General features: G+C 35.8%; 1 non-coding gene across 1 annotated transcript; it reads right to left on the reverse strand.

Annotated features, from left to right (window-relative positions):
- Window positions 1-52502: 52502 nt before the first annotated feature.
- On the reverse strand, window positions 52503-52608 carry LOC141569776 (U6 spliceosomal RNA). Its single transcript, XR_012493572.1, has one exon. It is a non-coding gene; the product is annotated as a U6 spliceosomal RNA (small nuclear RNA).
- Window positions 52609-144179: the final 91571 nt, after the last annotated feature.

A 144179-nucleotide genomic window follows, 5' to 3' on the forward strand; every position in this document is an offset into this window, starting at 1 on the left:
CACATTATTCAAAGGTCAATTGTACTTGTAATCAAAGCATTCTTTCAAAAATAATGCAATGATAACTAGATAATTTTTGTTCCTCAAAAAGGAAACCAAACATTGAGTAGGAAGTAGAAAAGCTTCCAGTGGGGTTTTGGATGCTGATTACACTTGAAGCATCCTCTAAAACAGTACTCTCAAATTTTAATGTATATATAGGTATGATTTGGGATCTTGTTAAAATGCAGATTGTTGATTCAGCATATTGGGTGAATGGCCTGAGATTCTGCATTTCTATGAAGCTCCAAGGTAATGCTGTTGTTTGCTAAACTTGGAGTAGCGAGACTCTAGTACACTATAAGCTTCCTAAGAGCCAGGCTTGTACCGTAACTCATGTTTACTCTTAAATCTACATCTGTTTTTGTATTTTATTTTGTATTTTATCGTTCTGTATCTATCTATCATGAGTTGATTGATCGATGGTTTCGTGTCCCAAGAATAATTCAATGATATTTACAGAGACATATTCAATAATTAAGAATAGATGAAGTGATACACACACACACACACACACACACACACAGCAGGTGCCAAAAAAATGTACACACATTTTAAGAAAGGAAAAAACTGTATTAATTGTAATAGTCAACATATACCAATAACAAAAGATGAATACAAGTCATGTTTGACTTCCGCAATTACAAGAGATGTTTCCCTGAAACAAAGACCCTGAAATGTTTCCCTGAAACAAAGACCCTGAAAATAAGCCCTGGTTAAGATACTCAGCCAGACGGACACATTTAGTACGTTACGACAATGTTCCAGAAGATGACATGACTGTATTTGAATAAATGTAGATTGTTGTACATGAAAAAATAAGACATCCCCTGAAAATACGCCCTAATGTGTCTTTTGGAGCAAAAATTAATATGAGACCTGGTCTTAGTTTTGGGGAAACACAGTAGTCACCATCAGTGTCCAGACACTTCTGATTACGGCGAACTACTGCTTGAGCAACGTTGACCAACGTATCCACTTGTATACATTTTTTTTGGCACCCCTGGTATATATGTATTAGGAAAAAAAAGTAAGATGAAGGAAGTAGTTGCCTTTAGTTTCCTACTGGATATAAGGTTAAATTGGAGCTCTCAACTTGGGTGACCATTGGTCTGGTTTCCTGAGGACAGTCCTGGTTTATGTCTATTTGCATCAATGTTATAATTCATAGCACTCCCCATTCCAGATTATATAAAAAAGTATATAGACACTCTACTGTTAACCCTATTAAAACAGCTCTTTGACTGAAATACCATAGGCCTTACATTGATCATTGAACTGCTTAATGCATGAGTGAAGAGTCTGTAAGCAAGTGCCCAGGTATTGGAAAGATAAATATTCCATAATATTATTAATACATTTATTCATTTTACCATTATGAATAATGGTGATACATTCGATATTAAACCTATAGCTTTTTATGTATATGATTACAATAAAAGTTCTTAAAATGTACCTTTATTATATCAAAACAAACATCTTGATTTTTTAAATGTAATATAAGTTATTATTTGGTGATACATGTGAAATCTCATCACTAGGAATCCTGACAATTAGTATTACAGAAAGAAGACATCTGAAATTTACTTTCATTTTCTCAGATTGCACATCTAAATATATAGAATGACTATTACTCTTATAGACCTCCATAGGGGCCGACAAAAATAATGAGGGACTTTCTATTACATGAATGACTTTTCATTTTGCAATTAAAAAAGGGTAAGGAGGCCCTTCATCAAACTTTTATTTAGGGGTAAAGGGGTGTCATGAAAGAACTTCAGGTCATTACTAATTAATAATATAAAGTTACAAAGCAGGAAAAAAAATCAAACTTTCATTGACTTCCTGCAGCTTTTAAGGAGTTTCATTGATTAGGTGTTAATAGTGATAAAATTTCCTGGAAATACATAAGAGAACTTATAATGGGTTCAGATTGTTATACTTCTTGTTATTTATATGTATGGTTGTTTTTGAAACTGTATAAATTAAATATGTCTTATTTTAGCAAGCAGACTCTTTACAGTAAAAAAATTCTTTTTACAGTCATTAAACCTCTATTGATTGTACAGGCCATTAAAATATATCTCTTGTTTGATATCCTAAGAGAAACTTTACCTTATAAAATAATTTAATTCCAGAGTTTCTCTTCTAGAATAAACAACTTTAATCCAAGAAGGCTTTCCCAAATGTGCTGGACTGGATTTGATGCTTCTATAGTTGATTTCCTTCACACGCTGTCCTTCTTTCAAAACACTTCTCACATTTTATTTCAGTTACTTGTTTAAACGTATATATTCCTCACCAAACTATTCATTCTATGACAATAGGTAATGCATCTGTTTTCTTATCTTTTTGACACTCAGCACATAGCATGTTACTTTGATTATAATAGGGGCTCATTAAATAAGTACATATGAGGCAAAAGTTGATAAAGTTTTAGATATTATACATGTTACAAAAACAACTGAAGATATAGTTTAGTTTTCTCAATACAGCATGTGGAAGATGAGAGCAAATTCCTTAGCCATCTAATCTAGACTTACAAGAAGTATTAAAATAATGATAAAGTCTAAAAAATTACATTGCAAATATGAAATCCTTTACTTACCTATATTATTCTCTGTTCCTTGAAATTTCCTAATATTTTCTATTGTTTCCTTTCATTGTTCATTTTCCTTTTTCAAGTCTCAACTCAAGTGCTATGTCCTCAGAGAAGACATCCCTAACTACTCTATTTCTCCATATTTCAACTTCCCATGTATTATCTTTATGGATACTATCACAAAATCCAGTCATCTAGAATATTGGTTTATTATCAATTCATTCTTATTAATTTAAATTTCACATGTATAGAGTCTTTGCCAATTTTCACCACTCTAGTCTCAACATTTAGCAGAATGCCCCACAGTTAATAAAAGAATGAATAAATGGATAGGTGGATGTATATGCAAATACATATATATGTCAAAGTTCCATAAAACAATCTTTGTCAAAACATGGAAAAAGTAAATAAAATGAAATGGTGCTTTTGTGTTTCCCACAAAATAATTTCTGATATGTTTTTATTTTGGGGCCCATGATCCACTGCTTGAGTCCAAAATTTGTCAAATCCATCTTTTGGTAATCTACAATCATATGCTATTATAAAGCTAAATATATTTTTTTAAGTCTACCTCTAATTTAACTGTAGTTTAGCCTTGGTGCTTTAAAGTCTATTTCTTGCTATAAAAAGGAATTTATCATTTAATCTCTTACTTCTTTAGAAATAACTTAAAGTAAGCACAGTTCCTTAGTCAATTTCAAGATTTAAGATGTATTATTTGTATATATGTGAAAATACTTTATTTGACATTACAATTTGAGATTTATCATAAAAAAAATATTAAACCTGACAGATAGTTACTATAAATTGTATAATTTCTATTCTTTGAAATATATATTTTTTAGTTTTATGTAGTCACAAGATTTTGTTTAGTAGGTAATAACAGCATTCATTTTAAATATTAAAGTTTGTCCATGTGTGTAATATTTTATATAAGCACATTTATTGTTGGCATTCTGGCGAGAAATAAATGCATAGTCAAAAAGAGTTTAATAAAAGGAGATTCATTTCAAAGTCTTGGACAGGGTTTAGGGAAGCAAAAAAGAGTTAATAAGAGACATGTGCTGACATCAAAAGGTAGTTATGGCCTCTGCAGAGGTCAGCCTACTGGGACACAATGATACAGAGAAGTGTAGAAAGTGTAGCAGACGGGATATATGGAAAAATTGGGGTATAATACAACATAATGCACATGTAACTGAGTCCTGGAAATGTTTGATTTTGATACCAAAGCTTTATAAATTTTGAGAAAAAAATTAGTAGTTTCTCTCTCCCTCCAATTTCTCTCTCTCTCTCTCTCTCTCTCTCTCTCTCTCTCTCTCTCCCCCCCCCCCATCTCCCCTCTCTTTTTCTCTCCAAGGAAAATGCTTTGGATCTAAAAGGAGAGTGGAGTTACAGGGGTGGAGAAGACGTACTCCTGGGCACATCTGCTCCAGCGAACATCTTCAATTTTTGAGCACATTCATTATAATAATATAAATTAAACTGAAAAATGACTTTGCAATCCTGTAGCCAAATTAAAGAGATGACTTTCAGTTCAGCTCACAGTGAAAGAAATAAAAACAAAAATGCTAGCAAGAGTTTGAGCTTTTACTACCCAAAATTAAATATGATTTGCGAAGACCTCTTTCCTACAGAAAAAATTTCCTGGTTCTTATTTATTTATTTTTTCAGTATGTAACATATGCAATTTGAGTGTTAGGTATGCATTTGGGGAGTTTTAATGTAGAGGTTCAGTAAAAGTATATCAGAGGAATTCTATAGAGTATCTTAAGATCACAATTGTTTCAAGGTAATTCCTAGTCCAGCATATCCAGAAGGTTACTACCTTCTGCTCCTCTTCGCGTAGGGCCTCCTGGCTTTGAAGTTGCTTTCTTGGCAATGAATCTTACCACGTTCACCTTTGTGGATTCTCCATCTATTAAATAATTTTTTATATAATGAAGTGAAATAAGAGTAATAATAATAATGCACATTTGACCATCTTGAGTAAAATGTTGGGAAAAGAGAGGCTCAAATCCCCATATCAAGGAAACTGAGTGGCAAGGAAGTTACTCGAGAGTTTCTCTTTGTCTTTCTCTGTCTCTCTGTGTCTCTCTGTCTCTCTCCCCTCTTAAACAGAATATTCTTTCTTTTTACTAGGTAATGCCCTGAATTCCTCTAAGAAAATACAATATACTCATGTTTGAAATTTATATCCTTTGGAATATTTGACACCAAGGTAGAAATCAGGCCCGCAGATAATTGACAATGCAATTGAGTTCAGATTAATTGAGGTTGCATTATATAAATCTTCTAATTAGCACAAATTTACAGAAAAAGGAAAATACTTAAAAGTTTTGAAATGGGTTCTAATATTTTTAACATTTCAACTGACATATTTTCACTTTCCCTTAAATTCTTTCCCTTACTGTCCACCTCCAAGTTTGAACCACAAAACTTATAATACATGTGAACAAGAGAAGGAACAAGAGAGTATGAACCACGTCAAGAATAAAGAGGTCAAATAATAGCTTTGACTCTAAAATGTGCCTCTCCTCATAAAATTGGAAAATAATAGCCTTTGTGAAGAAAGAACAGCTTCCTCGATCTCACAAAGACACTTTTAACAAGTTAGTGCCAGGCCAGGTGAACTAACTAGATCTACTAGAACTTAGAGATTTCTTTCATCATGGAGTTACACTATGCCTTCCATCACTAATGATGCACCATGAGACCTGGTGGCTCCAACAGAAATAAACCCATACCTGTATGGTCACCTAATCTGTGACAAAGGAGGCAATGATATACAATGGTGTAAAGACACTCTATTCAATAAATGGTGTTGGGAAAAACTGGACAGATACACGCAAAAAAAAAAAAAAAAGAAAGAAACTAGACTACTTTCTTATACCACATTAAAAAAATAAATTAAAATGGATTAAAGACTTAAATGTAAGACCTAAAACCATAAAACTTCTAGAAGAAATCATAAGCAGTAAACTCTCTGACAACAATCATATATATATGGATGTCTTCTCAGACAAGGGAAACAAAAGAAAAAATAAACAAATGGGACTACATCAAACTAAAAAGTTTTGCACAGCAAAGGAAACTATCAACAAAATCAAAAGACAACCTACTGAATGGGAGGAGAAATTCACCAATGATATATCCAATAAGTAATTAATATACAAAGTATATAAGGAACTCATACAACTTAACAAGCAAACAACAAACAGTCCAATTTAAAACTACATAGAGGGCCTGAATAGAAATTTCTCCAAAGAGGACATAGAGATGGCCAGTAGACATATGAAAAAAGGCTCACCATCACTAATCATCACTAATCAGGGAAATGCAAATTAAAATCACCATGAGAGCTCACCTCACACCTGTCAGAATGGCTATCATCAATAAATCAACAAAAAGCAAGTGTTGAAGAGGATGTGGAGAAAAGAGAGCCCTCATGCACTGTTGGTGGGACTGTAATCTGGTTCAGCTACTATGCAAAACAGTATTGAAGTTCCTCAAAAAATTAAAGATAGATCTAGCATGTGACCCAGCAATCACTCTTCTCTGTATTTATCTAAAGAAAATAAAAACAATAATTCAAAAAGATATATGTGTCCATATGTTCACTGCAGCACTATTTACAATAAGCAAGATATGGAAGCAACCTAAGTGTCCATCAACAGATGATTAAATAAAGAAGATGAGATAAATATATACAACGAAATATTACTTGGCCATAAAAAAGAATGAAATCTTGCCATTTGCGACAGTATGTATGGACCTAGAGCGTATTACGCTGCGTGAAATAAGTCAGACAGAGAAAAATAAATACCATAAGATTTCGCTTATATGTGTAATCTAAAAAACAAAATAAATGAACAAATAAAACGCAAACTCATACATACAGAGAACAAACTGCTGATTGCCAGATTGGGGGGTGGGGGTAGATGGGTGAAATAGGTGAAAGGGATTAAGAAGTAGAAGTTACCAGTTATAAAAATAGTCATGGGAATATAAAGTACAGCATAGGGAATATAGTCAATAATATTATAATAACTATGTATGATATCAGATGGGTACTAGACTTATCAGGGTGATGACTTCATAAGTTATATAAACATCTAATCACTATGTTGTACACCTGAAACTAATATAATAGTGTTTGTCAACTGTAACTGAAAAATAAATTTTTAAAAAAATTTAAAAAGAAACTTAGTGGCTCCAGAAAAAAATGAGAATATGGTGTAAGTTGAGCCGTTACAAAGAGAGAGGGGGAGGATGGGAGGGAGAAAGGGAGGGAGGGAGGGAGGGAGGAAGGGAGGGAGAGAGAGAGAGAGAGAAAGGAAGGAAAGAAGGAAAGCATGGACTTTCAGTTGGAAAGAAAAGGAAGAAAAACATAGGAGAGAAAGAGAGGAAGGTAACAGTGATATATATATATATATATATATATATATATATATATATATGTATGTATGTATGTATATGTATGTATATCTTCTCTCTGCTCAATGCCATGAAAGGACATGGTTTAGGTTAGGGAGAATACAAAGTAAAGATTGATTTTTGTCACACATTGCCTTATAGATGACCTAATCCTACTCTACCCTTAACCCAACTTGGGCATGGGTGGGGGTCTGTAGCAGAGTAAAAATTGTTTCCTAGAATATTTAGACAACAAAAGAGTCTTATTAGGTACTCACAGGACATCTTCTATTTTGGGAGGGATGGCAAGGGTAGGAGATAGGGATGAAGACATTTCCATAGGCCCCCGAGGTAAGTCAGACAAGTCAGCTGTTTGCCTGGCTATTTCAGTTGGGAAGAAATTAACCCTATATCCAAAGCTAAAAGGTAAGCCATCCAGACATATAACCAGAAATTAGGGGGTCAGGAACTCCAGAAGCTCTAAGATTGATCCTTGTATGTACTGTAAGATGAATAGGACCAGAATCGCCTGTGCAATGAAGTAACTTTATGTGGGATGAAATCATGAGGAAGATTAAATAAGAAAGCCATGTTTTCTTTGCACTTCTGAGTGTAGTGATATTGCATTTGTGACCCCACAACATGTCAGGGCTAGCCTGAAATATCTAAGAATCTGGGTGTAGTACCAGGATTTAGATGAAACTCCCAAACTAAAATTAGTGAGAGAAACCATGTTGAGGCCTTGGCTGTGGTTGTGAAACAGATGGTTTCATTTGCAGAGCTACATATGGAAAGAAACAGCAGAAGGGTCATCTTTAAGAGTCTTTCTTAACTCTGTATTTTTGAAGGGACTGAACTCATTTTCCGAAAGTTAAGCAGAAGTCCTCCCATTAGTATAAGGTTTGGGGTAGATTAGTGCTGGGGTTGGAGGAGAGAGAGAGCGAACAAGGCTTACTTGAAAGGTTACAGGAAGCTTAGAAAACTTGTCTGAGCAGAGCTGATCTCAGGAACCATTTTCCTCTCTACCCAGAAAGCAGAAAACAATGACTTGCGGAAAGCAGGGATTGGCAGGAAATTATGTCGGTGAAGAAGTCCCCACTTATTGCTGTTTTCAAGCAAAGGCAGCTGCACATGCCCTGATGATTCAGACCCAGCTGAGGCTCATTTCCATACAAGAGGAACTAGCTGATATTTAAGATTACATTAGGCATTAAAGGAGCCATGATTTATTTGTCCATCTGAGAGCAGTGAATTAATTGGGATCCAACAATATTTGTCATTAGTGCCTTCCTTCTTCCCATATGACAGTTTTCATCAGGGTCTTTCCCACTACTCACTCTGAACTTTGATCTCAGTTTGAAGGCCTGAGTTTGAAATAAATAAGATGCAGTATTATCACTGGGAGATAAAACTTGAATTTAATTAAGGATAACAACTGAAGAGACAGGATTTTTCCTAAGCATATGGCATGGCTTATAAAATAAGTCAAGAATATGTTGCAGACAAAGCGGGGAGAAAAAGAAAAATGGGTAAGGATAACTTTCCGAAGCCTGGAGCTGTAGGAATCTCCAAGAAGGACCAAGTAGCCGAAGCCAACATCAGTAAAGAACTGTCAGAAACATAAGACGACATCTGAAGTTAAGATAGGCATTCTCTCTTTTCAAAGTGCAAGGACCCAGAGGGTGATGGTACCAAATTACAGAACAGCTGAGTGTTAGTGTGGACAACATGAGAATTGCAGTTGAATTAAGTAGATTCTAATGGGCTAAAATTTTTCTAAGAGGCATAGAAGTACAGCTCAGACTGAATAGCTACATGGAGCTTAGACTAGGTTGAGTCAAGGAGAGGAACTATGCTGCCATGTTCAGTAAACTGTAAGCCAAGTCAAACTCTGGCCAAGTTTTCGTTTCTTTAGGAAAAGGCACTTCTCTCCACTTACCAGTTTCATTGTTTTTGTCTTCTCCTCTATTTTGATCATTTCACTAATAGCCTCATTTTTTGGGATAGGTTCTTCTGCAAAAATGTCTCTGCTTTTTTTTAGCTAATTTGAAAAGGAGGCTTGTCTGGACGGCCGGATGGCTCAGTTGGTTAGAGCACAGGACTCTCAACAATAAGGTTGCCGATTCAATTACCTCATGGGCGCAACTAAGATTGAAAATGGCGACTGGACTTGGAGCTGAGCTGCGCCCTCCACAACTAGATTGAAGGACAATGACTTGGAGCTGTTGGGCCCTGGAGAAACACACTGTTCCCCAATATTCTCCTATAAAAAAATCAAAAAAAAAAAAAAAGAAAGAAAGAAAAGGAGGCTTGTCCTCACATAAGGTAAAATGTTTAGATAAAGTGCAATGGCAAATAAAGATGATATATTACAGGAGGTCAGAGTAAATGACAGCTGTTTTCCTGCATTCAGATGCTACAATTTGCATTCAGACATGAAGCAGGAACTTAGGTTGATTTCAGAGGCAGTTAGAGTTTGTTTGCCTGATACAATGCTTCAAAAATGCAATTGATTTGAGTATGTTGAGCTGGGACACATACTGTCCACTTTAGCCATAGGCCCACCACTGAGGACTATACCTTACATTGAATTCTATTTTATTTGTCTGTGTTCTGCATGTTTCCTGTACCAATTTATATGTACAACTCTTAGAATGGAAACAGTGTGTTACTACTGTTTCTTTCTCCCCACTAAAATGCAAACTCCACAGCAGCAAAGATTTCTCTTACGTTTGTTCGATGCTGTACTCAAGCAACCAGGATATTGTCAGATGCTCAGTACACATTTATTAAATGAATGAATTAATAACAGGGGACAACATCCTAGCTTTAAAAATGAATTTCCAGTGGTTTTACTTCTAGCATTATAGACAAGGTCTTTACAATATGCCTCAGGGGCTGTTGTACTCTGACAAATTTGATCCTAATGAATACATCATCCTGCCTACACCACTCATAAATATACCTCCTTACCTGCTTATATGTCAAGTAAAATAAGGCCATACATTTCATAAAAGTACCCTACAATTTTAATATTTTAATAATAAATATTAAATTATTCACACGAGGAAAGTATTATTATCTGAAAGTTAGGATACTTAGGCCAAGAGATGTAAAATAAGAATCTTTTAAAGCTGAAAATTAGAATATAATGAGACAATTCCTTTGCTTGAAATACCAAATAGATATCACATAGAGCTGGATTAAAGAAATTGAATACCTGTGAACATGACCAGTACTTTTGCCTGGAGCTATTTAACTGTAATATTATATCACAGATTCCAAATTTATAAAGAACATTAGTAACTGTTTAGTTTATTGAATATCCTTTTTAGTTTTGTCTTCTTCTTTTTATTTTTTTTAAGCTTTTATTGGGGAAGGGGAACCGAACCGGACTTTATTGGGGAACAGTGTGTACTTCCAGGCCTTTTTTCCAAGTCGAGTTGTTATCCTTTCAATCTTAGTTGTGGAGGGCGCAGCTCAGCTCCAGGTCCAGTTGCCGTTGCTAGTTGCAGGGGGCACAGCCCACCATCCCTTGCAGGAGTAGAACCGGCAACCTTGTGGTTGAGAGGATGCGCTCCAACCAACTGAGCCATCCGGGAGCTCAGTGGCAGCTCAGCTCAAGGTGCCGTGTTCAATCTTAGTTGCAGGGGGCGCTGCCCACCATTCCTTGAGGGACTTGAGGAATCGAACTGGCAACCTTGTGGTTGAGAGCCCACTGGCCCATGTAGGAATCGAACCAGCAGCCTTCGGAGTTAGGAGCGTGGAGCTCTAACCACCTGAGCAACCGGGCTGGCCCTTCTTATTATTTTTTTACTCTCATTTTTCACCATGACATGGTACTCACTGAGCTATGGATTACAATAAACTGCCCTTTGATCACTGGGCTAGCCACATAACCCAAACTTGGCCAACCACACTCACCAAAATGAATGCTGAGGAAAAGAAAGATTCCCAGTAATACAGTTTCAATTCGTTGAATCCTTCAAGCTGGCTTTGCACAGTTGCATGAACTAATAAATTACCTTCTTTGCATAAGGTAACCATAGCTGATTTTCTATAGTGTGTAACTGAAAGAACCCTGATTAATGGGCAATATTAATATCATAATTATACAGAAGACAATTGTGCTGAAGAAAATTACCCCTTACCACTCCTCTAGTTAGTGAACGATCCAAGACTAGCCAGATTGCCTAACATGCAGTCTTCCTTCTTTAAACTTCCCTGACTCTTTTCTTGCCTCTGCTATTTCTTGTATTTGTGAAAACATCTACTTTTGTACTATTTATGTGTTGGGATATATACTACTGGGTCCTTTTGCTTAAGCACAACTTCTGCCAGTTCTACAACTTCATGACTACTTAGTGGATTCAGTAGCAGCAAATGTCTTCAACCATCTGTTGGCAGCTTATTACAGAAATGGGATTAATTTGCCTTAGGGGGTTCATAAATGAGATCCAGGAAACCCTAGCTGTCCTCTCCATTTGCAGATTTAAACTAATTCTCTCTTCTCATATATTTTCTAACTTTCTTATTCAGTTAGAACAGAAAGGCAGAGAAAGCCCACAGCCATCACTAATCATGACTTTGTCACTATTCTAATTCCCTATTCCTAATTTTCCACTTTATTTTAATATTAGCAATTTTTAAGGAAAACAATATAAATGACTTGATACGCTTAATAAATTACTTTTATCAAGTGTCCTAGAGACTTCCACTGCCCAATAAAATCAATCTCCCCCTTTCATAGTATACAGTCCTGAGAAGCAGCTGGCCAGAATAAGTCAATATTTGCTTGTAATCTAGGTGTGATCATGTGACTAGTTTTCATGAATGGAATTCAAGAGGAAAAATGAGGGCCACTTCTGGATCAAGGCTTTGAAAAATGAAATACATCTCTTTTTCTTCCTTTTTTTTCCTGTTTCCATTGGCTGGATATTTAAAATAATACCTAAGACATGTACTGTCTGGTATTAGGCTGGTGCAAAAGTGATTGCGGTTTTTGCAATTATTTTTAACCTTTTAAACCGCAATTACATTTGCACCAACCGAATGCAATAGCCATTTGCCATATTTGGCTATTTAAATCTAAAAGAATTAAAATTAAATACAATTAAAAATTAAGTTTCTCAGTCATATTAGCCACATTTCAAAAATTTAGTAGCTACATTCTCTTCACTACAGAACAGCACTGGCTCAGACAATGGTAGAGTTGCAAGATGGAAAGAACCTTGTTCATCGGATCTTAGCGAAGAGAGATACCTAGCCATTGGACACTTATAGGACTGTGAAATAAAGCACGGTCAGGTATATATTTACATAAATAAAGTTTGGTCTATTTTGGTCAGGTATACATTTATATATTTCAGGGTTCATATTTCATAGTATTTTGGTTATCCCAACTAAAAGAAGCCTCATGGTTATTTAAAAACCACTTTTTAACATCTTTTCAGACATTTGGAAGATTCCCTATCTCCTTTTGTATTTTGTTTGATAGATTCTTTTTTTACATTCAAAATCAAGACAAAACAAAACACGTACTTTAAAACAGAAGGGTTTAAGAGTAGCATACTTAAGTAAATAGTAAAAGAAGTTTCTCATGGAAATGCCTTTGCAGCGTAGATGCAATGACAGAATGTCAGGTTTCTGCTAACTCCTACTTACCTTAGAAGATAATATCCTTGTAAGCATGAGGCCTTTGGGTTCAGAATCTTTGGGTTTGAGTATTGGTTCTGCTACTTGATATCTGTAATGTTTGTAGTTTTATGAGAATCCATAAATAACAAATGAGAGAGTCAGGGGAGACAGGCAGATGGAAATCGATCTATCAGCTTAATTACTGATAAAAGCTAGGCTGGAGAATATAGATTAAATGGGTGGCACTAATGAGTTTCATGATACTCCTGACCACACCAGTGTAGGTCTTCAGGGAGGACTCACTTAGGATTGTTGTCTCTCCCTGAGGGAGGAAGTTGAGAAAGGACAGAAAAGAGTGTAAATTCCCAAAGTTTAGGAATTTTGATACATTAGCATCACCCGATTTATAAATTCAAACTAAGGTCTATCTTTCCCTACCTGGTAACTCATTTCCCCACTGTAGAGAAGCAAAAGAGATGGAAAGAAGTCCAGAAGGATGCATAAAGGAAAACTTTCTCCTCAAGAAAAATCAAAGAAAAGAAAGAGAAGTTTTGGGCATTTTGAACCTGTGTCTTTCTATGGAAAACAGAGATGGTAACAGTACTTGGGATTGCTATGAGTATTAAATGAGATAATTTGTATAAAGCACTTAACATAATGCCTTATAAAAAGTAAATTCTTACTAATTATATTGTTAGTAATAATAGCAGTCATGCTGTCACTTTTCTTTCTGCTGCCTGAACTTCCACAATTGGTGGTTAATTATTTAGTAAACTTATCGGAAAAGTTATGCATTTTCTTTAGTGTTAAACATTTTATTTTGCATAAAACAGAGTGCTTTTGCTTTTGTTTTTAATGAAGCCAGTTGGAAAGGGAAGTATCCTAGATTTCTAAGAGAGGGCAATAACTGAAAAAAAAAAAAGTTTTATCAACACTCTAGGCAATTTGAGTATGTTTCTTTACAAATTTATCTGGATCTGGTCCAGCACTTAACTGCTTACAAATATCTGAGGGAGATTATATATTTCAGTCAAAAAAGAAAGGTTAAGTATTGATTCTATGAAATAAAAAAGATAATAAGCATGTATTCTTATAATTAGCATTTACAATTGAAAAAGTATTAGGGAACACTGAGATTTCACGGATGAAATCATTCATCCATCTGTTCAGTTTTACTGAGCCTCTAAATAATTATTTAGTGTCTGTACATGACAGTATACTTATTATGGGGCCCTTGGGAATACAGGTGAGTTTAGCATTGATTCTGTCTTCAAAAACTTATAGACTAATCTATGGAATGTGTGTTTAAATCATAATTCTGTGTAGAAAGTAATGTCTCAATAAAAAGTAGAAATTAGGGCTTTGAGAGTTCATCAGAAAGCTATTTTCAGCTGTAGAGTACAGAGGAAGTATTATTTTCAGCTGTGGTGTGGTTATTGGGGGAACAAAGTATCAAGAAAAGCTAGGTGGAAGGAGATAACATATGGAATAGGAAACTTTTGTACTAAAGTCATGGCGGCTGGGTGTTGATGCTAATGAAACAAGTGGTGTAATCATGCGAACCAGACTTTCCATTTGGATAAGTTGAGTATACACAAAGAAATCAGAAGCAGTACGCAAACCTGTAATAAAATATATGATTTGCCAAATAATTTATAGTTTTACTTAGTAAAAATATCAGGAAAATAACTGAAAATCGTGTCAATAGATACATACTTTTAAAAACTAAATTGTTTAGGATTGACTTGAATTTAAACATTTTTTAATTGGTTTAGAAACAAAGAAAGACACAAATAACTCAGATATAGTTCCTGACGTGTTTCATGTTAATGGTGAGCTAGCCAAAATGTTGTTACCTCTTCATAGACATATAGAACTAAAAGTCAGTTGCAAATATACGTATCAAGAGAAGGAAATGCTACAGTAAAGAGACAAATGAGAGAGATATATCAGTCTACTTCATATGAGCACATAGTATATCAAAATGGACTGTGTAGATGCCTGACCACTGCACTGTACACCTGAAGCTGAATAATATTGAATGTCAACTATAATTTAATATATAGTCACGGGATGTGGAGCACAGCATAGAGAACAGAGTTAGTGGAATTATAACAGCTATATACCATGTTTCCCTGAAAATAAGACCTAGCCAGACCATCAGCTCTAATGCGTTTTTTGGAGCAAAAATTAATATAAGACCCGGTCTTATGTTATGTTATGTTATGTTATGTTATGTTATGTTATGTTATGTTATGTTATATTATATAGACCCAGTCTTGTATTAAAATAAGACCGGGTCTTATATTAATTTTTGCTCCAAAAGACGCATTAGAGCTGATGGTCTGGCTAGGTCTTATTTTCGGGGAAACACGGTCCGATGTCAGAGGGGTAGTCAATTGAGGGAGGGGGTTATCACTTTGTAAGGGGTGTAAATGTCTAAGTATTACATTGTTTTGTACACCTGAAACTAATAAAAAAAACAATAAAATCTGTTCTTCCCTGGGCCTCCAGGACACTGCAAAAATAATAATAATATATAATAATAATATATATATATATATATATATATATATATATATATATATATATATAGTAAATTCAATTGCTAAATTTAAAATAAAGATTTTGGAGTATTGCCTTCCTTTAGTTTCAAGTATAAATCTTAAAAAGCATATGAAAAACACAAGAAAATGTATAAATAGTTAAACAGATCCCCAGTTTTTGTTCTTTTATATCACACAGATAAAACAGACAACATTATAGGCAGTCAAGTGTACACACAACACACACACGTACACACACATAAGCACACATCGATTAACAGAGATGCATATAAGCAGCATAGCACATGCAAGTCATTTATGCATGGACATTTTTAAAAGTAAACTATTATAGTGCCATTTGTTCTCTTCCTCTAAATGAAAGATACCTACATTAAAAAAATATTCCAGTAAGTATCAGTATGTCTACTGTATTTCAGCTTTTCATAATTTGTATACTGTTAAGTTTTATCTGCAATATTGACCCAGGTATAAAAGCTGACAATAAGGAAACATTTATGTTTCTCCACTGGGATGAACATGTACTGAAACTGAACAGCGAATAACAAATTGTATTATGCAAAATAGAAGACACACAAGCAGAATAGGTTGAATAAGTATTTCAGTGGCTTTTCAAACACTTTCAATAATGGGAACAGAGATGGAAAGACACTTTTTTTCGTTGATGGCCTAGCCCCTCTGCTTCAGTGGTGTTCAAGACTTCTGTTCATGTTCCCTCTAAAGGGATTTAGAAAAACTTTTTAGTCATTGCACATTTATAATGTGATATTTTTTAAATAGAAGTTTAAGCAATAGCGAAAGATAATTTTTGGCATATTAAATATACTGACATTTTAAAATACAACAGTTACAACTGTCTTTTTTTATTTTTTAAATGTTTTTTTCAGTTACAGTTGACATTGAATATTATTTTATATTAATTTCAGGTGTACAGCATAGTGGATAGACATTTATATAATTTATGCAGTGATCTCCCTGATTAGTCTATTACCCATCTGGCACTACACATAGCTGTTGCAACATTATTGACTATATTCTCTATGCTGTATTTTACATTCCCATAACTATTTTGTAACTACCAATTTGTATTTCTTAATCCCTTTGCCTTTTTCACCCAGTTCCGCAACCCATTTCCTCTCTGGCAACCACCAATTTGTTTGCTGTATCTGTGAGTCTGTTTCTGTTTTGTTTGCTTGTTTATTTTGTTCTTTAGATTCCACATACAAGTGAGATCATATGGCATTTGTCTTTCTCAGTCTGACGTATTTCACTTAGCACAACACTCTCTAGGTCTATCCATGTTGTCGCAAGTAGTAAGATTTCACTGTTTTTTATGGCTGAGTAATATTCCATTGTATATATGTACCATGTACCTTATCCAACTGTCTATTAATGGGCACGTGGGTCGCTTCCATATCTTGGCTATTATAAAAAATATTGCAGTGAACATAGGGGTGCATATAACCTTTCAAACTAGTGTTTTAGATTTCTTTTGATACATTCCCAGAAGAGGAATTGCTGGGTCATATGGTAATTCTATTTTTAATTTTTTTTAAATACCGCCCATCCTTTATTGGAGTAATTTCAGATATAATAACACTGGTGTTGTCTTTTTCATATCTAACAATATGGGTATCATTGTGAAGACTAATACTAAGACTAACTTTTCTTTCTTTTTTTAACTTTTTATTTATTTTAAGTGTGTTTTTCCAGGAAAAACAGCTCCAAGTCAAGTAGTTGTTTCAATCTAGTTGTGGAGGGCACAGTTCACACATGCCCTTGTGGGAATCAAACTGACAATCCTGGTGTCATGAGCATCGCACTCCAACCAACTGAGCTAACTGGCTGCCCCTAAGACTAACTTTTTACCTGACAACATTCACATTGTGCAGTGGAAGTGGAAGTTATAAAATAATAAAACATATTATTTTAAAATAATATATAAAGATTTTTATTAAAATATAGCTAACATACAATATTATATTAGTTTCAGGTGTATACCATAGTTATTCAACATTTATATACCTAAAGAAGTGATCACCGTGGTAAGTCCAGCAACCATCTGACACCATACCACGCTATCACAACATTATTGACTATATTCCCCATGCTGTACATTACATCCCCATGATTTGTTTTTATGCCTGGAAAACTGAACCACTTATTCCTTTACCTTTTCCTCCCTTATTAATTTTTCAATTACAGTTGACATTCAATATTATTTTATATTAATTTCAGGTGTACAGGATAGTGGTTAGACATTTATATAATTAAATAAATGATCCCCCTGAGTAGTCTATTACCCACCTGGCACTATACATGACTATTACCGTATCATTGACTATATTCCCTATGCTTTACTTTACACCCCCATGACTATTTGTAAATACCAATTTATCCATTCCCCCTTTTCACCCACCCTCAAACCCCCTCCCATCTGGCAAACATGAAAATGTTCTCTGTATCTATGAGTTTGTTTCTGTTTCCTTTGTTTGTTTGTATTGTTCTTCAGATTCCACATATAAATGAAATCACATTGCATCTGCTTTCACTGTCTGACATACTCCACTCAGCACAATACCCTCCAGGCCACCACAGATGACGAGAACCCTTCCCTTCCATAGCTGAATAATATTCCATTGTATATGTGTATATATACCACCTACTTTCTAGCCATTCATTCGTCAACAGACACCCAGGCTGCCTCCACATCTGGGCCATTATAAACAATGCTGCAATGAACATATGGGTGCATTAATCCCCTTGAAGTAATGTTTTGGGTTTCTTCAGATAAATACCAAGAAGTGGGATTACTGGGTCCTTCTTTGTCTCTTTGTATAGCCTTTGTTTAAAAGTCTATTTTGTCTGGCATAAGGATTGCTACCCCAGCTTTTTATTTTCATTTTCACAAAATATCTATTTCCCATCCCTTTACTTTCAATCTGTGTGTCTTTCTTATCTGAAGTGCATCTCTTGTAGGCAGCATATGTAAGGGTTTTGTTTTCTTATCCATTCAGCCCTCCTATGTCTTTTGGTTGGAGTATTTAATCCACTTACATTGAAAGTAATTGTCGATTGATATGCAGCTATTTTGACTTTATTAGTCATACTTTTGATTTTTTTTTCCATCTTAAAGAAGTCCCTCTTTCTGGTCACTTGAGCTGGTACTCCAGGTGTGTCCCTTGTGTGGTGTGTGTGTGCCATCCAATTGTAGCTGAGCCTTGGTTGCTGTTTGCACATTAGTGTGAGGGATTGACCCTCAGGCTGATTGGTTTTGAGGACTGGCTGTGACTACCATGGAGGAGCTGTGGTGCTAGGACTGACCCTGCAGAGCAGGGTTCACTTTAGTGGTGCTCTGGTTCCTGCTCAGTCTGCACTTTGGGTGTGTTCTTGGAGGCAGCTGGGTGATGCCCTTGCTTGATACAAAACTGGCCACTGGGAGTGACAGCGCTGAGGCTTCCTGGGATGGGACCTGCTGCAGCCTGTGTTCTGCCCATGGTCACCTGGCATGAACCACAAAGCATTCTGCAGATGGCCACCACCTGTGCTGGGCTGGAGGTTCCTTGAGAGGCCATGCCACAAACCAAGGCCAGCTGCTGCTAGTGCTGGGCTTAGGAATACTCAGCCAGAGGTACAGAACATGCTGAAGCCAGATATGGTATGGTGGGGTTTTCTGAACTTTTGAGAGATTTTAGGAAAGTTCACAGCATGAGCCAAGAAAAGCCACTCTTACAGACAAGACACTGGAAGAAGGTTGGGTGGGCCCATAAGTTAGGAGGGGCAGGGACTCAGGGAATCCCCAGAGTGGGGTGAATGAACAGTTTTAGCCAGGTTGATAGAAACTCAGATATGGTGGCAGCCTGCATCTGCACATGGGGTGGGGGAAGGGGTGGTGGTGGTGGTGGTAGTGGTGAACAAAAAACAGTGGCTTCCACCAATTCCTCCATCCAGGAGAACGCTGCCCCTCCAGCCCTGGCCTCGAACCAGACAACTCAGTTTCTCCCCATATGTCCTTGGTGCCTTCTGAGCTGCTGCCCCAGCGCTGGACCTCTGAGTGAATGAATCCATCAGTGAGTAAGTCTGTGCATGCGTCCTTTAAGAGGAACACCTGGAAATGCTGCCACCTTATCTCATTCAGTCACAATCTCTGCTGGTTTTCACAGCCAGGAGTTATAGGACTTCTCTCCCTGGCACTGGAACCCTGGGTTGGGAGCCTGGTGTGGGGCTGGGACCCATCTCTCCTCCAGGAGGAACTTTGCAGCCCAGATATCCCTCCCAATTTTTTAATCATCAGTCATGGGTTTGGGACCAGCCTGTTCTGTGTCTCTACCCTCCTACTAGTCTCGAGGTGGCTTCTTCTGTATGCCTTTAGTTGTAGGGCTTTGGTTCAGCTAGACTTCAGGCTATTCTCAATGATGGTTGTTCTGTAGTTTAGTTATAATTTTGATGTAGTCATGAGAGGAGGTAAGCACAGTGTTTACCTACTCTGCCATCTTGACCAGAAAATTTTATTTTTAAATTTTTGAGGAAGTGCCAAACCTTTTTCCATAGAGGCTGCACCAATTTGCAATCCCACCAACAGTACACAGGGGTTCCCTTTTCTCTGCATTTTCACCAACACTTGTTTGTGGATTTATTGATGATGGCCACCGAGACAGGTGAGAGGTGACAGCTCATTGTTGCTTTAACTTGCATTTCTCTGATGAGTAGTGATGTTGAGCATATTTTCATATGTCTATTGGCCATCTGTATATCCTCTTTGAAGAAATTGCTATTTAGTTCCTATGCCTATTGTTAAATTGGATTGCTGGTGTGTTTTTTTGAGTTGTATGAGTTTGTTTTTTTTTTTATTAATAAAGTTTTGGATATTAACTGCTTATCAGATGTATCATTGGTGAATATCTTCTTCTATTAGTAGGCTGTATCTTTGTTTTGCCATGCAAAAACTTTTTCATTTGTTCTAGTCCCATTTGTTTATGTTGTCTTTTGTTTCCCTTGCCCAAGGAGATATATCAGAGAAAAAATATTGCTAAGAGCAATATTACAGAGTTTACTGCCTATGCTTTCTCTAGGAGTTTTATGGTTTCATGTCTTACATTTAAGTCTTTAATCCATTTTGAGTTTATTCGTGTATATGGTGTAAGAAGGTGGTCCAGCTTCATTTTTTTTTTTTTTTTTTGCATGTATCTATCCAGTTTTCCCAACGCCATTTATTGAATATATTGTCTTTACCCCACTGTATATTCTTGCCTCCTTTGTTGTAGGTTAAGTAACCATATAGATTTGGGTTTATTTCTGGTCTCTCTCTTCTGTTCCATTGATCTATGTGTCTGTTTTTATGCCAATACCATGCTACTTTCGTTACTACAGTAGTACCTTGATTTTCGAATGACTCCATTGACGAACATTTTGGTTTACGAACACTGTAAATTTTATGGATCTATGGTATAATTAGATAGTAAAATTCATGCTAAATTTGCAGTTTACAGGCTTGATTTTAAAGGTCTGGAATGGATTAATCCATTTTGCATTACTTTCTATGGGGAAACCGTGCCTCGGTTTTCGAACGTTTCAGAACTTGAAAGGACTTCCAGAATGGATTACGTTTGAAAACCGAGGTACCACTGTATAGCCTTGTAGTATAGTTTCATATCAAGTAGTGTGATACCTCCAATTTTGTTCTTCTGTCTCAAGATTGCCGTGGCTATTCAGGATGTTTTGTGGTTCCATGAAAATTTTAGTATTATTTGTTTTAGGTGTATGAAAAATGCCATTGGTATTTTGATAGGGATTGCACTAAATCTATATTTTTTTGGTAGTATTGACATTTTCATGATGCTAATTATTCTTTTCAATGAGCACAGTATATGATTCCATTTATTTGTATCTTCTTCAGTTTTTTCCTTCAGTGTCTTATAGTTTTCTAAGTTATAGATCTTTTATCTCCTTGGTTGAATCCACTTCTTGGTGTGTTGTTTTTTTTTAACATTGTCTTTTAAAATATATCATCCAAATGCCATAATGATCTGACACAACCACATTGTGAAACATAATGGATAAAACTCTTATTTCATAAGCAGACATTTTGTATATTTTTCTCCTTGTAGTCATATTAGCATTGCCCTCCTCCATAGTCTTAGCATAATATGAGATATTTTATATTTGAAACTCTTTTGTTATTCACAGTAATGTATGCTTCAGCAACAAAATAGTATTTATATGAATTGACATTATTTTTATAAATTTCCTGTTGTCATAAAGCTCTAAATGTTCTATTTTCTTGTTTTGTTACCAATTATAAATATTAGTAATAATTAGTCAATCAAAGCAAAATGCATATTTTATAAATGTTGAGCTAAGAATCAATCAACTTAAAGTGTAAAAAATAATCAGAAGTGTATTCCTACATGAAATGAATGACTTATGTTTTGCTTTTTGCTTCTTCATTTGGTTTATGTATCTGTAGATGGATATTACTTATTGCAAGCATGAGTCAAAACATGATCTCAGTTCTATTTCTTTTTCTCATTTTATAGATGTAAGTGCCGAGTAAACTTCTTCATGAACATAAATAGCTATAATTGAGTCATGTTACAGCAAATCTCTCAAGTCTTTGTATACCTTTTGAATTATTTCGTAACTATATTAGGGCACCTTCAATTTTGTTGAAAGCAAAGAGATGAAAATCACCTGAATACATAGTTATTAATGGTATTAATTTTCTTAACATTGACTGCAACATTGTAAATTGTTCCATTGTTGAATCTATAGGTATTTACACCACTGGAGAACCCTAATATAATGAGGGAAAGGGAAATCTTTCTTTTGCAGCGTAAGAGAAGAGTGCAAGTGCAGAGGAAGTGGGGAACCACGATGATGCCTTAACCCTGATTCTCATTCTCACTCACACAAATAAGTTTTAGGACATGACATACATCATAGTTGAGGATGTGGAAATTGCTTTCCTTAAAATTATCTATACCTGTATATCCTTTTGAAAATCCTTAAGTACCTGCTGGATACCACTTTTCTAATTATCTTTTTCGATTACCATTTTATATTTACTGTGTTTTCCTCCTCACCTTTTTTTTGGACAGCAATGGACATAATAGGAATAGGAGTAATAAAGTTAGATGTCAGCACTTAACTGCCAGAAGCAAGATGGGTGTGACTGTCACATGATAGGAGGGTGGGAGTGGCAACCAAGGAGGTCTGACTGAACTTTGGAGATGGTTAAGAGAGCATGAGCAACTGGGGACAAAAATATATGGGCAGCCAACTAGACTATTACTCAATTTGTACCATCAAAATAAACAAAATATCAAGATCCATTACGTAGCTCCAAGACATGAGCTAGTTTTCAGACTTGGGTCACACATTGACAGAAAAGGAGTCATCATCTCCAGGAGAAAAGGAAAAAAAAAATCTCTTCAATACTTGGGGAAGCTATATACAGTAATGGTTGCATTTGTTTTTCCCTAAAATGACTTAAAACTACGCACTCAATTACACTGGGAAAAGAACAATACCCAAACGTTTCAAGACTGTTGAACAGAGTCTAAGTTGGCAATGAAACTAAGAGGCTCTAAGCATCATTATGCATCCACCTCCCATTAGAGTGGAGGCGTACAGATAATAAATACAGTTGACCATTGAACAAGGCTTGGGTTAGGGGCACCCACCCCTCCACAGTCAAAAATCTGAGTATAACTTTTGACTCCCCAAACACTTAACTACTAATAGCCTACTGTTGACTGGAAGCCTTACTGATAACATGAGCAGTCTATTAACACATATTTTGTATGTTATGTGTATTATATACTGTATCCTTACAATAAAGTAAGGTAGAAAAAAGAAAATATTAAGAAAATCATAAGGAAGAGAAAATATATTTAAAGTATTGTACTCTATTCATCGGTAGTGTAATTTACATTGTCTGTTTATAAGATGAACCATCTGTCTGTACCCATATCAATATTGTCTTATATGATACAAAACACTGTAGATGTTATATATATTTCTAATACCACACATGAAAAATGAAAATATGTGAAAAATAAGTTCATATCTATTTAAATGTTTAATGATTCATATATTGACAGCAATATGATTGTTTTATAGTAGCCTAGTATAATTAATACAATTGCTTCACTGTAGTAAGGAAATCTCCAAATTTTTTTCCAATATATTTGTCAAAAATAATCAGTGTATAAGTGGACCCACACAGTTCACACCCGTGATATTCATGGGTCACCTGTAGAGTTTTGCCTGAGATTTAGCTTACAGAGAGTGCACTGGGTCCATGAACCACTTGGTGGTCATTTCCCTTGAACTTGAATGTATAAGTAGGATTGACATATTTGGGAGTTAGTTAGCACAATCCCCACATTGGGTGCTTGATTTGTGGGGGTAAGCTCTAACATAGTGGGGAAAGCTAAGGGGCAGGCTCTGAAACAGCTCTGCCTCACCCAACATACTGAATAAAAAACAATCTTGCATCCTGGGTGGTGTGTGGTCAAAATTAATGTCACCTTTAAAGATATAAAGGGTTTAGAGTGATTGTCTCCATCATATAGCCAATAAATTTACCTGTCTGGACCCTATAGAAACTGCATGGATCCTGGATAATGACAGTAGAGTACTGCAAACTCAGCCAGTGGTAACTTCAGTTATAGCCACTGTGTGACAGCAGATCATCACAGTCTCAGGTACATGCTTTGTGTCCAGTGATATGGCAAATACAGTCTTTTCTACTGGTTTGCATTTTTAGGGAATGAACAAAAATATCCATAGTTTTGTTCCAGGCTTATATCAACCCATTTGCCATCTGTCACAATATAGAACAAAGAGAGCTGACCTAACTAGACATCCTGCAGAACATCACATAGATCTACTATGATATTTGACTAACGAGTCTAGATGAGCAAAAAATGGCTAGCATGCAGAAAGCCTTGACGATATACATGCACTCGAGAGGGTGAGAGAGAAACTCAATGAAGTTTCAGGAGTTAATTTTACACTCCTCAAACTTTTAGGGACATGCTTGGGTATCCCCTCCAAAGTAACAGAAAACTCCTTAATTTTATACCTCCTATTACACAGAATGAAGTGCCACCATGGAGAGCATCTTTAGGCTCTGAGGCACCTGTAGACCTCCCCTGTAGACCTTCTATTAAGTGTCACAAGTTTTGAGAACAGCCTTGCCTATGAGGAAACACTGCAGTAGGTCCAAGTTGTGACGTAAACAGCCCTGCCTCTTGTACAACACGATACACCCTATGGTATTAGAGTTATTGGAGGAAACAATGCTGTCTGGGAATTATGACAAACACCGGTGGCGGATTTACCACACAGGCTTCTCCACTGCTCAATCCTGCTTCTGCCCTCTCCCTTCCACAAGTGAAGATCATTCATGAATATCATTCACTCCAAACACTGTCTCAAGGTCTGTTTCCAGAGAATCCAACTTGCAGCAGAAGGCAGAGAAATACAGGTTCCTCTGTGCCAATAGAAAGAAGAAAATGGGTCTATGAACATACACATAGGTTGTACTACACCAAGTATTGCTTTCATACTCCTGACTTTTCAGGGCCACCTCCCTCCCGTGTATTTGGGGAAAACAGTTTGTCTCATCAGTTCTAGTCTTGAGTCATTTATCTCTTTGCTCTTGTTTTGCTGTCTTCTGTTTCCCTTCATTGTTCTTAACTCTAGCAATCATGGTAATAGCTATCACTTAGTAGTTGCTTTCTATATGACAGGTGCTTTGTATGAATTAACACAGTCACGGTAGTCCTATTATTACCCCCATTTTACAGATGAGGATACTGAGCACTTTGTGGTTGAGTCATTTGCTTGAAGTCACACAATTAACAAGCAAAAAGCTGGGAACCGATTTTAAGTAGTCCATCAAAAGCGGTAATGTTCCCAACATTATGTTTTCATTAACTAAAAGCATGGATTATCCACCATCGTGCCATTTTGATCCATGTGAGATATTGCCCCTGTTCTTTCCTACAAAACAGTACTGACCAACCAAAGTTATCAGAGTTTTCATGAATGTTTTGGGTATTACAGGGTGATTGCTTACATGGTAATAGAAGTTTAACATACAACATCAGTCTTCACAGACAATCAGCAACCTTTACTTGCCATGGAAGTTCCTCCTTGGCTGTGACTATTGCTAAGTACCTAACTTTCTACCATGATCTAAGATCTTCTCTTACTGCAAATTAACCATCCTGGTATCATTACTCTCCATTTATGGGCACCTTTCTTATCAGTTACTCAAGAAACAGTCTCATATTCTTGCTATTTTTTAAATTATATCATATTAATCCTTTCTTAGCTTTATTCTCTTTTTTACACTATATGCCATTGTTGGTTGAGAAGGAGAAGAGCTGTTCTCTTTTTAACAGAAAAGATCCGGTAAGGTATTAGCCCAGACTAAAAGAAAAACAAAGCAAACTTCCCCCTGAGATATACTTCCCATTTTCCAAAGAATTTGAGATACCTGAATCCAGTCTCTTTGTAAAAGCAGTTTTTTCACACTATGTAGTAAATATGTATATAAATATTCAAATGTACATGCATATAAAGTATCACCAATAAAACATTTTCTTGTTTTTAATTTTTTTTTACATTGCTATTAATTCCTTTGACTGTAACACATATTGTAATTATTTTTGCTTTGTAATGTGTTTTATTTCTTTAAAGGAAACACTTTTTTATTGGTGTTCTTTTTCTAAATAACAGTAGCTCTGTGTACCCATACAAGGTCAGACAATTAATTTCATGAACTCATCCTAGAAAAAGTGCTACACACCTCATTGCTGAATATCACTACGGTCACCTTTGAAGTACTCCCCTTGGGAAGCTATGCACTGATGCCAGTGCCTAGACCACTCTTTAAAGCAATTTTGGAACTCTTTTTCTGGAATGGCCATCAGAACTGTCATTGTATTAAACTTGATGTCCTCAATGTCATCAAAATGTCTTCCTTTCAATATTTACTTTATCTTCAGGTAAAAAAAGAAGTCATTGGGGGGCAGATCAGGTGAGTAGGAAGGGTGTTCCAATACAGCTATTTGTTTACTGGCTAAAAACTCCCTCACAGACAGTGCCATGTGACCTGGTGCATTGTCGTGATGCAAGAGCCATGAATAGTTGGGGAAAAGTTCAGGTCCTCTAACTTTTTCACGCAGCCTTTTCAGCACTTTCAAGTAGTAAATTTGGTTAACTGTTTGTCCATTGGTACAAATTCATAATGAATAATCCCTCTGATATCAGAAAGGTTAGCAACAGCGTTGCAACAAGTTCGCAGACTTAATTGTCAGACATCGTATATTATGCCATGTGAATCTAGAATAATTTATTAGGAAAAAAAACCTTGTTGAGACTTTTATATGACTAGCTTTACACTAATAATTAAATTCAAAGACAATGTGCATAATAAAGAGACAGAATCTAGTGAAGTCTTTTTGCAATTTGTATTGTGAAATATTTCATATGCAACAGAAGTGCATAAAGAATATTTGACTAATAAATAGAGCTGTTAAGAGTGTGGTTTGTGGATTCAAATAGCCAAGACTCAAACTGCACCCAACCACTCCCTGGTTATATGACTTTATGCAAGTTTCTTAATATGAATGAATCTTTCTTTCTTCACCTGTAAAACAGACTAATATTAGTAACTGTCTTATTAGGTTATTCTAAGAATTAATTAAGGCAATCTATGTAACTCAACATAATGCTAGGCATGAAGTGAGTTATCAGTAAACATTATTTATTATTATTATTATTATTATTATTAATTTCCATCATTCTTAGTATACACACAAAAATTGTCAAATTGTCTTATAAACCTTTCACTAATCTCATCTATATCTTTTAATAAAACAAATGGCAGTTTTTGGTTAGTAGAAAAAGATCTAGATTTATATTATAGGGATGAGAAAATTTAAACGATGTAGTAACTTGAAAAGATTTTTTATTCTAAATTGTAGAATATAGGTTCAAAGGACAGAAAATGTATTATAAGAACTTTTGAACAGATTTTGACTTAGTTTTCTGACTATACCATTAGACCAAGCCAAAAATTTTGGGAGAAATGTATTGTAAAGTTACACCTTAGAGGTCAAATTTCCTGGACTTAGATTCATTTCACTTCGAAGGCCTCTTGGTTCTTTACCTTGACTAATATTATCTTGAATGTCATGCCTGTCTAAAATTGGTGTTTGTGGTATTTAAGTTTATTCACTTCTAGGTAAATCCTTGGATGAAGTATATCCCTGTGACTTCTTGGGGACTAATACCAAGTCATCTAAATTTATTAACGCATCTATGATCTGAAGTAAATGACCCATTAGTTTAATGCTACAGTTAGTTATTTGATAAGTGTTCAAAATCATTAATCTAAAAAGAAACATGTTGGAGAAACACATTTCTCCCAGAATTAGTATGGTAGTTCTATAAAATGCTTCATTTCCTGGGATCTGGTTCAGAAATGCATGCTTTTATATCTCCATGATCAAATTAGACCATAAGTTACATGCTGGGCTGCTTTTCTGTTGCTATGGGATGCTGGTAGGCTATTATCTCACTGCTAATGGTAGCCTTAGTGGCCTCCCATGGTGTTCCTCCCAAAGTTTCCAGGCCATTGTTTTAAAAATATGTTCAGGTCTTTTATAGCAAATGGTTGTTAACACATTGTTTGTAGAAGAAAGGAGAAGTGGAATACCATAATCTGTGCTGGTGGAGAGCCACTTTCAGTTGTTACTTTGCTATTAACACAAAAGGATCCTAACAGTTTGTCAAATGATTCAGTCTATTTTACTCAACTTACAATTTCTGTGGGGTTTATAGAATATTCTATAGAGGATAAAGTTTGAAAAAATGGAAAGAAGTTATCTATGGGATTATAAATGGTACTTTAATGTGTTATATGTGTTTTTACACACACACCCACACACGCACACAGACTTTTAAAAATGATGCATTCAGTTAGTTGTATCCCATTCAAATATTAATTGCTTTAAAATTAATTGCAGTTACAGAGATGAGTTTACAGCTTCGAAAATTAAAAATGCAAGATGAATGTCCTACTAATTCTAAACATACATCTAAAGTACTAGATTATGTAGAAATATATTTAGAGTGCTTTCTTGACTTAGTTAACAATTAAATATAAATAAAATCATGCTATCAAATGTATGCATCTTTTACATATCACCACAGAATCATTTGAACTCTTTTGCATCTTATTCATAAGAAGAATTCCAAGGAGGATTCTGGTAACTAGGCATAAATGAATCATGCTTTATATGCAGAAAAAAAATAGGAGAGAACACATAAGTGATTACATCATTGATAACTTAGCCAAATGGTATAATCTATTTATTTAATTTTTTTACAGCATGCCTGCTATGTGCCAGTTACTGACATACCTAAGAACAAGAAAAAAAAAAATCCAGAAGATTTTGATGTCAGGAAAATCCAAGAGTATTTCAGGAAGGAGAGACTGGTAAATGGTTTCAAATAAGAGAAAGCCTAAAATATGTCTATCTTATACATAAATAAGAAATCATTATAAAATTGATAAAAAGCAGTAAATTGAAGTGTAAATGATGAAAAAAATGTACTCAGGGAATACTCATAATTTACTTAAGAAATGTGACTATGAAGGAGAAAGATAAATGAGACACTGGCTAAAAGATCCGGGAGAAAGACCATCTCAAGGCACTGAGAGGTCTGTAGAGTGATGATGCCACAGAGCTAGAGGAACTTTTATCTGGTAGAAGGACACCTTATCCTATTCTAGCAAGAGGGAATACAAAGAGATGCTTCAGTAAATCCCAAGATTTCAGATATAATATTCTTTGCCCCTATTGTGTATTAGCAAACCTTGGTCCTAATGGTTATCAAAGTCAATTACCTCAGCTAGTACAGTAAATCTTTCTTGTGTCTGTTGGTTTATTGGTATGAAAACCCCAACAGATCAAATGTGAGTCACAGATTTCAGTATAAAATAACCCTCACTGAATCCCCTGAATGAAATATTCCCTGCGCTGGAAACCAGAATTTCTATCTCAGCATAGCTTGAGTATGTGAATCTGAGAAGTACCAATTCTTCAAATAGCTACTGGAAGCATTCTTGATGGGTAACACTCACTTTTACTCCTTTGTTCCAAAACATATGTGTTATAGTTATTGAGGCCACATGATCATACATCAGCCATTAGTTCAATGCATACACCACAACCTGGAGGAAATCACTCCAAAATCCAAATTGCTGTCCCTGGGCTGGTGACTTTAATTGAGCCAGGAGTAAGCCATTATTCTATGCAATATTCTATCAGACCAGCTGCTTCTGGGTGATAAAAGTACATGGTAAAGACCAGTAAATCTCATGGTCAGGAGCCCATCGTTGCATCTCCTTTGTGTCCTTTTGTCCAAGACAATGTTGACTAGTATACCATGTCAATAAATTAGGAATTATATAAACTTGCACAGTGTGATGCTGGTACAAGCAATCAGGCAGGAAAGGCAAATTCATTTCTGGATTATGTATGCAAATGGATAAAGATTAATCAATGAGCCCTCTGAGAAGGAAGGGATTTGATATAATCTACTTACCACCAAGAATCCAACTGATGGCCCTGAGAAATAGTGTACCTTATCACAGACCCAGTAAAAATCTCTGGTGCCCACAGGCTGGGCTCTCAGCCGCAGTAGCAGCCATATCAGCTATGCTGAGCGGAAGGAAGTTCAAGCTTTGGGCTAATGCAAAGCATCCATCCTTGTTTTCATGGCCAAATTCCCATTGTGCTAACCAAAAATCAAGGAGAGTGGTATGAATCATACTGTTCACCTAGTATTTGAGTAACTTTTCTGTGGTGGATGCTCTCTGGTTAGAATTTATGTGAGACACAAAAATCAACTTGCTATGTACCCACGCGCACAGATACATACACATTTTGTGAACCAGGCTAAAGTATTTCATTTCCAACAGATGGTTAAATAACCCATCTAACCCCTCCCTTGAAACAATAGATGTGGACTGAAGGAGAAACATTGGTGGAGCAAAACTGGAGGCCATGGAGTCTAGACTACTTATTCATGGGTCTAATCTTTCTCAATTCAAGTCCGTAATGTAAAATTTCCACCTTATAATGGATTGTGATTGTAGTGCCTGATCTTATGCCTTAGTACTGGAATCAGAAATTTTTTTTTTCTTCTATAAAGGGCCAGAGACTAAATATTTTAGACTTTGTGGATCATAAGGTCTTTGTTGCAACTACACAACTGGTATTATAGAGTGAAAGTAGTCATAGACAATATGTAAATGAATGTGTACTGCTGAGTTGTAATAAAACTGTATTTGCATAAATGAGCGGAAGGCTAGATTTGGCCCATAGGGCTATAGTTTGACATCTTCTTTGTGAGGCAGTTAACACGTACCTTTGTATGGCTAAGTGAGATTGCTTAGTTATTTGATGTTCCATGTTCAGGTGCTTTATCTTTCTAATTTTTCAAATAGAGATTAGTTCTCTGCCAAAGAAGGTATAGCCTTATTTTAGAAATGTACTACACATCTCTGATAGAGGCCATCAAGAGACTCCATACAGGAAATGTACATATCCCATATACATCAGGTACTATTGGGTCTATTGGGTCATATGACCCAAGTAGAAAGAAGGCTTGCAACCCCATACTCTATCTGTAGGAGAGTCCTCTCTTTCCCTGGATCCTATTGAAAATTGACAGGTAATACAAAAAATAATCAGAGTAGTATTCCCAAATGTGATATATGCTGCCTTCAAAATCCAAATAAGCCCAGGAAGCAATGAGTCTCTTTGTTAGTGGTGAAATGTGAACAATTCAGTTTGTCCTTTTCCTTAGCGTGGAGGATCTGGTATGTCATAGACTACCGAATCTCCCAAGTCTACCAAATGACTGGATCCTGATTTTTTGTTGGAGGTACCTCTTACTCTATGGAATCCATTTAACTTACCGTGGGATACAGGGTAATTGTAGTTCATGTTCACCAGATTTGATAAACATGATATCATCCATATAGTAGACTTGCTTGGTGTTTTGTGGAAAATCTTGTCTCTTTTAAGACTTATCATGAAGTCATAGCTCTATTTAAAGATTCAAGTGGTTTCAATTGGCTATATCTGGTTTAACTTATCTATTTATTTAGATGCTCAGCTGTTCATCATTTAACCAGTGGAAATACCTTTCAGCTGGCTTCTTTGATCTCTTCAGTAGGCAAACATAATAAAAAAAAAAGTTTGTTGGTCCTTTTTGACTCATAAGATGCTCAGCTTATAGCAGACTTTGTAAAAGACAACAACAGGAAAGGAAAAAGATTCCTTATTCCTAGTTCAAACTAACGCCCCCTAAATGTCAACTGCTTAGACTATAAACTTCCCAGCAAGTACTTCAACATGTTATTTTAACCTTCTAAAATAAAGTTTAATACAAAGATCCAATTTACTGCACTATTCTGTAATAAAGTAGTGTCTAAACATCCCTAAAAATTCCAATGACATGGAAGAAAATTCAGATTGTTTCACAATATAATTTCAGAGCCTTATCCAACTTGACCATGGAAAGAGTATCTTTTTTGGTACTATAGAATAGAGCCCTTCATTAAGGATTAATTTCCAAAATTACCTGATCAATGCCTCTAAACTGGTCAATTCTGTCTTATTCATGTCTAAAACTATTCATGCTCTCTGAAAATAACTAGATATTCTGGTTGATATTGATCTACAGTTACCCCTAGAAATAGCATCAGCTAGGTCCCAAGGTGTTATGGGTTGAACTGTGTCCCTCCTCCCCAAAGAAAGATATTTTGGAGTTCTATTGCACAATACATCAGAATGGGACATTATTTGGACGTAGGACCTTTACAGAGGTAATCCAGTTAAAAGGAGATCCTTAGAGTGAGCCCTAACCCAAGGTGACTGCTGTCCTTATTATAGGGAATATTTGGATACATATGCACACAGGGAGAACCCATGTGAAGATGAAGACAGAGATTGGAGTGACGACCCCATCAGTCAAGAAATGTCAAAGATAGTGAGAAAACCACCATAAGCTAGAGAAGAAGCACAGAACAAATTCTTCTTCACAGACCCTCAAATGAGAATAGCCCTGCTGACACCTTGATCTGGGACTTCCAGCCTCCAGAACTGTGAGAGAATAAATCTCTCTGTTTAAGCCACCCAGTTTGTGATCCTTTGTTACAGTAGCCCCAGAAAACTAATTCACAAAGAGTCTTTCATTTTAGTAAATCTAGTGAAGGAAAAATATTATGTGCTAATGGTGCTCAATAAGTTATTTCATATGAATACTTGTCTGGCCAGAAAAAAACATAGGTCACTCTAATGGTTGTGAGGTAGGCCTTTAAAATCACCAGCTCAGTATGATATTTTCATTCAATACCAACTATACTAAATATTTTATTTTATTTTATTCTGATATAAAAGCTTTAAAAGCCATTTATTTTCTTTCTTAGCTACTAGATTCTTTCTTCTTTGTCTGATGCAGCAGTAAACTAGCTCCACAACATTTTTTGAAAAAAAAATGTCTGCTGGGATTTAGGTTTCATTCATCTCTACTTTTCTTTTTTCACCAATACAAATACTGAATATTTTCAAGACTTGGGGATTTTTTTCTCTCTTTGTACTAGCCCATACGTTGATACTTTTTAATCACAAAGAGGTAGAAGTCTCAGGATGCCTTTACAGAGTCTTTATCCTGAATCTAATCCATTGAAAGAAACATGAGGTATTGTCTATAGTCCATAAATGTCTCCAACTGAAAGTGGGAATCTTTAATAGTCAAAACAATTTTGATCCTCAGATCTGCTTGCCTCACTGAATGGCCAGGTGTCAGTGAATGTTCTGGCCCATAGACAACTGTCTGCAGAGAAAATACAGGAAATGTTTCACTGAAGGGTGGGAGTATTCTAATTGCTTTTTCCTACTTTTTTTCCTGAGGCGGGAATCGTGGCTCTACAATTAAATAGTGACAGTTCCTTTTACCTTATTTGAGCTACAAAGAGACACATATTTCCTTGAACTCTATATGGAGATTTTTCTACCACAAATAAAAGGTTCTGGGTTCCTAAACTAAGCAAATAATATGCAAATGTCAATTAGTTTCACTCAATGTAGAATATACACTTTATTTTTGAAGAAAGGGCCCAATAAACTTTATCAGGAGCAATGGTTCTCATTTATTAATCCAATCTCTTCTCACCAAAAATATTATTATGTGTCAATTCCAGGAATCTCAGGCCCCATTTAAGGAATGCACATTAGAAAAACCACATGTAGATTTCTGGTATGCACTTAGAAAGAATTTTACATTTTCTAAGTACTTTTCACTAAATTTTGACAAATTAATCTAAAACCAATGTACATATTTCAGATTTGATTTTTTTAAATTAACTTACCTTTAAAGTTCATTGATTTTGAGAAACTATTAGATTTATGTGTGACCTCAGGAAGGCCTTTTCATTTTGTGTCAACTTGATGTCAAAAGTCCTTGGAGACTCTTTTAAACTAATCGTGATCTCAGCAAGTAACGTGGATAAGTCACTGTTTACTGAGAGCTCATTGTGTGCCTGTCACCTATATATTACCCTATTTTTAAAAAAGTAAGTTTTGTTGGGGAATATTGGGGAACAGTGTGTTTTTTCAGGGCCCATCAGCTCCAAGTCATTGTCCTTCAGTCTAGTTGTGGAGGGCGCAGCTCACTGGCCCATGTGGGAATCGAGCTGGCAACCCTGTTGTTCAGAACTCACATTCTAACCAACTGAGCCATTCGGCTGCCCCTATATATTACCCTATTGATTCCTTACAAAAGCATTACCGATAGGTTGTATTTTTATTCCCATTTGACAGATGAGAAAAACAAGGTACACAGCAGTCAAGATATTTATCCGAATTTATTTCATGATTATCTAGGAAAAGAAAACATACAAAGCCAGGTCTGTATGACACAAATTACCATGCACCTCAGGGTTCAAATCCTGCTCCAGTGTTACCTGGATAAATAACCAAAGGGAAGATATTTTACCTCATTAATCCTCAATTCTTCCTCTGTGAATGGGATAGGTGTACTGTTTACATAAGACAACGGAGAGTTTAGCACTGTGCCATACAAGTAAATGCTCATGAAATGTTAGCTATTATCATCTTTATGAAACCACCTAATTGTGTATCATCCACATTCCCTGATCTGGGAAGCCTTCACTCTTTATTCTATGACTAAGCTGAGAACCTCTTTACAGAATAGTTGCTAAATGTGACTATGGATTCTGCCATCACATTTAACTCCAATTAAGTATTTCTCTTTGAGCTACTTCCAAAGTAACTCCAGGATTTTCACCCCATTAGCAGTTTCTTATGTTAAGATGAAAAATTAGCATTAAATAATTGCATCTGCTCAATTGGAATAGTATGTAGACTAAAGCAGCCAGCATCTAATGCTTCAACACCCACCCAGTTGAACTTTGTATTCTGCATTAATATTCTTGGGGGAATTCTCATTTTAATTATTTTCTTTTCATCTTCAGCTTAGTTCAGATAAAAGTATTTCCTTAATATTGCCTTTTACAATACTTGATTCGACAATACTTTTTTATCGTGTTGTATTAGGACACATTTATTTCCTTCAGAATTTCAGTTCAATGGCTAAGCTCTATGTATTCATTCAGTTATTTGGAATAAAGAAAAGGGTTTCTAGCTAGTTTTCTGTAACTGCCTTAGCTTTGTTTTATCCATATAAGAAAATTTCTTGCACATTGCTTTTTGAAATGTTTGTTTCAATTTTTGATCTAAAGAAAATCTTTCACTAAGTAAATCAACAAGTCCAGAAGTGTGTGAAGGAAAACGTGAAACTATAAATCACTGCGACTACCCTTGTCACAGCTCACCCCACAGCTATATCCTGCAGAAATAATGTGTGTGCATAACACTTATACATTATTTTATTGTACTTTATTATTTATTTTGTCAAGGAAACGCATAACATAAAATTTACCTTTCCAACAATTTCCAAGAAAACAGTACAATAATGTCAATTGTTGTTGCAGTGGATTCCAAATCCCCCTCAATTCCACATGACTGAAACTCTACACCCACCAAACAACAAATTCCCACCTTCCTCACCCCTAAGCCCCTGGCAATCATCATTCTGTTTCTATGAGTTTGAAAATTTTAGATGTCTCATATAATTGTTATCACGCAGTACTTATATTTCTGTGACTGGCTTATTTCATATAGTGTAAAATTCTCGACATTCATTCATGTTTAGCATATGACAGAATGTCCTTCCTTTTCAAAGCTGAATAATATTTAATTGTATGTGTATACTATATTTTGTTCTCTATTCATCTTTGGATGTGCATTTGGATTGTTTCTACCTCTTGGCCATTGTGAATAATGCTGCAATGAACATGGGTGTGCAAATATCTCTTTGAGATCCTGCTTTTGAAATATTTTTTTATTTCCTTTATAAACTTTTAACAGTTCTCATCCCTTTATATTTTTCTTCTTTAAATTATTAACCAACAATTTCTAACATGCAAATCAATCTGCTAAAGCATTTTTATTCTTGTATTTTTTGGGAAACTGCCTATTATTTCACATTAATATCAACTATGTATACTAAGTTGTTAGTATTCTTATCAGCTACGTTTTTTAGCACGTTGGCTTTTCTAGTAGATTCAATAATAAAGGTTTATAAATATATTTAATTACACTTAGATTTATAGGAATCCACTAGGCTTCAGTATAACTATTTATACTAATTATTTGAAAGGTAAATCAAAGCAAGAAGAAATAATGTTTTCTGATTGTAGAAAATCCTGTCTAAAACATTTTCCCTGGTGTAATAAATCTTTACTTATGCAGTTTTAAGGGAAACATAAATAATTTCAATGCTTACTTCTGACTACTCCCAAATTCACATAAGTGAATTTGGAAGGAAATAGTAAAATCAAAAGAACAGCTAAAATTAAGATTATTCTTTTTCTTAGGATCACTTAAACTCTAGGATTTCTTTTCCTTCTTCAAAAAAGATTACTAAAACGGCATGCTATCAATGTAAGCATGTAATATTTCCCAACACACTATGTTTACCTGGCATCTTTCTAAGTCCTTTGTGTTAGTTCATCACCGGACAGTGCCATAAGCACGTTTCTACATTTGCAAGGGAATTATTCTTAGATTGTTCTCCCAAGGAGATAACCTTTCAGTTCTCTAGCGATTAAGGCAATTGACAATCAGACTCTGTTGTCCCAAGCATCTTCACATTAAAGACATTTAAATAAGCTTGAAAGTGGTTTGCCCAAGAGAAAAGTTTGCTTGCAGTTAGGAAGAACACTTGCCATACTACCATCTGTGCCTTCTGTCGGGTTTTTATACATACTGCTTTTGGATGTGCATCTTCCATTTCAAATTATATTTGTTTACGGTTTTATTGAATACAGATTTTATCATAATCAGTTAATATCCGTATTTTAGATAAAGATAACATTTTAACATCTTGACTATTAACAATATAGCCTAAATATTTATCATTTAAATAATCTGTCAGATGCACAAAATAATGTCAGAGGCACAAACATCCCATATTTCTTGCACAAGGGACAAATAAAAACTAATTGAATTAAATCACTTTAAATTCCAAAATAGGTAAATCTAAGGTGGGAAACTCAGCATCTTTTATGCCATCTAAAGTTCATTTTGTGCTTTATAATTTGAACAAGAATTATTTCAGTGCAAATAGAAGTATAACAGATCCAATTGTTTATTTTTTTCTAGGACATGGAAGGGATTAATGTTTATTTAATAGTCATTTACACTATTTTAATGCTTTATAATTTTTAAAAGGCAAACTGCTTGGTTCAAAATTTTTTGTAAATTCTTTTCGTCTTTCTAATGCACATTTTTTCCAAATATGACCCTCAGACCACAGACGCTGACATATACTCTTTCTAAAACATGGACTTATGGATTCACTTTTTATGTAAAATTGCTACTCATTGAAAACAAGAGATTACATATATAAAACAGCACTTACTCATTATCTTAAGCCTGGGAGCATAAACCTTTCCACAGTTTCTTCCGGGAGGCGGGGGAGGGAACCTAATTTGAACCTTAATCTTCTGAATAGCTCACAGTGGCCCATGCGGGGATTGAACCAGCAACCTTGGTGTTATTAACACCACACTCTAACCAATTGAGCTAACTGGCCACCCCGACTATAGTCTTTATGAATTGAATATTAATCAATTCAATTTTTAAATTTCCATTATAAAATAATAGAGAGAATAGAAATAAATTCACAGATACATGGAAACTTGATATTTGACAGAATGGCTACTGTAGATCATTAAAGAAATTATAGGTTTTTCAATAAATGATGCTGGAACATTTGGTTATTTATATGAAAGAACTGCAATTGATTTCCTACCTCACACCATAAATGAAACAAATATTACATGATCTCACTTATATGTGGAATCTGAAAAAAAACACAACAAACCCAAATCATAGAAAGAGAGTACATTGGTGGTTGCCAGATGTGGACGGGTGAGAGAAATGGGTGAAGGTGCTCAAAGGGTACAAACTTCCTGCTACAAGATGAATAACTCCTGGGGTTCTAACATACAGCATGGTGATTATAAGTAACAATTCTACATTGTATACTTGAAAGTAGCTAAGAGAGTAAGTTGTGAAGGTCTCCCCCCCCTGCCCCATACACACACACACAGATGGGTAACTAATTATATGAGGTGATGGATCTGTTCACGAACCTTTTTGTGGTAATCATTTCACTACCATGTTTCCCTGAAAATAAGACCTAGCCGGATAATCAGCTCTAATATATCTTTTGGAGCAAACATTAATATAGGACCCGGTATTACGTTATGTTATATTATATTATATTTATTATACACAGTCTTATATAAAACCCGGTCGTATATAAGACCAGGTAGTATAGTATAGCATAGTATAGTAGAGCATAGTAGAGTAGAGTAGAGTAGAGTAGAGTAGAGTAGAGTATATAAGAGCAGCTCTTATATTATAGTAAAACAAGACCGGGTCTTATGTTAATTTTTGCTCCAAAAGACGCATTAGAGCTGATTGTCTGTCTAGGTCTTATTTTCAGGGAAACACGGTATATATACATGTATTGAATCATCATGTTGTGTGGTCACACAGCAGCCTAGCCGTCTGTCCCCCACGACCTTTCCCTAAGGAAAGAAGAATTTGTGGGACTGTGCCTCTCTGGGATTGAGTTTATAATACCCTGAGTCTCTCCGTCTGGTCTTCAAGAGAAGGGTCTGCGGTGTTGACAAGTAAGATTCCTCGCGGAAGGGACAACTCAAGCGAGACGGGACCAGTTGAGACCCCAATGGGCTGTTATAAGTAATAATAGGAAGGAGCCTTGCACCTCCTTCTTCCTGTTCTTGTGAGAAGCTGCTGCTTGCTTCTGCCACTCCCTCTCACCTTATTGTGAGAGAGGCCCATTAGAGCAATAAGATCAAGCCCTTTCTTCTCAGCTCATGGAACAGTTTCACCATGAGAGACTCTCACCCCCGGGGAGGTGCATAACGCACCTTAGTCATCTGGGGACAATATGCTTTGGCTGCTTTGGGACAAATAATTGGGTATTGAAATCATTTTTTTGAAATGGTGTAAGAGTTTCACAGACCCTGCCTCTAATCATGTGATGTTCATTGTTTGTAATCAATAAATACTGTCAGTGACCCGATTTGGGCTCCAGTCTCTTGAGGCTGCGAGTCCCTTGGTCCTCTGTGATTTAACTGTATTTAAGCCTCTGTCTCTTTATTATAGTTTAACCCTGCGCCACCTCCCTCGCCTTCCCACGGCTTGTGCTGTGCAGGTTGCAACAATGTTGTACACCTTAAACTTACACAATGTTATATGTCAATTATATCTCAAAAAACCTGGAAAAGATTTCACATAATATGTATTCCATTATGAAAAATATGTTACGGGGCAGGGAGGTGGGGCAAAAGGGGAGATGTTGGTCAAAGGGTACAAAATTGCAGTTATATAGGATGAGTCTAGAAATCTAATGTACAGTATGATGATTATAGTTAATAATACTGTATTCAACGCTGGAGATTTGTTAAGAGAGTAGATTTCAGGTGCTCTCATCAATCACAAAATAAATGGTAATTATGTGAGGAGATATGTTAATCAGCTTGATTGTAGAAATGATTTCACTGTTTATATGTATATCAAATCATGTTGTGAGCCTTAAATATATATAATTTTTAGTTTTAAAATTTAAAAATAAAAATATTGCTGCACAGTGGGAGCAATAAAAACTATAGACCTACATCTCTCATTTTCATACTGAGTTTTAAACTATTTCGTATGGGTACTAATTGTGTGTGTGTGTGTATGTAACATTTTTTTTCAGTATTAGAAGTTTCTCCAAACTTATAATTGGTGGAAAATTCTGGCATTTTGAATCACACTCTTCAAGACATATTGAATATGCTCATAGTGAATATGTTGCAGATACAAATTTCACAGCACACAACTCAGGTGGACAATTTTTTTGTTCCTGTAATTTATAGTTATCTCTATAGAATCCCTTTTCAACTCAGCAGGACGCAACTGAACCTAGTCATTTCTGTAAAATTGTTAATTCAGGTTTTTTTTCCTTAAATTCAGGATTTTCTACATTAGGAAAGAATTTACTTTCCCTTTCCTTTTTCCCTGAGGTGGTATTTAATTAAGGGTGTGTATGGAATGCTCATGTAGAATTATGAATGTGTTTGGGGAGGGCTGATTTGGTTCTAAATTCTCATGTGTTTATCTCATGCATCCTTTGGTATATATGTTGTTCTGTCTTGCTCTTAGCTGTAAGCATTTTCTGTCCTGACCTTCACTAAGGTAGAGTCACGCTTTCTCTAAAATCCTAGTTATAAGATTTGTGTTGTTTTCTGCTGCACCACCTCCTTATTTCAACAAGGAAACCCTCAGGCTCTGCCAGTTAGCTGTCTTGCTTGTGTGCAGTCTCTAGTTTTTAGATTACTTTCACGCCTTTCCAGGGAGCAGAGGAAAATCTCGCTTCTCTCCTGTATCACTCTGTAGCCACAAAAAGCTCCATGAACTATCTCAGACATGACTGATCTGCCTAGCCCAACCTCATCCCTTTGCCTACCCTTACCTGCTCTTGCACCATGCTGAAGTGTAAAAAGTGCTGGGTCTTGAAGATATCTGTGTCATATGAAAACAGCACAGATGCCATCTACTTTAAAAGTTTTAAACTGTTTTGGAATTCTATTCCCCTTTCACCCACGCAAAAACTTGGATGTGCCCCAAGTGAGACATACTGGAAGGTTCCTTCTTAGAAACTCACTCCAGCATTTATTGTGTACACTCTTTTCCAACTCAGCCCTTCTTCCCCAGACAAGGAGCTTCTAGTTAAGTTACTGTCATGGCCTCCATTCCATTCAGCAGTAACAGTTAAAGTCTAGTTTGAGCAGTGACCACCAATAGGGTAGACAAAGCTATTGTATGGAGATGAACACAGACACAGACAGACAGACAGACAGACACACACACACGCACACACTCACACGACACAAATATTTCAAGATATTACTTTGCCACAGCTAACCCTATTCCAGTATTGCTCATAGAACCTATGATGTAATAAGCACATGGTATAAGCTCAGTAAATTTGTGAACTGAAAAATGTATCAGTCCTGTCAATTGCAAGATATACTATATATGAATTTATATGTTTACTTTTACATTAAATTACTGTGGATTAAAAGTAAAACAAACGAACAATTTATGCCAGAGAAGTGCTCAATACCTGAAGGGATATTAAGATAAATTTAGGCATAAAATCTGCCCTTGAAGAGTATATATGCTAATAGAAACAGACATGTTTGTTCACAGATAACTCTAACACAAGCAGATTGTGTGTCACAATAATAAAACATATTAATAACTTCAATGTATTGAGTTTTAATATCTGCCAAACCATGATTGGTACTTTATACACTTCAAGTTACTTATTGCATATAACAACCAGTGATGTTGTGGTTATTATTTCAATACATAAAGAAACCTCAGGGAGGTGAAGCCATTTGCCCATAGATACTGCATTGTATGAGGACGCAGAGAAAGGTGAAATTAATGCCAGCGGGGTGGAATTCAAGACCTGCCTCATTAATGAAGAGGCATTTGAACTGGGTCTTCTTGAAAATGGGTCGGTATTTTATAGACATTTGGAGAACAGCTCAATGACATAAAAATAACAACGATTTTTGAGTGGGGAGGTAGCATAATTAGGACTGTATTTTGAAGACAGCCACTGATAGAAGTATGAAGAAAAGATTGGAGAGTATAAAAAAAGCCATCAGGAGAAAAAAACTCCAAAAAACTAGACGTTAAATGCATCTTGAATGAAAATTGACACTATAATTGAGAATCGTATATTTTAATAGCCCTCTAAATCCCTGGAATTTTAGCTAGTCTATAAAACCAAAGTCCAAATGTACACCACACTCAAAGATACAGTGAACTCAGAAGCCAATGACATCTATATACTCAGAAAACCCAGATGCTTAAAATGTCTATTGCTATCACACACATAAAAAAATTAAAAAATGCCATTTGAGAATTACATTGTATCAATTAGTGAGTATTTAAAGACTATTTTTCAATCTTTGAAGAAAAATTAAACAGTTATAGTCATTCAACAAACATATATTAACCCAATCAAATGGGGCCTGTCTGTTGAAGCAACAATAAAATTATTTATAGACTTTGATGGAGTGTACATGGGCATTAATTTTGTTATTGTAACATTATGTTACCAATGTGATAATATATAAGAAACTGGAGCAAAATATCAAAGAGAGGGTCTAGGTTTTTATCTGACTTAAAAATCAAATTTAAAATGTACTATTTTAAACAATGCTACTTTCCAATATAACCAATAGATTTAATAATTAATTACGAATGTCTCAGCAGTTTTGTGTTATTGGTAAGATTATGGACCTAATGAAATCAAGCTGTCATAATTGTATAGGTCAGTTAGCTTTCCACAGATAAACATACCATATTTTTTATTGCTATTGATAAAAAACACTAGTTTCACTGGATATCAATAGGAATTATGTTATAAAGAGTTTCCCTAGTCAAATTAGTTTGAGAAATATTAACTTCAAATAAACACAGATTTTTGTTTTATTTTTATGGTAGACTTTCTGTTTTTAATATGCTCACATGAACTACAAATCTCTAAGAAAACAATATAGTATATAGTATTTTTCAAAATAATATCATCACAAAATCCTTTATTACCTAAACATTTCACTAGACTATAATGCTATAAAATACACCTTGTGTATTCTACTGTATGCCATGTAGCAAAGCTTCTTGTAATATGTGTTGTTTTTATGTTCAGATTCAAATAAACATCATACATAAGGGAAAATACATGATTACTTTGTTGTATCTGGTTCACTACTTTAATGAAATAATACTTAGATGGAAACTAATTGGACACATTTCGTAACACAATGGCTATTTGATGCATGGTGATGGCTTAGTTTCAGTTTCTATGAAGTCAAAGACTTAAGCACAAGTAGTTGTTTTGGGAGAAAGATAGGGAACACCAGCAGGAGCGTAGGGATGTGAGACAGGGAAGGGAAGGCAGGATAATGGGTGTGTTCTTATGCCAGCTACCACAACGGATAACCAGAGATGATTCCTACAGGGAAACCCTCAAAAAGATTAAAACATACATGCCTCCACATTATCCCAGCTATGGGATGCTGAAGCTGTGGCATTTATATCCCGATACCACCAGTTAGTCATTTGTGAAGAGGTGCCCTGGTGGGCTGTGAGAGGGGAGCATTGAGAGGCATTATTTTTTAGGTATTTCTGGATAAAGTGGGCTGTGGCAGTATTATCCAACACATTATTTATTATCAGAACATATTTACCAATTATGGGAAGAACTTGCCAAATGACTAGTGCATGTGGAGCAGTAAATAGATTGCAAAGAATCATCTCTCAATAGACTAATGGGAGTTTAGAATAAGTATGCAAACTGGGCATACATTTCTAACTTTCCACTCAGATAACTTTTAAAGAAATAGGGAAAAGACCCTTGTAGGGGAAAATCATCAAAGCAGTAGGATTTTAAGAAAAAGCACCAAAAGTGGTCCAGAAATGTTGAGTCCTAAAATGTAGCAAGTACGTAGATATAATGGTATTGACTGAAGAAATCAGATCTCAGTCATGCAAAATGGCTGTTTCTAGGTGAGACTGGTTCTGTGGTAGCTGCAAGCTCAGAGTCAGTTCATGCAGGAATGGAAAAGGATCCTGAAGTGTATGTACATCAGGACAATTCATTAGGGAACTTTGATTGGAGAACCTATGTTTATTGTTCTCTCCCTCCTCTTTTATTTATGCTAAGCACCTCTCAGAAAGCTATAGGATAACACAGTGGGTCTGAACACTGAATCTGGAGAGGAAAAGCAGAGCTCAGATTGCCATTAGACGGCCAGGAGAGGCCTGAGATCTCTCATAGCCAGAAGACGCCCCTATCGGGAGCATCTTCCTCTTCCCTTCATTTAGCCAGAACCGAGATTATGGCAAACAGATTTGGCAGAAGGACAGAGGTACTCAAAAACAACATTGAGCACACAAAAATATGAATTATCAAATATTTGAGGTAAACAGACATCACAGAGAGTAAAATACTAGATTTAACACTCCCATCTACTCCAAAGTGGGGAAAGACACTTAATAGTTGGTGGCTGAATAGCTTAATACATTCAGCGAAGGAATGAATATCAAGTAATACTGAACCAAAGAATCCTTTATCGAGGTAGGTTAAATGAGTAAATGCTGTAAAGTAAGAGAGAAAAAGTGGAACTTGGCAAAATGTGTTGGTCCACACGTACCAATATTTTTCTAGTTGGATTTCCAGAGGGAAAGGCTGGAGCAAATGTGAGGAAGAAGATCACTAAATCATGGAAGACAATTCTCCAGACCTGAAAAAAGGCCTGCACTTTAATATTTAACTGCCCAACAGAGAGCTGGATGGCAAACAGGATGAACGAAAACTATGCACACTGAGACACATAGTGATGAAATGTTAGAACAATAAGTAAAGATAAAATCTTTAAATGGTTCTATACAGAAGGAAAAAAAAAATACAGGGCCACTACAAAATAAAATTAATCATACTGCTGTCAGACTTCTTATCTAAAACATCAGATGCCAAAAAATATAGAGCAGGAATACTTGATACTAAATAACCAGAAAAGCTCATGAACATCAAATTTAATCAATTTAATAGGAAAGAGGAGAAGTGAAATTCATCAAATGCCTGACAGATTTTAAACTTTGTAACATCATTTAATCTCACAGGGAATCATGGTGGAGATAAGACATGGAGATATAAATTAATTTACCCAAAGTAATGTAGAAGTTATGTATAGATTTATAATACAAACTCATGTTTATTAGATGCCATAAACAACCATTATATTCATTGCTATTTTCAACATAGCTCACTATTTCTAGACTCATTGATTCTTTGATCAGTGACTTCAGAACACAATTTAAGAAGCAAAGAAGTCAGGAAAAATTACTAGGCCCCAGCTGTCTTCAAGAGGGTCCTTAAAAATACTAATGATTTTCAGCCCATTCACCTCCTTGGGGCTTATAACAACCTGGCATTAGAAATCAAAATGATTTCAGAAATTGATAATAGAGTTCATACTTTCCAAGTTTAAAGGATGGGGAAATTAATAATTACTTAATGTCTCATAATTTGATAGTGTCAAAACTATTACTAGCCTCCAGGTTTTTCATTTCTCAGAATATGCTATTCTAAGAAAAAGTGAATACAAACTAGAGAATTAAGGAGGAATTTTCATTTTTAGAGAGAAGCAGCCACAAGGAAATTAGAAGAAAAAAATGACATGAGTGCTATTATGAATAACTTTGTAAAAATTATACATGTCATGGAACTTGTCATAACATTCTAGACTGAAATCTGTGATTAAAACAGCATAGTTATATCAAAGATGACATGGTTCAGATTTTTAATTTACAGACTTTGAATTTTCCCTGCTTGCATTAATATCATACATACAGTATAATATATATCATACATACACTTATACATATAGTTGTACTCGAAACAAGAAAGAAAAATGGAAGGGCATTTCTATAAACACTCACAGTAAAAACAATAAATCAACAAAAGCAACAAAAAAACACCCAACCAGTTATACTAGTGGGAATTAATGTCCGCCTGAGAAACAGAACCAATGTGATGCCCTACCCTGGATCTGATGCTAATAATATGGTTTGGAGGCCGTCACAATCCAGGATTCATACAAGGGGGCCTGAGAAAAAATTCTCACTGGAAAGTGAGTGCTTAAGCCTGAAACACCAATTATATAAGTAAGACCAATGCCATGGGGAGAAACACCCCAACAGAAGATATATACTTCAGCACTAGGAATATTAAAGTTATCTGTATAGGCCTAAAAATAAATGTATTTCATGTCCTCAGTAAACGAAGGTATTGAGTCATGAAACAATAGACACTTATGAAGTAAAACCAATTTGTCATTTTGAAAAGAAATAGCGTTGAAGTCAAGTAAAAATCCTAGCACAGGCTTTTACCTAAATGAACACAGGATGAAGAATGACCACAGCTAAAAAAATAAATGAGTGGGCTAAAAGGTCAGTCTATGGCCGTTATCTGAAAAAGATTTTAAAAATAAAAAAAGGAAAACCATGAGAGAAAATGTTGGAGGCATTCATACATAGATGCAGAAGTCCCAACATTTCTCTATTAAGATTTCCGAATGAGAGGATGGAAGAATGCTGGGTCAAAAATATTTGAAATCATGAATGAAAATTTCCCAGAATCAAAAGTGTATATGGATCTTGATATTGGAAGAACCCATTGTGTATAGAGCAGGACAAATGTAAAAATGAAACTCGCCTAGAAACCTGTAGTTTAAATTCAGATCAAGGAGAGATTCCTAGAGCTAAATAATGGTAGAGATTCTCAAATTCCTCAAATTCCTACAGAATTCCCTTAAAAATTCTCAACAAATGTGTCGATATTTTAACAACACCCAAGTAAGAAATGTTGGGTTTTCAATACACATGAGAGCTGACGCTGGTGCTCTTTTTTATTTTTACTTTTCAGAGTAGAACATAATGTTTATATACATTCATCACATTTAGATTTCTTTTTAATTATTACCTTAAAATTGTTATAGCAATTAAAGGATGATTTACTATTTGGGGTCTTGCGTCATAGTTTTGAAGATTATTGCTGCAAGAGATCAGCAGTAATTTATTTTAATGAATGAGGAGCACTGTCTAAATATATTCTGAATTCTTATAGTCTTGCTGCTCAGTTGTATTAAATTGTATGAGTTACTGATGGAAGAAAATTTCATAAGTAAACAGGAAAACCAGGTTAATGTTCCCATCAGTATTCTGATATTGTTTTTGTCCTTGCTATAAAATACATTCCTCCATTTGGTAAAATGCTCCACATTTATCTTTTATAAAATATCTATCTACTTATGTATTATCTTTAAATATACATACCTATATCTTATTTATATATTTGAATATATAAACCATCTCCATAGTTACTGTTTTATATAATTATTTCATATATTTTAAATTATCTATGATTTTAAACAATTGATATTGACACTGAATTTCAAAATGCTGGAAATTTCAGAGTCAGCTTAATGGAATATCCAATCAGAGGTCAATAAGAGGACCTATTTATAAATATGTATTTAAATCAAGTATTATATACACTTGTTTTACAAAGAATTATGTCCTTTGGAATTTACATAACTCAGTTTTCAAGGGTAACTAATGTGAATTTTCTTAACTTCAAATTATATTTTCTTTGTAAGATTTCTCTTCTCTTTATCATACATTGAACCGCTTATAATGGAGTTAAGAAAAGATGTGCATCAATGTCTAAGCCAAGTATATAAAATAAAACACCTCCTATCTCTGGATAGCTTAAAGTCTGACATTATCTCTTGAAGAAATGCGTATAGTGATTAAACAGTTTTTCTCTTCTTCCATTTCAGAATATCCAGCCAATTTATTTATTAGGTTGATGCAAAAGAAACTGTGGTTTTGGCAATTATTTTTAACCTTTTAAACTGCAGTAACTTTTGCACCAACCTACTACTATGAGAATTTTTGCTGCTTTTAGGCATGAAAGATTGATATTAGGTTAAGGTGAAAAAACAAATTATCTAACATATAAAAAAAAAAATCCCACAAACAAAAACAGAATTGCACATCTCCTCCCCAAAATGTGGGATGGGAAGAGCAATAATATCTACCACGATTAGAAATATACGTATATGGACTCATGAGCTGGTCCAAGGTAAATTTGCAACCCAATCTGCCAGCGGGGGCAACTGCCCACCTTTCCTAAATCAGAGGAGCTCAAGGAGAAGTGAGCTGGAGGTGTGCCCACTTTCAGGGAACTGTTCAGCTGTGCCACACAGATGGAGGAGAGTGAGCATGGCTCGTCCCCAGGTATCTAGATCTAGGTGAAGAAACAAGAGGCCCAGACCACCACCACCAACGTCACTTCCAAATATGGAACAAGGATTCCTGGCACCCCAATTTAGAAATCAGAATGTATTTTTCTTTTTAAGGAGGGCACAGCTCACAGTGGTCCATGCCAGATCGAACTGGCAACCTTGGTGCTATTAGCACCACGCTCTAACCAACTGAACAAACCAGCAACATTCGGAATGTGTTTTTTAATAGAAAAATAAATTCAGTAGAGATTGTCTTGGGGATCTATGACCTTTTCCACCAAAGGAAATCAGAATAACTGAACTTTGTTTAAAAAAAACAAAAAACTGTCAATGAATTGAAGACTGCCTACACCAATAAGAGTAGAGTAAATGTGGTATACTAGTTATTTCTTAAGGACTCAATTAAAGTGTGCAAAAGTTAATATATAAATACATATGTATGTATGTATTTGTGTATATAGCCATGTGATGCTCAAGGTCAGTAACATGTTTCATTGAAATTATTACTATTGATAACTACAGCAGAAAACCTGCCACGTAGTAGGCACATCATTAAATTTTGCTGCACTTGAGTAAGCTTCCTATATAAACCAAGCCTTAAAGTAAAGTTAACAGATATTAAACTAATACAATTGGTAATAAAAGTCCAAATAAAATTTTATATGCCTGGTTATCTTATAATGTGCTAGAGTATTGGTATAAAAGATATGAGGGACATTCTGCGTAATTACTGACCTGCCAGCTTCAAAAAATGTCAAGTCATGAAAGAGAAAGAGGAACTCTTTTCAATTAAAAGAGACGTAAGAGACATAACACCTAAAGGCATGCGCTTTGGATCCCAAACCAGGAGAAAAAATAATTTTTTTCTTACTCTTTTGTTGTCATGAACATCAGGTCAATAGGTGAAATTTGAAATAGTCTGTAGATTAGGTAACAGTAGTACATCAATGTTAATTTTCTGATTTAAATAACGCTTTATGGTTGAATGGGAGAATTTTTTTTTTTTAAGAAAATACTGAAACATTTATTATAGAAATACAGAGGCATCATTTCTACAACTTGAAAGTGAGCAGAAGAGGATGTGGCAATATATTAACATTTGGGGGATCAGTGAAGGGTATAAAGGAATTCTTTGTACTATTCTTCAGCATTTCTGTAAGTCTGAAATTATTTTTTTTTTCAAATTTACTAAAAGAATTATCTTTTTTTCTCATCTTATATCTTGATGGACTTTACAAAAAGCATATACTTGGAAAAAAAACCTATTACTAAGATAGTCAGTAGTTTTAAAGGATTGATTTTTGAATTTCAGTGGGTAGAGGAGAGATACCCAAAAGTAAAAAAAAAAAAAAGATAATGTTCACATATATAATTCAAAAATAATAATGGCAGAAAGCAAGTATAGTTCTGAGGTACATATTCCTCACTTTCCTACTTCCAATAACAGGAAAAGATTTTACTAGTTTTAGGGCAAGAAAGGTCCTACTGTTTTCAAAGAATAAGTGTCCTGAATTAAGGTGCAAACTAAAAATATAGTTCAGAAATGACAATAATTTATAGGTGAGTTCAGTAAGTTGGGGAGGAAGGAAACAACAGAAAGAATGCTTGGAAGATTTTTGGTAGTAACTGTCTTTGCTGTGGAACAAATGTGCAGTTGCTGCGTATCCCTCAGTACTGTGGTATTGTTTTCAGTGGGGCTTCAAGCGGAAGTGACTGCTTGACAGCTTCTGTGTTCTCATCCAGCTCTTGAGACAGTTAGAGGACTTGAGTTGTAAAGGCCGAGATTTGGACAGTCATGCCGTCTACTTCTGAGACACAAGTGAGCATCTTACTAGACTATTTACAAATTTATTTAAAATACAATCATTTAGTAATGAAAGAGTGAAGAAAGACAATGTTCTTGCTTAACTAAAATAATGATCAATAAATCAAATACCAAAGAAGTGTTCCTTGGTATATTTTTCCCCCCGCTCCCATTGCTTTCTTGTTGCTACAACTCCCTGAATGCTCAAACACAGAATATGACAAAGGAGAAAAACATTAGATAAATGTACGGAAAATTTAAAAAACCAAACACAAACAGCTCTGCAGACTACATGTATAAAGTTTTTACATAGTCCCTATAGATTGACTTTCTACCATTTAAAAATCAACAAGCAATAGGAATAAATTAGATTTTTTCTTGTTTTTCACCTTTATTGAGACATACTTAATATACAAAAAATACACTTATTTAATGTGTACATTTTGTTAAGCTTGGACCTATGCATATATTTTTGATACCATCACCACAATCAAGGTAATAAACATATGCATTACCTTCAAAAGATTTCTTGTGTCCCCTGTTTTTTCCCTTTATGGTAAGAACACTTAACATGAGATCTACCCCCTTAACAAGATTACAGTGTATAATACTGTACTGTTACCTGTAGGCACTATGTGTTACAGTGTTTCATTTATTATTATTATTTCTTTTATGTTTAAAAGACTTAAATGGCAATACTACTTCTGGGCCTAACGATATTTAAATCTGCCCCATTGCTAAAAGAGTTGATGAACAGCACAGCAAATGGACCCCCTAGTGTAACATGTTTCCCCAGGACCCCGTCATAGAAGTAGCCCAAATTTCATCGGTCTGTTCCCCAGAACTTCAGGCAAAAAGCCTCAGCAATTATAGCTGGATGATCCCAGACGATCTCGTACATGTGTTTATGAAAGTGTTAACCATAGGAATCATCTGACCACTTCAGCTACGTTATTGTTTCCATTACATAAGAAACCACATGAAGTTGACTCTTGGGTGCCTCTGGTGAAAATGCTCTCATTCAGAATTCTGATATATCTATGCTAAGGGCTGTATCTCTAGATGCACCTTAAAGTAGGAACATTGAGTTGTCACAGAAGCACCGCTCCAGGAATAAGTAGGAAGAAATTCACTTCTTTCCTATTATATGTCACATTATAACATGGGTACCCAAAATGAGGCTTATACCCTAAAATCTCACAGGCCGTCATGAATTTCACTCCTTCATTTTCTCTGTATTCTGTATTGCCACAAGTTATAGCGATAGGAATAATAGCAACGGTAAGACTAAATAGTAACTTTGTTTTATGGCAATGTGGGAGAAAATTATAAAAAAATTCAAACAATCTTTTTAATTATAAAAATACAAGGAAAAAATAAAGAATTCTAAGTTCTTCCAAAAGTGTCAGGTAACTAGTTGGTGAATATCCTTTAATTATTTCTTTAGGCTTATGTACACATAGAAGGATTGAGAGACAAACATATTTGTAGATAGAAAAATAGACAATTTTGTAAGAAAGATATACTCTATTTGCTACATAAAAGTAACATTAGACTTCCTTTAATTTAATAGAATAGCAGAAAGAGACAAGAATGTGAACCTGAAAAAAAGTAATAAACTTCAGATAAACACTTCATTATAATTTGGGATACTACTTCAATTAAAGTTAAGAAAAAATGATTATCAGTAGGATTAACTCCTGGTTTTTAAAGAGGGAGGAGCTCTTTAACGTACAGATTTTTCATAATGACAGTACTTTTACTTTTACTTTGTGTTTATGATAAATTTACACTTTTAGCTGCAATTTTAGTTTCTTAAGAGTTCTGTGTTAAAATGGAATCCATTCACACCACCAGGCTTTTCTCCCAGCCTCTCAGAAGTTCTTTATTTTTGATCATTTCTAGATCAACTAGATTTCATTATACTCTAGTTCCTACATTCAGTAATATGGAAAAATATTGCATTTTGTATATATTTGTTAAGACAACTTGAATGAATAAATTATTTTATGAACATAATTTATTTCTTTCAGAACACTGAGTATATTTATACAGTTGTATTCTGGTTTCAGTGTAGGTATGGAGATCTCTATGGTTCACTTCATTATTCTCTTAGCAGTGCTTTGCTTTTCATACCTGGATTGCAGTGCAATGCTTTCCATATCCTTCAAATCCAATAACTCAGCAGGATGTGCCCTGATGTCAATTGTTCTGAATGAGTCTGCTCTTTTGATCTGCAGATTCAATTTTTCCTTCATTTCAGTTAAATTTTCCTGTATTAGATACTTCTGAGTGCCTTTTTGATTATTTATAAAGATCTTTTATTTAGGGATGCCAATTATCCTTCTACTGGTTCATCTTTGACCAAACAGTCTCTCTAATTTGTTGAATCATTCTCTCTCTCTCTCTCTCTCTCTCTCTCCTTCCCCTTCTCTCTCTCTCTCTCTCTCTCTCTCTCTCTCTCTCTCTCTCTCTCTCTCTCTCTCCCCCCTTCCCCTTCTCTCTCTCTCTCTCTCTCTCTCTCTCTCTCTCTCTCCCCCCTTCCCAACCTCCCTCTCCTTCTTTCTCTCTCTCAATTATCTGAGGATATATAAAGGTTTTTTTTCCTATTAATTGAAATGACTTTCTTCCAGGTTTATTATCTCTGATGTTTCTTATTTATTTATTAGATGTATAGTCAATGTATTTTAATTTTTGATTTGTCTCATTTGGCTTTCCAGTTTCTTTATTTTATCTTATTCTCAGGATTTATCATTTTATCTTGAGCTTTTATTCACTTAATTCATTTAAAGTATGAAAGCTTTCATAAGTTTACATGTCATCCTTTTACATGTGCTATGCTAATTATTTACTCTAGCATTCCAATTTCAGCATATATATTATGTCTAAATAAACAAGTAATAATAACAAAAATAAGTTATTTCAAGTTTGTGCCAGGCATTGAGCAAGGTGATTTACATGCATTAATTTATTTAATTTTCACATTAACCCTACATGAAAGGGATTCTTCTTCTCCATTTTACAGATGAGGAAACTAGAACTAAGAAAGTTTAAATAACTTGTGCAATGATATATAAATAACAAAAGACAGGCCTACATACAGGTTCCAGCTATTTATTATAATGGTATACATGTTTACTGACTCCTATTCTTTCTCTTCATTAATTGCCCAACATGCCCAGATATATAAGAACTTCACTATTAAGCAAAACAGATTCTCTCTGTGATATCAATATACTTATTGAAGATACGGGGACAAAGAAACTTAACTCCAGCATTATAAGAGGAGAAAACTCAGAAAATAAAAATGAGATTTAGATTAATGGAGTGAAGATGATATGCTAGAGATAGCATTTGGGAAATTTTCATTTACATTATCATGATACCAGGGGAATATTATTTTACACATCTGAGCTTTGACAATTACTAACTTTATTTTTCTAATAGCTACTCCTCTGTTTTCTTGTCCCTAGGAGTAAGTATCACCAGAATATTTCAAAAGAGCTGTGTCTGTGCTGAATATAAAGGAGAACAGTGAGTGTGTAAGAATGTGTGTGTGTGTGTGTGTGTCTGTGTGTTTATGTGTGTTCAGGAGACAACTATGAAACTGTTCACTGCGGCCTACTGTCTAGATGAAAGAGAACACTTGACTAGTAACCACTGGTAGAGACAATGAAAACTGAAGTAAATTATACCAGTGCTGGGACCATAAATTAATTAATGGATTAGGATAGACTAGACTAGCCTACAATAGAAGGCGGGAAAAGTGTGAGCAGGCATGAAAATCCAGCCTTTAATGTATTCTGTTTATCTTTTCTTCTATTTGTGCTCAACCCTTACAGACTTCTAGCAACTTAGAACAAATGGTGCAAAAAACCAGGATAATGGGCCAGTGAGATGTTCAACAATGAAATATGAGGTCTGGGACACCCTGACTTGAATTTTGATTTTTTTTCTTCTTATTCAGGTAGTACTTTAACTGGAATTAAGTTTCTATAGTTTATAAAATAGCATTGTGAGGACTGCTTTAAAAATAAATTGACTTTGGGTGGTGAACACACAATGCAATACATAGATTATGTATTATAGAATTGTACACTTGAAATCTATATAATTTTATTAACCAATGTCACCCCAATAAATTTAATTTAAAAAAAATTTAAAGCCCATTGTATTACCTTGTTTTCTGAGAAAAAAAATGCAGGTCAAGTTATAGAAAACTGATTCATTTGTGAATCCTTAACAAAAATTTAGTTCATGCATTGGTATCTAGCTGTCTCTCCTTAGATCCTTCCCTTTATTCTGCAATTTTTATGATGTAAACTTACAGTCTTTCACAAAAAAAGCAAAGATTATTTTTTTGCAGACCTTAAGTTCCATAGTGATTTAGAGCAAGAGAATGTCACATTACTATAACTGAAGATTCTTTGAAAATCTGAATTCTTCCTTGCAAAATGTAAATGAGAGATTCTTTATTTTTCAAGGTTTCAAGTTTAATCCTTATGAGTTTTGTTGTACGTATTTCAGTACAAAAGTTTTTAAAATCAATTGCAGCAATAACAAAAGAATGATCATGGGCAATTGACAAATCTTGGAAAATCAGAAACATCTTGTAAACACTCATTTAAAATGCTATTACAGCAGACCAAAATGGCAAATGAGAGACCCCTGATTCTCCTCCCTCCACAAAACTCAATAATTCGATGTATCCACAAACAAAAACAGCTCTGGGAGATATCTAGATTCCTATTTTAAAAATCCAGCAACACAGTGGAACAAAAAAATGGAGAATAACCACACAAGAAGAAAAGAAGACACCTTCGTTTTGCCTGCATCATCCCATCTCCCAAGCTGGCACTCTTAAGCATCAAGAGAGAACTTCCCAGCTAGAAAGAGTTCTCCTTGGGTCATCCTGGTGGTTGGAGTGCCATGCTCCTAATGCTGAGGTCGCCAGTTTGATTCCCGTATGGGCCAGTGAGCTGTGCCCTCTACAGCTAAGATTGTGAACGAGGGCTCTCCCTGGAACTGGGCTGCCATGAGCAGTCAGAGCTTGAGGTGAGCTGCCGTGAGTTGCCATGGGCTGCCACAGGCAGTGGCGGGCTACTGTGTGCTGCCATGGGCTACTGTGTGCCGCCATGGGCTACTGTGTGCCACCATGAGCGGCTGACCGATGACCAGCAACCGACTGCCTCAGCCTGGGGGAGCACAAGGCTCATAATACCAGCATGGGCCAGGGAGCTGGCCCTACACAACTAGACTGAGAAACAATGGCTTGAACCGGAGTGGAGGGAGGAAGGCGGAAGGAGAGGGAAAAAAAGAGAGAGAAAGAGAGTTCCCCTCACCAGGAAAGAAAAAGTGGGGTAAGGAACCAGCTTATCCAACCTTTCAGGGTACCACACGAAGGTCCACTTCATTTTTATCCTACCCAGATTGGCCAAGCTAAGACACATAAAGATAGCTAGGAACAAGGAAGAAAAGTAAGGCCTATTAATACTGGTAACAGCCGTGCAGAAGAGTGATTGTCATTCACAGAGACCATCTCTGCAGACAAACTCAACAGGTTTCAACACTGAAGAAACCAACAGCCAACACAGCTGCCACAAACCCCCTACAAATTTCACCAGCTTTTGCCTCACAGGTATTTGCATTCATGGATGACAGCCATCCCTGCTCCCTCCCCTCCCCACCCACACAGGAGTCCAGGATCGACAGCCAGCTCAGGCCCCTGCAGATAAATGAGTGCAAGATGTCAGCTGCCTGAGTCTCTTCCCACTTCTTCTGTCTCCCATGACCCCACCAAATTCTAGGAAATGAACCAACAGCCAGTTTAGACTTCTGTGGTTGCATGAGTACAAAACACCAGCCTACAAGCCCCCAGCTGAACCTCACCACTGTGTACATGTTCAGGGCTAGCCACTCCAGCTGTGCACCTGTATGACACCAGCCTGATGACTGTCATCAGCCTCAACTGCAGTGTGCACACCTGGAAAAAGAGTAAACAGCCACAGGAGAGCTTACTGACAGCCAGGGCCCCCATAGCTGCAAGTGAGCTCATAGTTGGCCACAGCCCATGCTGCTTGCCCAGGCTCCTAAGAGCCTTTGAAGCCACTGCTTACCTCCCCATGACTTCTCCCCCACAGTACTTGCCAAGGACCATGAAGTTGTTGATGCAGTGGAGCCCAGTGGCATGAACTGAAGAAATATCAGGCCCCACACAGATCATGTGCCACTATGTGCCCCCACACTTTGCACCCTGCACCACTACAGCAGGGGTCGCAGTGCACTCCAGCATGACCCCATGCACTGGGTAAAGTCTTCCCTTTTTAATGTTGGTATATAAAGTCTAGAAGAAGTGACTGCTTCTTTAAATGGGCTGACACCTAAACAAGGCTACAGAGATTATAAAGACTCAGGGAAATATGAGTCCATTAAAGGAATAGTAAATTTTCTGTACCTGGCTCCAAAGAAATGGAGGTCCAGAAATTGCTCAACAAAGTATTCATAATAACTGTTCTAAAGATGTTCAGAAAGCTACAAGAGAATGCAGGTAAACAATTTTATAATATAAAGAAAACAATACATGAACAAAATGAGAAGTTCAACAAAGAGGAAAAAAACATAATAAAGAACCAAACAGAAAATTTGGAACTGAAAAACATAACGGCTGATCTGAAGAATTCAACAGAGGGCTTCCACAGCATTAGAACAAGCAGAAGAGAGGTCCAATGAGCTACAAGAGAGATCAATAAAAATTATCCAATCAGAGGAGAAAAAAGAAAAAAGAATGAAAACGAATGAAAAAATCTATACCATTTATGGAATACCATAAAAAGAAATGATGTATATACCTTTGGAGTGCCAGAAAGAGAAGAGAGGAGAAAGCACAAGAAAGCTCATTTAAAGAAATAACGGCTGAGAAATTCCCAAACCTGGGGTGAGATTTGGACATCTATTTCATGAAGCTAAAGAGTCACCCCAAAATTTCAATACAAAACCAGCTTTTCCAAAGTGAATAATAAAACTGTATAAAAGCAAAGACAAATGGAGAATTCTAAAAACAGCAAGAGGAAAAAAATTCTCTTATACAAGGGAACCTCATAAGACAATCAGTGGATTTTTCACCAAAGACTTTTGTGGGTAGGAGAAATTTGGATGATATATTAAAAGTGCCGAAAGAAACAAACTGTCAATCAAGAATACTTTACCCAGAAAAATTGTCCTTCAGAAATGAAGGTGAGATAAAGATTTTCCCTAACAAAAGCTGAAGGAATTGATCAACACTAAACCTGCCTTACAAGAAGTGCTGAAAAAGAGTTCTTAAAGCTGAAATGAAAGGATCCTAATTAGTAACATGAAATATACAACACCTGGTAAAGGTAAGCCTATGGTCAGATTCAGAATACCCTAATACTGTAACATGGTGATGTGTAACTAACTAAATCTAGTATAAAGATTAAAGGACTGAAGTATTTAAAATAGCTATAGCTATACCAATTTGTTAATGGATATATATTATTAAAATGTAAATGGTGACATAAAAAATATAAAAGAGGGATCCAAAAGTGAAGTGTTTTTGTATGTGGTTGAAATTAAATTTGTGTCAATGTAAAATAGAATGTTATATATAAGATGTTTTATGTAATCCTCACAGTAACCACCAAGGAAAAACCTTTTGTAGATTCACAAAAGATAAAGAGAAGGCAATCAAAGCATACCACTATAGAAAATCATCAATTCACACAGGAAGGCGGCAAGAGAGGAAAAAAGGAACAAGGGAACTACAAAACGGTCAGAAAGTAATTAATAAGATGGTATTACTAAGTTCTTACCTATCAATAATTAGTCTAAAAGTAAATGTGGTTGAATACTTCAATTAATACGTACAGAGTGGCTGGATGTGTAAAATAACAAGATCCAAGCATGTGCTGCCTACAAGAGACTGACTGTAGCCTTAAGGACACATATACGCTCAAAGTGAAAGGATGGAAAAGCTATTCTATGCAAGGGGAAACCAAAAGAGAACAGGGGGTAGCTGTACTTATGAGATAAAAGTAGACTTTAAGCCAAAACCAGAACAAGAGACACAGATAGACATTATATAATGATAAAGGGGTAAATTCATCAAGAAGATTTAGCGATGATAAATATATATGTACCCAACATCAGAGTACCTAAAAATATTAAGCAAATACTAACAGATCTGAAAATAAAAAAAGACAACAGTATAATAATAGTAGGGGACTTCAGTACTCTACTTTCCAAATTGGATAGATCATCCAAAGAGAAAATAAACAAGGAAATGTTGGACTCAAACCATACTTTAAACCCAATGGACCTAAAAGACATGTGCCGAACATTCCATCCAACAGCAACAAAATATACACATTCTTCTCAAATGCACATAAACATTCTGTAGGATAGATCATATGATAGGTCATAAAACAAGGCTTAGTGAATTTAAGAAGACTAAAATCATACCATGTATCTTCTCTTACCACAATAGTACAAAACTAGAAATCAATAACAGGAAGAATGCTGGAAAATTGACAAATACATGCAAATTAAACAGCATACTTTTGAACAACTAATGGGTCAAAGAAGAAATCAAAAGGGAAATTTAAAAAATATTTTGAAACTAATGAAAATAGAAGCACAACATAATAAACCTATGGGCTGCTGCAAAAGCAATTCTAAGAGGGAATAAATGCCCAGGGTAAGAAAAAAAGAAGCATCTTAAATAAGCAATCTAGCTTAATATCTAAAAGAACTAGAAAAAAGAACAAGCTAAGTCCAAAGTTACCAGAAGAAAGGAAATAACAAAGATCAGAGCAGAGATAAACAAAATAGACTAGAAAAACAATAGAAAAGATCAATAAAACTAAGAGCTGGTTTTTGAGAAGATAAACAAAGTTGACAAACTTTAGCAAGACTAAGAAAAAAAGAAAGAGGACTCAAATAAATAGAATAAAAAATGAAGGAGGAACTATTACAAACAATGCAACAAAAATACACAGGATCACTGGGGGAGGGGAGTGGTATATGAAGGTAAAAGGGATCAAATACATGGTGATGGAAAGAGAACTGACTCTGGGTGGTGAACACATAATGTGATATATAGATGATGTATTACAGAATTGTACACCGGAAACCTATGCAACTTTACTAACAATTATCACACCAATACATTTTAATAATAAAAAAAGAAAAATTAAAAAAAAAAATAAATACACAGGATCACAAGAGAATACTATGAACAATTATATGCTAACAAATTGAAGAACCTAGAAGAAACGGAAAAATTCTTAGAAACATACACCCTACCGAGACTGAAAGCATGAAGAAATACAAAATCTGAACATATCAATAACAAGTAAGGAGATTGAATCAGTAATCAAAAACCTCCCAAAACAGAAAAACCCAGGACCAGATGATTTCACTGGTGAATTCTACCAAACATTTAAGAATTAATGCCAATCCTTCTCAAAATCTTTCAAAAACTGAAGAGGAAGAAACACTCCTAATTTGATTTTATGATGCCAGCATTATCTTGATACCAAAGCCAGATAAAAACAGTACAAGAGACTATAGACAAGTATTCCTGATGAAAAAATTGCAAAAACACTCAGCAAAGTATTACCAATCCAAATTCAACAACATATTAAAACGATTATACCCCACAATTAAGGGGATTTATCCCTAGGATGAACAGATGGCTCAACATACACAAATCAATAAAAGTGATATACCACATTAATAAAATAAAGATAAAAAGCATATGACTATCTCAATAGATGCAGAGAGTGTACTTAATAAAACAATATCCTTTCACAATAAAAATACTCAATAAATTGGGTATAGAAGGAACATACCTCAACACAAGAAAGGCCTTATAAGACAAATGCACAGCCAACATCACCCTCAATGCTCAGAGGGTCAAAGATTTTCCTCTAAGATCAGTACAAAAACAAACAATCCGATTAAAAAATGGGCAGAGCAACTGAATAGACATTTTTCCAAAGAAGACATTGATATGGCTAACTGGTACACTGAAAGGTGCTCACATCACTAATCATCAAGGTAATGCAAATAATTACCAAAATGAGATACCACCTCACATCTGTTAGAATGGCTATTATCAACAAGACAAGTACCGTGTTTCCCTGAAAATAAAACCTAGCCAGACAATCAGCTCTAATGCGTCTTTTGGAGCAAAAATTAATATAAGACCCGGTCTTATTTTACTATAAGACCGGGTCTTATATAATACAATATGTGTAATAAATATAATATAATAATATAATATAATATAATATAATATAATATAATATAATATAATATAATGATCTTATATTATATCATAGAAGACCCGGTCTTATATTAATTTTTGCTCCTAAAGACTCATTAGAGCTGATGGTCTGGCTAGGTCTATTTTCGGGGCAACACGGTACTACCAAGTGTTGGAGAGGATGTGGGGAAAAGGAACCCACATATACTACTGGTGGAAATGTAAATTGGTACAGCCACAGTGAAGAACAGTATGGCGGCATCTCAAAAACTTAAAAATAGAACTACCTTATGACCCAGCAATCCCACTATAGGTATATATGCAAAGTGTCTCCATTCCCATTTTCATTGTAATATTATTGCAATAGCCAAGACATGGAAACAACCTAAGTGTCCATCAATAGATGAGTAGGTAAAGATGTCTCTCTCTGTGTCTCACACACACACACACACACACACACACACACACACACACACACACGAGATCAGACAATTAAGTTCGAGAACTCATCCTAGGAAAAGTGCTACATACCTCACTGTTAAATATCACTATGGTCACCTTTGAAATGCTCCCCTTGGGAAGCTATGCACTGATGTCAGTGCCTAGTCCACCCTTCAAAGCAATTTTGGAACTCTTTTCCTGGAATGGCCATCAAAGCTGTCGTCGTATTACCCTTAATGTCCTGAATGTCATCAAAATGTCTTCCTTTCAATATTTCCTTTATCTTCGGGTAAAGAAAGAAGTAATTGGGGGCCAGATCAGGTAAGTAGGGAGGATGTTCCAATACAGTTATTTGTTTAATGGCTAAAAACTCCGTCACAGACAGTGCCCTGTGAGCTGGTGTGTTGTCGTTATGCAAGAGCCATGAATTGTTGGCAAAAAGTTCAGGACGCCTAACTTTTTCACACAGCCTTTTCAGCACTTATAAACAGTAAACTTGGTTAACTGTTTGTCCAGTTGGTACAAATTCGTAATAATCCCTCTGATAGCAAAAAAGGTTAGCAACATCATTGCAACCAGTTCACGAACTTAATTGTCACACCTCGTACTACACTTACAGCACTTCCCAAAAGGACAAGCCACATTACACATGTTCTATAGCCATGTCTGGCTAATGTCTGCTGTACTGGACAGTACAGATTTAGAGTAAAGGCTCTTGAAGCTTAGCAGTCATCAGAATCAATTGGAGGGCTTGTTACAACAAAATTTCTAGGCCCCACTCAAAAGTTTCTGATTTACTAGATTTGGGATGGGGCCTGGGAATTTGTATATGTAACCAATTTGCTGGAAACTGCATTTTGAGGGCGACTAGTTTGGAAAATTTACTGAGATATTCACCTTACTCTGTCTATGGTAATTTGATTGCAATAAACTCTTTAACTGTTTTGGGGCACATGCATCAAGCTGAAGAAAGAGGACAAGATTAGTCTTCATACCATTCTTTTTTTTTTTTTTGACATTGTGGTTCAGGAAGTTTCTAGGAAGTTCATTAAGGTTTTCTATCACATTAAATAGAGGTCATCTTTGGGGGTTGCCGGTAGCTCAATTGGTTAGAGCACGGGCCTCTTAACAACAAGGTTGCCAGTTTGATCCCCACATGGGCCACTGTGAGCTGCACCCTCCACAACAAGACTGAAACAACTACTTGACTTGCAGCTGATGGGTTCTGGAAAAACACACTTAAAATAAATAAAAGTTTTTTAAAAAACAGAGGCTGTCTTTGTCATGTGATTTTAGAGGTGAGAGACCCCTCAACACATACATAGAATATATAACCAGGGTGCCAAAAAAATGTATACACGTGACTTGTATTAATCTTTTGTTACTGGTATATATTGAATATTACAGTTTTAATACAGCTTTTTCCTTTCTTAAAATCTGTATACATTTTTTGGCACCCTCTGTATTTACCAAAACTACTTCTCAACAATTTATGTTATCTATATGCTGATGTATAAGCTTATATTAACAAGTGATAAATATTCATTTACAAATGTATACTTAGAATGAAGTCTTAAAATAAAAATACGCTTGTGAGAGAATTAAAAAATAAAATACTTGTTCCTCAGTTTTTCTGAGGATTGTTGCTGGTCATAAAGATTGATAGGTTAAATAGCACATGGTAGGAAAAGTAGCCTGGAGTCCAGTTAGCTTAATTACAACCCAAGTCTATTTAAAAGAATACGGAAAGGCTGAAAGGACTGAGCTACTCAAGTATGATATAAAGACCATGATGGTAAGTTACAAGACTTGGGTTTCATTCGGTAGTCCAATCTCATTAACTGCAAGTTGGAACAAATGAGCTGAATATGTAAAATCTTAGCTATTTATTTCACAGAATTGAAAGGATAACATAACTGGTAATATTTAGTAAGGACACAATATATCTTAGTCATTATGATATATAAATCAAAGCCTCAGTTCTTGAGTATACAGATTGATAAGTAATTAAAACGATAAGTAATTTTTAGCATTTATTGATCATGTATAATGTTCATTATGTTTTAAAAATATATCATTTTATATATCATATCTTACAACTAACTCACTGTGTTGTTTTAAGGAACAAAATATAAGAAAATGTACTTTACAAGATTAGTTACATTTTTTAACTGCAGAAGACAGCATTATAGAATTAAGGAAATTTACAGATAGAATGTAATAAAACACCCTCTAAACCTAATTGAGTTATAAGTGATCTCACTGCTTTAACAGAAAAGAAGCCTATGCCTCATTGTTGTCACGGTTGTAGGTGGGTTATACAGGCCAAGGCTATGTTCACTTTGTAGTTGGCTGTAGTGTAGCCTCTGAGTTGTCCTGTGACATCTTGCCAGGCAGAAAAGAAGGAAAAGTGGAGAAGGCAAGCCAGATAATTAACCATCTTGGTCCCAAAATCTTTTCCTACACATTACATTGGCTAAATTAGTCACCAATTTAACTGCAAGAGAGGTTAGGAAGTGCCAATGTACATAGATATAAGGCGTTACCAACAGTAGTTGGCTGTACCAGCCCACATCATTATTAGGCGAAGATTTCAATTTTTGAAATTACAGATTCAAGATAATGATGAGCCACGTTGGCTTAAATTTAAGAGTCGTGCTGCCTGACTCAACATCTTAGCACAGGGAGTTTTTTACATAGTATATTTTGAAGTTGTTATAATTATGATTATAATACAGTCTTCTGAGAGCAATTTTTGACTAGACAAATTTGATATTAATCACTCACAAGTGAGTTGCATAAAAATGAAACTGTATCAATGTGAGTCTCAGAAAAAATATGAGAAGCCTGGAACAGAACAAAATGTGAGCATAAAAAAGGACTATATATTCTAAAATATCTAGAGATCAGGTCAGACATACCAATACACAGTTGGACATGGAAAATAATGCACACACTGCTTAAAAATTCAAAGATATTTAAAACAGGTGCTGCTTGAAGAATTCCTTAGAAGTATAACTTTCAAATACATCAGAGTGATATGCAATAATAAACACTGCAATTTACATCAGCCTGCCACCAAGGCCACAAAAAGTTTTTACTAAGATTGCAAATATGCTGAATCATAAAACAAATCTCAATACATTTTAAAAGTTGAAAGTCTTAGGGCATATGTTCTCTGACCAAATAGAAATAGAATACAAGTCAATAAAAATAAGATCTCTAGAAAACATAAAACTGTTTATTTAAAAACTAATGCCTAAACTGTTCAAGGAAGAAAACAAGAAAAAATAGAAATATATCTGTAAATAAATTATAATGAAAGAACAGCATATCAGACTTTGTGAGATAAAGGCCAAAAAAGGTATCAAGAGAAAAATTTATAGCTTTGAATATCATATTTAGAAAAGTTTTATCCAAATAATAGAGATTACATTGAACTCAAATGTAATAGAAGGAAGGAAATAATAAAGGTAAGAGGAAAGACCATTTGAACAGAAATTGGCTAGTAATGGAAATGTTTAGAGCCCCTTATTTCAGTTCTTTAAATATTCAAATAAAATTCATAAAACCATAAGAATATTATCAAGAAAAATGAGAAAAAACAAATTTAGAATAACAAGGCAAAAAGATACCACTACAGATTCTACCAAATTAAAATGATAAGTAAATATTACAAACAAATTTGTGGCAATAAATTTGTCAACTTAGAAATAAATTGGAGAAATTATTTAAAATGTACAATTTAACAAAATTGATGTGATATGAAATATAAAACTTTAATAGTCTTATATCTATTAAATAAATTATAAATGAATAAAAATGTATATTCTCACAAAGAAAACTGCAATCCCAAATGGATTCATTGGTTATATCAATTATTTAAGACAGAAATAATACAAATCTTCAAAATTCTGTCAGAAAACAGCAAATGTGAAATCCCTCCTGAGCTCATTATAAAAGGCCCGATAGGCCTGGTACCAAATTCTGACAAAGAAAAAGTTAAAAACTTTTATCCCTTATGAGCATACAAGAAAATGCCATAAAGATACCAACAGAACAAATCCAGTGATTTTAAAAAAAGATAATATATCATAGGAAACAGAGATTTATTCCAGGAAAGATGGATTGGTTTAACACTTAAAAATCAATGAATGTAACTGCTTCATTTACAGAATAACAAATAAAACCAAATCAACATTTTTGATTAAATTTATTGGAGTGACATTGGTTAATAAGATTATGGAAGTTTCAAATGTACAATATTATAATATATCATCTGTACATTGCATTGTGTGCCCATCACCCAAACTTTATTTTCCTTCTGTCATCATATTTGACTCCCTTTACCCTCTTCAACCTCCCTTCACCATACTGTTGTCTGTATCAATGAAGTTTCTTTTGTTGTTTGTTTTATTTATTCATTTGTTACTTTCTGCTTTATGTCACACATGAGTGAAAACATATTATTCTTGTCCTTTTCCGTCTTATTTTGCTCAGCATGATACTCCCAAGATCCATCCATGTAGTCACAAATGGCAGTAGACTTTAGTATACATGAAAAATCATATGACACATTCAATTATTTATAGTTAAAAATCTCAAAATTAGAAATAGAGGGAAACTTCCTCAATCTGACTGATTAATACTATCTATGAAAAACACACAACTAATATACTCAAAAACAAATTTTTTCAATATTTTCTTCCTAGGAACAGAAACAAAGAATGGATTTCATTGTGAGTACTTTTATGTTTTACCAGAGGTTGTAGTCATTCAATAAAGAAAAAAAAAAGAGGGCATATAGATCGGGAAGAAATAAAATGGTCTCTGTTCATAAAACTTTTATATAGAAAACCCCAAGGAATCCACAGCACAAAATATATACTAGAACTAATAAGTGAATTGCCAAAATCACAGAATAGAAGATCAATAAAATCAGTCACAACAGCAGAAAAACTTTGAAAATTGTAAATAAAATTATATTTACAAATAATGCCAACTACTGAAATGTTTAGTAACCAATTTAACAAAAAGTTACAAGAATCTACACTGAAAACTGGAAAATATCGCTGAGAAGAATTAAAGAAAATCTAGATAAATGGAGATCAATTCCATATTGTGGATTAGAAGGCAGTATTGTTACAAATTCATTCTCAATAAAGTTATCCATCAATTCAATATAATGCCAGTCAAAAGCCCACAACCAATTTTTAATATTTAGCAAACTGAGTCTTAAAATTGAAAATTCAAGAACACAGAATGTTGCCACGCAGCAGCCTACCTGTCTGTCTCCTTGTACCTGACCCCAAAGAAAGGAGAGTCTGTGAGACGGATCCTTTCAGGGACTTTTCTTTACCTTTGTGTTTGCACTTTATGCCTCCCTGTTTGGCCCCAGAATGATGGCTGGTCAGCCAATGACGAGTAAGATTCCCCACGGGGGGGGGGGGGACAACTCAAGCAGGCACAGTCGAGAGGGGACCCACTGGAGAACTCATGGGGTTGATAGAGGTGGGCACAGCCCCCCACCTTCCCCTGGCTAAGGAGAGCCATTGCCTCTGTGGCTGCATTCCTTCCCACTACCTGCAAGGGAAGAGATTCAATGATGTGCTCTCCATCTATTCATATGCATAAAGGTTTTGTCCCTTGGGGAAGTACATACATCCTGAGACTTACAGTTAGCTGCCTGCAGGCAAGGGTGATTGGCTTAAATCAGTTTCCTATTATAATGTATGGGATTCACAGATCTTGACATTGACAAGCTTTATCTCCTTTACTTCCCCACCTAATAAAAACTATGCGTAGGCCAGATTTGATTGGGGTGTGGGGGGGCCCAGTCCTTGAGGCTGGAGTCCCTTGGCCCCACTTGCACTCTATTCATGGCTACTGTCTTTTCTTAACCTTGCACCGCAGTCCTCACTCCCCGCAACCCTCGTGGTGTGGGACGCGACAATAGAACTGTCAAAGAAATTTTGTAAAAGAAGAATCAAGCTAAAAGACTCACCTTTTCTGATTTCAAGGCTTATTTTCAACATACAACAATTAAGAGTGTCATTTTGGGCATAAAGCTAGACGGAACAATGGAACAGAATACATAGCACAAAAGTAAATCTACATATATATCATTCTGGTACAGATGCCAAAAAAGTTCAGAAGAAAGAAAGTCTTCAACATGTTACATGTTGCTGGAAAAACTCTATATAGGTATGGGAAATAATGAACCTTGACCCTACATTAGACTACAAACAACAATTAATACAAGATGAATCATAAGTACGAGGTCTGACAATTAAGATCACGAACTTGTCCCCGTGCACTTACACTGGCAGCACTGTACAAACAACTCGGTAAGCAGTGTCTCTCTCACAGCTGTGTTCATGTCGACGTGTGGCGGTGTCTTGCTGAGTGGCATTCATTATTGTTGTTGCGTGTTTTTGTGTGCCATCGCAAGAATGTCTAAGCTTGAATTAGAGCAATGAACAAACATTAAATTTCTTGTTAAACTTGGCAAGAGTGGAAGTGAAATCAGAGATATATTAGTCAAGTTAATGGGGATAATGCCATAAAGAAAATGGAAGTGTACAAACGGATTAAAGGTTTTTCTGAGGGGAGAGAACACCTCACTAATGAAGAGAGAGAACACCTCACTAATGAAGAGAGGTCAGGGCAGCCAGTAACAAGCAGAACTGATTAAAACATTGCAAAAGTTCATCGAATTGTGTGTCAAAATTGTCTGCTGAGGGGCAGACGGGTGGCTCAGTTGGTTAGAGAGTGAGCTCTGGGCAACAAGGTTGCCGGTTCGATTCCCACATGGGCCAACGAGCTGCGCCCTCCACAACTACAATGAAGTCAGTGAGCTGCCGCTCAGCTCCCAGGTGGTCAGATGGCTCAGTTGGTTGGAGCGTGGGCTCTCAACCATAAGGTAGCTGGTTCGACTCCCGCAAGGGATGGTGGGCTGCGCCCCCTGCAACTAACAATGACAACTGAAACTGGAGCTGAGCTGCATGCTCCACAACTAAGATTGAAAGGACAAAAACTTGATTTGGATGACAACTAAGATTGAAAGGACAACACTGATGAGTCCTAGAAAAAAACACTACTGTTCCCCAATAAAATAAATAAAAATAAATTAAAAATTGTCTGCTGACCGTGAGAAGCATAGCAGACCAAGTTAACATCAATAGAGAAACAGTTAGCAAAACCTTAACTGAAACTTTTGGCATGAGAAAGGTGTGTACAAAAATGGTCCCGAAGGGGCTCACCAATGAACAAAAGCAAAGGAGACTCAAAGTTTGCCAAGACCTTTTGGAGAGGCAAGATGATGTTTTGGGCCATGTTATCACTGGTGATGAAACATGGGTGTACCGATACAACCCTGAAACAACGCGTCAAATTGCGCAACAGAAGTCAGCCAATTCTCCACAACCAGAAAAGTTCTGTCAGTCCAAATAAAGAGTCAAAACAATGTTGCTAACCTTTGCTGATATCAGAGGGATTATTCATCATGAATTTGTACCAACTGGACAAACAGTTAACCAAGTTTACTATTTGGAAGTGCTGAAAAGGCTGTATGGAAAAGTTTGACAACCTGAACTTTTCGCCAACAATTCATGGTCCTTGCATCAGGACAATGCACCAGCTCCCATGGCAAACTATATATGAGGTCTGACAATTACATGCGTGAACTTGTTGCAACGATGTTGCTAACCTTTTTTGGTATCAGAGGGATTATTCATTATGAATTTGCACCAACTGGACAAAGAGTTAAACAAGTTTACTATTTGGAAGTGCTGAAAAGGCTGCATGAAAAAGTTAGACGACCTGAACTTTTTGCCAACAATTCATGGCTCTTGCATCGTGACAATGTACCAGCTCACACGGCACTGTCTGTAAGGGAGTTTTCAGCCAGTAAACAAATCACTGTACTGGAACACCCTCCCTACTCACCTGATCTGGCCTCCGATGACTTCTTTCTTTACCCGAACATAAAGGAAATATTGAAAGGAAGACATTTTGATGACATTCAGGACATCAAGGGTAATAAGATGATAGCTCTGATGACCATTCCAGAAAAAGAGCTCCAAAATTGCTTTGAAGGGTGGACTAGGCGCTGGCGTCAGTGCATAGCTTCCCAAGGGGAGGACTTTGAAGGTGACCATAGTGATACTCAGCAATGAGGTATGTAGCACTTTTTCTAGGATGAGTTTGCAAACTTAACTGTCAGTCCTCATATATAAGTACACATGAGCATATATATGTATATATGTTTATATAAATACATATATACATATACATATATATGTGCATATACACATACATACATGTGTATATACACATATATACATATATACATATATATAAAGCTATCTATATATATACACACACATACATATGGATATAGATATATACGATATATACCTAATCATACATAATTGAATACATGCTGTGTTATTATTTTGAACTGTTGTTTGTTGTGAAATCAATTAAGAATAATAAAATTAAGTTTTTATTTTACCTTCACTTATTCCTTCTTTGATGCTTTTCCTTATGTATATCCAAGTTTTTAACTTGTATTATTTTCCTTCGCCTTAAAGAACTTCTTTTAAAACGCTTCCACTCCCACTGTTTCTGGAAGTCACTTGGCAAACATTTTCTGACCATCTCTAAATGAAGGCACTTTCAAGTCAGTAGCCCATTTTACCGCCTCCAGCAATCTCGTGATTATCCCTGCTTTACAGGGTACAGAGGGGAAGGTGGATTAAATGTGACACAACTGCTAGAGGGGCATTGTGGAGGCTCTAGCTCTTTTTATATAAATCAAGGGGTCTTTCAATTACCAATCCTCAACTGTTGCTGAGCAGCAGTGAGGGCTCAAGATGGAAGTCTCTCAGCTTTAGTGGTTGTCTCCCTTCTCTGCAGGATTTCTCAGGGGTGTGCTGATAAGACCATCTTTGCTCTGCACTCCCACTCCTCTCACTCTCCAAAGTTCATCTTTACCAAAAAAGGCCTTGACTTCTAGCAGAATCTGGGCCAGGCTGGTGGAATCTGAAGTGCACTCAGACAGCCTGTCCAGACCTCCCCCAAGGCACCCCATTCTGGTCCTAGCCTTTCTGGCTTCATGGTTACCATCTACCTCCAGTAGCCCTGGCATGAAGTTTTCCATTCTGCAAAATGTAAACACCTCCATCAAAGAAGGCTAATATGGTCTCTAATGTTTTACTGTGACCTAGTTTAGAGCCCCTTTCTTTCCAGAAAAAAATTAGGAGTGGGAAGCAGAAGGAGGGGCAGGGACCGAGATAAAGAAAGAATGAGGTGCTACCTTTCAGGGCAGACACTTGTCCTAAGCAAATGATTTCTGAGGTCAACCTCAGTGAAATGAAGTGTGTTCAGAGACATGATGTTGATGCTGTTTTCAAAACATTCCCCCCACACACACTCTCCACACCTACCCACATAAGCCGGTTTCCACAGATTGAGGTGTAGACCTGAGCTGAATGGTAGCTATGCACTCCAGCAGCATTTTGATGGCATCAGTGTGGTCTAACAGTATATTTTCTGCCGCACAGTGTGGGTGACCATTAAATGCTCCTCTGTAAGGCTGAAAGAATCAGACTCAGCTCCAGGAAACACCTCAATCTGGTCTCAGAAGGGTCAATCATGGAAATGAAGATTCCTTAAAAAGGTCTTTAAAGAAAAAAAAAAAAATCTAACCCTTTAATTTATAAAAAACAGGTTGAATCCATTTGCTTTTTTGAAATAAACAGATATAATTAAAATAATAACAAATAACTTCTTTTAACATTTTTTGCAAGGCAAGTCTATTGGCAACAAATCCTCCCAATTTTGGATTGTCTGAGAAAGTCTTTCTCTTTCACTCTTGGAGGATAATTTTGCAGGACACAGAATTGTAAGTTGGTGTTTTTTTTCTCTCTCAATACTTTAAACAGTGCATTCCACTCTGTTCTTGCTTGTGTGGTTTCTGAGGAGAACTTGGATGTAATTCATATTTGCTCCTCTGTAAGAAAGGTGTTTTTTGTTTCTGGCCTCTTTCAGAATTTTTTCTTTATCTTTGATTTTCTGTAGTTTGAAAATGATTTGCCTAGGTATCGTTTTCTGAGCATTTATCTTTTTTGGTGTTCTCTGAGCTTCCTGTATCTGTGATTTGGTGTCTGACATTAATTTGAGGAAATTCTCAGTCATTATTATTTCAAGAATTTTCTCTGTTCCTTTCTCAATTTCTTCTCCTTACAGTATTCCCATATGTGTATAGCATACCTTTTGTAGTTGCCTCATAGTCTCTGAATATTCTGTTGTGGTTTGTTGTTGTTGCTTCTAGCTTTGTTCTTTGCTGTTCAGTTTTCCAAGTTTCTATCACTATATACTCAATCTTAGACATTCTTTTCTCTGTTTTTTTCTAGTCTACTAATAAGGCCATAAAAGGCAGTTTTCATGTGTTAGTTGTTTGTTTGTTTGTTTTTTTAATCTTTAGCATTCTTTTTTGGTTCTTTCTTAGGATTTCCATTTGACTGCTTACATTGACTATCATGCTGTCTACTTTATCCATTAGGCTCATTAGCATATCAATCACAATTGATTTGAATTCCCATCTGATAATTCCATCATCCCTGCAATGTCTGAGTCTGATGCTTGTTATTTTTCTTCAAATTGTATCTTTTGCATTTTAGTATTTCTTTTTTCTTTTTTTCCTTGCTAGCCAAACATGATGTACCAGGTAAAAGAAACTGGTGCAAATGGGCCTTTAGTAAATTAATAGTGAGGTATACGGGGAGGCTGGAAGCATTCTATATTTCTATGATTAGTTCTTAGTTGTTTAGTGATCCTATGCCTCCGTACTATGAACTTCACAAGTGTTTCTCAGTATTTTCTCCCCCCTTAGGTGGGATAGCATGGGTAGAGTAGGCTGGAGCTAGGTGTTTATCCTCCCCCAAAGCCAGTTAGTCTCTGATAATACCACAGCAAGTTATGATCCAGTTAACTAGTTCCCTTGAAAGCAGGACTTATTAAGAAAAACAGAGTGCTTTGACATATTTCAAAATGGTTCCTTTTCCCCTCCCCCTGCCAGAAGCAAGAGGGGACATTTTTGTGATATTTACTGAGGAAACCTGCTCAAGTGCCTGGACATAAATCTCACAATATTGTGGGGCCCCGTTATGACTGGGTTTCCCTGCAGCTTTTAACTCTCAGTTGTCCACACTGAGCCTACAGCAATTTGTCATTTACAGTTCAGGTTTTCCTACCCCGACACTGATTCCCATGGTTGTTTCTGCTTGAGAGTCTCTGTTCCAGTAAGCCGTGAGTCCCTCTATTTGCTTGTCTGTCTCTCCAATCTTGGGGGCAGTAATTTGCCCTGCGACCTCCCCTCTCTTATGGACCCAAGAAGAGTTGTTGATTTTTCAGTCTGTTCAGCTTTAATTGTTGTTAGGATGGAGTGGTGACTTCTTCCAAACTTCTTCCATGTGAAACAGGAAAACCTCCCCTTGTTTTTAGTCTAACTCTTTATGGTTAAAATATTATGATACTGGAGAGTGTTTCTTATATATGATCAAGGTGAGGTTGATATTTTTGCAACCCCTACATTGAGATGGGGGGATGTTTAAGTATAAAACATTTATTTAAGAAAGGTACCTAGAGTCTTGTTTTAAATCTTCTTGTTCCTCAACAATATCAGCATTGTACATTACATTAGCAAATAATATCAATTTAAATATCAGCCACCTCTAGTTATAATGGCTTCGACATATACCAATATTAAATATCAAAGGAAAATTAAGCTAAAGAAATACTTTTGTCTGAAAGAAAAAAGAACATAAAATTCATCTATGTTTTGTCAAATCAAACTAAAACTAGGACATAGGGGTTCTGTGTACTATGATAAGTACAGTAACCTAATATTTCGTTATCCATCCTGTGGTTTGTACTAAGTTTAAATGTCCTTTGATTCAGTTATTTTAAAAAGTGGAAAAACTCAAAGATTTCAAAACGTTGGTGCAGACTCAGCTGAGGAGTACAGAATGTTTCCTCAGATAATACATTTCTAAGCATCAGCTAGCAATAGCCTTTCTATTTGTATCACAACTACAAGGAACTTCTTGAACGGGAATTTTCAGAGAAGCTATGCAAATGTACTATCTGAGAGAAGCTATAGAAGGGAATTATTCTGAAGAAATTTTTCATATTGTAATTTCTAATATGCATTGCACATTAGACATAGCTTCTTTTCTTCTATTTTCCTTTCTTTGACAAAGAGAAAATAAATGGTCCATATTTTTTGAGATTTTTCTGTTCTCTTTTTTGATCACTACTAAGGATCCTAAAGTTAGGTTATCATTCGATGGATCAACTGTCTTTGAAGTTCAGTTATTTAACCAGATTAACTTTTTCTGTCACTAAGAGAACAACACGAAATGAGCTATTTGACTAACTACCATTAATATAATGATTCTGGAAGTCTAATGGGAACATTTTTTTCTAGGAAAAAAAATGCATTTGGAGCGCTCCTGTGACTTTTTATGTTTTTTTTTTTTCTTTTTGGTTAGATGATTTATAGAAAAGCATCTATGAAATTTAGATTTTAGGGAGCACTCATACATGCATTACAATCTTCTTTTACTCACCAGTACTTGAACAGTAACATTCATTTTTAGTGAAACTATTATGTATACTGACTAAGATTCATTTCTGATGTCATTTTGCAAAATACCGCTCAAGTTTAAGTATTGATTTTTTTTTCTAAGACTAGTGTAATTCCTTACTATAACTATTTCACAACTACAGGTTTTCTTGACATGACTAGGCATGATCTTCTAAAAATTTTTAATCCTTAATAAGCATTGTATAAATAAGATAAAATTACTTTTGTTATAGAGGAAACATAAAATTCCTCAAGTGAATGTCTATTAACATACACATATAAAAATTACTTTCCTTGACAGACTTAACAACTCATAATGTATTACTATTTAGTATCTAATTTCAGTAGACAAATTAGGAAAACAAACAAGCCCTTGTCTTGTTCTACATCAATATAAATATTCATTTCTAATTTAAATATGGATAAAGTGTTATTCAATCCACAGTACTAATCAAGCTGTATCTTGGAGACAAATATAGTCAGATATGTAATTTGCTTCTTAACTAGTGCCTTATGTTAAAAAATGGAGTTATTTTTAAATTTTTAAAACAAAACTGGTTTCTTAAGCCAAATAATATTATATCTGAACCTAAGTTGTCAAATTCTATTGCTCTCCAGTCCTACTCTGTGCACTCACATAAACAAATATACTCACAAACTAGTTATTTGTACCCCAAGCATTTTTTTCCAATTTGTTGTAGATATAGAGAATTTTTCAGAAAGGAAAATATAATCTCGAATTGGTAGTTTAAAGAACAGCCATGCCATCTACCTCCTCTTCCCATCCACATTAGTCCAACTATAGCTTTGAGAATGTAAACACAAGGTGAAACTGATTTCATATCAAAAGCCAACAACATATCAACCACCCTGAAAAACTCAAGTAAATGATTTCCAAGTATTCACTTACCTCATCAAATCATATGACCAATAAAACTTCTTAAATGCCCACTTAGCAATTTAGGAAAAACAGAGGGGAGAAAAACCACGCATCTTTTTAACTACCTATGATAGGAAGACAGAATAACTCTCCCCTCCCACAGAAAAGAAAAATTGTCCATGCTCTAATCCCCAGAAGCTGTAAACATGTTAGTTTATTTTTCAAGAGGAATTTTAAAGACTTTGAGGACCTTGAGATGGGGAGATCATTATGGATTATTCCAGTGGGCCCAAGGCAATCACACTAGTCCTTAAAAGTAGAAGAGGAAGTTAGAGGAATGGGTCAGAGAGATGGGACAATGGAATCAGGGGCAGGAGAGATTTTAAATGTGAGAGACTTCACCCTCTATTACTGTACTGAAGATGAAGGGAGGGGGCCATGAGTCAAGGAATACGTGCAACCCCTAAATGCTGGGAATAACATTCATCTGACAACCAACAAGGAAAAGAGTACCTCAGTCCTATAATCACATGGCACTGAATTCTGCCAACAACCTGAAAGAACAAGGAAATTGATTTTTCCTTTAGAGCCACTATGAAGGAGTGCAGCTCTGTTTGGACCTAGATTTCAGATTTCAGCCTGCTGATACCTATGTCAGGATTCCAAGATATAGAACTGTAAGATAATAAATTGTGTTGTTTTAAGTCTCTAAATTCATGTCAGCAATAGAAAACTAATACACGCTCCTTACAAATAATTTCTACAAAAGACTCTGGAGTGAGTTTATTTTAAAACAAGAAAGGACTTGTGAGTTTCTACTAAAGATTCTTAAACAAGTTGTATGATTTTGGAACATTCTGCAATGATATTTCTTTTTAGAAAATGGTTTCTTTCTTGTTTAAAAAAATGAAATTTATTTTATCTTGTAGTCATCTTAGATTTGAAACATGGTTTCATGTCTCAATTTTATTTATTGGACTACCCTGCAATTCCAAAATGTATAGAAAATGAATTGCTCTTGTTTCTGTGCCACTTTAACTAGCTGCTCTATGTGTACGATAAACAGTAATCCTTTATATTTATTTTTATCCTCAGACTTTCCCTTCACAGTCTTTGCCAGACTGTGATTTGCCATTACAATGGCAGTGGCAGTTACTTTTTCATAAGCAACAGGGCTTCTGCAACATTGATTATAAAGTGGGTCTGAAATTCCCATTGCTCACACTTTGTGATCACAAGATTGTGAGTGTCATAAACTAACTACAATATTCGTTAAGAATCAAGGGAAGGATTTACTTTTTCCCCTTAAAAAATCACCAACTACTATTTCCTTGTCTGTTTCTGCAACGATGATTCAAAGTGCAAAGTAATATGATTTAAAGTCAGTCTAAACAATCATTTTCGTTTTGGGAAAATAAATTTATAAAGCAATCAAAGTCGATAAAAAAAAAGTAAAAGTATTTCAGTTAGATGTTTTATGCTTTATCCTTGAATGAGAACTGTTCCAAATAGGAGTGGGCCTTTTACTGTCTTCGCTTATGCCAAGTGAAAACAGTAAGCATGAGTATAATTTTTTCTCTTTTGACTTTTCATATTACTTTTGAATTCACTATGCTATTTATATTGATCTTTTAAATTGTAAACTTTTGGTTATCTAACCTCCTAATTTTGTTAGTAGTTGAATTAATTTGTCTTTTTGTCTCCTAAAGCACTAAGCTTATTAAGTGACAAATAAATGACATCAATAGATATGCTTATTAACTTGAATCCTTGCCCTCAAAGAGTTGTAATCCGAGGAATTAAGACCTTGGATTAAAAGACAGCATTTCATGACTATAAAAACCATAGAGATTTCCAGACAAGATGACAGAATAGGTAAATGCTGTGCTCACCTGCTCTTAAAACCACATCAATTACAACTAAAGTACAGAACAACTATCATTGAGAATTGCCTGAAGTCTAGCTGAACCAAAGCCTTACTACAGCCATACAGAAGAAGCCAACTCGAGACTGGTAAGAGGGGCAGAGACACAGAACAAGCTGATCCCACACTCACGTGTGACCATAACAAATTGGGAGCCCCCCCCCCCCCCCGCACAGGAACGAGGGGTCCAAGCTTCACACCAGGCTTTTCAACTCAGGATTCCAGTGCCAGGGAGGGAAATCCCCATAACTTCTGGTTGTGAAAACCAGTGGACATTGTGGCTGAGTGAGACAGAGGGCAGCTGCAGTCCTAGGTGTTCCTCTTAAAGGGCCAGCACATGGATCTACTCACTGACGGACTCACTCGCTCTGACCTCCAGCATTGGTGAAGCAGCTCAAAAGGCACCAGGGATATATGGGGAGGAATTGAGTTGTGCAGCTTCAGGATGAGGATTAGAGGGGCAGCTTTCTCCCAGAGGAAGAGCTGGCAGAAGCAGTTGCTTATTCCTTAACCCTCCCCTTCCCTGTGAGCAGACACAGGCAGAAGCAATTTTTGAGTCTCCATAAAACTGGTTGTCATCTTTCATCTGCTCTGTCCTAGTGACTCACTGAAACCCAGCCCCATCCAAGTTTTGGGCACACCCAAGCTGCTTCCAGTGGCTTTTCTCTACAAACAAACTGTCCTTAGTTCATGTTTCGGACATTCATAAAATCTTTCAAAGGGTCACAAAACCCAAACAAGCAGCATGTGGCTTCATCATGTCTTGTATTTGTAACTGAGTAGCCTGACACTAGTGATAGCCAGCCTCGGTTTACAGATTGGACTCTCAAAGCACTTCCAAGGACAGTGCAGGTTGTAGATATCTGTAGATGGCTTTGTGGTTCACATCAGGTGGCTTTGGGCAGGGCACAGGCTGTGGCTGAACTTGGTCTGCAGTGGGTCCCTTCCCAGGAGGCCCAGAACTGGCACACCTGGTGACCAGCATCATCTAGCCACCTTCAAAGATGACACACCCAAAGGGCAGACTGGGCAGGCACCAGAGCCCCACTAAAGTGAACCCTGCTCTCTGGGATAACCCGTGCATCACAGCTCTTCCACTGTAGTCATGGCCAGTTCTTACAACCAATCAGCCTGAGGGTCAATCCCTCCAACTGATGTGCAAACAGCAACCAAGGCTCAACTACAACAGGAGGGTATACACATCCCACATAGAGACACACCTGGAGAGAATCTTAAAAGCAGCAAGAGAAAAGCAGTTAGTTATTTACATGGGAGCTCCCATAAGAATGTCAGCTGATTTCTTAACAAAAACTTCGCAGGTCAGAAGGGATTGGCACAAATTATTCAAAGTGATGAAAAATAAAGACCTACAACCAAGATTACTTTACCCTGCGAAGCTATCATTTGGAATCAAAAGACAGTAAAAGAGCTTCCCAGATAAGAAAAAGCTAAAGGAGTTCCTTATCACCAAAACACTATTACAAGGAGTCTTAGAGGGACTTCTTTAAGACAAAAAGGAAAAAAAAATGATAAAAAAAATATGAATAATGAAATGGCAATAACTACATCCCTATCAACAATTACTTTCAATATAAATGGAATAAATGCTCTAATTCAAAGATAGGGTGGCTGAATGCATAAGAAAACAAGACCCTTACGTACATGCTGCCTACAAGAGATTCACTTCAGATCAAACACACACACAGACTGAAAGGAAAGGGATGGAAAAAACATTTCATGAAAATGGAAACAAACAAAAAAAAAGCTGAAGTAACAATACTTATATCAGACAAAATAGACTTTAAAACAAAGGCTTTAAAACAAGAGACAAAGAAGGATCCAGTAATTCCACTTCTGGGTATTTATCCAAAGAAACCCAAAATGGTACTTCGAGGGGATATGTGCAGCCATGTGTTCATTGCAGCATTGTTTACAATGGCCAAGATGTGGAGGAAGCCTGGGTGTCTGTCGATGGATGAATGGATAAAAAGGATGTGGTATGTTATATACACTGGAATATTACTTAGTCACAGACGGGAATTGATTCTTGTCATATGTCGCAACATGGATGGACCTGGAGGATATAGTGCTGAGTGGTGTATGTCAGACAGAGAAAGACAGATGCAATATGATTTTGCTTATATACAAAATCTAAAGAACAACATTACAAACAAAACAGAAACAAAATCATAGATACAGAGAACATTTTGATGGTTGACAGATGGGATAGGGGTTGGGAGTGAGTGAAAAAAGGAAGGGATTAAGAAGTTCAAATTTGTTGTTACACAGTAGTCATGGGGATATAGGGTATAGTATAATAAATATAGTCAATATTTTAATAACTAACTATGTATGGTGTCAGATGTATACTTTATTGGTTTGATAGATGGAAGGGGGTGGGTGACGGTGAAAAAGGTGAAGGGATTAAGAAGTACAAATTGGTAGTTACAAAACAGTCATGGGGATGTAAAGTAAAGCATAGAGAATATAGTCAATAATATGGTAATCACTATGTATAGTGCCAGGTGGGTACTAGTCAGGGGTATCACTTCTGAAATTATATAAATATATTAAATATAAATGTTTAACCACTATGCTGTCCAGCTGAAATTAAATAATATTGAATGTCAAAATAAAGTATAAAAAAACTAATATAATGTTGTATGTCAGCTATATTTTATTAATTTTTTTAAAAAAAGTAAATAAAAACAACCTTTTATATACTAAAAAAAATCCACAGAGAGAGGTATTGAACAAACTTAAAATACAGATGCTATTAATCCAGAGTACAGGTAATTAGAGAGGGCTGTTTGAGAAATCCAGATGGACAGGCCATCACTCTAAGCATGAAAAATAAGAAAAAAATTAATAAATAAAAAGGTAAGAGGCTTTGTAGGAAGATCCAGGAGATAACCCAGTCCTTTGGTGAGGACTGTCAGAGAGTGCAATTGTATATGTTTGGAGGGCAAAGCGAGCAACAAGCTAGAAAATCCTAGAATACTAAATTGTTCACAAAACTGGTGTTTGTGAACAGAAGAAGAGTGGTAGAAAAGAAATCTAACATTGATTCAGCAGTTACTGTAAGTCAGGTATCATGATATTTACATATGCTATCCCTTTAAATTCTAACAGGAGACTGAAAAATAATATTGCTATCTTATTTAAAAAACAAAACACAAGATTCACAGAAACTAAAGTCATATGAGCAGTAAACAGCAGGATTTAAACCTAGAATTGCCTGATTCAAATGTGTCTGCCCTTTTTTTACCCTATTGTAAGAATGGACCCTACCTCATCACTTACATATTCTTGAGTGAGCTATGACTTTGTAGAACAGATGAAAGATGGTTGAACTTGTTCTCCAAATGAAAAACCATGAAATTGAAGGGGAGAAAAGTTTTGCCATCCCAAAATGTGTCTTTGGTGATACTGATTTTAAGCTCCATTTTAAGAAACAAAAGTCTTGGAAAGAACCTTTGCCTTCCCCCTTTCCTGCCTAAGGGAACTGGAGGAAAGGCCTGCTTCAGGGGGGGAAATACCTTAGCACTTTGAACTAAGTATGGTAGAAAGGAAAGACCCATGTGAAAAATGTGTTCTGCTTGATTTCCCCCTCTGTCCCATTGTTTCTGGGTCGCCTGGCAGAAATTTGTTTGCCAAGTGTTCCACTCTTTTTCATCTTCCTGTGAATTGCCTACTTCCTCTTTGAAATCCCAGACCCTTGCCCATCTCCCCGCTTTGTGCAAAATGGCACATAAACCTCAACAGCCCAATGCTTCTTTGGGTCACATTCTTATGAACTCCCGAATGTACATTCATGTAATAAACTTTGGACATTTTCTCCTGTTAATCTGATTATTAGCCCAGGTAGGAGGATTTAGAAGGTGGGAGGAAGTGTCGACCCCTGTGGACTAGCTGTGGGCAGCAGACTGAGAAGTTCGTGTGTAAATAAGAAACGGAGGCTCCTGGTTCTGTGGTGCCTGGCTGTTCTCGCTTTTGGATAATCTCAGAAATAGCCACCTGGAAATCCATCCTAAATTCCAGATCTACAGGAAACGTGAGCAATCTTTTATCAGAGCCGGTCCACAGCTATTAACAGGCTAACTGTTCCCTTTCTCTCACACTCCAGCCACTGTAATTTTAATTTAGAACATCCCAGAATGTTTTTCTTGTCACATCTAAGCAGTATTCTCATAACTAGCCTCCAGCTCTCACAAAATCTAGCTGAGTGGTCAAGTACGGAGGGCTGTAAGACAAAACAGAAACTGAGAAACCAAAGTTAGAAACCAGAAGTCACTGTGAAAACAGAACCCTCTTTGGAATTTCAGCAATCTGCAGGAAAATTTGGGCTTACACGGAGTATTGAATGGGAACTGAGGCAATTTTACTGAGATAGCAGGAGGGAGATTTGAAAAATGGGCCCTTTAGCAGCCTGACAATTTGTGAAAAGACCTGGAGCAGAGGTTATATAAGTATTTTGCTGATACTTTAAAAAATAAAACCAGGGAGATTGAAAGTATAACATACAATAAAATTGAAGTAAAAAAAAAAATTGGTTAGAAACTTAAAAAGAAATATAGTTTGCATAGAAAAATCTCTAGAAAGAATTAGATTCAGCACAACAGGACAGTCACAGGGTTTCCCGAGTACGCAAGATATATCATAAGAAAAAAGGGTGCGGGGATGGATTCAGGCCAATAAAACAATTATTTCTGAAGCTATAGCATTAAAAAAATTATTTAGAAAGATTTTTATTATAACAATATATTTAATGTAATATTGAGACAGGTTAGCTAGCATGTTGCTAGGTAAACAGGGAGGTCCCTGGTGGAATAAACAAAGACAGTCATATCCTAAAACTCCAGATTTTGAATCACTCCTTCGCTCCAGGACATAATGTAACAAGGCCTTGAGGTTAATCATAAAATTCCTTTTGGCCTGACAAATGGAGATCTGATAGATAAAAGTGGGTTCTTTGCTAATTCCTTCAGGATGGGCGAGCAGAACAAACCTGGTAGACGTATTTTATTAAAAGGCGCCAGGTCTCTTCTTCAAACAGCTCCCCTTCCCCAAGCAGGCAAGGGAAGGTATAAAAGAACTTTTGCCTCAGTCACTGGGCACCCCCTTTCGGGACCCCATCCCGCTCAGGAGCTCTGACCCTTTACTTTCAATAAACTATCCTCTTTTTAAAACTCTTTGCCTCTCCTGGGTCCGTGTTTCCATTCTTCGGTCTCAGGAGACACGATCCCGGCCCTCACTCACTCAAAAGTCCCCTACATCATTTGGGGACCCACAGAAACATATTCCTCCTTCAATATCTTTGAGGTCCCCCTAAACTCCTATTTTCTGAAACTTTCAACCTCTCCAAGCATTGCATTGTAATCTATGCTACTTTTCAGAAACAAACCTAAATTTCCACTTGTATAAACTGGGAATAATAATAGTGTTTGCCACATTGGAATTTTATGAGGATTAAGGGCTCTAATGCATGTAAAACCCTTAATACAGTGCCTGAGAGATTAAGTGCTAAAGAAAGGAATGTGATCCTCTGCTGTGGCTATTCTTTTATCATTAGCAGTGATCTCATTTGCCAATAAAAGGCACCTTACAAATTTATATTAGGTTGCTCATTATTTGTGGGTGGCAAAGGGTTAAATTAACAGACCAGGTAAAGCATTGCCAAGGGCAATAAAATGAAAATCACCTCTTTCTCTCCCTCCCTCCTCTTCTACATACTTTTACCTAGGCCAGAGCCCTGGATTTTATCATACCAGTAGGGTCCTAGAATGATAAATCTGAAATCAGGTTTAAAAAGAATCCAAGGCCAGGCCAATAGCCTAAAAACCAGGAAACCTGCCCGAGTGTTTGAGTGGCTGGTCTAATGTCGATTAAGAGCAGATTCAGGACAAAGGGGAAAAAAACAAAACAAAACAACTGCAATGCTATTGTAAGGGTAACACTGCATCTTCTATTTTGAGATTTAAACTTCTAGTGTAATTAGATTCAATAGTGTAGTTTAGCTTGGGACTTTTTGAAAGTTTTAGTTATTTTCTTTGCTCTCCTACTCTCTTGCCAAACCATAATGACTCTGTTTACTATATATGTACTCTGCATACCAGTTTCAATTGTTCTTTTACTCCAGACCAGTTTCAATGACTACTCCAGGCCATGATCACCTCCTCCCTGCCCTTTCCTTTGTTCTCCTTCTTCTTACCTGCTTATACAATCTTTTGGCTGAGCTGGGGGTGGGGGGCTGTGTGTTATGGAAATGGCCTCTGGACTGGAGGCTGCCATCCCACCAGGATGCGGGCATTTCGAATAAATCTGCTTTTCTTCCCATCCAACTTCTTATCTCCAGTTTTGGCTTTCATGCAGTGAGCAGCTGGACCTTTAGCATAATAACACTACCAGTGAACTTAGATAACTATTCAACCAGATGACAAGATAAAATTACTGGGAATTCAAAGACACATATAGCTTTGGGGAAATATTGGTGCCTACAAATAAGGCTGTAGCCTCCAGGTGCCTTACTTTCTGGACACAAAAGGTTTTCCTCCTCACACCTGAAGCTACAAAGAACAGGAAATCTTATATATAAAATCTACCTTTCCAATACCATATAAATCATTGCCCTCTTCTCTCTACTTTGTTTTCTCTCAGTTTTCAGGCACACACTGATGTCCGTACTTAAGTGACACTCCATTACGTATACTTAAGTAATATTTTCATCTCAATTTTCAGGATGCTGATTACAACATCACTTTTTGTTAAAAGGAAATATTGGAACTGTGGACCTTGAGAAGAAAGATTTATTTGATGTGAACCCCAAGAAGGAATCTATCTGTTGAGATGGACTCCTCATGGTCAACCAAGTGCCTAAATTTTATAAATCATAAGAGCCTAGCAGCCATTTGCTGACAGGGACTTCTCTTGTGTACTCTGTATACTGGCAAGAACCTCAGACTGAATTCTCGGCTGCCATCTGAGTCAACCATTGCAGGGAAACCCTGGTTTCATCTGTCTACCAAGGGACTGAGACGTGCCCTGTCCGATCAGAATGGCACAATTTGGATACTTTACATAAAACAGACCTAATAGAGATTTCAGGCAGGAACTTTAGCTATAAAATATGGCCTCTCCTTTGTTTCAGCGGAATACAATTTAGGTTGTTACCTGGATCTGTCTCCTGGACTGCAGCTCCTTTTGCTCAAGTAAATGCCTTTTATTTATTTTTTATTACAGTCTAAGATTAATTGTGGTTTACAGAACATATTTCTATCTTTGGTCTTATTCCAGTAATAATCAACTAAATTATTTGAATCAGTTGAGTTTTTAAAAGTATTTTTAAATAACAATTTAACATTTTAAAAATCTAATGTCCTATTGGTTAATAATTTTACTAACCAGTCACCCCAATGAATTTTAATTAAAAAAATTATAAAAGTATAAACTACTTGATGTTTTAACATAATTCATTTTCCTCTTGCACTCATGTTCCTAATGTTAATTTTTATAAAGGGGAGGGAACTCACATGCCATTTTGTCTTGATACACTTAGCAGGGAGAAGTGACAAAGAGGCTGTCTAAAAGCTTTGTTTCTTTGAAAACAATTTCTCCCACTTCACACCCAAGATGAATGGGGAGGATTAGTGGTATTAATATTAATATTCATAAATGCCATGTTAGAGGTCTATCCCTCTTCTCACTCTTCTTCCAGTGATATTTAGGTGGTGTGGGCTGTGAAAATGGTTTGCTCATACCTGACACTGAAGGCTGAGAGGGAAATAATACACGGAATGGAGAAAAGGGCCTAATGAAAATATGGCATATGAATAAGCATATTTAAAAATATATTAGTCAGAAAGAGAAAGACAAATACCATATGATCTCACTTATATGTGGAATCTAAAGAAAAGAATAAGTGAATGAACTAATCAGAAACAGTTTTGGAAAAATGGAGGAAAAACTGAGGGTTGCTAGATGGGCAGGGGGGTGGGGATAAGGGGAAGGTGAGAGGTTTTGGGAACGTACAGAGGGATAGTGGATGGGGGGAGGGGGGTTCACACAGTGTGAGGGATATAAATGATAAATGTCTAAGTTTTGCTTTGTCTTGTGCACCTGAAACTAATTAATAAAAAAATATATATATATATATTTATTTAAACTTTACATTGTACTGATATATAGTATTTTTTCATACTGACAATTGACTAGTAAAAATGAGACACTAGAATGTTTATGTGATTCTGGCTTACCAAATTCTCAGAAAGAGACTTTGGACTAGTATTCCAGAAAATACCCTTCCCAAATAATGCTGCAGACAGCAAGGCAACTTTAGATGAGTAGTTATATTTAGTAAGTGGTTATAAGGGTTCTGGAAATTAATGTTAATTGCTTGGTAGCAGTGAATCAGAGCCCAAATGATTACAATTTTCCATATATATTAAACTGAAAATATTGAGTGGGACAAAGTGAAAATACAAATCAATGAGGTAGATATATGAACCAATGTTCATGCGTGAACCAATGCTCACACATGAGCCAAGGTCCACACATGCACACATGTGTTCATACACACATACAATCACACATCCAAAACCTTTTTCAGATTTTTCCACATCTTAGTATCAGGAACCAAGATCAATACATACGGAGATATCAACAAATGAATAATACAGAATCTTAATATAATACTTCTAGTTAAAATTTTTCAAGACAGAAATAATTTCTCTTTAAGCAGAGAGTGTAGGGGTAGACAACTTTTCCCTTTTCCCCATCTTGGTTCTTTGGTGGTCTAATAATTAAATTGACATAAAGCAGATTAACAGGAGAAAAACAAAGGTACACACTGTACAGGAGACCCAAAGACAGGAGATTCCCAGGTAGTCAGGCAATTGAGGCTTATAAGCCATCCTGAGCTAGGGAACCAGGATATGGGCCTGGGGCTTCAAAGGTGAGGAGAGCAATTCACAGTAAGATAAGGAGAGCAGATGCTTGGTAATCAGATATTTGCCATACTATGCAGGTAAGTCTTTCAGATAAAAAAGTTATCACTGTTAGTAGTAGCTCTCTTTCTGGGACAGGCCCCCTACCTAAATTCTTTTAAGCAGTTAAGGAGAGGCAAAAACCTTTCTAGAGTCTGCTGGGTCTTTCAGCTAAAAGCAATCCATACACCTCTGTGGCAAATTTGGGAGTTGTATATGCTGCTCCCTCTCAAGAGTGTAGTATTTACATTTTACCTTCAACCAGCTCCGATAAGTGAGACTGAGAAAGACAAATACCATATGATCTCAGTTATACGTGGAATCTAAAAAAATCAAAATAAATGAACAAGAGAGAAAATAAGGGCCGGCCCGGTGGCTCAGGCGGTTAGAGCTCCGTGCTCCTAACTCCGAAGGCTTCCGGTTCGATCCCCACATGGGCCAGTGGGCTCTCAACCTCGAGTCCTGCAAGGGATGGTGGGCAGCGCCCTCTGCAACTAAGATTGAACATGGCACCTTGAGCTGAGCTGCCTCCTGGATGGCTCAGTTGGTTAGAGTGTGTTCTCTCAACCACAAGGTTGCCGGTTCGACTCCCACAAGGGATGGTGGGCTGTGCCCCCTGCAACTAGCAATGGCAACTGGACCTGGAGCTGAGCTGTGCCCTCCACAACTAAGACTGAAAGGACAACAACTTGAAGCTGAACGGCATCCTCCACAACTAAGATTGAAAGGACAACAACTTGGGAAAAAAGTCCTGGAAGTACACACTGTTCCCCAATAAAGTCCTGTTCCCCTTCCCCCAATAAAATCTTAAAAAAAAAAAAAAAAAAAAAAAAAAAAAGAGAGAAAATAAACTCATAGATACAGAGAACAAATTGATGTTTGCCAGATAGGAGGGGGTTGGGGAGCTGGGTGAAGGAATTAAGAAGTACAAATTGGCAGTTACAAAATAGTCATGGGGATGCAATGTGCAGCATAGGGAATATAGTCAATAACATAATAATGTATGACGTTGGGCAGTACTAGACTAGTCAGGGGGATCACTTCTTAAATTACATAAATGTCTAACACTATGCTGTACACCTGACACTAATATAATATTGAATGTCAGCTGTAATTGAAAACAATATTTAATAAAAAGTAAACATAAGAACTGAAGAAAAATAAAGTACTACAGAAAATAAAAAATGGGGAAGGAGTTGAAACAAAAATATAAAATGTTGATAACTATTGAAGCTTGGTGAAGGGTGTAAAAGGATACATTATACTATTCTCTTTACTAGAGTGATGGTTAATTTTATGTGTCAACTTAGGTTGGCCACAGGGGTGCCCAGATAAATACTGTTTCTGAGTGTGTCTCAGAGGGTGTTTCTGGGTGAGATTAGCATTTTAATTAGTAAACTCAGTATAGTAGATAGCCCTCCCCAATATGGTTGAGGTCCCCAATCCACTGAGGACCTCATAGATCCCTGATAGAACAAAAGGCAGAGGAAAGAGAAATTTGTCCTCTTTTTCCTGCCTCATTGTTTGAATTGGGGCATCTCATTTTAACTTTTCCTGCGTTAGGAGTGGGATTTATTTACATCATTAGCTCCTCTGGTTCTCAGGCCTTCAGACTCAGACTGTATTACACCAGTGGCTTTCCTGGGTCTCTACCTTGCAAACAGCAGATCACAGAATTTCTCATCCTCCTAAATCCTGTGATCGAATTCCTCATAATAAATCTCCTTTTGTATGCTATTGGTTCTGTTTCTCTGGAGAACCCTGATTCATACAGCAAATAAATGTTTGAAAGTTTCCATAACAAAAAGCCAAGTTGAAAAAGAATGTTTAAAGGCTAATAGACAGAATATAGGAAAAAAAACTCTCAAATTGTTACAATAAGAAAACAACCCAATTAAAAAGGGAGTAGACGATATGAACAGAAGTTTCTTGAAAGAAGAAACATAGATGGCAAATAAGCACATGAAAAGATCCTTTAACATCATTGGCAATTAGGGAAATGCAAATTAAAATCACAATGATATACCACTTCAATCTCACTAGAATGGCTATAATTTTGAAAATAAAAGATAATACCCAGCAATGAATGGCAAAGATGCAAAGCAACTAGAACCCCCCATACACTACTGGTGAAGGTGCAAAATGGTACAGCCACTCTGAAAACAGTTTGTTAGTTTCTTGCATATAGGTAAATATACACTTACCATATGGCCTGGTAATTCCACTCCTAGGTATGTGCTCCAAAGACATGAAAATTATGATCACACAAACGCCTGTACATAAATGTTTATAGCATCTCTACTTATAATCACCAAAAATTGGAAACAATCCAAATGTTCTTCAATGGGTGAATGGATAAGTAAACAGTGGTATGTCCCTAAAATAAGGACTACTGCTCAGCAACAGAAAATGTCAAACTATTGATACACACCGCAACATGGAAGAATACCTCAAATGCAGCATGTTAAGTGAAAAAAAGCCACACTCAAAAGGCTACGTACTGTATATAATTCTATTTATGTGACATTCCAGAAAAGGCAAAACTATAGGGATGGAAACAAGATCACTGGCTGCCAGGGTTTGAGGGACAGTAGAGGGAGGGGTGGAAAACAAAAGGGTGGCAGCATGAGACAATTTTCAGGGTTGATTTAAACTATTCTGTACTGTGATTGTGGTTGCAGACACATGACTACATATTTGTCAAAATTCACAGAACTGCACACTATAAAAAGTAAAATATTATTCTATGTAAATTTAAAATAAAAATAGAAAAAGGAAAAAAGGTTGTTAGTGTTTCCTTTAAGTTTGAGTTCATTTTACAATAGATATTAACACCTGAATGGTAAATTAAGCTCATGAAAAATGTTGACATTTTGAGGTTCTGAGGGTTGGGGCTTCGACATATGATTTTTGGAAAGACGTAATTCATCCCATCACATCTAAGAATCATGCTTTTAATTTTTCTCAAATTTTACATTGTTAGTTTCAGTGGTTCCCAAAATAAATATTTGTCATGTTCATTCTCCATTCTCTATTTTAAAAATTATGCTTTGCTAAACCAACTATTTCAAACCTCACATTGCCATTTCTTTCAGATATATACAAAATACAATTTGATGTTAGTTGCAGGTTTGCACTCTCTGGGAAGTAGATGCTGAAATGGAGTTAAGATTAAAAATGTTTATTGTAAAGTAACAGATGGGAAAAGAAAAAGGACGAAGTAGAATTAGACATGAGGAGCCGTCAGAACATGATTCAGACCTGCAAAAACTTCTAACAGCTCAACTCAGAGCTCCAGAGCAAACGTTATTCAATAAGGAGACCCCCACTGGGTGGTTGGCTAGACCCTTGGAACATCACCTTGCTCCATCATTGTTCAACTGCCCTAGAAGACTATTACCTTGGCTCACAAGTTAACATCAACTCTGATGATGCTTCAGCTGGAGGCTGTCGACTAACCACAATCCTTGGAGCCCGGCAACAAGTTCTTTCTTATAGAGGGATCTGAATGGTGTATCTCTGAGTCTGCCACAAATTTAAACCACAAATATTTGATATACAGAGGGTGCCAAAAAATGTATACACATTGTAAGGAAGGAAAACAATATTAAAATTGTACTACTCAATATATACTGATAACAAAAGATAAATACAAGTCACGTTTGACTTCTGCAATTACAAGAGGTGCTCAAACTGGTTACCATCAGTGTCCAGACACTTCTGATTATGGCGAAGTACTGCTTGAGCAACGTTGACGAAAGTGTCCACTTGTATACACTTTTTTTTTTTTGGCACTCCTGGTATATGAAAAAGGAAAGAAATATAAAGCAATTCAAATATCTAAGCAAAAGTAACAATAACTAATATTTTTGACAACTTACTATGCGGCAGACACTATTAGTACCTCATAGCATTATCTGCTTTTCCCTATCTTTCTCAACACAAAGAGGAGAGAAAACATAAAGATGCAAAATGAATCTTTCTACTGTCAATGATTTTAGTTCTCATATTAAGGCAACAAGAAACATTAACTACAAACTGCATTGGTCCGAAAGGAATATCACAATTTTATTGGAACATATGCTGATTTTAAAATATTCAATTACTATGAGAGTCATTTATGTAGAATAATATTCGAGCATAAAAATAGTATAAAATTTAAAATAGAAATTAATGCATGCCATTTAATAATTTCCCAAGCCAAATTTATTGACAGATATGCATGCTTAGATGCATGTAAAATTCTTAGTATTGGGCTACAAACATTTCCCTTTTGCATCTAGTGATCATTAGTATTTTACTGATTTTCAAATGAACTAAAAAAAACTTCCTCTACAAGTTTTTTCTTCTTCTTTTTTTTTTTTTTAAGCTTTTATTGGGGAAGGGGAACAGGACTTTATTGGGGAACAGTGTGTACTTCCAGAACTTTTTTTTCCAAGTCAAATTGCCCTTTCAATCTTAGTTGTGGAGGGTTCTGTTCAGCTTCAAGTTGTTGTCCTTTCAGTCTTAGTTGTGGAGGGCGCAGCTCAGCTGCCAGGTCCAGTTGTCATAGCTAGGTGCAGGGGGCGCAGCCCACCATCCCTTGCGGGACTTGAGGAATTGAACTGGCAACCTTGTGGTTGAGAGCCCACTGGCCCATGTGGGAATTGAACCGGCAGCCTTTGGAGTTAGGAGCACGGAGCTCCAACCGCCTGAGCCACCGGGCTCGCCCTCAGGTTTTAAATAGAGTGGTCTTTGCGACTCATTCTGAGCTTCAATTTCCATTTTTAACTTTTACATTTTCAATCCAAATCGTTTTATTTCTTAAGGTAAATATTCAAAACAGAAATAGAGCACTTAGGTGAAAAGAAAATGTATTCATGGGCTAAGGAATTAGAGCCATGTCCATGAACCTGTGTGGAATTAACAGTCCAAAGCAGACACACTGAACAGGATACCATCTATAATGCTATCACCTTAAGCAGTTCAATTTTGAAACTTCATAGGTCTGCTTGGTGTCCTTGAAAGTAACTGAAACTGGGGGCCAGCCTGGTGGCTCAGGTGGTTGGAGCGCCATGTTTCTAACGCCGAGGTTGCCTGTGGGTTTGATTCCCACATGGGCCAGTGAGCTACACCCTCTACAGCTAAGATTGTGAACAACAGCTCTCCCTGAAGCTGGGCTGCCATGAACAGCCAGAGGTTGGCGTAAGCTGCTGTGAACTGCTGTGAGCTGCTGTGAGCAGCAAACCCACGACTGGCTACTGACTGGGGGGAGGGGGGGAGGGGTGGCGGCGGGGAGGGGGGGCGGCACAAGTCTCATAATACCAGCATGGGCCAGGGAGCGGTGTCCTACACAACTAGACTGAGAAACAATGGCTTGTACTGGAGGAGGAGGTGGGGCGGAAGAAGGGGAAAAAAAAAGTAACTGAAATTAGATAATTTATATCTAGATTGCATTTCAACAAACAAAATTAATAATGTTAAATTTCTTAAGTATGATTAGGTCATGGAAAAAACAAAAATAAAAAAGTAGCAGATTTCTATAAAAATTTAAATTAATATTCTACATTCATATTTCTAACATGCTTTATCTTAGTTTAGAAACTTAACCCCGTCCCCTTTTGTCAAGTGATTACCTTGGAGAAACCCACATTAGCAATGAGTAATTATTAAAGGAAATTGTTCATCTTTAGAAAAATTTATTTTATATGGTACAGAATCTCCCTTTTGTTTCCCACTCTTTAAACTGTAGCTGTGATAAGTCTCGTCAATTAGAGAGCAGTACGTTCACTGGCAACTTCAGCTATCTCTTTAATTAGTCTCCAGAGTAAAAATTTCCAGAATGTTCATATGCCTTTCCAAACACAAATTTTAAGCACAACTTTGCTCCATATATAATATTTTTAGCACATTGGTTCTGTGCTAAGAAGTGTCTTCAAAACACAAATTTAGTATATTTTGTAGTCCCAATCTTTGAAAACAATATTTTGTCTTAACTCTGCTAGATCCCTAAGCAAATTTAAACAGGAAATATTTTTAAGCCTTCTTTATCTTCTCTCCATATTATAATCAAGGTAATACATCTCAAATTAAAACTTTTCAATTATCTAATCTTCCTACCTCCTCAAGAGCCTCCTCCCCAACACAAACAGTTATATCTTGCACTGGCTAGTAAGTCAGCTACAAAATAGTAAAATTTCTGGTTTTCTTTGCAAGACATCAAGCATGGCCTCCAAAGCCTGGTCCCTGCCTGTCTCTCCAGATGTCTCTTTCAACATTTCCATCTTATAATTTAAGCACTAGCAAAAGCAATTGTAACACTTCTCTTCTAGTTTGCCCATCTCCAATCACCCTTCCTTACTATTTCCTAGGGATACATGTTCTCTGGCTTTCTGTGGCATTCTATGCATGCCTCTACAATGTCACTCTTCTCCTTTTACTGCAATTACTGATCCCTGCACAATAGTTTGCTTCAATAGGGCCTATGTTATAGACATCTTTGCATGACAAATTTCAAGCTCTGACAACTCACTTATGTGATGTTTTTCATCCAAATTCACAATAAAAGCAATGATATTTTCAAGAGTTCATGTACATTTTTCTTCACATACATAACTTAATATACTGACATCAGAGTGTTCAAAATTTACAATGAGTTAGATCAGAGTGAATATGTCAAACTGAGTCACTCTTTCTCTTTTTTTATTTCCTCTCCATAAGGCAACTTTCTCCTAATATTGAGAGGGAGGGAGAGAGAGAACTGGCATTAATGAAAAAGAAAAGAAAAATTTAGTACCTTTTTTCCCCATTAGCTTCCTGCTGGTGGTTGGCATTGCATGTACAATATATTTACTCCCTCTGTTTTCCTAATGCTGGTCTTTGCCTATCAGAACTTTTTAGAATTCCTATTAAAGAGAAATTCTATTTACTTCCTGTACTAGCAACCTAATATATCTTATCTTGTCAGGTGCTGAGAATGGAATAGGTTGTATTGGTAAACACATTACTATTGAGTTCTGGATTCTTTGATATTTTCCTCGAATGCTCTAAATCTTCCCTGTTGTATTGTCCTTATATTTTGCTTATACCTTTGTACTATAGCTGGATTCTCATTTAGTTTTCTTCCATTAGGCTTGTTTTTCTGTACTAAAGCTTCTCTTGATTTTGCTAAATTAGAGAAAATACCACAGAATTAGATTTATGTTTTTTATTTATAAATTCATACTATCTGCATAGAACTGTTTGATTCTATTACTTTTTGACCGATAATAAATTGATAAAAACCACTGAATCAAATCGTTTTGCTACATGAATAACCAACTCCTAGTGAATGGTTTAAAAAAAGCATTTATTATTAGAATTCCCTGGGGGGGTCACCTGGTTTAGGTTAGACCCAGCTAGGTGGCTCTGCTTTTGGACTCCTTTCTGTATCTTTGGGTTAGCAGGTACATTCTACTTTACGTTGGGAGCCAAGAAGCTTACTTGTGAGCTAAGTTCTGTGTGTCTTTAATCAATGAGCTTTGACAACTGTAGATAATTCAACCTCACCAGATCTAATTGAAGACTATATCAATGTGAGTTCTCTAAGAAGCAGACAATAGGGGCAGCTGGGTGGCTCAGTTGGTTAGAGCATGAGGTCTGAACAACGGGGCTGCCAGGTCGATTCCAACATGGGCCAGTGAGCTGCGCCCTCCACAACTAGTAGATTGAAGACAACGAGCTGCCTCTGAGCTTCCGGAGGGGTGGCCAGATGGTTCAGTTGGTTAGCGCACAAGCTCTCAACAACAAGTTTGCTGGTTCAATTCCCCCATGGGATAGTGGGCTGCTCCCCCTGCAACTAAAGATTGAAAACGGCAACTGGACTTGGAGCTGAGCTGTGCCCTCCACAACTAGATTGAAGGATAATGACCTGGAGCTGATGCGCCCTGGAGAAACACACTGTCCCCCAATATTCCACCCCTACCCCCAAAAAAGCAGACAATAAGATAACATTGAACAGGCAAGAGATTTATTGAGAGACATGCTTCTGAAGGACAAAGGAGAATGGGAACTGGACTAGATGGGGAGAGACTTCAAACTACAATGCACGTCTGACCCCTATGAAAAGGGAGAAAGAAGAAAGGAGAAGAGCTTCAGATTGCAGTGTTGCTTTGAGAAAGTCTTGGCCAGATGGCTGGGGAATCCGAGAACATAGATGCCCATTTGAGGAGTCCCATGTTGGGCAGGAATATTTTGGCTCTCATATACCCATTTTGTTCAGTTACTGGCTGGGACCAGCCTAAGGATAGCATAGCCTTCACAAGAACGCAGAGGTAGAGCCAAAGGGTGTGTTAGCTGGAGGCTTTCAGCTAATTACACCCTTCAAGTTCTCTTTTGAAGGGAAATTATAATGGCATGACTTAATTGTTGCTACTAAAACTTTTCAGAAAACAAACATTAGAATTTATTTTAATAAACATCAGTTAATGGATTTATTCTGTATTATCTACAGTGTAAACTTACACTTCTTGATTAATAAAACGATAAGAGAAAAAGAATAACAAAGTTTTTCTTGGAGAATCACTCAATAAATTTCTTTACTACTGTGTTTTATTACATTATATTATATAAGACCTGGTATTATAGTAAAATAAGACTGGGTCTTATATTAATTTTTGCTCCAAAAGACGCATTAGAGCTGATTGTCCGGCTAGGTCTTATTTTCGGTATATGTGTTCTTGATTGGTAAGTTAAAAACAAACAATTCGCAATAGCCAACACAATATTGAAGAAGAACAATGTTAGAAGACTAGCACTTTAAGACCTGCTATAAAGCTGCAGTAATCAAGACAGTGTAGTATTGGTAAAAGAATAGACAAATATATCAATGGAAGAGAATAGAGATCCCCAAAGTAGACCCACAAATACGTATAGTCAATTGATCTTTGACAGAATAGCAAAAGCAATTCTGTACAGAAAGGATAGTGTTTTCAATAAGTGGTTCGTTCTGAAATAACTATACATCCACATGGAAACAATTATATCTAGATACAGACCTTATACCTTTGACAAAAATCAACTCAAAATCTATAATAGATATCAATGTAAAATCCAGAAATACACAGGCATATGCATACATTATTTTATTGTGCTTTGCTTTACTGTGCTTCACAGATATTGCATTTTTTACAAATTGAGAGTTTGTGGCCACCCTGTGCCAAGCATGTCTTTTGGCACCATTTTCCCAACAGTATTTGCTCACTTCTTGTCTCTGTGTCAGATTTTGGTAATTCTCACAATATTGCAGACTTTTTCATTATTATTATATTTTTATGGTGATCTATGATCAGTGATCTTTGATGTTATTATTGTCATTTTTTTGTAGTGCCACAAACCACTCCCATATAAGATGCCAAACTTAACTGATAAATGTTTATATTCTGACTGCTCCACTGACCAGCCATTCCCGTCTCTCTCCCTCTTTTTGGACCTCCCTATTCCTTGAGACACAACAATATTGAAATTAGGCCAATTAACAATTCTACACTGGCCTCTAAGTGTTCAAGTGAAAGGAAAAGTCACACGTCTCTCACTTTAAATCAAAAACTAGAATCGATTAAGCTTAGAGAGGAAGGCATGTCAAAAGCCGAGATAGGCTGAAAGCCATGCATCTTGTACCAAACAATTAGCCAAGTTGTGAATACAAAGGAAAAGTACTTGAAGAAAATTAAAACTGCTATTCCAGTGACTACACAAATGATAAGAAAGTGAATCTGCCTTATTACTAATATGGAGGTTTTAGGGATATGGATAGAAGATCAAACCAGCCACAACAGTCCCGTAAACCAAAGCCTAACACACAGCAAGGCCCTAACTCTTTTCAATTCTATGAAGGCTGAGAGAGGTGAGGAAGATGAAGAAGAAAAGTTTGAAGCTAGCAGAGGTTGGTTCATGAGGTTTAGGGAAAGAAGCCATCTTCATAATACAAAAGTGCAAGGTGAAGCAGCCAGTGCTGATGGAGAAGCTGCAGCAAGTTATGCAGAAGATCTAGCTAAGATAATTCATGAAGTGACTACACTAAACAACAGATTTTTAATGTAGACAAAACAGCTTTATATTGGAAGAAAATGCCATCTAGGACTTTCATAGCTAGAGAAGAAAAGTCAGTGCCTGGCTTCAAAGCTTCAAAGGATAGGCTGACTCTCTTGTTAGGGGCTAATACGGGTAATGACTTTAAATTGGAGCCAATGCTCCTTTACCACAAGGACAATCCTACATCCCTTAAGAATTATGCTAAGTCTACTCTGCCTGTGCTCTATAAATGGAACAACAAAGCCTGGATGACAGCACATCTGTTTACAACATGGTTTATTGAGTAGTTTAAGCCCACTGTTGAGACCTACTGTACAGAAAAAGATTCCTTTCAAAATATTACTGCTCACTGACAATGCATCTGGTCACCCAAGAGTTCTTATGGAGATGGACAAAGTGATTAATGTTGTTTTCATGCCTGTTAACACAATATTCATTCTGCAGGCCATGGATCAAGGAGCAACTTCAACTTCCAAGTCCTATTTAAGAAATATACAGAGGGTGCCAAAAAAATGTATACACATTTTAAGAAAGGGAAAAACTATATTAAAACTATAATACTCAATATATACCTAGAACAAAACATAAATACAAGTCATGTGTATACATTTTTTTTTTGCACCCCCAGTATTTTGTAAGACTATCGATGCTACAGATAGTGATTCCTCTGATAGATCTTGGCAAAATAAATTGAAAACCTTCTGGAAAGGATTCACCATTCACCATTTGTAGATGCCATTGGGAACATTCATAATTCAAAAGAAGAGGTTAAACTAACAACATAACAGGAGTTTGGAAGGAATTGATTCCAACCCTCAGGATGACTTCGAGGGGCTCAAGACTTTAGTGGATGAAGTAACTGCAGATGTGGTAAAAGCAGCAAGAGAACTAGAAGTAAAGCCTGAAGATGTGACTGAACTGTTCCAATCTCACGATAAAACTTTAACAGATAAGGAGTTGCTTCTTACAGCAACTCCTCTTTCTTTGAGCAAAGAAAGTGGTTTCTTGTGATAGAATCTACTCCTGGTGAAGATGCCGTGAAGATTGTTGAAATAACAACAAAGGATTTAGAATATTACATAAACTCAGTGGACGAAGCAGTGGCAGGGTTTAACATGATCGTGTCCAATTTTGAAAAAAGTTCTATTGTGAGTAAAGTGCTATCAAACAACATCACACACTACAGAGAAATCATTTGTGGAAAGAAGAGTCAGTTGATGTGGCATACACTCCAATGTTGCCTTATTTTTAAAAATTGCCACAGCCACTCAAAACTTCAGTGTCCACCACCTTGACCAGTCAGCAGACAACAACATCAAGGCAAGAACCTCCACCAGCAAAAAGATTATGACTCACTGACGGCTCAGATGATGGTTAGCATTTTTTAGCAATAAAATATTTTTAAATTAAGGTATGTACATTGTTCTTTTAGACATAATGCTATTGCATTCATAATAGACTACAGTATAGTGTAAACATAACTTTTATATGCACTGGGAAACCAAAAAATTCATGTGACTCGCCTTATTGCAATATTCACTTTATTGCAGTGGTCTGAAACCAAACCCACAACATCTCTGAGGTATGACTGCAGAACTTTTAGAATATAGCTTAGGAGAAAACCTAGGTGACCTTGTGTTTGGTGATGAATTTTTAGATACAACATCCAAAACATGGTCCATAGAGGATAAAAAATGGTAAGTTGGACTTCATTGAAATTAATTAATTAATGTTCTGCTCTGCGAAAGACACTGTTAAGTGAATTAAAAGACAAGCTACTGACTTGAACAAAATCTTTACAAAACATATATCCGATAAGGATTTGTATCCAAAATACATAATGAACTCTTAAAACTCAGCAAGAAGCAAACAACCCAACTAAAAATGGCAAACGATCTGAACAGACACCTCACCAAAGAAGATAAACAGATAGAAAATATGCACGTCAAAGTGTATTCAACATTACATATGATAAGGAAATTGCAAATTGAAAAATGAGATAACTACACACCTACTAGAGTGACTAAACTTTAAAAGAAAAGACCCTGGTAATACCAAATGCTGGTGAGGATGGGGAGCAACAGCAACTCTTACTCGTTGCTGGTGGGAATGCAAAATGGTGCTGCTACTTTGGAAGAGAGTTTGGCAGTTTCTTACAAAGCTAGATATTGGTTTATTAATTTTAACAAATTCATCATCCTAATTCAAGATGTTAATCATAGTGGAAAATGAGGGGGCAGGGAATTTTTTGAATTCTCTGTTCAAACTGCTCAGTTTTTCTGTGAACCAAAACTGCTGTAAAAAACTTAAAATCTATTCATCTGAAAAAAATACCAACGATCTCTGCATTCACTTATTTATGTTGTAGTGATCTTTGTTTTTCCTTTGACAGGTTTTCTGAGACTGACGGTGCTGCGTACTGTGCTAAGAGGGTAACTTTCTTTTGACAGATTTTAGAAAGACATAAATTGCCTTCCTGATTCTGCCTCTTGCTAGTTATATGCCTCTTGCTAGTTGTATGATCTTGGCCAATTCTCTGAACCTCAGTTTTATCATATGTTAAATAGGGCTAACAATAGCAAATGTGCATTACAATGGGGATACCTGGCTGGAGAAGCACGTGCATGGGATCCTCAATACATGTTACCTTCCTCCATGTTTTTCGAATACTCTTTCTCTTATTTTTAAATGGTAACAACCTGATGCAAACATTCCTTGCAAGCTGTCTCTCTGCACTTTGTTTATCCAATCATCTACTCCCTTTTCCCCACCATCACCCAAATTTCTCTATTTTATTCTTTCCTTTTCTGTTTCTTCAGATCCCAGGGCACAACTTAGAAAATAGCTACAGGGTTCACAAGAAGGTAGGGGGTATTGTTTAGTATTATGATAAGGAATTCTTTTTGTTGAATTGTTGAGGTAGTGACTTTCCCCCAGCCTTAGCGCCAGAAGAGGTCCTAAAAACAATCATGAATAAAACATGATACCTGCCTTTAGGTAACTCACAGTTATAAAAAGATGCATGTGAAGAAACCATACCAATACAGTTATCAACACCTCAGTATGAATTCCTTTTAGATACTTTTTCTCAGACTATATGGAAGAGGGAGAGGTGGCCCCAGCATAAGAATGCTGGGAAACAGGTTGGGAGAAGTTGTCCTTTAAAGGGAGGTGGGGGACTGGAGAAATTGAGGTTTAGTTGCACTAAATAATACTCCATTTACTTTGAAGTTATGTTACATGAAAGCAAATACCCTCCCTCCAAAAAATCCTGTCTTCTGATTGTACTGCAAAATGCAGTTATCAAACATTACTATCAGTGGACATCATGAAAAAGAAATTATTCAAGTACATTAAGCACTGAAGAGAATTTGGGTTTTTAATAATTTCATGTTGCTGCTAAGAAACTCATTTTGATCATATTGCTCTACAAAATTAACATTCCTAGAGTTTGTTTGTGCTTTATGTTTCTCTTGCATGAATAAATTTTGAATATGGATTCCAAAAAAAGTTAATTACTTTGTTTTGTTTTACCTTTTCTTAATTAAGATGTTACTTATAATCAAACTATGACATCACAACATGTGAGGCTAAAATTCACTTTAATCTAGCTCTCCTTTTCACTAATTTTATTAATAGATTGTATGTTTTCAGCATTGTTTTAATTCATTTTATCCATGACAATGGAGACTCATAGAAAATTTCCTAGTTTAATAATACCTGTAAAATTGGAAAGTATAAAGACCTTCAGGGGTAATTAATTTATTTACCTGCATTTTCAATATCCATTCAAGGTATATTTTAAGCATAATTTTCATAATATTTACATTCACTCATTTCATAATTTAATTAATTCAATAAACAGATTATGTATTGAGATAAAACCCACAGTTCTAGGAGTGCATGGCCCCAAGTTCTTCTGGGTAGTGTTATATAAAACTAGATTACCCAAACGTAATTCTGACCTTACCCTCCCAATTATGCCAGCTCTCCTTTTTTTAATATAGCAAACATTTTTCATTTTTGTTTTGTATTATTCCAAAATCAAAGATGCCAGAAAAAAAGAACACAAATTCCATGAAATTAAGTTTCCCTTCCAGAAATGTTTAGTATCAACTTAGCATTCATGACTTTCAAACTCCTGAAAGATACCACAGAATTAAAATCACCATGAAAATATTACCAGCAGCATATTTTTTCCAAAGCAATACTTTATCACCTTTATGTCCACCGAATTTTTATTGCTTCTCACTATGTCTTAAACCCTTACTGTTTTAAATAGTAGCTCTGTCTTTGAATGTAAAAATAACTTATTATAGTATAGGACTTTCATAAAGCACAACAGAGTGAATATTATTATTAGGTATTAGGCCAGCATCTAGACAAATATTATTCTTACATGGAATACAGATATGCTTTTAAATCTGTTACACTTCATAGATTAAAATTTCTGTAATAACAATGATCACTCAATAGTGGGTACAAATAGGGGGATACGTTGTAAAGAATAAAACGCACAATTTTACAGCACAATGTAAATTTCTTGCAATGAGTACATCAGCAATAAAATACAGACATGACTTTATCAACAGTAGTAAATTTTGGATGGAGAGGAAAGCAACTGTGTCCTAACTGCTTTGGTACAGTATTAGTAGCATTATTACAAATGCCAGGTACTTACCCTGACATCAGTTGCACATATTTGAAATTCACTGGCTTGTGTTTCCAAATATTTAAGCTGTATCTGGTAATTACCATAATAATAGTTGCCTTGGCCCTAGGGATTTTCCCTATTTTAGACTGAAAGCATAATCATTAATAACGGTAATTGACTAAAATGCAAATAGTCAATAGGAGAAGATGCTATTGGCCTAAATGATTCTGAAGATCAGCAATTGATCTTGGCAACGTGATATAATTTTAAAAATGTAATAACCAGCTAGTAAGCCCTTCTGTTATCAGGTAACAAACTCCATTTCAGGGCAAAGAGCACTGGTGATTTGATACTAAAATGACCAACATACGAGGTCTGACAATTAAGTTTGCGAACTTGCCACCATGCACTTACATTGGCAGCGCTGTACAAACAGTTCAGTAAGGTTTCACAGCCTTGGCATATCAGGGTCTCACAGCTGTGTTCATATCAAGGTGTGGTGGTGTCTTGCTCAGTGGCGTTCATTATTGTTGTTGTGTGTTTTTGTGTGCCGTTGCGATAATATCTGAGCTTGAATTAGACCAAAGAACAAACATTAAATTTCTTGCTAAACTTGGCAAGAGTGGAAGTAAAATCAGAGACATGTTAGTCCAAGTTTATGGGGATAATATCTTGAAGTGTACAAATGAACTAAATGTTTTTCTGAGGTGAGAGAACGCATCATCAAAGAAAAGAGGTCAGGGCGGGCAGTAAAGAGCAGAACTGATGAAAACATTCCAAAAATTCATCGAATTGTGCGTCAAAATCATCAGCTAACTGTGAGAAGCATAGTAGACCAAGTAAACCTCGATAGAGAAACAGAAAAATCTTAACGGAAAATGAGAAAGGTGGCATGAGAAAGGTGGCATGAGAAAGGTGTGTACAAAAATTGTCCCGAAGGAGCTCTTACATCACGACAATGCACCAGCTCACATAGCACTGTCTGTGAGGGAGTTTTTAGCCAGTAAACAAATAACTGTATTGGAACACCCTCCCTACTCACCTGATCTGGCCCCCAATGACTTCTTTCTTTACCCGAAGATAAAGGAAATTTTGAAAGGAAGACATTTGGATGACATTAAGGACATCAAGGGTAATACGACGACAGCTCTGATGGCCATTACAGAAAAAGAGTTCCAAAATTGATTTGAAGGGTGGACTAGGCACTGGCATTGGTGCAAAGCTTCCCAAGGGGAGTACTTCAAAGGTAACTGTAGTGCCTTAGTTGTCAGACCTTGTATATAATGCATCTAAACTTTTTCTGTTTTTGTTTTTTTTTAACTTTTAAATTTATTTTAAGTGTGTTTTTCCAGGACCCATCAGCTTCAAATCAAGCAGTTGTTTCAATCTAGTTGTGGAGGGCGCTGCTCACAGTGGCCCACGTGGGGATCCAACCGGCGACCTTGTTGTTAAGAGCACTGCATTCTAACCAACTGAGCTAACCGGCTGCCCCTAAACTTTTTTTTAATGTTTCCTTTTGGTGAAAATGATGCTTGCTACTAAGTAGAAAGCATTTAAATGTGAAAGTCATATGATGTAACAGTGGTGTTTTAAAACTATTCCATCTGGTTTATTTTGTTTTCACTCACAGTTTTCTTCTCTTTACCTCTATTTTCTAATTACTGACTGCTATTTTCAAGATTCTGTCATTCTACTTTTCTTTGTTCTCAAGATCAGTCTCCTTTACTTTCAAAAATTCTCTGTGGTATTATATTAAAACACATTCTATTTCAGGCAACTAATTGAAGATCAAGTCAAATAATAAATAAAAGAAAACCCACAAAAACAACTTATCAAGTAACTCCTGGGCTGGTCAGGCCTTACCTCAGAATGCTATTCATGCTTTATCCGTTTAAGAGAAACTGGCCAATGGAGAGATATTAGGCCTTACCATTTAGGTAGCCACACTTTACTTCACGCCCCTATCCCATTCAAGGACAGCTATACCATAAAAGTTAAGCAATGCCTGGTAGTAAATATTTATTTCTTTTAGCATTTTGAACTATGTAATTTAATGAAATGTGAAGATTAAGAGGTACATGATGTAGAGTAAAAGACAGGAACCACTATGATACGTCATGTGCTATTTGAAATAACAAGAGCAAAATTTAAGAGGAAACAAAAGAAGCCATTTGGTTTAAAAAAAAAAAAAAGCATAGAAAAACACTCAAAATGAAGCAGAGGTGCCAAAGGGGGAGAAAAGGAGCCAAGGGCTGCCATGTTTCCCGATGAAACCCGCACAGTTCTAGTTTTTGTTCATGGCATCCCCAGAGTAATTTTTTTGCTGAGCCAAACAGAGTGAATATCCTATGTGAATATCCTATTGTTTGCATCAGAGTTATCACTAGTCCGTATCCTTCAAAATACATATAGAATCTGGAATGATCGCACAACATCCAAATAACCACTGTGGTCCAAGCGCCATCATCTCTCTGGATTAGAACACAGTTTCCTGCTGTGCTCTAATTTAAGAACAGTTGCCCTACTTTTGCCTTTGCCCCATTAAAGTCCATTCTTCAACTGCAGAGTAATCTTTATAAACGCATGACAGATGATGTCAGTTCTCTGTTCAATAGCCTACAATGATTTCCCATCTCACTCCAAATAAAAGTAAAAATGTGTACAAAGGCTCACAAAGGCTTATATGACCTTTCTCCCTCCGACTTCTGTCTCCTGTGACCTTATCCCCCATCTCTTTATACCTATCCAACTCTATTCCAGTACACTGGCCTCCTTACTCTTCTAGGAATCTCGCCACTTTTCTACCTCAGGTAGTGCATCTGTTTCTTCTGCCCAGAAATCTCTTCCCCTAGATATCTATTTGACTCCCTTCTTCACTTGGTATTACTTTGAGACGTTTCATTCTGGCCCTTCACCAGCACATCCTGTTCCTTTCATCCTGTCATTATTTTTATAGCAATTATTACAATGTGATGTGTCATATGCTAACTTATTATGTTTGTGGTCTGTCACCTCCCACTGGAATAACAGCTCCATGATGGACAGTGATTTTTTTCTACTGGATCCCTACTGCCAGGGGCGGCCGGTTAGCTCAGTTGGTTAGAGCGCGGTGCTCTTAACAACCAGGTTGCCTGTTTGATCCCCACATGGGCCACTGTGAGCTGCGCCCTCCACAACTAGATTGCAACAACTACTTGACTTGGAGCTGATGGGTCCTGGAAAAACATACTTAAAAAAAAAAAAAGAACTTATTTGGATCCCTAGTGCCTAAACAGTAATGAGTACTCAATAAATATTTGTTAGATTAATTAATACATATAAATTATATATAACTGCATGATCTGATTCATAGAATTTCACATGAAAGGAATGTATGATCATTAGAGATAAAGAAATGTGAATAAACAGATGGAGAAATTTAATTAAAAATAGAATGTACATTTATATCTTTACAATGACAACTAAACTTTGCCATCATATGTCTAGAGATTTAATGCAATTATCAGGAATAAAGTTTAGTTCCTTAGTTCATCTAGAATTTATTTCTTTGTATGATGTGAAATAGGTCTAAATTAACTGATTTTTTTTAATGGACAGCCAATTTCACTAGCATCCATTTATTGATATAGAGGATAGTCTGTTCTTCACCACTGATTAGAAATGTGCCACTCTACTCTAGATCACAGGAACTACTATGATTAGAGTTTGCTACTCTTTGGCCCAGGAAATTTATGTTTGTGGAGCTCTGCAGTGTGTTTTTCCTTATTATTTAAACCTGTTTTTCTAGATTTACTTCACAATTTGCAAGATGGTCACTTTACTTTATTTAAATTTAATCTGGAAAAATCTAGTTACTACAGACATACACGCTTTTTTCCCTTTAGGATATGTCTGGTTTAAAAATCACAACTGCTTATTTTAGGTACTATTAATTTCAGTTACATCTTCATAGTGAAATATTGGTTTGATGATTCTTTTTATAGAGTACTAAATATTTTCAGGGTCAAAAACTCAGCTCTGCACTTAGTTCTGAAACATTACTCTGCAAATATTGGAAAGATCTTTGCACAAAGAATATAAAATCGACCTTGAAAATGACTGTTTTTCAAATTAACCCTGCGTTTGTTGCTTTAGAATTAACTAAAAGTAACATTTTTTTCTACAAGATTAAATTTATACCTACCAAGGCAATTATGACTGAACATCTGACTGGTAAATACAGAATCATTTCCCTTGAAATGTAAATTGGTAGGTATTTTTAAGTGTTTTGTTTTCTATATATTGATAAATACTTTAGATACTTTTTCTGAATGATTTTGAACTATTTCTTTAATCCTACTAGTAAAATACGAAAACATGGAATACCAAAAGTACATAAATATCCTTATGTGTATGAGGAAAAGGTTATGTAGTTGATATGGTTAGGAAATTATAAATGTACTATTAGAGCCTCCAGTTTTATTATAACTGTATTTTTCCTTGGTATAAAACATGAAATATTCTCTTGGTATCTACAGAAAATTAGTAGGGATTTATTTTACGAGGAGGCAACCACAGCAGTGCAAGTAAAGACACACAAAAGAAGACTTCCAGAACTGCTTCAGAAAATGGGAAGAATGATGGGATAAGTGTGTTCGAAGCGAGGGGGAATATTTTGAGGGGGAGTAATGGCAATGTATCTTTTACTGTAATATTTTTTTTTATTCAAACATTCTTGCAATTGCAGAAGTCAAATGTGACGTGTATTCATCTTTTGTTATTGGTATATATTATTACAATTAATACAGTTTTTTTCCTTTCTTAAAATGTATATACATTTTTTTTGTTACCCTCTGTATATATATAACACTTTACCTTTAGCAATAGGGTCAGTCAGACATCAGCTAGTTTGGAAATAATTACTTCACAATGGTTTTTAAAAGAGGGAGAAATTGATCTGTAAATTGGCAGCAGAAGGCTGGGCAATTTGTGTTTTATCTGAAACGGTGGTGAGGAATGGTTAGGGGCTAAAAACATGTGAGGGATACAGTGGACCATTTTCAGTCCTTTGTGGTTTTTTACCTACATTTCTCTTTTCAATTAATGACATGCTACTTCTGCGTTTATTTTCTAAATATTTAAAAAGTATCCCCACAAACAGCAAACTTTTTGTAGTAATTTTAAATATTTGTGATAGTTTCCTAAAATGGAAATATTTGTGATAGTTTCCAGCTTTCTGAAAGGATTTTTTTCTAAAGGAAAAAAAAAACTAAGTTCTTTATTGAGTTTTAATAATGATCTACAACAATAACGTCCTCTAGTGATATGGGCTATTTATTTATAGATTAAAATGGAGGGAGGGAGGGAGGGAGGGAGGGAGGGAGGGAGGGAGGGAGGGAGGAAGGAAGGAAGGAAGGAAGGAAGGAAGGAAGGAAGGAAGGAAGGAAGGAAGGAAGAAAGAAACCGATGCTTTAGAAATTTGTGTAGAAGAGTTTCATTTTTCATTTTTTTTTTTTTCCCTCTTCTTCCGCCTCCCCCACCCCAAACTCCAATTCAACCCGTTGTTTCTCAGTCTAGTTGTGTAGGACACAGCTCCCTGGCCCACACTGGTATTATAAGCCTTGCACTCCCCCCGGCTGAAGCAGTCAGTTGCTGGTCATTGGTCGGCTGCTCACAGCAGGCCACGGCAGTTCTCATCAGCTGTCGGCCACTCACGCTGGCCACTGGCCGCTGGCCCCTCCTGGCAGCACACAGCAGCCCACGGCAGCTCATGCCAACCTCTGGCTGCTCACAGCAGCTCATCTCACTGGCCCATGTGGGAATTGAACCGGCAACCTCGGCATTAGGAGCATGGTGCTCCAACCATCTGAGCCACCAGATGGGCCCAAATTTTCAATTTTTTAAAATTAAAATTTATTTTTTATATTTTCAATTAATTTCTTTTGTATTTTCAAAAATTTTAAATTACTTTTTGTATTTTGTATTTGTACCTGTACTGACTACCATCATCTGTTTCTGATTTTTCTAGCTCCCTTTTTAAAAAAATTATATATATTGCAACAAATAAATAAACTCTCACACTTGGAGGGCACAGATTATTTTTGAGCAAAATCCTTCTACCACTTTCTCCCCAGTCTCACACTTTGAAGGTAATTACTTCTAAGAGTTTGCTTTGCAATCTTCCAAATACATTCCATAAATATTCAAATACATGTAAGTTAAAGCAAATGCAAGCATTATATATGTGTGTGTTTTAAATACAAAATTTACCATATCATTCACATAATTCTGCATTAAAAATAACATTAACTGCTATTAGGCATTTTTCTATATGGGTGCATAAGATTACATTCCTTAGCAGTCTTATTTGTATTGTAAGCATACCTATATCTAGCAGCTTCTTTCCACTTTCTAATTTAGTCTGGCTTTGTAAATCAAAAAATCTCAACAATTACAACTATACTGTATTTACTTATTGGATGTGGTAATTGTCTAAAACCTTCTCCTATGAATAAAATTACTGAGCCTTTAGGATTTAGCTCAAACATCGCCTCCTTGGAGCAGCCATCACAGACCAGTGTCTATGAAGTTGCACTTCCCAACACACACTCCCACTTCTATCACACTGTGTATTTCCTTTACAGTAACTGGCGCAATATGAAATTATTGTATATTTGCTTCTTTATTTTCACTAAATCTTCATTAGTCAAAATGCTTGTCTGCCATTTTCTTGTTCTATTTCCCAGTATTTAGACAACTCCCTGACATACAGTAGATATTCATAAATATTGACTGAATGATTAAATGAATGGAAAGATGCATGGATGGATGGATAGATGGATGAGTCTGTATTGTATGATACTTGACTCACAGACTGTCCTTCCTTATTTACCTATTCATTGTGGAAAGCTGGGAATGCCAGGTTAATGAAATCTAAGAAAATGACGAACAATGAATACCAACTAGAGGACCTGGCCCCCTAGGAGTAATTTCATGAACGATAAACTAAGAATAGGATGAAGCTTGCAAAAAAAATGCAAAGACTAACATTTCGGGTTTTAGAATCATTTTCAGAGCAAGACTCACAACAATAAAAATCACAGTTTAATTTATTGGTAGTGCATGGAGCAATATTATGAGGTGACAGAAAATGTGGAATGTCTCAGTTTCTATTTTGTTTCTTTTTTTTTTTTCCTGTCAGATTGAAAGAGCATTAGACTGGAGGGGACAGAACAAATATTGTCATGAAAAAGTTGAATCTTGAAAAACAGAAGAGAGAGAGAATACCGTATTCAGAATGAGATGTGTCTTGGCACGGGATCCCTTAAAAGTCAACTTTGGCACTAGGACATAGTATAAGTAATTGATTGGAAAGATTATTTTAAGGAAGCACAAGCAGGGAAGTATAAGGCGAGGAAGGCAATCAAAGGCATATTAATGAGTGGCCTGTACCATACTTATATTCATGTCAAATATATCAGACTGCCTGGGGTAGGGAATCAAAGCATCAGCAGTTTTTAATGTTCCCTAGGTAATTTTTTTAAGTGAGTTACATTTTATTGTTTTAATTGGGTAATATTGGGGAACAGTGTGTTTTTCAGGACCCATAAGCTCCAAATCAAATCGTTGTCCTTCAATCTAGTTGTGGAGGGCACAACTCAGCTCCAAGTTCAGTTGCGTTTTCAATCTTAGTTGCAGGGGTAGCAGCCCACCATCCCATGAGGGAATTGAACCGGCAACCTTGTTGAGAGCTCCTGCTCTAACCAACTGAGCCATCCCACTACCCCTCCAGCAGCTCAGTAGCAGGCATTGTCTTCAATCTAGTTGTGGAGAGCGCAGTTCACTGGCCCCTGTGGGAATCGAACCAGTGACCTTGGCGTTAGGAGCACGGCGCTCTAACCACCTGAGTCACCAGGCTGGCCCAATATATTTTAAAGATGTTTATAGATTTCTCCTATAGTATCTCAGTGCCTAGCTCCTATTAAAATTATTATGCCAATGTCACAGATTATACTTTTATTCTTTACTTTCTTCATCATCCCTGAATGCTGTTCCTTTCTGTTTTATTTATTCTCCTGTACTTTTTCAACCTTATTATTTTTTTTACTTGACTGCTGCTTCCTCATTTGATGCTTCTACCTGAGACTATATTTACAACTAATTCAGAGTTTTCCATCTTAGCTGCTGTCTGTTTAGAATTATGTGGGAAGATTTTTAAAAATACTGATGCTCAGGTGCTACCCCAGAGAGTCTGATGTAATGATTTGTGGCAGGCTCAAGCTCTGCTGAACATTTCAATGTGCACCTAGGGTTGACACCCTCTGAACTTATTTATCTTGTCTGGAACTTTGAAAGACAAGCCAAAAAGAATAAATGATCATGGAACAGCTGTTAAATGCCTTCCTGTATTAGACCCCCTTAATAGCTCGGTCTGTGCATTGACATTTTATTGTTTAGCACTGTAACCTTGCATTGTTGTAGTATTTAATATACAATTGGTGAAAAACTGTAGAATAAAAAGTTATCAGAAAACCTATTACTTAAAGTCGCACAACACTGAAGTTAGATATTTTTCCGTGTTGCAGATGAGGTTATGTGACTGAGTGAGGATCACCAGGAATTTATGATTAGAACAAGATGGATCAAATTATCATTAATTCTGTTTTTCCTAGTTAAGAAACAGAGATGGTAACACTTGCTCCATAGTTCTCCCAGGGTACCATCATGTGTGTCCCACTAAAACATATACAACCCAAAGGTATCAAATGCCAGAACAGTTCTAAATTTGATTGTTATTGAATTTCCTGTATTTTCATAAGGTTGCTCCCCATCTATAGACAGAAGGTGGATTTTTTTCCTTGTGAAAAGTTCCACTTATTTTTTAAACATTCCAAATAAAAAACGATTTCTATTTTCTAGTATGCCAAGAAATTTCACCACCATCTATTAAATGGGCATAATACCTACTTTACTGACTGTGATGGGACAAAATATTTACAGGCCATAGTTACTTGACATATAGGAAATGCTCAGTATGATAATTCCTATTATCAATACTTATCAATATCTGATAAATAGTATCTAATAAGGGGCATCACTATGCTTACTATTAATGACATTAATCAACACGGTATCCACCTTCGTTATAAAATGTTACTATAGTTAACATATACTTTATCATACAATGTTGTGTAGATAAATTTCTATTGAGAATTTTTAGGACTTTAGTTCCAGGAATACTTATAATTCACTTAAGTGATATCCTTTTCCATTCTGATTATGAGAACTACATCACTATGTCATGTTTGGCCTTCTTTGCCCCAAACTCAAAAGTGAAATTTTATGTATTCATAGCAAATCTAAAACTCAGTTTTTGAATATTTTAATTACTCCTTTCCTTGGCCCAAATATTCAGTCTATTCTGTGGTCTTACTGTATATGAGTTTTCTTGAAGCCTCCTCAAACCACTTCAGAGAGCTGTGTCTTAGAAGTAAACTTTACAAATAGAATTCACTGTTTCTTATCCATTTTTCATGCTTCTTCTAGGCTATCTGTAATTACACCCAGGCTTCAGTCACTCTGTGGTTTTCATTCTGAGTCTCAGCAGGTACCATTTTTTTTCTCCTCAGGAAACCTTGCCATTTGAGTAAGAAAATGCCTCCTTTCCAGGCAAAGCTATCAGAAAAAAAACATCTCTTTCTTTCTCTCTCATCCATCTTTGCATGAAAGAAATTTCCAGTGGCAGAAAATACTCTACATCAAAATCATTAGAAATCAAATTGGATTACAAGCTTCTACCTTTAGTACTTTACTGAACATCTATAGAGGTTATATGATCTTTTTTCAGGTTAACTGTAGATTCCATCTATGATCTCCTGAGATTTCCTGTTGAATGCTTGCCCCAGCCATGTTTTTAAGAATTGGATCAGTCATCTCCTCTTTGCCCTCAGGATCATTCCTGTCCTTCCCCTGCCCTACATTACTACATTATCAGGTATTGACCACTGAAGAATACATCGCTCAGGTTCTCTTGCCAAAATGATACCTGTTAGATTCAACCAAGAGGTACTGGCAAGAGATTGGAAGAAGGGAGGAAGACAGAAGTCAGAGTATTTCCACCCCTTCTCTCTGATTAAGAATCAGTGTCTCCATAAAGTTGCTTCTTCTGCAATATGTTTTCTCTGTGATTCCAGCTTTCAAACAAAGGCTCTTAATTCATGGTTTTTGCTCATACCTGTCAGCCCAGCTGTGTTACTTTAACATCACTTCTTACCCTTACCCCTTTTATTTTTCATTAAAAAAAAATTTCCAGCTTTGTTGAGATACAATTAACGTATAACATTGTATAAGTTTAAGGTAGAAAACGATGATTTAATATACGAATATATTGCAAAATGAGTACCATGATAAGCTTAACATACCTATCACCTCACATAGTTATCTCTTTATCTTTCTGATGAGAACTTTTAAGATCTGTACTCTTAGCAACTTTCAAGCATACAATACAGTATTGTTAACTATACTCACCATACTATATATTAGATTCCCCAAACTTATTCATCTTATAACAGAAAGTTTGCACCCTTTGACCACTTTCACACATTTCCTCAATCCCCCACCTCTACCTCTGGTAACTACCATTCTACTGTTTCTATTAGTTAGATACTTGTTTTTAGATTCCACATATGAGTGAAATCATACAGTACTTGTCTTTCTTTGTCTGACTTATTTCTTTTTTCTTTTTAAGGAGGGCGCAGCTCATAGTGGCCCATGTGGGGATTGAACTAGTAACCTTGGTGTTATTAGCACCACGCTCTAACAAACTGAGTTAACCAGCTACTTCCTGTCTAACTTATTTCACTTAATATAATGTCCTCAAGTTTCATCCAAGTTGTCTCAAATGACAGGACTTCCTTTTTTATGGCAGAATAATAACACATATGTATATTTCACATTTTCTTCATCTTTTTATTTTTTTAATTCATTCATCTTTTGACAGGCATTCACATCAGTTCCATGTCTTGGCTATTGTAAATAATGCTGCAATAGACGTGGGGGTATGCAGATGCAGATATCTCTTCAAGATAGTAATTTCACTTTCTTAGGACATATACTCTTAAGAGAATTTCCAGAACTGCTTCAGAAAGTAGCAAGAACGATGGAATAAGTGTGTTCGAAGTGCAGGGGAGTAATGCCAATGTGTCTTTTACTGTAATAAATATTTTAAATTTAAACATTCACCATATTTTTTTTTATCACACCTTGTATCTATTGCCCATTCATATATCTTCTTTGAAAAAAAAAGTGCCCATTCAGGTCCTTTGCCCATTTTTAAATTTGATTATTTGGCTTTTTGTTTGCTTGTTTGCTATTGAATTGCATGAGTTTCTTAAACATTTTGAATATTAATCCCTTATCAGATAGGCCATTTGCAAATAGTTTTTCTCATTCTGTACATTTCCTTTTCATTTTGTTGATTGTTTCTTTTGCTGTGCAGAAGCCATTTAATTTGATATAGTCCCACTTGTTGATTTTTGCTTTTGTTGCGTGTGCTTTTGGTTTCATATAAAAAAAATCATTTCCAAGACGAATGTCAAGGAACAGTTCCCTTATGTTTTCTTTTAGGAGTTTCATGGTTTGGGGTTTTACAATTAAGTCTTAAATTCATTTTGAGTTAGTTTTTGTGAATGTTGACCCATTTTATTCCTCCATCTCTAGAAGGGGTAAGAGCTTCCTGATATTGAAAACGTCTGGGCTACTTCACTTTTTTAATTTCTATTTTCATCTCTTCCAACATGTTTACGAATAGATATTTGCTATTGAGTTACCTGAATAGGTCTTTTTTTTCCTTCCTGAAATATGACTAATATGAGGGTTTAAATATTATTTTAACTCTTCCTCGTTTTATTAAATCCTTGAAAAACTTAATATATTTAGACTTTTAGATAAAGTTTAAGAATTATATATTTTTTAATGTTCTCCTAAATTAAAAACATATCTACATTCATCTATCCTGCTTTCTACTATCGAGCCATCTATAAACATTAATACATGTATAAAGTTACACTTTGACTGCACTAGTATTTGTACACACAAGACATATATTTACTGACAAATCATGACAACTCCTTTTTCATATATATGGTAGTTTTGGTATGATTTCATATTCATACTAAAAGTATGGAAGGAATGCATTTTTAATACAAATTCCATATCAAAATGTTAGGTGTGTCTCTTGCATTGCACTGGCTTCCAGAATTAACAGGAGGAGAAAATTACAAACATTGCATACAGTAATAGCTAAGCATGGCTGGTAATAGATTGGCATTATGGCTAAAATCATCAATGAAATATGCAATATGTAATGTCTGCTGTAGATGTATAAGTAATTTTGTTCCATTGCTGCTGGGAATTGGCTTTATTTCCCATGCTACATGCATATTTTCCATTTCATTTGGATAAACGCTTAAGTATGCAACGATCTCACCAGCTATAATTTTCATTTATCTTATACAAGAATGAGCATCATTGCATGGTTCCGATAGCTGCTTTGTCTTGCAAAGTTTTATTTCTCTTTTCTTCTAAACTAACATGTTCATGATAGAATAGGACAGATCAGGGAGAGTATAGGTTTAAAATTTAGTTTCACTGAAGGAATAAAAATGGGCACTCCAAGTAGTTAGAAAGTATCATTGATTTTTCTCAGCACGATGATTGGTACAGAATCTATTCTGGAGCTTCTTTTTCATCAAAAAGGGCTTAAGGTGGACTTAGAAAAAATATGTAGTATTAAGAGCAACTTCTACAGAGAGGAAAGCATTAGAACATAGGTTTTCACAATGTTATTAAATGTACTTAGGTCATATAAGCAATGGGACCCATGTTAGTAGGAGAATTTTTTCTATTTCTTTTTAATTTTGAGTTTCAATCAATGTTTTGCTTTTATTTCTTTTTCAATACATTAGTTCGAGTTAGTAAAGAAGGTTATAAGTAATGATGCTAATACTTTGAAAAGCAGACAAGAGTGAGAAGTGAGGCAGACGGCCTTCAAAGTCTACTCAAAGCAAATTGATTAGGTTTTCTTATTTATTTGTGAGGAAATGAGTCACCCTCTCTCATCTGTCCCTGTAACTCTACAGTCTAGCTTGGGGAAGAAATTCTTAAAATAAGTTTTTTAGAGTGGAAATAAACAAAACATACCACAACACTGACATATTTCTACTTTTATAAAATTTTATTTCTGGAAAACAAATTTATTTTTATCAATTCAGGTGAAGTTTGCCTTGGTTTCTGTGCATAATATCACTGAGGGATGGAGATTGTTTCAAGCCCCCTGCAACACTGAAGTCTATTGAACTAGAATATGTCTAGCCTTCCGAACTTGCATCCTCACAACTTCTGACTAAAACACTACAAGAATATAGAAAAAAAGAAGGAATTAGGGGGTTAATCACAAGAATCCAGAAGAAATACTAACATCTAGGACTGTGAAGCAAATAAACGGGTGTTTAAAGAAGACAGTAGGGAGCTACATTGGCCTCTCTTTCCCCATTTTATTTGGCTTCAGTAAAAACGAGAAAACTATGAAGTTATTCAACAAAGGCTATTTATTGCTCAAGGCATTATGGGGTGGATCACTGCTCCCTGTATTCACCACATGCATAGGAGTTCAGGAAGGCACATTAAAGTAGTCATGGACTGGTGATGACTACCACTTTCTGGGAAATATAGTTTTTCACAAATAAAGTGCTAATGCAGGGGTAGGTTTGGAACAGTTTTGGTATCAGGAGTATTCTCCACGAATTCAGAGTATCAGGAAGTGGAAAGAATCAAACTGCAAATCTTTGTTCCCCATTCTCAACAAGTGGCTGCTGGGTATTTTTAACTGAAAGAACTTGTTGGGTATGTTTAATTGAAATGTTAATTTGTCTTTAAATGTATATATGAAATAGAGATGCTTTCAGCTACTGGATTGACAATAAGAGATGACAAAATGAGACAAGCATTCTATAGAATGAACTCTTTCTCTGCAGCCTTAGAGAAAAAGATATATCTCTGTGCACATTTTTGTTCTTTGTATTTTTCCTGAAAGACCTTGGAAAAGATGTGAAGAGATCTGCTAGGTGTTCTTAAAAAACTGTAAGGGCACATGACTTCTAAAACATTAAGACAAGAAAGCATTAAGCAGTAACAGAATGAGTTGAAGCCACATGATTTAATGTATTTTCCCCAAAACAAGACTGGGTCTTATACCGTATTCCCCCCAAAATAAGACCAGGTTTTAATTTTTGCTCCAAAAGATGCTTTAGGGCATATTTTCAGGGGATGTCTTATTTTTTCACATACAACAATCTACATTTATTCAAATACAGTCATGTCACCTTCTTCTGGAACATTGTCATAAAGTACTAAATGTGTCTGTCTGTCTGACGATCTTAACTGGGGCTTATTATCGGGGTAGGTCTTTTTTTCGGGGAAATCACGGCACATATAAGAAAAAAACTACATCACAATATACTCAGGTTTCATTCTCTTTCTTAAAGTTTCTCTACCTCGAAGAATAACTTTGTTATTTCTCCATGTAGTTAATATGATTTTTTCCATTTCCATTGTATTCAATGTCACCTTTTTGAAATTGTATATAGCCTTTGATGATATAAATTTTGCTCTTGGATCCAGACGTCCTGCAAACACCTTTTCTATGGATTAATTGGTAAAATAAATTCCTTCTTTAGAAAATGAGTAGTGTTTGTATTATTTAATTTTTTAGAACTCTGGATATTAATTACAACATACTTCTCTGTCACAACAGAAACTTTTTAAGGGTTAATTTGCATCATCATGAATCTCCAAGAAGACTAGCCAAATTCATTTAACTTAGGAACTTATTTTTCTTTTTCTGAGGACAACATACACTAAATAACACTACCTCATATTTTAAAATAGGCAAGTTTGCTGTCTAGGTTTGTTTCTCTTTACACTTGCTTTTCTACTTTGTTCGGAATAAGACAGTCTCATTTATAATTTGTGAATAGCTATATTATTGTGTTCTGCAACTATATCTTTCTTGAAGATATGGTGAAGAAGGAAAATATGAACCTCAATGTCAATTTGACAAGCATTTGTCTTAGTGACCTTCTTGCCTTATTGATTTTTATTTAGCATAGTGCACTGTTTCAGTTGCACAGCTATGAGGTAGTAAAATCTACTACCTTAAAAAAGAAAAATACTTCTAAACATAATCAAGGCTATCCATGTGAAAACATTAGTTACCATTAGACTGAAAAACAGAAAAGATAGCAAAGATGAATGCCCTTACTAATTTTGGGAAATGTTCATGAGAAGTTTTGGTCCAAAGCAATAATATTTAAATAGTCATGAGAAACATGAATAATGTATTAAAAACAACTTAATTTTCATTTTTGGTATATGATATGCCTTGAAATTCTAAAATAATCCCTGGAAATTGATAAATAATGAGAGTGTCATAAATTAAATTGGCATAAGGTAAATAGATGATATTAGAAATGGTACATATTTACAATAATTATAAATTATTATTTTTTTCCTAAAGATTTTATTAGGGAAGGGGAACAGGACTTTATTGGGGAACAGTGTGTACTTCCAGGACTTTTTTTCCAAGTCAAGTTGTTGTCCTTTCAACCTTAGTTGTGGAGGGTTTTGTTCAGCTTCAAGTTGTTGTCCTTTCAGTCTTAGTTGTAGAGGGCACAGCTCAGCTCCACGTCTATTTGCCGTTGCCAGTTGCAGGGGGCACAGCCCACCATTCTGTGCTGGAGTCGAACCAGCAACCTTGTGGTTGAGAGGACGCACTCCAACCAACTGAACCATCTGGGAGCTCAGCGACAGCTCAGCCCAAGGTGCCATGTTCAATCTTTAGCTCCAGGGTGTGCTGCCCACCATCCCTTGCTGGACTCGAGGAGTTGTACCGGCAACTTTGTGGTTGAGAGCCCACTGACCCATGTGGGAATCGAACCGGCAGCCTTCGGAGTTAGGAGCATGGAGCTCTAACCACCTGAGCCACCCGGCCGGCCTAAAATTATTTCTTAAATGTTTTTAGTTACAATAGCAACAAAACCAGAATTACACATGAATAAATTAATAATATGTGAAATATATTTAAAGACAAAAATGTTTAAAATCTTTATTAGGAATGATGAAAATGATGTAATTCTTGTTACTGAATATGATTATATGTACATATATGCATACATTTTTAAACAAATGATATGTATAATCTTATAATTAATTACAATTGCAAAATAAACTTCAAGGGATTATTATTATTATTATTATTATTTGTTGTTGTTGATAAAACTGTGTTTATTCAATAATTACTTATTCAGTGCCAATCACAAGCCCAGTACTGGTCTGGGTGCTGAGATTATATATTATAACCAGTGGTTACCAGTCTGACCCGGTCCCCGCTGTCTGAGTTTGTGTTCTAATAGATATACTAATTGGAGCAAGCAATAATATCCTTTACTAGCACAAAGCGATTTAAAATCAGGAATGTACATTCTCTTTATATTTAAGTTGTGGGGAATTTTTAAATATTTTATTTTTAACTAAATTCCTTTCATTTCTAAAGTCTGGTTTGGAGATTATAAGTGGAAGTCATAAGTCAGTAGTGATTGACAAATATATACAATGTGGTTTCTGATATTCAATGGCACGAGTTGTTTTTTTTTTTTTTTGTCTACACTGTTAATTAACAATTCTCTTATTCTGTAAAGGTTCTAAAAAACGGGTTGCAAACAAAAGGAACTTGGAGAATAAGGAGGCCCTGAGTTCTTGAGCCACCCCTCTTCAGACTAGCCAGCCAGGGTCTTCCGATGTCACCAAAGGGACTCCGCAGGAGTGTTCATAGCTTCTTTCAAGGGATTATTATTAATTTGAAACTTGGCAGCATGATTCTGAAGCTCAGCTTTATGGGAATAAATGGGTGAAAAAAGATAACATTTTGCAAATGAAGAGTGATGCTTCCTTTTCTGGTATTAAACTATATGCTAAACTATAACATTTGAATTTGTGATTCTGACATGAAAATCAACGGACTGATTAGAAAAGTGAAGAGCTAGTACAAATGCAGTTAGTTGTCTATTCTAAAAACATTAAGGTATGGTAAAGATAACATAAAGAAGTAATGAAGAAAAAATGGATTAGACAACAATTGTTGGGGTGGCTGGTTAGCTCAGTTAGTTAAAGCGTGGTGCTAATAACACCAAGGTTGCTGGTTCGATCCCCACATGGGCCACTGTGAGCTGTGCCCTCCTTAAAAAAAAAAAATTGTCACAGTTTGGTTTCTCATGTAATAGATGCTGGAATAGTGTTTGGATGAAAGATGTTTATTACAGATTAATATCTGCAAAAGGAAAGGGAGGGGACAGCATAGGAAATAGGGAGAGGTCAAACCACAGTGGAGACCTGACATGACACATTCTTACCTGTCCCACCAGGTAGCTCTGGAGCAGAATGCACACAGTTTCCTAAGTTGGGCGGAGATGACAATAAATGACCTTTATACCAGACATGGGCTGCCCAGGGAAAAGTGGGACAGGGGTAAAGGCAGCTCTGAGTGACAAACACAGACCCTGAAGCAGCTGACAGTGGGAGGCTATTGGCTGACTCCCACTGTCAGCTGCTGGGCAACAAATATTTCCTGTACTGGTGGTCTGGGCAGTGCCTCTCTATGTCTACCATGATTTGAAAATGAATAAAACAAAATTAGTTTTTTAAAATGATCAAAAACCCAAGTAATTAATAACATTAGATTGTCTCACATCATTCCCCCCAAAATGCCAGACAAATTTATAATGTTTAATATAAAATGAAATTCTTAATTAGAAAAGAATGTTGTTGACTCCACTCTTTTGAGTCTCAACTGAAATATTCCACCCAGCCTTTAGGAAGAGATCTAGCAATATCTATAACAATGGAAAAAAATCACAAGGAAAAGGATGAATAGATAAATATAAATCCGGGGCTCTTCTATTTCCATTGTCAACAATATGGAAATCTCAAATATGAAACATCCAGAAATTCTGAATTTCTGAAGGAACTAAAAACTAGTGAGAGTATTAAGAGAGTATAGTACAACGGCTTCACTGTGTGGTTTTGCAGATTTTTTTAATTCCAAAGGAAAAGAAATCATCCTAGAGTAAACAGAAATTGCAACTGAAAGCAGTAAATAAATCCAGAATTTTCAAAGATTACTCACTCAGTAAAAAGTAGGTAAAAAATGTCATTAGAGACCAAGGCTAAGGTAACTCACACCCTCATATTCCCAAATACTATGCACAGAGACTAAAGCTGGACAGTGAAGAAGGCTGAATAGATTTGTTTGAAATATGGTGTTGGAGGAGAGCTCTATGGATACCCTGAACCACCAGAAAGATGAACAGGTGGGTTCCAGAGCAAATTAAGCCTGAAACATCGCTGGAGGCAAAATGACAAAATTGCAGTTGTCGTACTTTGGGCATATCACGAGAAGGCAGGGTTCTTTGGAAAAGACAATAATGCTGTGAAAAATAGAAGACAACAGGACAAGAGGAAGACCAAATATGAGATGGATTGACTCCACAAAAGAAGCCATAAGCACAAGTCTAGAGACGCTAAGCAGAGCTATTGAGGACAGGACATTGCAGACATTATTCATTCATAGGGTCTTCAGGAGTCGGAGATGACTCAAGGGCAAGTAACATGCAAAAATGTCTTCCCACTGTCACAAGGAGTGATAGAAACGGCTTGTCTGTCTTGGCTTGAGCTCACAGGGCAGGTGAGTGAAGGACTAGACATTTCCCCCATTGAAATTAAAATCATAAGCCTACCCACAAAAGAGTCTGGAGTTTAAATTTTCATTATTTAAATGATTCAAGATCTTCCAATTCAAAGTGAGAGAGATAGATAGAGAGAATACATGATTCTAGGCTGTTGATACTGCTGAGGCACCAGGAAGAAGCAAATACAAACCTCTTCAGAGCAATCTGCTCTCAGTGCAAGTATTTAAAATTAACAAGCAAGTGTAAATTTTTTAACATGGATAAAATTCAAGAACACAATATTGTGTGAAAAGCAGAAGTTGTAGGAAATTACAGAAATAAATAATTTACTTACAGAGTGAAAAAAAGCAAATCAATTGTTTGGGAATAAATATCTACTTAATCATAGCAGAAAAGCATGCCTGGAATTTTGTACCACTAACTCCAGATGGTGGTTTACTGAGAATGGAAGAAGGAGAGAGAGAAAGGAGTTTGGAGAGGGATATTTAGGAGTTTCAAGTCTATCATGCTTTATTTCTCTTAAAAAATCTGGAGCAAATATGGTAAAATGGCTGCGCTTTGGTTTGGAACTTATTCCTTTTACTGTTTTGAGTATTTGGTGGAAATATATCTTTCAGTTGATAGAGAAATTCTTGTGCTATTTCCTTCAAAATTGTCTCCGCTTCCCTTTTTTGGAGCTTCAATTAAATGGATAGAATTGATAGGTTAATAATGAAAAGTCCTTAGAATGGTGCCTGCACATTTTAAGTGCTATATTTGTGTTAGTTATTATTTTTACTTCTTTATTTTAAAATTTTATTAACTATGTATTCTGTCCTTTGGTGGTTTCTTGAAATTTATCTTCCAACACTTACACTGAACTGACTGCTCCAAATAAATTTAAGTTTTACATGCGGATTTTATTGTTTTATAACACAGAAGCTTACACTTCTACTGCTGTTATTCAAATATATCAGTCTTTTCCTTTGTTTTTTTATATTGTTTTTGTTTACATAAGCTTGCTCCAACAAAAAGGTAATAAACATCCTTATTTGTTAGTGGTTCAAAGAATCCCCTCACCATGCCACACCTTTCCTTCCCATTCTGAATTCTTCATTTGAATCCTATTTTGGCTAACTGGAATATACCTTTAAGTAATGCTTCCAGGAAAGACACAAAGTAGTGTTTTTTTTCCCCCTAAACCACCACATGTCTGAGAATTTGTTTTTCTTGTTTGCAGGACAACTTAAATAATTATAAAATTTTGGATCACAATAATTGCCCTCAAGTCTGCATGTTTGTCTCCATTATCACCATTTATGTATCTGTTAGTGGATATCTGCTGAATATACGAGGAATTAAAAGAATAGATAGAAATGTCCATGAACTGAAGAAAAATTAAGCTTTCCAGTTGAAAGTACTTCACAAGTCCCAAGTTGAGAGAAAATCTTATAAACTTTCAAATATTGAGCAGGTTACTTACAAAGAAATATGAAGAACATGCATATAACAAATTCAGTATCAGAAATAGTGAAATTAAAAGCCAAATTCATCAAATATGACAAGAAAATACATTTTGGCATCATAAAAGACACGATGTATTAATTACACATAATAGTAATAGATTTTTCTGTGACAAAGGACATAACTGTGAAACATACAAGAAAAATTCTCCTAGAAGTAAATGGAAAATTTGACAAAACTTCATTATGGTTGTGGCCTGTCTTATATTATTTATAAAATCGATCTATCAAGTATACAAAATGTAAGCAAAGATAATAAGGATGTGAATGCAATAAGCAAAGTCAGCTAAAGATTTATTCATTCAATAAAAATTGAATGAATTGAGTGCCTACTCTGAGGAATGGGGGGAGAAGGTCAACAACTAAAACTGACAAGGTCGGTGCTGTCATGAAGCTTACATTCAAACTAGGGAGACAAATACTCAAGAACAAAAAAGAAACAAAGTTTACTATAAGATCTATGATGCAACTACTTAGGGTGATACAACTGGAGAGTAACTTAATCCTTAGGCAGAAATTGGATAGAAAGCCACTGTGGGGAAAGCAAGGAGTCAGGGGGAGGATGGTAGCTTTTAGTTCTCAGTCCCTTCAGGGATCACCTCAGTTGCAGAGAGCTACCTTGTCCAACGCACTCCCTTTGCAAGGTGGCCCCACTTTCTATGACAGATCAAGGTAGGGGTAGGAAGGCCCAGCTATCTTGGTTTAATGACACACAACTCTGATGGGTGGATATACTTTCTTGAGCACCGCATGGGATTGGCTCAGCTGTCAGGCATGTACATATCAGAGCTGTTTCTCCCTCTCTGCCCAATCCAGCTTCTTTTTGCTCCTCTCTACAAGTGATAATCCCAAGGACATTCCATAATAAACATACTGCACATTAAACTGTGTCTCAGAGTCTGCATTCAAGAGAACACAACCTATGAGGTAGGTAGGAGACAGTACATACAGACCTTAGTAGGTTATTGTAACAAGTTTGGTTTTATCCAAAGAAAAATTTTAATTTAAAGTGGAATTCAAAGGAGATTTTTAAGCGTACTTTTCACATGCCCATGAGCTATTTACCAATATTCATCATGTATGTGGCCATAAAGAATACCTTAATAAGTTCTAAAAATTCTATTTCATACATACCACGTTCTCTTAATCAAATAGTATATGGATAGTGAACTGCCAATAGAATGCAACTGTGGACCCCATGGTGTCCAATAGTGTCCTCCGGCTCCATAATATTTTCTAATTTCTTAAACTTTTCACATTCATGAAATCATTCTTGATCTACAAGATTTCAGTTTCATGAAATTTCTTGATTCTTATTTAGGCGTTTATTCAAGAGAATTTGTTTAGTACCTTTTCATGTTTCAGACAATATGCTAGAAGCTGGAGTTCAACTGATAAAAATACTTGCCTTGACCTGATTGTCTAAGATGGTGAACGAAAAAGAAATATTACCGACAATTCTCTCCCTGTGTCTGCCTCCCTCCTCACCCTTCTCTTCATTTTTCTCTCTTTTCTTCTCTTGCTGCAAATCTATATCAGAAATACCATCCAATGGAACAAATACTTATTGACTGCATCTTAAGTACTAATAGGCAATGATCTACATGTTCAGGATATAACACTGGTTTTGTGCCATTAGAGAGAAGCATTTACTCTGAAAATTTCAGGTCTTACATGGGACCTGTAGAATCTCTGCATAGATACAGTGGGATTTCTGTTTGCTGTTTCTAGAGGAAGCTAAGCTATGTTGATTTTGGTCTTTTTTTATTTAATTAAAGTTTATTAGGGTGACAATTGTTAGTAAAGTTACATAGATTTCAGGTATACAATTCTGTATTACATCATCTATAAATCCCATTGTGTGCTCACCACCCAGAGTCAGTTCTCCTTCCATCACCATATATTTGATCCCTTTTATCCTCATCTACCATCCCCCTGCCCATTTTGCTCTTGTTCTGACTTCTTCTCTGGGGGGAAGTAGTATGCCCCTGATTTGCTATGGCCACTTGCTCCCAGAAAAACAGCTAAAACATACTCTTTTATGCTGGTTTGCTGAGAACGTGTGTGGCGTGTGTGTGTGTGTGTGTGTGTGTGTGTGTGTGTGTGTGTGTATCCATCAGCCTTACAGTGAACCCTTAGCCCTCTGAAAAAATGCGACATTAGCAAGGTTCTGTTAGGTTCTTCTCCACTGATCCTCAGGCTTTCAAATTAGAAATAAATTGTTAATAAATAAAAACATTCAGATATAAATAAAAAGCAAGTAGAACTCAACAAACTTCACTAGGGTGATTCAAAATGTAAATCCTGGCCATGTTCAAATGATTTGCTCAATTCTGTCCTTCTTTAGGAAGTCTTTGAAATCTGAAATCTTTAAAGTTTGAACTATCCTTTCTCTTGGAATCCTTATAGTTCTTTATGAATCAAAGAGGATATTTTCACAAACTCTGAAGCTTTGATACTGTTGATAGTTGAAATTATCTATGTCCTACACATGACATAGTTGATAGATTTTAGATAGATGATAAATACGAATTTTGTTCTAGATGCCATAAGTAAAAATGGTCAGCATTGGCACACACAAGTTTACATAGGAATAGACTAGTTTTCTTGGGGGAGAAAAAGGGCTAAGGACCATAGTTTCCAAACTTTTCTACACAATGGCATCACCTGGATATCTTTAAAAACATTGCTGCCTGGCTCCCACCTCCAAACTTTCTGATTTAACTTACTTGGGATATGACTTGGGCACACCCCACTAAAACTGCTGACTTAGGGTCATAACCCTCCTTCCACAAACTAGAGCTAAACATATTTAAATATGTCTGATAAGTTGGGGTGACATCCTTCAAAATCCGATTATGAAAAGGGACAGTGGTAAGTCTTAAGAGATTTACTACAAGATAGTGGGCTGGGTAACTGAGCTGTGTTTGGTATGGAGGCCAACTGGGGAAATCTTGCTGTCCCCTTTTCCTGCCCCGGTATCTTTGTGCCTCATGTGAACTCCATGGAAAATGCCTCAATGCCCTCTGAAGATCAAAATGATATTAAAAACAAAGACTACGTCGATTGGGGCCTTGCCAGTTTTGCTACTGGCTCCAGCTGCTTGAACATAACTAAGCACGTTCTATCATAACTTGTCAAACCACTTCCACTGTAGATAATCAGCAGACAAATGTCCTAGTGACAAATGGTGGACATGAATGGGATAAGCGGATGTGTGTGATGTGGCTAGCTTGGTCAGAACCTCATCTGTGTGTCGTGGCCAGGGCTTCAACACTGTGATCAGAAACCATAACTGTCCAAGACTGGCATTTGTGCAGGAGCACAGACTACTGGGACCTACAGAGGGAATCCTAACAAGGCCAGGCACTGCGGAATGCAGCCTCATCTACTGGCATACATTAGGCGGGAGCAAGCAGGTGCCTGCAAGGGGGTGGACAAGTGTAAGCAAACCTAGGGAGCCTCTGAAATATTTGAAGAGGGAAAGCCTTGTAAAAGGGCTGAATTTCTTGCTAAATTGGCATGTCAGCACTTGGCCAAATTAACTTGGCTATTGGACACTACTGTGACTTTATTCAGTAGTTACGTGTTGGGTAATAGATTTGTATTTTGTACTTGCCATTCTGTGCTACGACTCTGTGTCTTATTCATCTAACCATACTCCCTAGTTGTAAACCAAAACATAAAAGCATTTAAGAGTGCTGACTCTGGACCTTGACAGTTTAGATTCTAATTTTGGCTCACTCTCTTTAAAAAGGTGTGAGTTTAGGTTTCTTAATCTGACTATAAAAATAAGCATAGTAGTACCTGACAAATACGGATGTTGCTAGATTTCATTGAATATTATAAGTAATGTATTTTGAATTTAATCTGATACATAGTGAATTAACAGTTATGAGATACCATTTAATTTTTATATTCCCTGCAATGGATACACAATGTTTTATATAATGATAGGTCTTTAATAAGCATTGCTCTGAGAACTATATTCTGATTGTCATCAATCTGAGAGAGATTTATATGGGATTTACGAGGTCTAGGAAAAGGGCGTACTCTGAAAGAAGAATCTTTTAAAACCCAGCTCCTTTTTATTCTAAGAAGTAGAATTTTTCTAGAAGTCTTTGAAACAGCATGACAGAAAAGTATGTATTAGATGGAGAATGCTGAGATATGTAGCCAGAAAGCATAGAGCAGCTTCAAAATGTTCTGAAAACTTATTGCCCCATACATCTGGAACCAAGCTGACCAGGAGGCTGAGATAATATATTTATATGTACTTCCAGCATAGGCATACTGGTATCCCTTGCACCTTGAGTAGATTTTTTTCCCCTTCATTTTTGATAGTTTGGGGGGAAAAGAAAATAACTTCACAGTGCCGTTTTATGGTTTTATTGCTTAGGTATTTCATTCGACATCTTCAGGCTCCGCTTCCAAAGATTCATTCATCTAAATCAGCCTTAGGCTTCACTTAACTCCAGTCCCCCCAAATCATGTTCACACCAACGCCATAAAGCACTGATCTCACTTTAAATTTACTTAACCTTACACTTCAGAAGTTACAATGTGATTTTTTTTTATTCTGTTCAAGCAATCACAAATTTTAAGTTTCTTTGAGTTTATTCTTCAGTGGAAGCCTTCAGGATGCACTTAGAAAGATCCATTATGAGTAAGAGGACACAATTCCTCAGCACTCATGTGTGGCTATCCTGGGGCTCATTCACCTTGCTGAACCTCTTGTGACATTCAAATTTTTAAAATTACTCATCACCTGGAATGTGGCTCTCATTCACTTTTAGCTTCTATTTTCTCTTTTAAATGTGCCTATACATAACTCTCATGAATTTAATCAACTCACATATCAGTTCTAAGTCCTTTATTTCTTAGAAATCTCTCAATCAGAATTTAGCTGATTAATAAGTGAGTGGAAGAAATTGCTTTAAATAATTTCATTCTTGAATGCCTAATTTCATGAAAATATAAGCACCACTAAGAAGGACATATGCCATAAAAACATTGCTATGCAGTGAAATGTGAACTTCTATTTTTCTTTGTGTTTGATAGAAAAAGATACTGGATATTCAAGTAGCAAAAAGGTCAAATAATGTGACTCAAGATAGTTTTCTAATCTAGCTGTAAATTCTGTAAGACAAAGAAACAGTAAAAATGTGCCCTCCCAAACACTATGAACAAACTTAAAAATATTTCTTTGTGAAATGAATTATTTTAGTAGAAATACAATATGGTTTGGCACTTTAAAAGGAAAGACCTTTCTTTCTTTTTTTTTTTTTAACTGTTTCTTGTCATCTCTTCTATTTAAAACATTTTGAGAGGAAACATCTGAGATGCGGTGTTTTGCCTCTGTTGACATTATACAAGAATATTCTCCTATCTTATATTTATTCAGATTAAGCAGCCAGAAATTTGTACATGTCTACCTATGCATCATTGCTGTTAACAAGCGGAAGAATATGTTTTTAACATCTATGGGAAGGCTTCCAGTGGAAAAACTTTAAATTGATTTACAGCCAGAATGGAATTTTAATTGCATAAATTGGCAGCCAGAAATCAAGAGATGATGATAACCTTAAGAGACAGAATGGAAATCCCAGGATTATGCCTACTGCTATAAAATAAAACTAGCAGGAAAAAGCAGTTGGAAGTTCAACCAGCCATTATGATACCGAAGGAAGAAACAAGCTTTTCCACGGCAATTTTCCCATTATTTACTACTATTGTTGTTCCCTTAGGAGATTTTTTTTCTTTCTGGAAATTGCTACAGAAAAAACAACGTGCTATAGCAAACAAGTAGTGGCTCAGACGATCTGAGTCCTAACTGCCACATTCTGGTCACATTGTGCCTAAGTTATTCATTTGTGAAATCACGTAATTGCACCAGTCCAATCTACCTTAGTAAATTATTACAAGTATCAAATGACATATGATATATGCAGATTCCTATAAATCATAAATTACTATCAACATGAGGAATTATTATTCTGCATGAGGATTTTCCCAATATTGAACCTTAGTAATTTTCAGTTTTAGTTCAGGCAAATAATTAAGCACGAATCAACTACACTGGGTCATTGTGACTATTTTTTTAAATGTTTCCATCATGACTCCGATCCTTTTTTTTAAAATTTATTTAAAGTTTATTTAGGTGACAATTGTTAGTAAAGTTACATAGATTTCAGGTGTACAACTCTGTAATACATCATCTATATATCACATTGTGTGTTCACCACCCAGAGTCAGTTCTCCTTCCATCACCATATGTTTGATCCCTTTACTCTCATTTACCACCTCCCTCCCCACTTACCCTCTGGTAACCACTAAACTATTGTCTGTGTCTATGAGTTTTTGTTTCTTTGTCTTGTTCCTTTGTTGCTTTCAGTTTTATATCCCACATATCAGTGAAATCATATGGTTCTCCATCTTTAGTTTCCCTCAAACTCCTTGTGTAACTTGATCTGGCAAATGTGATGTGAGTGGCCATAACCAAAGCAGAGGCTTAAAATGGTCTTTACATTTGGTCTTTCCCTCTTCACTGTCTGCCATCTCTGTGAAAAGAGCCTGTCCAACTGGCCCAGATAGTCTGGTGGTCTGTGTAGAATTAGTGGCATGTGCAGTGAACCTCAACCCAATCTGAGGCCTGGAGTCAAGATCACAGGAAACCAGCTTCAATCAACCAAATGCCACACAATTCACATATGTGTGAGAAATAAATGCTTGTTGGTAGAAGACACAGAGTGGGATAGCTTGTTAAGCAAAATTAGGGTGAGTATAGCTCACTCATGTAGTTGCCATGTTATAAAGTCAATGCATAGAAAATCCAAATTAGCCATACTCTTAGGTATTTAAGAGGATCATTGATCATCTAAATTTCTACTGGCAGGAAACAGACTCAAAAAACTTTTTTTACACCAAGAAGGGCATATTTTTCAATGCCCTTTTCGATGCAGACCAAGATGATGAACGAGGAGGAATCTTGATGGAGATAAGAGCTGTGGAGAACAAGGCACTGAAGAGCCACTCCCAGGGAGTATAATAAGGGCCTAATTAAGAGCGTTCTCTATCTCCAGGTAGAATGATTTAGCAACATTTGTTAGCAGGATTGAAGAATTCTTACAGACCGGGTAATGTTATGTGTCTCCCGTTGCCCCCCTTTTGAATGTGAGCACAGCCTTCTTTCCCTAGGGCATATGACGGGTGTTGTCTTTTAGTTCATTCATCTCTGGATGAAGAGCAGGTGTGTGCGGTAGGCCTTAGCCTTACCTGAGACCAGAAGCTAAGTTCAATGAAGCCCAGTCTAGATCAAGTGATCCCCAGAAAAAGCTCAGTTGCATGACTGAGATATAAGTGCATATTGTTATCATCCAGTAAGTTTTGGGTTAGTTTGCTTTACAGAAACTAACCCCTTACCCGTGGGGAATACGGTCCAAGACTGACAGTAGATGCCAAAAGCTGGCGATAGTACCAAACACTCTAGATACTATGATTTTTCCTATACATACATAACTATGATAAAGTTTAATTTATAAATTAGGCATAGTACGAGATTAACAACAATAATAATAAAATAGAACAATTATAATCATATACTGTAACAAAAGTTATGTGAATGTGGTCTCTCTTTCAAAATATCTTATTGTGCTGTGTGTACAGTCAGGATACACTGCACAAAGGGATGATTCACGTCCCAGGCAGAACAGAATAGGATGGTGTGAGAGCTCATCATGCTACTGAGAATGGTATACAATTTAAAACTTAGTAATTTTTTATTTCTGGAATTTTCCATTTAATATTTTTCGACCATTGATGACCATAGGTAACTGAAACTATGGAAACTGAAACTGTGGATAAGGGGGGACTAGTGTATTAAGAAAATAGCTGATAGAAGCATTATTGCTGTACTAAAATTGTATAAAGATGAAGGAATATGATGGATTTCAAATTGTTATCCTATAGAATGAAAATTTGTTCATAATGGCAACGTATCATATGCTGGAGTGAGGCTTTTACCTGTTTTGCATCAAAAGAGCAAGGCATGTTTCAGAAACAGAATGTATTTTTGTATTGGGCTTTTTTAGTTCTGTCACCTTATCATTGTGACTTCTTAGTCTTTCTAATGGAATAATTTGCTTTCCAGTGACAATTATATATATATATATATATATATATGATAAAGGAGAATATTGTGAACTGTATGAAGAAACAGGCATCACAGAGCCGTGATTGCTGTGTTGAAGATTTTCTTAGAACAATCCAAAAGTAGTATTAATTGAAGCTACTACATAATAAGTAATATCAACTGCATGGGGTTTATAAGCTGAAGTAAAACAGACATTATATTTATTAAACTAGACAATTCAAATGTACTTCAGCACTCTCAACACAAACATGATCTTAGGAATGAGGAGGTTTGTCGAAAGGCCCAAAAATAAATTTAAAAAACAACAACAATATTTTTCTGTAGAATATGTAATCAATATAAAAAAATAGTATTACCACATGACCCAGCAATCCCGCTCCAGGGTATCTACCCAAAAAATCAGAAAACATTGATCCATAAAGAGATAAGTGCTCCAATGTTCATTGCAGCTTTATTTACGGTGACCAAGACATGGAAACAACCAAAGTGTCCTTCAATAGATGACTAGATAAAGAAGAAGTGGTATATATACACAATGGAATACTATTCTGCCATAAGAAAAGATGATATAGGAACATTTGTGACAACATGGATGGATCTTGAGATTATAATGTTGAGCGAAATAAGTCAGACAGAAAAAGTAGAGAACCATATGATTTCACTGATATGTGGTATATAAACCAAAAACAACAAAAGAACAAGACAAACAAATGAAGAAAGAAAAACTCATAGACACAGACAATAGTTTAGTGGTTACCAGAGGGTAAGGGGGGAGAGGGGTGGTAGATGCGGGCAAAGGGGATCAAATTTATGGTGATGGAAAGAGAACTGATTCTGGATGGTGAACATACAATGTGACAGATAGATGATGTATCACAGAATTGTACACCTGAAACCTATGCAACTTTACTAACAATTGTCACCCCAATAAACTTTAATTAAAATATATATATATAAAGAAATATTAAGAAAAATGCTTGTTGACTTTCCTAAAATCTAGCTATTATTTGTAATTTATTTTGACATTGACACTATAACTCTAGTGCAAAACATTAGTGGTAGCTGATGTTCTACTTAAATTAAGCAAAATATATAAGCATAATAGACTTTTTGCAATTTTGATTAACAGCAAAGTTAGGAAATCAAAGTCAGAAAACAAAGAGAATCTAGTAAGTTTTCTTGTTCAAACTATGGCATTATAAACATTTCCATTTGTCATACTTGTTTACCTTTTAAATGTTACTATAAAATAAAAGCAATGTACTAAACAGATTTCCTAAACTTTCATAAACATGTCTCTTTGCTAATATGGGAAAAAATTGTAACTTCAGACTAATTAATTTCAGAATCTTAATCAAGTTGCAAATTGCATACTGATGTACACATGAAAAACAAAATAAATCAAACCAAAAAGCTGATAGTTTTACATTCAAGACTACCTGTTTAACATTAGCAATTGAATGTAAAATTAGCTGAACCATAAAGATTACTTTGATAGCTTCATCAGGCATTTTCTAAAATTTGATAGCATTCTATCAAAAACACACATCTGGCTAAGGCATAATTAAATGCAAAAATTAATATTAGTAAATAATAATAAAGATACATGTAATCATCATGCCTGTCCAGCCAACTTGAGAAAATACTGCTGTTTAAAATTTGGCACAAAATTGACTAACTTGAAAAGTATCCAAAAATTTTATTTTAAGGATCAGTAAAAAAGATAGTCAAAAAGAGTTTAATTTCTTTAAATGATCAGTTTAGAAAAGGTAAATTTTAATAGAACTTTGCAACAATACCAATGGGTTTAAGATGTTGCATTCCTCTTGTCCTATTATTGTCGAATAATTTGGATCCAAGCATAAATATGACCAAACTGTTTATCATCATTTAATTTCTCAAAGGCCTATCTAAAATAAAGTGGGGTTGGACTTAGAGAATTTCGCTGATATAATTACCTGTCTGAACTCCAGAACTGAACCCTAGTCCCACTGGAGGAAGTAAGTGGATCCCACCTATAAGACCTGCCCAGAATGCAGAGCAGGAGGGGATTTGAAGACATCACTGCAAGTGAGAGTTAGGATAACAAACCTGGATCAATGCACTGTCATTGAAAGGAAGTTTGTTTACCTAAATCCCTACCTATGGAAAAAACTGAATAAAACCGAGTATATACTTTATTAGTGAATAACACAACATATTTTTATTATATCTTCCAATAAGAGTGGTTGCATTTTGCGGGGTGGAGGGAGGAAGAAGCCATTATTTCTTTGGTTGATTCCTTCCTAAAATATCTAACCAAACAACCAGCTCCTGAGAAAACTCGAGGTATTAATGTTTGTGCCCTTTTTTTCATGTTTTTCCAGATATGTGAACTTCCATCCTAGTCAGAAAAAAACCATATCACTATGAGAAAAATTAAGGTTGCCATACATTTTTTCATTTTTTATACTCCAAAATATACCTAGATCACAGACAATAATTTTGGAACCCAAAACTTTCATTTTTTAAGGCAGGGGCTTGCTTAGATAAAAGTCACTTGACAATCAAAAGCCTGGTATTTGTAAAACCTTGAGTTTATGCCACTTGAAAAGATTTGAGAAAAATCAATAAAAGCTTAGAACTAGTTCATCTTTAGAAAGAGTTGGGAGGAGGGTCCCTGAGCTGGGGAAGAGGGGAGTAGTTGATGTAGCAAGACAAAGTAGGAAGGCAGGAGCTGGCAAGGAAGGAATCAGAGCTGGTGGAGGAGAGATGGGATGAGATTAGGTGCAGAAAGACTAGTGAGCACTGTTGTTTATAGTGCAGAAAGCTGCACAAACGTGAACTGGTGCTTGCCTGTGATGAGTAGCTACGTTCACTGTTTTTATTATTGTTGAGAGTCATCCATGACAGCTCTCTGTATCGCTTAAAGACTTGCCAGCTGAAATCAGAACTACTCATGATTGATTGACTTGCTCAGCCCTGTTTCATTTGCCCATATGGACAAATCTCTTTCAGGGACATATTATAGTTGTGAGGCTCCCAAAACAGAGGGTGGGATCCTGGTAACCAAACTAAGCATGGTGGTAATGATTATGACCGTTAGAAGGGAAACCATTTTTAAACTTTCCAGACCTCATATTTGTATGAATCCAACGCAGTAGTTACAATTTACTACCACTTCAATTGCAGTTACTTGTTTCATGTATTATCATACAAGTGAACAACTCATGTGGTAATTGGGCATGATAAAAGAGAGGGTGAACGTTCATGTGTGATAGATAATTTTCAGCTGGAGCTATGATTCTTGAAAGACAAATAAGAATTTTCCAGTCTTGAGCCAGAATATTGGTTCAGGTGGTACACCTAACAGAACAAAGGTGATATATGAAGCATCTAAATACTGGAAAACATAACTAGTTATTGTGGATGAATTGAGGGAACAATGACGAAGGCTTGTAGAAAGAATACTGAAAATATGGGAATTTTTATATCATCAAGGAGCTTGTGTCATTCTAAGTCTATTAGATTTTATTCTATAGGTCAAGGGATGTCACTGAGGAATTTTAAAGAGGCGAAGAAAATGATAAGATCTGCATTTTAGAAAGATCACTCTGTGGCAAGTTCAAGGATATTTAGACAGAAGGAAGACCTTTGAAATGTTATAGCCCTTGAGTTTTGCTTGAATTGTAAGTAGAACAGAGACACATGATACTTTTGGATATACTTATAGTTACTGAGAAAATTCTGCAACCAATATTTTTAATATTTTGCAACAATTTATTTTCCATATTTTGTTTTTATTAGTCTATTTTCTCATTATGGATTTTTGTCTTCCTTTTTGGTCAACATTTAATTCCCATAAAACATTGAGCCTTAAGTTTTATATCTAGTATATACCCAGTCATATGCTAACAGGCAGGAGGAAAGATAATATTTATTGATTACTTATTATTTAATAAGTACTCTGCTAGGTGCTTTTAATTTATAACTGTCTAAGTGATAGTAGGTGAGAAATAGTTAAACAGGAACAAAAGCTCACCTGCTCTCGCCAGGAATAAACAGTTACTGGTTTTGTAGAAAATATATGGTAGTGTTTGCTTTTCAGCCTGAAGGAATTATATATTTCATTTTGGACCACAATAAAAAAATAACCTTTTCTTATCAGAGGATTTTAAAAATTCCTTCAGAAGGCACAGCAGGTGAAGAATGCTTTCCGTTCGGGTGAACTAGTGAATATAACATATGTACGTAAGACACCCAGTTCTTAAAATAGAAAATACTTACAGAGTCACATAGTGACAAGCATATCAGGAATAATCACTTGTTAGCAAAGGGTACAATAACAGAACTAGAATATCCTTGAAGAAGAGTCATCAACAGAACATGCTTGAAAAAGACAAACAAGGAATGAAGACTGTATCCGAAAAGAATCTCAACTTTTAATTATATTTGGTCAAGGACTTTCAGCTACTTCTCAGTGAGGGGTAACGGTGGAGGTCAATGAAACCTTGACTGAATGGTATTTATTGTTCTTGTAAGGCCAGATTAAACTATTTCTCTTTAATGGAGGTTTGATTAGTCTCAACAAATCCTTTGTTGTCTTTATAAATCTCTTAGTTAAACATGCCATCCAAATATTGTCTTAATAGATAACTGGAATGGATAGTCCTCTTTTAACTTTTAATCAAGATTTTGATTCCCAGAAAGATGTACAGCAAATCATATTCCTCACAGATTTCTTACTTAATACAGATTACTTCATATTCCACTTAATTCACATGACCATTCTACAAGATGAAAATTTTACCCACATTTTACAGAAAAAAAAATGAACTTCAGAAAGAATTATCATCTTAAGACCCCCATAGCCAGTAAGCAGTAGAGATAGGAAATAACTATAAAACTGGCTAATTTTAAATCACATATCTTTTTTTCTATACTAATTTGATTTAGATATGTATCATATGTCTAAATGTGTTCAGAATGTCCTCCTGAACTCCTCACTGAATTGCAAGTAGTACTGGAGGGCAAAAGGGATGCCTATGGAGAAAAGTTAGAGAACATTAATTACCAAACTTATGCATTCAACAAATCATGTATTTAGTGCCCAATGTATTTGTATGCCATATTCAGTCTAAAAGATTGTCCTGGGGATCATGACCAAGTGAAGACTGGATCAGAGAGTTGGTGTTGGCCAAGAAGAGGGGCTGGGACCATTACGTATGTGAAATGGAGTCTTTTATGTGAAAATGAGATGCAGTGGTTGAGGAGATGTGCCAAAGTACATTGGTTTCTAAGAAGCTAGTTTACAGATCTCAATGGCATAACAAAATGTAGCCTTTTGTACATTTCCTTTAATGAATACGACTGTGTTCTCCTTGCAGAGAGAGGATGGATATGAAAGTGCTTCTAGTCTGAGGTTTTGAAATGTCAGTGTTTTCCACTTCTCTGTTAGTACACAGTGATGCACGAGGTCAGACAGTTACGTTTGCTAACTTGTTGCAACGATGTTGCTAACTTTTTTTGCTATCAGAGGGCTTACTCATTATGAATTTGTACCAACTAGACAAACAGTTAACCAAGTTTACTATTTGGAAGTGCTGAAAAGGCTGCGTAAAAAAGTGAGATGACCCGAACTTTTCTCCAACAATTCATGGCTCTTGCATCACGACAATGTACCAGCTCACACGGCACTGTCTGTGAGGGAGTTTTCAGTCAGTAAACAAATAACTGTATTGGAACACCCTCCCTACTCAACTGATCTGGCCCCCAGTGACTTCTTCTTTCATCCAAAGATAAAGGAAATATTGAAAGGAACGCATTTTGATGATATTCAGGACATCAAGGGTAATACGACAATAGCTCTGATGGCCATTCCAGAAAGAGTTCCAAAATTTTTTTGAAGAGTGGACTAGGCACTGGCATCAGTTCATAGCATCCCAAGGGGAGTACTTCGAAGGTGACCATAGTGATATTCAGCAATGAGGTCTGTAGCACTTTTTATAGGATGAGTTAGCGAATTTAATTGTCCAACCTCGTATTTTTGAGTAATCTTGAATACTTCTTCGGACCAAATTAATTACCAGGTTAATCAAGAAACAATGTTTCATGCCTACCTAAGATTACATCATGAAAAAAAGGAGGCTGATTTTTCTGTGCTAATGAAATAACATACTACGGATTATTTTGCATTTTCTAGAATTTTATGTAAATGGAACCATCAGTATGTAACCTTTTGTTGATCTACTTTTGTTTAACATGTTTTTGAGATTCAACCATGTTGTTATCTTATCAATAGTTTGTTCCTTTTTATTGCAGAGTAGTATTTCATTGTACAAATATACTATAGTTTGTTTGTCCATGCTCCTATTGATGGACCACTGGATTACTTCCAGTTTTGAGGCTAATATGATTAAAGCTGCTATGACCATTAGAGAACTAGACTTTTGTAATCATATGTTTTCATTTTCTTGAATGAATCCCTAGAAATGTGCTGCTGGGTTATACTGTGTTTCCCTGAAAATAAGACCTAGGCAGAGCATCAGCTCTAATGCGCCTTTTAGAGCAAAAATTAATATGAGACCTGGTCTTATTTTAATATAATATAAGACCAGGTCTTACATAAGACCTGGTCTTTATAATATAATATACAATATATAATGATACAATACAATACCCGGGTCTTGTATTAATTTTTCCTCCAAAGGATGCATTAGAACTGATGGTCCAGCTAGGTCTTAATTTCGGGGAAACATGGTAGCAAAAGAAGACAAAGTCAGTGTTATGGGTTGGATGTGTCCTCCCCCCACCCCCAAAAAAACATACATTGAAGCTCTAAACCTCAGTACCTCAGAATGTCATCTTTTTTGGAAATAGGGTCATTGCAGATTAGTTACTACGAGACCATACTCAAGTAGGATGAGCCCCTAATCTAATATAACTGCTGTCCTTATAGGAGAGAACATCTTGTGAACATGGGCATACACAGGGAGATCATGATGTGAAGACACACAGGGAGAAGAGTGCCTGGACCGGAATGACGCACCTACAAGTCAAGGAACACCAACGATTGCTGGCAAACACCAGAAGCTTGAAGAAGCAAGGAGGGATTCTCCCCCAGGACCCCCAGAGAGAGCATGGCCTGCTGAAACTTTGATTTCACACTTCTAGACTCCAGACTGAGGCAATACATTTCTGTGTTATTGTTTCTTTTAAAGACCTAAGAGGAATAACTGGTGGGTTTATTTATTATAATTAATGCCAAATTTCACAGGTGTCACTTCTTACATTCTTGAGAGTGGCTATACTTACTGTTTATTTCATTTCTGTTTTCTTCCCTGCTTTCCTCTCCTAATTCTATTGCAAATTTCATTCTTACTTTTTAAGATGAATCGTCTAGCAATGCCATTGTTCTAACTAGGATATATTTTCTTCTTAATAGGAATTTGATTAATTTATTTTTTCTATCAACATTTTCTTTCTCAAATGTTAATTCTTCTGTTTAATCACATAGTTATATGCTCTTTTTATGTCAGTTCAGCTTGGTTCTTTTGTGCTTTACAATATCAGTTAATTTATTTTTGTTTCCAATCTATTATGTTCTAACGAAAGCAAAGTTAAAAACTATATTGTAGAGGTGGATGGATGGCTCAGTTGGTTAGAGTGTGAGCTCTGAACAACAGGGTTGCCAGTTCGATTCCCACATGGGCCAATAAGCTGCGCCCTCCACAACAAGATTGAAGGACAATGACTTGGAACTGATGGGACCTGGAGAAACACACTGTCTCCCAATATTCCCCAATAAAAAAACAACAACTATATTGTAGAATATTTAAGAAACAATGCATAAAAAGATAGTAGCTAACTGATAACATTGATTTCATGGGAACACAATAAAAAATTAACATTCATGTTATCTATATGGTAATAGTGGGAATTCACAAGGACTTCAGTTCCACCCATGTATTAGGAATTGTTCAAATATTTAGCACAAATATTATAAACAATAATCTTTTAATTTTCTAGCCACTACCATTCTGTCCCTTTGATGGAGTTAAAGTTGAACTTATATTTTTAATCATGAATTTCACTCAACATATCTAGGTGCCAGTATATTTAACCCACTTATTTTCTAATAATGCAGATATTGTTGAGCTTTAAAAACTCTGTCATTTTTTTCTTTACATTATGAAAAAGCAGTTCGTTTATTTTTTCAATAGTGAGAACTGAGAAGCAACGAGTAAGTTTAAAGGTATGTTATTTCTTTCCTCCACCACCATCACCATGTATAAGATAGTTTCAGAATGCCTGATCCTTGAAATTAAAATCATTGTTGATTACTAGATTTGATTAATAGATACATTACCCTTTTCAAAAGCAGGTTCCATGTTTCTTTTCTGGTGAGCTGTGGATTGCCAAGACAGCCCCACACACACACACACACACACACACACACACACACACAGGAACACACACACACAGGAACACAAACAGGCATACATACACATATGCACACATACAGATAGCAATATAATTAGCTAAGAAAACCATTTTTTTTTTTTAGAATTAAGTAAGATGCAAAGCAGGAGCAAAGCAGTATACCTCACTGCAGCTTTCACTGCCTCCTAGAATCCCTAAAGAAGGCATTTGATTGTGTGGGATAATGTCCACCAAGGGTTATGCCCTACTTAGAGTACTTTTTCTTGCTTTCTCATTCAGAATTAAATGAAGAAAATACCCATTATATGAAATATTAACAGACTTTTGGGACCTGGGACCTTTTTATTCTTCAGCAAGTCTTAGTATCAGCAAGACTACATTCCCTAGAAAGCAAAGTGTCCAGATGTGCAGTCATATTGTCCAGTGAAATGTCAGGCAGTATTGTCCAGAAGTCCCCAAACAATATATATTCATGATTCTAATATTCGAGAGATGCAGTTCTACCCCAAAATATGCAGTAACAATTGAACAGCATATTTTATCCTTAAATTCTAAGATGACATCAAAACATGAATGATTTGGGAAAGTATATTATTGTAGAGGAGCTGAAAAGTCTTGATTGAAATCTAAGAACTAATATTTGTATTGTGTACTCCACTCAGTGAAAGGAGACATTAAATCAAATAACAGAAAAGCAGATGAAACTTGAAAATGATTTCATATAAAAAGGCTTCATTTGTTGCTCCTACTTTGAATAATTATCTAAGTGAAAGCTGTAAGATTTAAATTCTCTCTCTTTAAATCGTATATTGTGGTGATTTAAAAAAATATGTTCACTTTTTTGACACTGCTCTCATTGAGAGATGGAGCGTAATTCCCCTCTTCCTGAGTGTGGCTCACTGAATCTTCTAATGACAAGAAAACAGAAGTGATTGTTTGTGACTTCTGAATTTAGGTTATTAAAAGAAAATGCCTTCCATTTTAGGTTCTCTCCCTCCCATTCTCTCTCTATCTCCTTCTCCCCTCCCTCTCCCCCCTCCCCTTTCCTCTCCCCTTATGCTCCCCCTCTCCCTCCCTCTCCACCTCCCTCCCTCTCCTTCCCTTCCCCCTCCCCCTCCCTCTAGAAGAGACCATGAGCCAAAAAACACCTAGTTAAATGACACCTGGCTTTCTGACCCCTACAAACTATGAGATAATAAACATTGGTTGTTTTAAAGTACTAAATTTTAAGATAAGTTGTCATGAAATAATAACTAACATATATGTGTATTTATATATCTTAATATATATATGGAGAGAGAGAGGGGGAGAGAGCAAGAGCGAGAGAGAAGGATATTTCTGGCAAGTAAACCTGGCATATTGATGAATAGAAAGGAATGTTTTGGACAAGGAAAACTCTGAAAATACAATATGTAATAATCCTATGTCTGTTTTAATGCAGTAGATCAGAGACCAGTATAGAAACAAATAGTGTGTCTATTATATAAATATCCCTAATGAAAAACTCACACTTCAATAATAAAATGATTCCATATGGCGAGCAATGCAAGATGTTTCATAGTTGAAATATCCAGATGGAAAAGGTGAAATTAACATAATTATAATATTTCCAGCCTTAGAAAGCATACAGCTCAAGTCACTCATTTTTTAAAATTAGGTGAAGAGATTAAGAAGCATTCATAGTTTCCTAAGTAACTCACTGTTTAGCTAAGTTTGGACTATAACAACTCTCTCAAGCTCACTCAAAACACATTTTTAGACTATATTTAGATTAATCTGCATAGAGAAGAATATTTGCATGCTAAAGAAAATACATACAAATACATTGAATGTGAGAGATATCAAAAATACTTGCCATTTAGTATTTTGTATACTAAAAAAACTAGATTTATACCATAATATAAATGCCAGTATTTTGTCTAGGTAGAATAAGAATCATCTGAAACACATTTACCATAATTTCATCAGAAGAAACTTGATTATACAATAAGTATGCAAATTTCAGTAAAATTATGATGAAAAAATCCCCATAAAAGTGCCATATTGTTACGATTGCCTTACTCTTTAATGTCTGTAAAGATTAATGTGTTGTTTGTCTGCTTTCACAGTTCCACCTTATGAAGACCTCTTGTTTCCAGTTACTCTCTCAAGAGTTTCTACTGATGAACAGAAAGACAAAAGCCCAAGGATATGAGTATAGTTGAATTTATGTTTTGAGTCTGAATTACTAAGGATTCAACCCCCTTGTAAAAAAAAAAAATTATAATCTTGGAAACTTCTGGGCTGCTAATTTCCTAATTATTGCCATGCCTGTTACACAGAACAGATGTAGGTAGGTAGGTAGATGGATGGGTAGATGGATGGGTGGATGGGTGGATGGGTGGATGGATGGGCAGATAGATAATTTCCCAAACGATCTTGTTTGGACAAAAGCATCAGAAGACAAACTGTTATTGCAGATGAGAAAGATTAATACAATGTGCAGATATAAGATAATAGTGTCACAGTGATGCATCCCATTGCTAAGTAGAAATCCTCTGTTTTATTAACAGGATTTTTCTCTCCTTTTAGTACCTTGACATTGTGTAAAGCCTTTTCTTTTCATTAAATTCTATGTGATGAGGAAATTATACGGTTTTAAAAGATTAAATACATACTAATATATCCTATCACTTCCTAAATTATTTCAAATTTTGTATAAATATATAATTAAGGAATTAACAAAGAGGTAAAGTTTAAAATTCCACAAAAAGGAACTCAATTGTTATTGTTATGGCTTATCATTGCAATTGACTAACACTCTTATTTGGCAAACTATGAATTTAATGGACACTAAAGTGTTTTAAAATAGACTTAAGGTTTATCATGTCATTAAGATTTCAGCACATTTCTGTTAATAAACTAGAATCCTTAGTAAAAAGCACAGTAATTACTTTTGCTAAGGAAAATAAATTGAAACATGGAACCAGTACTAGTCACTACAGAGAATTACCACAGACTTAGCAACCTTAGAAAAGGGGGGATTTTAGCAGTACACGCACCTATATATTATGCTTTTCTTCTTTGATAGGGTGTTTTGTAATTTTATTTGACTAGAAATAATTAAGTTTATCAAGTACGGTAATTCCTGAATTTAAGGAAATTTCTCTGTAGAATTATTTTCCACTTTTTATCGTTAATTCTTTCCTAGCAAATTTCCTTGAATGCTCCTTTTGTCCTATCTGTGTTTTTCAGTTGCTTTCCCTCTTCCTACTAGGACTGCAGGTATTTTATAACATATTTTTTGGCATTCTTCTAGGAGATGAGAACACCTTTCCAAACTCAGACTCATATATTCTAATAACACTCCCATTTTCAACATGTTATGCTAGCCTGCTTTCTAAAAATTAGCTTTGATTTTTCATGTCGATGCCTCAAATGGACTTTCTGCTTCCATTTCCATTATTTTGTCCTTGAAATTGTTCATTCATTCATTCATTCATTCATTCATACATTCTCTATTATTTTAATTCAATTGACATCTATTTATTGATTCCCATGATCTATCAGATTCAGAACCAAGAAAACCAACATCAATGAACAGGGCAGAAACAATCATTACTTTCATGGCACTTTGGCAAGAGTCATTTTACAAAAATAATTCTTTAATATAAATGGCAATATGTGCTATGAAGAAAAACAGCAGAGCAAAGTAAGATTATAATGTTGGGGTAACAAAGACAACAAGGGAAAAAAATCTTCACTGTAAAAACAATATTTAGGTAAATACAATTAGAATTAGTAGTAAGTAACCACATGTAGGAAGTAAGAAAGGGGAGAGATCCAGACAAAGGAACTAACACATTAGAAAGCCCTGGCAGGCAAAAATGTGTTGGAGAAACTAAATACTGGTAATACTCATATGTCTGCAGCATAGTGAGGGAGGGAGCGAATAGCAAGAGATGAGACTGAAGAGGTGTTCAGTAGGCGGATCATGTAGTGATTTGTAGACCATATGACAGATTTTGGATTTTATTCTACGTGCATGTAGTTAATGGAAGTTTAGAATAGTGTAACTTATGTAGTTGGTAATCTTTAGTTATGTTCATGGTTTGCTTTAAAACTGTGAAGTCAGGAAATTGCAGTTCTAATGAGGATGTTGAATATAAAACTAGCTAAAATAGGTCTCAGTATCCAAGCTTGAGTCACTTGCTTTGATATTCATTTGTTAGAGAATAAAGGTCAGCTATTTGTTAAATAAGCTTCAAGCAATGTTGCTTATAGCAAGGTTAACACAAATATTTCAATGATTTTATTAGAAGTTACCATTTACAATAGCATACCTAAATTAAATAACTGTGAATAACAATTTTTTTTACATGTACAAGGTTTGTATAGAAAAATATTAAGGATTAAAAATATAAAAAATAAATGGAATAGCATCAGACTTAATGGTGAGAAACTTGAAGCTTTCCTGCCAAGATCAGATATAAGAGAAGGATGGTATGTTCCCTCTCAAAACTCCTTTTCAACATTATACTGGAAGTACTAGCTAATGCAATAAGACAATAGAAGGTATACAGATCGGAAAGGAAGAAATAAAAATGTCTTGCTCAAAAATGATATCGTATATTTCAAAAATTGGAAATAATCAACAACAAAAAACCTCTCCTGGAACTAATAAATGATTATATAATAAGGTGGCAGGATATAAAATTAATATGCAAAAGTGAATTCCTTTATAACAGCAATAACCTATTACAATTTTAAATTTTAAAAACAACGCCATTTACATTAGCACCCCCCATAAATGGAATGCTTACGTTTAAATCTAAAAAAAATATGTATGAGAAAATTACAAAAGATACTTACAAAGAAATTTAACCAAAGAGGTGAAAGATCTGCACAATAAAAACTACAGCACTTGATGAAATAAATTTTTCGAAGATACAAATGGAAAGACATTCTGTGTCTGTGGATCAGAACAAATATTGTTCAAATGTCTGTACTATCTAAAATCATCTATAGATTTAATGTAATCCCTATCAAAATTCCAGTGGCATTTTTCACAGAAATAGAAAAAAACAATCCTAAAATATGCGTGGAACCACAAACAACCCTGATTGCCAAAGCAATCCTGAGAATAAGAACAAAGCTAGAGGCATCACACTTTATGATTTTAAACTATACTATAAAGTTATAGTCATCAAATCAGTGTGGTACTGGCATAAGAAATAGACAAATAGACCAATGGAATAGAATTGATAGCCCAGAAATAAACCCTCACCTATATGGACATCCAATATATGACAAGGGAGCCAAGGATACTCAATGGGGAAAGGATAGTTTCCTTATTAAATGGTATTGTGAAACTGGATAACCACATGCAGAAGAATGAAATTTTATCCCTCTATTACACCACTCAAAACAATGAACTCTAAATGGATTAAAGGCAAACATATGATCTGAAACAAAGAAACTTTGAGAAGAAAACATAGGAAAAACTCTCCTTGACATTGGTCTTGGTACCGATATTCTGGATATGACACCAAAAGCACAAGAAACAAAGCAAAAATAAGTGAGGTTATATCAAACTAAAAGCTTCTGCATATCAAAAGACAATCAACAAAATGAAAAAGCAGCTTTCAAAGTAGGAGAAAATATCTGTAAACCATATATCTGATAAGGGGTTAATATCCAAAATATATAAAATTCATACAACTTAATAGCAAACATAAATAAATGGCCCAATTAAAAATGAACAAAGTATCTGAATAGACTTTTTTTTCAAAGAAGACATACAAATGGCCAATAGGTACATGAAAAGATGCTCAAGGTCACTAATCATCAGGGAAATGCAAACCAAAACCACAATAAGATGTCACCTCACATGTGTCAGAATGACGATTGTTAAAAAGGCCAAAAAAAGTGTTTGTGAGGATGTGGAGAAAAGAGAACTCTTGTGCACTCTTGGTGGGAATGTAAATGGTACAACCACTATGAATCATACTATGAGAGTTCCTCAACAATTAAAAACAAAACAAACTACCATATAATTCAGCAATCCCACTTCTGGGTATTTATCCAAAGAAAATGAAAACAGGATCTCGACTATGTGCATTCCATGTTCATTGCAGCATTATTCACAATAGTCAGGTATGGAATCATAATTGCCCATCTATAGATGAATGGATAAAGAAGATGTGGTACATATTCACAACGAAATGTTATTCAGCCATGAGAAAAAAAGGAATTTCTGCTATTTGCAACAACTTTGATGAACTTTGAGGGCATTATGCTAAGTGAAATAGGTCAGACAGAGAAAGACAAATACTGTATTATATCACTTATATGTGGACTATAACAAAGCCGAACTCAGAGAGGAGAGTGGTGGCTACCAGAGTTTTTTTGTTTGTTTGTTTTTTGTTTTTGGGGGGGAGGATGGGGAAATATTCGTCAAAGGATACAAGTTTCCAGTTATAAGAGTTGTAAGTCCAGGGCATCTAATGTTCAGCATGGTGATTATAGCTAATAATACTGCACTATATACTTGAAAGTTGCTAAGAGAATGTTCTTACCACAAAAAACAAGTGGTAATTATGTGATGGGATGGAGGTGTTAGCTAATGCTGTTTTGTAATATATATCAAATCAACAGGTTGTATACCTTAAACTTATATAATGTAATCTGTCAGTTCTATCTCAATAAAGCTGAATTTTTTAAAGAAGATTTAATTTAAAAAATGAGCTGTCAATACATGAGGAGACTTGGAGGAACCTTAAATGTTTATTACTAAGTGGAAGGAGCTACCATGAAAAGAGTAAATACTATATAATTCCAACTGTATGACATTATGGCAAGCACAAAACTGTAGGGACAGTAAAAATATCAGTGGTTGCCAGGGGTTGGGTGTTGAATAGGAAGAGCATAGAAGATTTTTAGGGCAATAAAAGTACTCTTTATGACAGCATAATGAGAGATACATTTGTCTAAACTCATGCAGTTATAACACCAAGAGTGAAACCTAGTGTGCACTTATGCAGTTTGAGTGATTATGATGTGTCAATGTAGGTTTATAATTTGTAACAAATGTACCACCCTGGTAGGAGATATTGGCAATGGGGAAGGAGGGTATGCTTCTGTGGAAACGGAGTACATAGTACCATATCTCTGGACCTTCTCTTCAATTTTGCTGTGAATCTTCAACTGCTCTAAAAATTCTCTTTATAAAAAATAAGTAAATAGAAGGATATATCATGTTTACGGATTAGAAAAATGGATATTTTACACAGGTCAATACTCACAAATTCATATATACTTTCAATGAAATCCCAGTTAAATTTTATGGACTTTATTACTGTTGAAATTTAAAGGCTAATTCTTAATATTGTATGGAAAAGCTAGGGATGAAGCCTAACCAAAAAAAAAAATTTAAGTGAGGAATAATATGGGGAGACTCATTTTACAAGATACTAATATTTATTATAAAGCCTCTGTAATTAATTTAGTGTGTTTTTGGTCCAAGGATAAAACATAGGTCAATGAAATAGTATGCAGTTTCAAGAAACAAGCACATACATAGATGTGGACATTTGCTAATGACAAATATTTATATAGATCACAGGGAAAATGCAATTTGTCCTTTTTTGTGTTTTTCAATAAATGACACTGTGCTACTTGAATACCCATATAGAAAAATAATAAACTTGAGCCCTAAATCACATCACTCACAAAAATTAATGTCAGACATATTGTACATCTAAA

The sequence above is a fragment of the Rhinolophus sinicus genome, chromosome 18 (genome assembly GCF_057876585.1).
Source record: "Rhinolophus sinicus isolate RSI-liver-muscle chromosome 18, RSI-T2T, whole genome shotgun sequence".
Classification (NCBI taxonomy): Eukaryota; Metazoa; Chordata; class Mammalia; order Chiroptera; family Rhinolophidae; genus Rhinolophus; species Rhinolophus sinicus.